This window comes from Saccoglossus kowalevskii, chromosome 4 (assembly GCF_978046115.1).
Source record: "Saccoglossus kowalevskii chromosome 4, keSacKowa6.1, whole genome shotgun sequence".
In the NCBI taxonomy this organism is placed as follows: Eukaryota; Metazoa; Hemichordata; class Enteropneusta; family Harrimaniidae; genus Saccoglossus; species Saccoglossus kowalevskii.
In genome coordinates, this window is record NC_140644.1 from 42,412,826 (window position 1) to 42,552,968 (window position 140,143).

The 140,143-nt window shown below is 35.7% G+C and overlaps 6 protein-coding genes across 6 annotated transcripts; 5 read left to right on the forward strand and 1 right to left on the reverse strand.

Moving 5' to 3' along the window:
- Positions 1–2,010: 2,010 nt before the first annotated feature.
- On the forward strand, positions 2,011–5,696 carry LOC146747410 (uncharacterized). Its single transcript, XM_085498139.1, has 2 exons — positions 2,011–2,194; positions 2,303–5,696. Exon 2 carries the CDS (start codon positions 2,330–2,332, stop codon positions 3,749–3,751), a length of 1,422 nt encoding a protein of 473 aa, XP_085354265.1. The 5' UTR covers positions 2,011–2,194; positions 2,303–2,329; the 3' UTR covers positions 3,752–5,696.
- A 6,249-nt stretch (positions 5,697–11,945) lies between these two features.
- LOC100376686 (uncharacterized) lies at positions 11,946–26,868 on the forward strand. Its single transcript, XM_002739036.4, has 4 exons — positions 11,946–12,064; positions 24,864–25,280; positions 26,138–26,260; positions 26,389–26,868. The coding sequence occupies exons 1-4, from the start codon at positions 11,980–11,982 to the stop codon at positions 26,859–26,861; spliced, it is 1,098 nt and encodes a 365-aa protein (XP_002739082.1). The 5' UTR covers positions 11,946–11,979; the 3' UTR covers positions 26,862–26,868.
- A 21,217-nt stretch (positions 26,869–48,085) lies between these two features.
- LOC144360002 (neuropilin and tolloid-like protein 1) lies at positions 48,086–68,255 on the forward strand. The gene is made up of 4 exons (XM_085498634.1): positions 48,086–48,427; positions 60,884–61,318; positions 67,160–67,282; positions 67,855–68,255. Exons 1-4 carry the CDS (start codon positions 48,346–48,348, stop codon positions 68,214–68,216), a joined length of 1,002 nt encoding a protein of 333 aa, XP_085354760.1. The 5' UTR covers positions 48,086–48,345; the 3' UTR covers positions 68,217–68,255.
- A 2,498-nt stretch (positions 68,256–70,753) lies between these two features.
- On the forward strand, positions 70,754–86,634 carry LOC100376536 (sucrase-isomaltase, intestinal-like). Its single transcript, XM_078012914.1, has 25 exons — positions 70,754–70,914; positions 71,179–71,399; positions 71,861–72,025; positions 72,563–72,696; positions 73,089–73,237; positions 73,361–73,529; positions 73,974–74,070; positions 74,189–74,301; positions 74,434–74,559; positions 75,116–75,250; positions 75,698–75,808; positions 76,350–76,466; positions 76,641–76,725; positions 77,192–77,309; positions 77,701–77,834; positions 77,965–77,999; positions 78,408–78,524; positions 79,325–79,473; positions 80,081–80,165; positions 80,678–80,734; positions 80,827–80,951; positions 81,583–81,671; positions 82,050–82,099; positions 82,328–82,483; positions 86,480–86,634. The coding sequence occupies exons 1-25, from the start codon at positions 70,754–70,756 to the stop codon at positions 86,540–86,542; spliced, it is 2,961 nt and encodes a 986-aa protein (XP_077869040.1). The 3' UTR covers positions 86,543–86,634.
- A 2,265-nt stretch (positions 86,635–88,899) lies between these two features.
- On the reverse strand, positions 88,900–105,088 carry LOC100376383 (small ribosomal subunit protein uS3). Its single transcript, XM_085498142.1, has 6 exons — positions 105,009–105,088; positions 104,492–104,716; positions 90,795–90,889; positions 90,501–90,688; positions 89,662–89,926; positions 88,900–88,996 (listed from the first exon to the last, which is right to left on the reverse strand). Exons 1-5 carry the CDS (start codon positions 105,036–105,038, stop codon positions 89,667–89,669), a joined length of 798 nt encoding a protein of 265 aa, XP_085354268.1. The 5' UTR covers positions 105,039–105,088; the 3' UTR covers positions 88,900–88,996; positions 89,662–89,666.
- LOC146747411 (zinc finger protein 862-like) lies at positions 95,412–99,237 on the forward strand. The gene is made up of 7 exons (XM_085498141.1): positions 95,412–95,646; positions 95,923–96,257; positions 96,373–96,443; positions 97,763–97,921; positions 98,038–98,267; positions 98,383–98,512; positions 98,636–99,237. Exons 1-7 carry the CDS (start codon positions 95,412–95,414, stop codon positions 99,129–99,131), a joined length of 1,656 nt encoding a protein of 551 aa, XP_085354267.1. The 3' UTR covers positions 99,132–99,237.
- Positions 105,089–140,143: the final 35,055 nt, after the last annotated feature.

The window sequence follows — 140,143 nt, forward strand, 5'->3', positions numbered from 1 at the left end:
TTTAGACATTATTAGATGATATTATCGATAATATCGGAGAAAAACGAACTGTCGCAATTGTTGCAAAGACAGACCTGTCTTACTTAGACATTTTTAGACTTTTTTAGACATTGTTAGACAATATTATCGATAATATCGGAGAATAATGAACTGCCCCAATAACGAACAGTTGCAATAGCTGCCCAGACAGACCTGTCTAACTTAGACATTTTTAGACGATAATATCGGATAACGTTAAAAAGTGCAATGTCGTGCCTTCCTCACAATGCTGTCATGATTTATATTTCAGTCAGTTTGACAGTGGTTGCCATGACATATACTGATAAAGGTTAATGACAAGACCAGATGGCGAGCTGGTCGAAATCAACCAAAAACATCTTATGACTCTGCAGTTTTTAAGATACAATAAAATAGCTGTAATCCTAAACCAATTTTGTTTGCGATTCTAACTAAGCCGGTATCTTTGTGGAATGTTAGTGCAAGACTATTACCCCATAAATATTAGTTAGTGTTGACAATATATAGTAGTGTTTTTCTAGAAAGCTTGACGAGTAATTAATTGATTATGATGTGTAAAACTTTCATGTGATTGGTTGTTTGTTTGAAGGCAAGGCCTTGGAGTCTCTTATACCGATTGTAATTGGTTAAGGAGTGACAAGAAATAAAGAGTGATTTAATGCTGTCTCGGGTGAAAACCAGGGACTTGGCAGAGAATCGTTTGGGAACATGAATGGAGCTCGTGTGTGTTTTTTGTCAGCCTAGCGTGGAAACGACCGAATCCCGGTTACCTAAGTGAAAGGTTTTTAACCATCAAAAATACCTATCACACGTGGTGGATAACCCTTGGGCATTGTGTTCAACACAAAAATCATCCTGTGAAGAAAAGTGAAATGACGAAGGTGTGTCTTTCTTGTGAACCTAACTAACTGGCTTGATGGCAGAGACGAAACTGCGCTTGATGACTAACGACTTTACCCGAACGACACCGATGTACAACGCTGAAGAGATGAAGACTTCTGAACCCCTTATGAAGGACGAGTATCGTTTAGGATTGTATAATTAAGAATTGAGCGACATTAAAGACAAGAAGATGATAAAGAACGACCCGGACTAACGCGACAAGAGAAGAGACGCTTATAGACTTTGATTAGAACTTTAGCTATCTGTGTATTGCTTAGAGAACCGCTCGTTGGACACTGTAACGGACACTGTGTAACTCAAGACGTTGAACACTTTTCCGAATCACAACACTATTGCTCAGTAATGTAATGTATTGCTTGCTTTTCCTATCGTTTTTTCTTACCGTTTTTTTTTGTGATATTGAATTGTATGTGCGTGAGCGCCCAGATCTTTGTTTCGAACTGATATTTAGTGATGTGCGAGGTCCTTTATAACGATTTAAGCGTATTTGCAACGCGTATGTGATGGGAAAATATTTAAGAATATAGTTCATGTGAACAGACTGAAACGCGGAGCTTTACGCGAGGAACAAAATGAAGGGGATATGTTTGGGGAAGCCCCTGAGTTTGAAATCGTGAATGATGATGAGAGGGGTACGGAAATGCAAAGTGAACCCCCACCCACTCAAACGGAAATTCCTGGAGAAAATGTTCCTAATTTAAATGATATACCCGAAGGAGAAAATGATTCGGTAGGGCCCAGAGACACAGAGATGAATAGTAAGAATAGCGGATATTTTGGTATCGAAAAGATTATTAAGGGGAGGCTGAGGAACTGTAGAAAAGAGTATCTTATTAAATGGGTGGGGTACCCGAAAGATCAAAATTCTTGGGAATGTTATGAGAATTTAAACGAACAGGCGAGATTATTTTTAGAAGACCATCCGATACCCCTTATGGGGACGACAAAAGCGAATAAGAGGAGGCGGGAAAAGTTGATTAATGGTTTAGAAGTATATTAAAAAGAGATTAGTGTGTGACAAGGCGAGTGTTATTTAGGCCCTGGGACGCACATCATTCATTACTAACGATAATACTTAACGAATTCATTCATACGAGATCATTTCTCAAAGAGCGTGGAAAGAATCCATGATAAAGCCTAAGTTTAAATTACATGGAGGTGTGATGCCCGCACTGTAGCTGCGTACGGGTTTGGTGTTGGGGATCACACTTTCATGAAGACGCCGGGCGGTGACGCCGTGGACATTTTGATGAGAACATATGAAACGCTTTAGGTGGGTACTTAATTCTACCATTCGACCAAGCAAATTGAGAATTGACCACGGATTTTTCATTTATCATATGTCATACCCCTTTCTTTTCATTTCATTACTAATTTATAGTGCGTCTCCCGAGAAATTGATGTCAAGATGAGAATAGCGTTGATATTTATTGGTGTATTACTGGTCGTACGATGGAAACCGTCTGTGCAGATGAGAGATTATGTTCTGCGCCCCAATTATGGAGTATTGTTTGAACGGGTAGCAAACATCGATAACAGCTTAACGTACTGGCATCATACGTTCACAATACCTTATTTAGATATTTCTATGATGAGTGTGAATTGGTCATTATGTTCGAACGAAACAGTTCACCTCATTCCGAAGTTTTGTGAGGAATACGGGGAAACTTTGAAGTTAGTCGAGCAACAGAATAAGTTCTATATGTATCATATTTCGAGAGATGAGCGAGCGATTCGTGTGTTATTTCCAAAGATAGAGAAAAAGAATTTGGGTAATGAACGACAGAAAAGGGGATTATTAGACTTTGTAGGGAAGGTATCGAAATCTTTATTCGGAATGGCCACGTCGAACGACGTAAATATTTTGAGACGACATGTAGCGGCATTGGAAAGTTCCACCCAGGTTATGACAGATCAAATTGTTGCATACGAAGATGATTTAAATTCATATGTTTTCACAACGAATAAAAGAATAGAGAATGCTCTGAATGGGATTAAGGAAAATCATGAGGCCATTTATTCGATCGTATCTGATTTATCGCAATGGAGAGAGCGCTTGAACAGAATGGAACTAAATCAAGAGGCGTTAGAAAAAGAATTAAATTATGAACGGCGATCCACACATTTAATGTTTCGATATGCTATTCAACGGCTGCAAGCGTTACAGTTACTTGAAAGGGAGACACAATGTAGGGTGAGTTCGATTGACGTGTTATTACAAGAAAGGTTACCTTTGCAGTTGGTAGGACCGAGAGTGTTAGGGGATGCTTTAAGGGCAGTGCGAAAGAAACTACGAAAGAAATATCCTAATTTTGATATAGCATACACGAATTTGAATTATTATTACCATAATGCGAGAGTGACATTTCGGCGTACAGACAATAATGTGTACATAAAGGTTGGAATCCCCATTACAATAAAAAACGACATATTCGAAGTGTATAAAGTGATAGTCATGCCTATGCCCCTCCCTTATGATTTAGGTGATAAACCTCAGCATTTCGACAATAATACAGCAAAGAACGGGCGCACGAAGGTAACGTCAGTTGCAGAATATTTTGGGGTTAATGAAGATGAAACTTACTACATTGAAATGAGTACAGACCAAATTTCGTCTTGTACTGGTCTGACAGTAAAAGATTGTCCCTCTGTAATTACCATGATAAATATGCGTAAGTCGTCGTGTACGAAGGCCTTGTTCTATGATAATAAAGAGGAAATTCATAACACATGTAAAATAGATTTAATACTTAATCCAGTATACGACCCTAAGATTCTCGAAATCGGACAGGGGAATATTTTGGTGAATAGCAATGATACAAAATGGTAAATAGCATGCGGGGATAAAAACCCGGAGCCTATTGAAGGTTGTACAATGTGTATAATTAAATTGCCATGTGGATGCGCTGTACATTCAGACAATTACTATATATCGCCATTGTTAACTAGTTGCACAGAAGACGAGGCCCCCACGTTTCTGCATCCGGTAAATTTGCCATTTTTAATACCCTTTTATGACCCAGATGATTTGACAGAAATTACGGGGGAATCGATGTATGAAAACCCGTGGCGAGTACAACTCCCTAACATCACCATTAACAGAGGGAATTTTGAGGAAATTGTACGTTCTGACGCACGTTTGGTGGTAGATTTAAACAGAACGGCAGATTTATTAAGGAAAAACAAACCAATTTATTATTCTATGGCGGACAAGTTGTTTAGCGACACAATTGATGAAACCCCTGCCTTACCGTTTTTGGAAGTCAAAACTATTACTATAATTGAAACCATTCTGGCTATTATATGCACAGGGTCACTGATTTTGTCAGTATATACAATTTGTAAGGTGACAACTTTGAGCATATTGATTGCAACCCTTCCCAGGGCCCGGGCTAAAACGTTATATTTGCCAGTAGACGAGTTAATTACGGACCATCCCTTGCGAGATTTGAAGAGTTCCATGATCCAACTTCGAAATGAAACTTTAATTCTGATTTTAATGTGTTCAGGATTCTTATTGATATTAGCGGTTATTCGATTGTGCAAGTGTTATCGTAATCGCTCTATAATGTATCGTGCACCTAAATTGCCCCGTACTAAGTTAATTTTAGAGATATCCAATGACAAGCTGTATGTCTTGGTAAATGTTATGACCCTGTACGTGTCTCCGAGTCATTTGGCCTTTGCAAAGCGACCTGTGATCGAGAATTTAACAATTGAACGTGGTATAATTTCGTCTGTGTTGAATATCGAATGGGGTGATTTAAAATACAAATTTCATGGAGTAGAACGTGTAATTCCTTTGCCCAAAGCCGTTAAGATACCAAAGTGGAAAGATAGTAAGTGCATGGCTGTGGAAGGGGTAGGGAATCATTATAGATTATTGGTAGGTCTATCTGAAGTATATACTGAGATCCCCAGGGATATTACTAGTATGCAGTAGATAGGGAACCCAATACTGAATAATTGGGATAGCAAGTGAAGTGCTGGCACCTCTCCTTGATATAGTAGGATATTCGAAAATATAACCAATGTATTTAACCTCATAATCTTTTTATTTCAATATATATAACTATTGTATTTTAGAATCATAACAGTAGTGTTTAAATTCATAACTTTTTATTTGAAATTATAATTACCATATGTAATCATTGTATTTACTCATTTGAAACTATGTATTTTGTTATATTAGAGTGTATTTTACTTGCATAACAATTGTTGATGTATTTGACGTGTGAAATATAAATGTGATGACATCCTTGGTATTGGAACGGTATGTTCGGAGAACATGCAGAATTTAAAACAGGGATTTGTGTCATGATTTATATTTCAGTAAGTTTGACAGTGGTTGCCATGACATATACTGATAAAGGTTAATGACAAGACCAGATGGCGAGCTGGTCGAAATCAACCAAAAACATCTTATGACTCTGCAGTTTTTAAGATACAATAAAATAGCTGTAATTCTAAACCAATTTTGTTTGCGATTCTAACTAAGGCGGTATCTTTGTGGAATGTTAGTGCAAGACTATTACCCCATAAATATTAGTTAGTGTTGACAATATATAATAGTGTTTTTCTAGAAAGCTTGACGAGTAATTAATTGATTATGATGTGTAAAACTTTCATGTGATTGGTTGTTTGTTTGAAGGCAAGGCCTTGGAGTCTCTTATACTGATTGTAATTGGTTAAGGAGTGACAAGAAATAAAGAGTGATTTAATGTTGTCTCGGGTGAAAACCAGGGACTTGGCAGAGAATCGTTTGGGAACATGAATGGAGCTCGTGTGTGTTTTTTGTCAGCCTAGCGTGGAAACGATCGAATCCCGGTTACCTAAGTGAAAGGTTTTTAACCATCAAAAATACCTATCACAGTGCCCTCAAATAATTAGTATGAAAAAAAAAACAAGACTGAAAACGATTTTTGTTTCGTGCTTGTGTTGTTTCTTTACATCTTTACATGGCACGATGCCGCTGGTAGAAAAAAAGAAAATAAACAGTCACGAGTCTGAGCATGGAGATAGAAAAGACAATGTACTGGTGTTATGATTTAGGTACTAGTATCTCGAATAAACAGGAAACACAGCAGCTAAAATGTGTTACAGCCTATTCGCTTAAGTTATTGTCATGCAAAATTACCATTTGGTAATTATTCAACTGTTGTGATATCCATGGTTAGTATACCTTCCATCATCTAGTACGTCCATGCTTCCATGTGATATCTAAACTACTAGGAAGAATCTAAACCAACTAGGAACACGATTTTTATCTTTGGTGTCTTAAAAAGTTTCTTCAATTTCCATTGCATCTGTTCAGTCGTTCTTTCAAATTTTTGTCGCAAAATTTCATACGCCATTTTTCTGTTTGCCGTTGTGCTATCTATCTATCCATGGAAGGTACTAACGGAGTACCTTCCATTATCTATCTATCGCAGTAATTCTTTACTCAAATAGATATTAGGGCGTGAATTGCGTGAAATTACGAAAGATCTTGTCTCCGCCATAATTTAAATGGGAGGTTACTTGAAGAAGACGATTGAGCTTCGAAGCGTTGATGAAAATATAAGCAACTATTGTTTTTGAGAAGGAATTGGGTCGACCAGGAATTTTTTTTACAAACGATGTGTTCACATGTTGTCTGACATGTCGAATGTAGCGCGACGATTGATATAGAAATAAATATTTGTTTTTAAATTTTATTTATTCTTTTTATTTATTTCAAACATTTTGAACCAGGTGCTCATTAGTTGAATAAATCAAATACACTAAATAAATAAATAAATAAATAAATAAATAAATAGATGCTGCATAAATTACAAATCAAATTAGGTGTTACATAACAAAACAGCAAAAAGTGGATCAAACGTTAGAATTAGAGAAAAATATCGCCCAAAAATGTTGACCATTCAGTTGACACTTTTGCTGGTGAATGTCATAAAGCAGGGAGCTGTAACAGTGTAAATCAACATATTTAACTCTAGTATTTTCGCGATTTAGGTAATATTGTAGACAAAGAAAATTGTGACTCTCTTATGGTATAGTGTATAAGTAGTAATTGGTCACGTAATTGGTTATTACAAAACGCTTCAGCATGGTATTAAGAGTTTGTTTTCAGGGGTGGGTGATACCAAGGTGGGAAATGGATGCACATATGGGGTTAATTCCTTGAATTGCAATATAGAAGATTCAGGCTGAAATACAATATATAGTGTTTTCATGTTTTGTCTGATATTTCTGTGGTATTCTGCTGATGTAAGTAATGCACAATTTGTTCCGAAATTCAGTATATTGTGTGTATTCCAGGGTTATTCGTTTTTTGCTGAAAACACCCCTATTTTTTTAGTGGCAGAGTCGAATAGTCTCACTCCCACTGGGAAATCTGCATTGTTGCTTGAATGTGAGTTAATTAAACACATTTTCCAGACCGGCGAAAGAGTATGCAACAGCCAATTTTAACAGCCTGTCACATGATTTTACTCTGAATGTCAACATAAAAAGAGGCTAGTCCATTTTACGCAGGAGTAATTGGGAGTAGAATATGTGAGGGATAGTATCAAAAGAGATGTGTATAGTGAAAAGTAATATCTATCCTTCATTTGCATCTCTGAGCATTTCTGTTTTAGTAATAATAATAATCTTTATTGTAATCGTATCCTTATTAGGATCTTGACAAAAGTGTACAATAAAGTATAGAAAAAAAAAAGAAGTAAAAATAAAAAAATAACATTAAACACATTAAATAAAATTAAAATACATGTAACAATTTAGATTTTGAGGCAGATGACATACTGTTTTTTTTAATATTTTCTTCTCTCAGATTGAAACAGTTGTAAATATATTTCGACAGTTCTATTATAATTGACTCATTATCACTAGTCATTATGGCTATCATTTTTTCTTCATTTGATGTAATATTATTAAGATGTTTTGTCATGGTAATTAGGGGTTCTCTCACATTTGTGTAGAGTTTACATTTGAGCAAGAAGTGTTCTTCATCCTCTATTTCATTTTCATCACAGACTGGACATTTTCTGTCACTTATTTCTACATTACTGTATCTTCCCATTTCAATCTGCAAAACATGAGCACTTAGTCTAAATTTTGATAATGAAGATCGATGATGCGGTTTTTTTTATTATGTCTAAGTATTTTTCAAATGTAAAGTCCTTTTTTAGCTGCCTATAGGTACGAAGTTTATTTTTGTGGTTGATGCCTTTATTATCGTTGTTTAGAGTGTTCCTGGCATGTACTTTAAATTTGGTTATTAATTTGTCAGTTATTTGTTCAATAAAGTTATCTTCTATGTTTTTATCACTCCATGCACTTTCCATGCTTGTATACTCTAGGCAATTTTTTATGCTGGATACCCAGTTTTGAGTGCCAGAATTATCTAGAGCGATGCCAAGCTTGTACGCATCATATATTAGTGTATTATCAGGCATTTTTTTAATTCTAAGCCAATATTTTAACATTTGTTTGATGCCAGTGATAATTAATGGGTATCTCCCTAATTCAATTAAGCATGCAATGTTTGTTGCTCTACTATTGACCTTGAGTAGGAATTTGCAATATTTAATGTGCATTTTTTCCATGGGTGACATGAGATTCATAAAGTATTTTTTATTATTCACAATGTCACCCGCCCAAATTTCACAACAGTATAAAAGAATTGGTTTGATCATTGAGTCAAACATTTTTAAGTATATTTTAATTGGGATTAATGTTTCTGAATATAGTAGCTGTTTAATTTTGAAACATGCCTTCAGTGCCCTATTTTTCAGATCCTGTTGTGCTACATCAAATTTCCCTGTTAAATTTAGTTTCATTCCAAGATATTTATATGCTGAGACTCTCTCTAATTCAGAGCCATTGATTTGGAATTTGAAATTATTTAGAAGCTTGCCTGATTTATTGAAGATCATTGATTTAGATTTAGAAATGTTTATATGTAGCATCCATTGTTTGCAGTAATCCTGTAGATTGTTAATAGCGTTTTGTAAACCACTACTTGTTTCTGACAAAAGAACCAAGTCATCAGCATAAAGTAAGCAAGAGAGCCTATTGTTTAGTAGCATTGGTGGGTCATTTTTGCCAGATTCAATGTGTGATTTAATATCGTTCACGAATATATTAAAAAGGAGAGGGCTAAGGCCATATTGGTTTGAAAATGTTGAACTTGCATGATTTGCAATGTGTTTTTTTACTGGGACTCCCCTATTGATCGAATCCCGGGTTTGAACGAGAACGGCACACCACGTGATTCGTTTGAATACAATGCTGATGGCAAACATGCCGTGTTACTGCGGTATACACGGTACTCCACTGACGGGATGACTTACTAGTACTGCATGCTACAACTTCGCTTGTGATGTTGCTTGTTAGCCATGGATTACATGAATCTTGATTACCAGTCAAATGTTGCTCATTTGACGTTGGTAATCTTTATTTGGAACTGAGTAACCTCCTGGTACTTCGTACTATGATAAAAATCAGTCAACATACATCAAGTTCTCTCAATCGTAGTATTCCATGTGATGTCCACCTAATATGCCAAAAATGTTGCTGAACGATTTGAACTGAATAAAAATAGCAGACGAAAATTTGTTTACAAAATAAAAATACTTCGGTTGCCAATGGAAACCGGTAAAAAACAAGCAATATGTTTTCGGCTGTTATCATGGAAGGGACATGAACGTGAAGCTAACGTCTGTTTATAACTAAAACCGGGCACGTTATACGAGGTTCGCAAAATAACATGGAAGTCTATTTCTTACACTAGATACCAGCCGATACCCCCCCCACCCGCTCATAGAAACTCCGTATTACAGTTGATTATAGTTCCTGGGCTCCCTGTGCTTATAACCAAAGTAATATTTTTGCCCGCTAAATTTAAACCAGGTCAACTCAGTACGCATGCGCATGATGGGGTGAACCATAACAAATGAAGGTATGACCATGGAGGTAAAAGACAGTCTTTCATCTCCATGGTATGACGAACATGACATATTCTGCTTGAACCCCCGTAATTACGTACCCATGCATATATACACTCAAACACAGTCTCTGATAGAGGGCCTGTGACTCAAATAATGTACGAATTGATGAAACTAATGCAGCTTTCGCATAGATCTAATACGTCTGGTTGTCAAGAAAACATGTTAAAAATTATCATAAGTGATTAGAAGACGTCCCTGAATTCACGATCTATTTAATCATTATTATCCGTTCAGTCAACACGTCACCATAACCCTCCAATCACTTAGGCAAGTCTACGTCCAATTACAGCAGTATTACATAACCACAGTATTACATAACCACAGTATTACACAAGCAACCTGTAGAATACTGTGTGGATAATATTTTTTATATTGATTTTTGTTGCATTTTTAGGAAATAGTTACCAAACAATGAGAAATCTATAGGATTGAATATACCCCACAGCTGGCTTCACATGCATTGTTCATATGGTGCTTACACCAGGATTTAATTACAGCACCTGGGCGGTATGTGGTTACAGCTTAATGTTCCGAGTAATCGCAAGAAATTGACATGACAATAGAAATTCATTAAAGACTGGCACTCCCATGCAATTAACAGCGAGTGAAATTCCTGGGATTGAAACATATATTTTGAAGTCACTGATGTAGGCAATGAATAACTGCAAGTTGACATAAAGACGAGGTAGTTTATTTAATCAGTGGTCAACTAGAGGCTGAAATTATAATTAATTTGTTTATTTCAATTTCTCCTGACGTCAAATAGAATACACTGGTGAAACACGGTAGTAACTGTGGGTGAAAGGATGTTTTGGGGTGTAGTTTACATTGTATATGGAGTGGTAGGGTCGGGTGTAATGTGTTTATTTCCAACTATTATGAAGTCACACACGTAGAATTTCACTTAATTTATTTTTGCTGACATGTTTTCAAGCATTACATGTGAATCCAATTTTCACTGCGCTGTGTCTCAATAGAGTATGAAGGAAATGGCATATTCACTGGAATTTATTTCAGGGGAAAAATGTTTTCAGTGATAATGTAGTATTATGACAGATACCCTCCCCGTGGCTTTCATTGCGTATGGAAGTTATTTTCACGAGTGATGCGGTGTATCCTGCTGCCGTACTTTCACGAGCGAAGCCACAGGGAGGGTGTGGGGTTCTGTTATTATACATATGTCCCATATTTGATTATTTCATATTATTTGTCAACAACCAATCCCAAGACTGGTTACGAACCAGTTGAGCAAGGCTAACCGAGTCGTGACCTCGATGTGGTTCGTAACCAGTCTTGTGATTGGTTGTTGACAAATGCTGAACAGGCCACGCCTCCAACTATGCCCTGCGTTCGGGCAAACCGTTAGGAATTCCTAAATGGAGTAAATTTGTGTAGTTTTCTTGATTTATTCTGCAGATATCGGTAAAATTTAGGTAGGGCTTTGGCGAAATTTGAAAAAGCAACTAATATTCTTCAACCTGGTATTTTTTTTAGATTTTATTTTTTATTTTTTTCGTCTGTTTTTTCGAGTTTAAAAAATGTGAGCTGGCTGGAGCCTTCATCCCTTGTCTATTTCTTACACTAGATACCAGCCGATACCCCCCCCCCCCCCCCGCTCATAGAAACTCCGTATTACAGTTGATTATAGTTCTGGGGCTCCCTGTGGTTATAAGTATGGGCATGGATTTTTTTCAATGCATGGTAATAAAAATGTTGACACTTTTGATGGCTCAGTGACACCCACTTTTAGGTTTTGTCCCTAACAGTAGGGGCCCCCGCTAGTTCTATGAGCCGGGACTGGAAAAAACAATTGTAACGAGATATTTTGTTTAAAAAATGCACCGCGAAAGCTATCGATAACAAATTTTGAAGAAGAAAATTAGCAGTAACATCAAAATAACTAGGTTGCACATGGCATCAGCCACAGTCCTTCTATGATAGAGGGACCTGTGCATTTAGCATAATGGTTCAACCCACTCACTTTCATCAAGCTGGCTTACTATTTGTCAATATTTCGTCAAGCTTATTAACTGCTCAGGCCTCGATTGAGTTGTCGTCATTCAAGATGGCGAAGGGGAAAGTCATGTTTCATGTCGCGAAACTGATGTTGTTTTTGAGTGGATGTGCTGTTGTGAAATCTTTTAATACAGGTAAGTCGACATGTCCGAATGAGATATTATGCGTTGGTGGATGTAGTCTGCGTTTCTTAGTTTGGCAAACACCGTTACTTTCGTGTCGGAAATTACTAACGAGCTTCATCGTGGAATTTAAACGCATTTTGCCACTCCCTGACTTTTAATCCCGAATGACTCCTAGTGTATGCTCTAAAGCGAACATGTAATCTAGTCGGTTCATTTGAAATGTTTATACATTTAACGTCAATCTTTTATGTTTTTAAATTTAATTGTGCGTGTATTTTTATAATCCGTAATATTTACGCATATGTTGTTACATTGGTAGCAAACACGGGGATTAACAGTTGCACGTTTTCATTTGTTTGACAATGCGCTGTGGTTTTACGTCTCGGGTGGTAAAGTCTGAAATTAGCATATGCGGAACTGCTAATTAATCGTGTCGTAATCACTTACGAGAAGAACAAAGAACGTTTTGAACCTCATGCTTGATTGATGGTAATAAGAATTCTTATTACCTCCATGCTTGATTGAACTTCATTCAGATGTCCTTTTTTTGCCTCCCAAATTAAATGCCTTCACGAAGTGCAGAATTACTGGAAAGAGTTCCTTCACCCCCAACCTGAATCCTACCCCAAATGAGACGCAAACCACTCTATGGCCGTCCCCCTACACTTAGTTTATAGCACAGTCACTTGGGGGCTGAAAATCAATAAATACTAATTTACTAATACTAATGCACTTTTTGTTCCGCATTTTAAGGTAAGAAATCGACATTTGAAACCGCCAGGGTGTCGATTTACTAGGTGCCGTGTTTCACAACTTGTTTATTTATATACGTATAGCGGATGATTTTTAAAAAAAAAATTAGTATTTATTGATTTTCAGCCCCCAAGTGACTGTGGTTTATAGGTGTCCACTCACTTTAAACATTTTTTACCTAACCCTAATAGTCCAGTCCCCGAAATAATTCAATATTCCCCACAAAGTAATTATAATAATAACTTTATTACGCAACTTAACCATCTGTGGGTTTAGTAAGGTAAAAAATGATTACAAAAGACAAATTAAATAAGACGCACTAAAACACTAAAATTAAAATACACTGAAATTCAACAAAAGAAAGAAACAAAAATTACAAAATTTCTGAAAAATTGATTAAACAACAGCAAGGTTCTCCCAGACCACAGTTACACATTTAACTTTTAGAAAATTGTATTTTTTAAATAATATGACAAAGCCATATTATTTCCCATTATTTTCATGAAGCTTTCCATTCTGGACAACTCATTAATTTTTATTTTAAAATACTTCAAGACGTGTTTTCTCTCTATATGTTCTAAGTTTGTTCCTCTCTATTTTATTTAATTGTTTTCTCCATGATTGAATAAATTCATTGGTTAGTTGATTAATATTGTTGATCTTGTAAGTTTCTTTTATTTTAGACAAGTTTTATAAGTGACCCAAAGAAAAGGTCTATACAACTGAAATGAGGGAGGGTAATGGAGGGGCATGGTTAGGATTAGAGAGTGGGCAAGGGGGCCTTAAGGAACACTTTACAAATTTACAGAGGTTTAGCTTTTCAAATTGAGGGTGTAAACTGATATTACTGTGCTAAGTGTATAATGCTTATAAAAAGATAACAAGGGGTAGTTTTATTACCATCACTGTTACATGACAACGATTGACAAGGTTTTTTATCACAAGAAACTATCGCTATTTCCTCTCTGCACTCAAATCTGTCCAAGTTTTCTAGGAAATCTTGACAATTGCATATGTAATCATTATAAATGTAGGCCACTATTGCTGTTGTTTTGGAAGGGGCTTCTGTGAGTCTAAAATCAACAAAGATGCTACAATCATTTATTTGTAGGTTTATAAACCATGATTATTACCTAAAAAACAAAGACTGGAATTTGAATGTTCCTGAGTGGAAGTGTTTGGTATTAAGGTAGAAGCCTACTCATAAAATAAAAATACCCATAATTTATTCATTTTCCAATAAATTGTACTTCCGGGCAATATAAGGATAGCGAGTTAAAAAAGTTGGGGATCACCAGCTTAATTTTTGCGAAAGTAATGGTTGAATTTCAGTGGATAGTGGTGTATTTTGACAGTATTATAATATAATGCTTTTACTATAGGTTCCCATGACACAGATATTATGCCATATCTCATATTGTAGCCTGGTGACATAGGCTGAACAAATCATGTATTGTGAATGATAGAATACATTATGTTTTCCTCAATTATTTCAAAAGTCTGGGTTTTAAAAAATGCCAAAAATGCAGTTGTTCTAAAAATAGTGATTTTCAGAAATATTAGGATAAGTTTTGCATAATATGTCACTGTAACACAAAAAAGAATACTCTTTCATGGTGCCATGGGACATTAGCATTGAAATAGTGAAATTAAAAAAAACACTTAAAATAAAGTTTTACTGTATAGGGCAGTTGTGTGTTAGAGTTGTTCAGGCAACCTTAAGTTGATGTCTACATGTGAGCTAAATCTGTTTTTATTCTATAGTTATAGAATTATTAAAAAATGTAGTCAAAAGTGGCGTTCACGTTAGAGTCGGCACATGCCGAAAAGAACTCTATCTCGATCTTGATATATGCCGAGATTTGCTGTCTGAACGCTCGACACGAGCCGAAATCACGCCCTTGGTGGTAAATTTAAGAAAACATAAGTTGATTCATACTAGTATGAAATGACGATGACAGGAAATTCAGATATACATGGTTTATGTTCGGATGCTGTAGTAATGAAAGGAAATGAATGCAAACCGTCGTCAGCGACACATATGTATGTGCTGCTAGAACCGCTAGTTTCTTGCAATACTACATTGATGTGAAAAAACTAATTGTGTTTCAAATCTTCTTTGCCGTTCATGTGCACGATGGCTCGTAATAAACACCATAGCAATAAATGGATATAATTCCACAATATGTTTGGGCCAACAGACGAATGAGGGCGTGATTTTGGCACGAGCCGAGTCAGTCCTAAGTGGGTACCGAATAACGTGAATGCAACTGATGTAATCCCTCTGCAAACACAACGGATTAAAAATTTCGGCACGTGCCGAGATCCCGTAACGTGAACGTAGTAAATGTGTTTGCTTTATCATGAGGATCAATCAGATTAAAAAGATGTATTGTTCGAGAGCTTCAAATTTTGCTGGTTACTAATTAATAATTAGACTTGATGCTTATTGTTAGTCTAAACATATATACAGCTGATTTGAGCTAAAAATGGAGAGAGGACTGATTTTATTCCTACTTGGGTCGTTTTCTTTTGTATAGCCTTTCATCCTGGGTTTTTAGTTCCATGCTTTTGCCAACATAGATGTCTGAAGAGGAAGTGGTGCCAAGTACTTTAGAATTGGGTTTATTGTGATATGGGAACTCATGCAATGTGCTTTCATTGCAGCATGTGCTGACAGTGTACATAAAAATGCAGTTACCATACAGAAATACATACAGTATGTTGTGTATCGCACACGAAGCTCTAAAAAATAATCATTTTTTACTGATAAATAGCTCATTAGTCCATGTTCGAACCAAGTTAGAAAACAGACTTATAATTTGGTCTCTGTTTTACTGTCTGTTCGGAGACGTATTTCAGAACCCTATGGACTGAATGCGTTTAATCTTGGCTTTTGCTTAGTACTTTATGTGAGACATGTGCATATATAGTGGTTTGGTGATTCAATCCAAGATGGTCAACTGGCAGCCATCTTGTTTTTTTAGAAATATGTTGTTTTTTCTTGTCCATGAAAATTAGTTTCACAGTCAAATGAAAAATGGTCTGGCAGCCATTTTTTCACCTATCTGCAGTTTTTATTGATATTATGTCATGTGTCGCATGTATCCAAGGTGATACAGCTTTATTTTGTGATGGCAGTCTGGCTTGTAGGCATATGTGTATGATACAATACATGCCCATAACAATTCAATTCCTGATCAGATAAAAGATGATAGACTTTACAGCCCTATTACTTTATCTTAGACATGAATAATATTTCCCTTAATTACAAGGGGGGGGGACTATGTCATTAACAATGGCTTGTTTCATAATCGTTTTGCTCAGAAAAACAGGTGGCCAAATGACCTGTGGATATTTTATTTTCTTATCATGGCTGCAGAAACCATTGCAGATTTTAGTGACAAGTTACTGAGTTTAAATGTCAAAGTTAAACATGTTTGTAGGTTTTGTTTTATTTAATCATTTTTATGTACTTTAAAGGTCAAATCATTTTAGTTTACAACAGATTTATTTTTAACTGTCTGTCCTTTTCAACTTCCTGTTGGGTAGACTTGGTTGTAGTCAGGTTGCCAGCTCCAGTTTTTTGGGAAAAGCGTAAAAGTGCGTATGACTTAGGTTTTTTGGCTGAAATGTGTTCTCCAGTATGTCTGCTTCAAAATTCTAATGGGTGCCCAGTTTGCACCCTTGAGCATTTTTTCTAATTTGCATAAATCCAAAATGGACGCCAATGACGATCACGCATGCTATTATGAAGATATCTCTGCATCAAGATGGAAATTTCAACTGCTGTATAATATGCAAATTGAGTATTGAGGCCTTCAAAATAAATATTAACTCGCATGTTTGTTAAATTTATCATTTGCATAAATACCTCATTTGCATAAATCCAAAATGAATGCCAGAGACGATGAAACATGCTAATAATGGCAAATTGGGTCCTGAGAATACAATTTGACCCTATTCATTTTTCTTCAATTTAAATTCTTTATTTGCACATATATATATATTTTCATTTGAATAAAATCCCGATGATCTAAATCACGTATTTTATATTGTGATAATGAACAATATGTCAATACCATCTGAGCATAAATTTGGTAACCTCAATCGTGTTAATGGCGGTAGTCATTCCCACAAAACATAAGTCGACTTAATATCCACAATTTTATAAACATGAATAGTAATTTTAAATGTGTATCGAGACACTGCAGTTGTATTCCAAAGATCCACTTGAAAATATGTTTAGTATCGACGTAAATGCACAATTTTTCAAAGCACAGATTAACCACCGCATCAAATAATTATAAAAGCTGAGAAACTGGTGAAGAGTTATGCTACCTATACAAAATATGATATCGTATAACAAAATCAACTGAACACGATGTAAAGTATTCCACATGTACAATAATATCAAATAGGGAAATCGTAATTGCTCTAACTTAATTCTAGTCCACATCTGAATCTTCAACAATAGTTGTTGGAATAGTGTTCTCATTGCAGCAGTTATTTTCGCCTTCACATTTGCAATACGATATACAGGAAAGCCTAGCCAGTTGGCAACTGCATCGATGCAGCTGTTCTGTGATTTGCAGTTACATGCAACTACCTTCAACAAAGCAGTTGGAGCAAGTTTGGTAGGTCCGTAGATTGAGTGAGGGATACAGTTCCCTTCAAGTTTCCAGTCATAGCGTAATATATCAACTGATGGTGGATATCTCTGTGCTGCTGCACACCAAATGAGTGTCTGCAGATGAGCTCGTTTTATGTGTTGTACTGCAGCTACACGTGTTGGAGGTAGGAACTTGATTTTTGGAGGATCCTTCATCTTGCTGATGTTCTGGTATCTGAGATTGTTAAAATCTTAAGTTGATGTTCCACCACAAAGAAGAGTGAAGAAATTGATGCCCACATTCATGATTTCAACATCAGTGGAATTTGGATCGCACATAACTCCAAGACCTAGGTTGTTCTTGAGCAGTAGGTTAACACATGTTGCCTTTTCCAAAGGAATATGATACAGTGTCACACCCAGACACAGCATGTAAAGGCACAATATCACCGCATGTCTTCTAAATTTAATACATAATTTAATAATTTGCATTAATGTCAATTACCCTTCCATCCTGTTTTTTCATGGAAACTTGAGTTGAAATGCTGTTCTTCTATACATAGTACACCAATAGCACGAATATGTCTGTATCATCAGCAAATATTTGAACATGATCTTTCTGGTCATGGAACATGAGTAGATAACTGATGATATTCACATCTGCTTCTTCATGTTCAAACAAGCACTGCTCCTCACCAATGAAGTCTGTATTGCAAATCAATTTGATTGAGTTTTGTTGTGATCACTTTTCATGATAACATCTCGTGCAGGTAGTGTCATATTTCTCGTGAGGTTATGCTCCTTATGTTCCTCCCACACGTCGCATTCTTTCATGTGACTTTGTGGAGCTTGGTATGTATTTATCAAAAATTACATAAATGTCATATGGTCTATTAAAACGCTGGAAAAAGCTTTATGAGAACTGTTCTACAGTTCCCAATTTTGACCAAGGTGTATGATAGAGAGCTTCATTTCCATCCACTATTTCCATGTCTACAGGTGAAAGATGTGTAGAAGCAAACACGGCCAACTTTGTCACGAGAACTGATTTCACTCCTTTCCGCATATCTCCATGTTCATCAAAGATTGAAGAAGATACTGGTGAGAGCTCGTACTGAAAAAGATCAGGCAGGTGGACGTCTCTTTTCTGGGAGATAACAAGCAGGCGTGCATACAACTTTTCCATGTCATAGACATTAGTATCTCCTATTTTAGTGCTTTTCTTCATAGTCTCCATGGTATTACTTTCTTTCTCAGTGGAGTATGAAATCCTTCCAGCAATTTTGCTGAGAATTCGGCAACCATTTGCTGACCAATGACAAGTGCGTTATCTACATTCACAGTATCTGGAGCAACACGGACACTAACAATATTGATGAGTGCATCGCCTAGTTGTGTGGTAAGAGGATTACCGTACTGCTTTAGTTCTGCAATAATTCCTGTCGGAGGCATCTAGTTCTTTCCTTCTTTTTCCCTCTTCTTTGTGAGAATTTAGTTCCATACCATGTTCTTCATCAAGCGCTTCATCATACATTTTGTCACAAGCAAGAGATAGACTATTGCATAGGGGGTGAGAAAGTATCCAACCAGCTACTTGTTCTTCAGAAAGGGTCTTTTCTACTAACCCTCCTTTGGCCTTTCCATATCGTATGTAGATTTGTTCACCAAATTGGTCAAGGAAAAGTGAATTCCACACTCCACGACGGTGTCGACAAACATGTTCACCTCTCAGGAAAGCAGCTTGTACCACTTCTGGTAATGATGTAGACATGTCACAAATGTGCCACAAAATATATCGTGCATAATTCCAGTGGCCTGCTGCAAAGAATTATGGCAACATACACTGCAGACAATAAACATGGAGCAACCAATCTCCCTCCCTTTCCGCACAGAGGAACAAGTGCTGGATTATGACAGGTGTAATCAGACAGTCTATCCAAAGGCGACCTGTACGTGAAGAACTGCGAACACTGTCAAACTCATCTTCCAGGTCTTCCAAAGTAAACTTTCCTGTGAGAATCAATGGTTCTAGTAGTGCTGCTGTGACCATCCTCAATCCTCGGAGTGCCTTGGGCCATGCCTTTCCATTGAGCATCTGAACAACACCCTTGAATGCCACACCAAGAATTGCCTCCAGGCCACTATTATTCTTCAGAGTAACAATGCAACCAATAGAAAGACATCAGTGTGTGCATACCACCAGGACGCACTACGAGATTATTCCATTTGTCAGGGAAAGACCATTGAATCTGCATCACTACCTTGTACAGCTGCATATTGGCAGATACATGAGTGTACGGTACATCATTCTGTTTCATGAAATCTTCAATAAACAAGATTGTTGTCACAGTATCAGGATGGGAAGGTGGTGAATCTATCAATGGGCCAAATGAAAATCTTGTTGAATGTCCTGGCTCATGAACAATCATGCTAGTAATACCAGTCAGGTAACCAGACCATTCAGGTACTGGAGTGTTACCACGAGTGTTAGCAATAACTGTAGTAAACCATGTTATATCAGATTCTAGATAAGTTTTTATAGTCCTATGAAGCTGTGTTTATTGATGAATACAAATAAGAAAGTTTTTTTTTTCTCAGAATTGCTATTTTACTTTACTGTATTTTACTGTACATGTGAATTGCCATCTTGGAATTCTGCTAAAGTTGTTCAAGTCCCTTCCTGGCACATGCTCAATACATAATTACTATTTACACACTTTGTATAATAAATATTTTATTGGCTGTTTGGTGATATTTATTAAGGAATAATACAAATGACGAGGTCAATATACTTAAAATGGTTTACCCATTAGAGGTGACTGAGGGTCAACCGATCGTCGTCTGTGCCGAGAAACTGGAACTTTGGGGGGGGGGGGGTCATAGGAACCCCATCATAGTTGTGTTTATCGCCAGTTTATCATACAGAAACAGAGCAAAATCTGCCACTTTAAACAAATGTAAAGGTTTATTACCTCAATATTGGAAAACTTTACTTCAGCAAAAACTCATTGAATCTTGGCATTAAATTGAAAAATAAAAAATAAACTCTGCATCTCACAGACTGCATACGCGATCATACAGGAATGCATTGTTGCTCGCGCACTCTGCGAAATGCGTGAGTCTGATTGGCTGTCACAGAATGAGAGTAGACTGAAAAACAACAGCTACTGATGATTTATTAATAACCTCCAGATCAGCCAAAAATTAAATATAGTCATGAATATATCGCCTGTTTGATTCTCATTTGCGGCCATTTTGGATTTATGCAAATGAAGTATTTATGGAAATTGTAAATTTAACAAACATGCGGCTTAATATTTATTCTGGAGGCCTCAATACTCACTTTGCATAATATACAGCAGTTGAAATTTCCATCTTGATGCGAAGATATCATCATAATAGCATGTGTGATCGTCATTGGCGTCCATTTTGGATTTATGCAAATGAGGTATTTATGCAAATGATAATTTTAACAAACAGGGGGATAAATATTTATTTTGGGGGCCTCAATACACAATTTGCATATTATACAGCAGTTGAAATTTCCATCTTGATAACATGCTCGATCCTAATTGGCAGCCATTTTGGATATATGCAAATTAGAAAAAATGCTCAAGGGTGCCAACTGGGCACCCATCAGAATCTTGAAGTAGACATACTGTAGAACACATTTCAGCAAACAAACCCAAGTCATACGCACTTTTACGCTTTTCTGGGTCGGCAACCTGACTATTGTAATGAATTCAAAAATCACGATAACAAGTACATCATTGGAAGTTTACTTTCCTTCAATTTTGAGCTTAAAGTGCCTGTGCAATGCCCACCCTCGCGTTTCCCATTTTAGATCTGTGTCCCACTGAAATGGGCAGTTATTGATTTTTTTGCTGAAAATGATTACTCGTATCCAAGTTAATTTGGGATATTTCTCGTGATGTAGCCACGCCCACCTATCCTGAAACTGTCGACTGTTTCCGGATTTCCAACTCTCGCCGAAAGTGCGCCACCAAATGCCAAAAAGTCGTACCCCTGAGCCGTAATAACACTGGTCATTCAATATACTTTTAAACGATATACATTTTTCGGTCGGCGTTTTTTTTTTTCTTTTTTTTTTGTCTATTTTATTTTATTTTTTTCGAGAGAGAGTTTTTAGATGTTGTGTTATGGGCAGTTGCAGTGAAACATATAGTCATAGTGTAAGTATTCACACATTTCTAATCGATCCGAAAGTGCGACATCAGTGGACAAAAGCCACTTAACCTCAGCTTCTTTTTTTTGGAAAAACTGTCCTCGTCCATGAAAAAAAACAACTAGGTTTAAAGAGAAACGCCGACAACATAAACCTGGCGCAACACTTTTGAAAGAAATAGAATCCGGACCATGATCACCGAGGCAGATTTCAGAAGAGAGAGAGAGATGGCAAGTGTTTCAAATGAGTTGACTTTTTTTGCGATCCTGATTATCGTTTTATAGAGACCAGTTGTCCCTGTTAAGTAAAGAGTAGCAATAATTTTGACAGTGACATGAAAACGAAGCGTCGGATGAACAGGAAATTACACAGCCCTTACACACTGCTAATTTTTTTCATTTTCGAAGACTAAAAGTTTCTGAATTGTTTGGTGATTGGTGTTGAATGTCGAATTTACACCTTTGTTCTTTTTTAGCTCCGCTGTCGACTTTGTCGAGCGGAGCTTATCATATGAGTGATTGTCCGTCGTCGTCGTCCGTGTCAATGTTTTACTTTTTCGACTTCTTCTTGAAAACTACAAGTCTGAATGCTTTGATACTTGGTGTATATGTACCTTGGGTAGACCTCTCTTAGGTTTGTTCATTTCATGTTGATATCTTCAATTCTCTAATTTTGGTGAATATTTTTGTCATTTTTGGTAAAAAGTGATATTTTCGACTTCTTGTTAAAAACCTCAAGTGCAATTGCTTTGATATTACATATATAGGTACTACATGTGGACCTCTCTCAGATTTGTTCATTTTGTAATGATGCAGTATAGTGTGTACAATGAATTATATACATGTGTATACATCTTGGTGTACATGTCATTCCTGTAGTTGCATGTCATTAATATCATCCTGGTGAGGCAGTATGGGTAATGTATAGGCAGTCTCTGTAATGTACTTTGCTTAAAAATACATCAAGATAGTGTGCTACTGATGATTTAATGAAAATATAATACAGCAAATATACATATATTTTATATTCACCAACAAACAAGTGAAAAATAAACTCCATACAAAAAAAAAATTCTTTTCAGTGTGAATTAATTGCAGCTTAAATAAAGCATCTTACAGTATTCAAAACAAGAAGAAATTTGATTTGATGAATTACAAATCATTTGTTTAGGCCACACTGATTTAATTTTATGGATGACATCCTCTGAAGACCCCAAAACTAATGCGAGGGGGCGAAAAAAAAAAATTTGGGCCCCCCCCCCCAAAAAAATGCTGCTAAAAGCACAGGACTACGGAGCTATTATTACGAATTTAACCACAGTGTATCAAAAAAACAACAAGTCTTAATTTGTAGGAGGCACATGCTGATGTACACATTTCGTACTGTATTACTGTCACAGGTATCATCACTTTTGATTTTGAAAAGGCAAGAGGATAAGGCAGATGTTAGCTTTGCCAAAGGCATACACATCAACTCAATAGTAAAGAAAAACTTACTGTGTTGTATTGAAAAAAAAAAAAATTAAAAATGAACAATAAGTTTGTCAACAGCAACCTGGAAATTAACTTCTTTGACATTCAAACTACAGATTTTAAAGTGACACTTCAGATAGACTAAGTGTAGACACAAATGCTCTAGAACTACTTCAACTATGTAACAAATTATAAGAGGCACGATATTGAAAAAAAAACACCAACAGAGAGTCAACAAAAATTTGGATGCAGAAAATTATGTTCATGTGTCTTGATGAAAATGCATCATATGATCAAAATATTACTGACTGTGTGTGCAAGCAAATTATCCGAATCAGAAAATGAAAAAAAAATAATAAAGAAACTTTTCTTCACCCCGTAAGGGGACTTCGGCCAAGGAGCTTCTGCTGCTTTCGTTGCAGTTTTGTTGACTTTAATGCGGACAAAGCAACCGAACTGATTTGTCGCCTGACCGACTTTTAGGCCACCATACACCTCCACTCCTCTCCCATTTCTCTCATCATTGCAGAAGAAACGCGGGACAGCCACTCTGGAAAATATGTTCTCAAAGTTGTCTGGGCGAAACTCGCTTGCCGCTACCGACCTCTCATATAGCTGTGTAAACGTCTCCCTGGCCAACGTCAATTGCGTACCAGTCTACAACAATCCCTCCGTTTCACCTCTGAACTTTTATGCTCACGTTTTTTGGTGGTGTGGTCGCCATGTTGGATCATTTATGGCAAAATTTGCATGTTTTGAGGCAATCTCTTTCCCATAGGTCTTTGCGCTTTACGTAACGCGCATCTAACTGTGTGGAGTTTGGTTTTGAGGTAGTCCAAAACGAGTTTTACGACGAGTCGGCGCTTTGCGACAATACGAGTCGGCAAGTTCCGGACAGAAAACCGATCTTTAGAGACTCGTCGTCAGAGATTTTTTTTTTTTTTTTTTTGAGAACAGGCGAAAACTAATGCGCGCGCGGATGTCATCCATAAAATTAAATCGGTGTAGCCTTACTTCATACGAGTCGGCTTCCAACAAAGTGAACAATGTTTTTTATCATTTTTTTCCATGAGAAGAAGTAACATTGTGTAAAAATAAATTTATTCAAATTATGGAAAAGTTGTGTACATGTACTTTGAAAAAGACATGTGTAAGGTAAAGCGGGTCAGCCAGTGCTCACTTGCTGAATGTATTGCAGCTGTAATTTGCATATAATAATCTAATATACAATGTAATTTGCATATAATAATCCAATATACAATGTAATTTGCATGTAATAATCTAATATACAATGTAATTTGCATGTAATAATCTAATATACAATGTAATTTGCATGTAATAATCCAGAATGCAATGTAATTTGCATATAATAATCTAATATACAATGTAATTTGCATGTAATAATCTAATATGCAATGTAATTTGCATGTGATAATCTAATATGCAATGTAATTTGCATGTTATCTAATATACAATGTAATTTGCATGTAATAATCCAACGTGCAATGTAATTTGCATATAATAATCGAATATACAATGTAATTTGCATATAATAATCTAATATACAATGTAATTTGCATATAATAATCTAATATACAATGTAATTTGCACATGCATTTTGCAACATTAAAAATAATTCAGATATGGCATTTCTGTTGCCAAGTATGGAAACCAGACCTTGAACTTCATACGGCCTACCACACGGCCTACCACACAGATATCGTTCATATATCATGCAATAATCCCACCAGTCCTCTTAATATTTATTTTCATTTTCTGATGCAGTTGTAATGACCAATGAATATTGGAATGATTGTGGCAAGACCATTAGTTATTCTGATGCTAACAGCGGTATAATCAAGGCCTACAGAGAGGACTACTATACAGAAGACGTATATGAATGTACAGTCACTTTAGAGGTTATGTGGTATGAACAAGTCCTACTTAAATTTGAAACGTTTGATGTTTATTCGATGGATGATGACTGTAGTGACCACAGCTTGAAAGTATATGATGGATCTAGCATTTATGAACAAATGTTGACCCCTATGAATGGCTTGTGTACAACGAGTTATTACTCCACAGAACTGCCACAAACTATCTTGTCTTCAAGCTATTCTTTAACATTGGTTCTAAGTCGTAACTATGCTGAGAAACCGGCTGATTTTAATATTATATACTCTGCAGTTCAAACTGATGCTGGTAAGTTTCTGTCATTTACTAAGATCAGTGAGGTTTAAAGGTCGACATTTATGCCCCGTGGTACAGGGCGAAGCTTAGTATTCCAATTTGTGTCGATCGTTAATTGTACACAAATCTGTGCTTATCTCTTGTTTATGTTTATGAGCTGTGTAAAAACAAATAAACAATTTGTTTCTGGTGACAAGGCAGGCTGTTGGAGTCTGAATTCATATGCACAGTTCCTTCCAGTGTGACGAGGTCTATGCTGCAATAAATTTATTCACAAACGAACCATATTGCTTAAATATATTTTTTCTGCTGGTCTCTGAACATTTGGATGTTGTCCATTCTCGGCTGGCTTGTAAGGTTTTCTTCAAGATTGCTATCTGTCTCGGAGAGAATTATAATAATTATCTGAGATTACCATGTATATTCGTTTTACCAATAAAAATCATACCTTATCTTCTTCCCATCACCATGCCTGTTGGGTATGTTATTATCCTACAGAACATAGTGCTTTGGGGGTGGGGGTATAGTGGTTTCCAGCATCTGATCAACATATTCAATGACCATATATGGTCATGTGACCTTACCAAAAGTGCACAAATATATTCCGGAGTGCTACAGCACTGCAGACATTCAACCAGTGCTTTATTTAAAACATTGACGTGATCTGATCCATATATGGTCATTTGTCCATATATAAACTCTCGTATCTAGAGTGCTATCTCAGAGTGCAAGGATACATTCAACCATCTCTGATGGTCTTCTTTTTACTATTCTCAAGTCGCATTTGTACTATATTTTCTGGGATAAGACATAGTATCGCTATATCAACATTGTGTGTGTAATTTTAGTTGCATTTGTTTGTTTCATAGATGATTTTTGTTTCAAGTGTTTGGATAATGATACTTGCTTGTCCTCTGAAGTGAAATGTGATGGCCTAAATAACTGTCCTGATGGATCTGATGAATCTTATGAAGAGGATGGTGGATGCAGTGGTAAGTAGTCTTATAAAAAGTAATGTATTATAAAGGGACTAGGAAGACGGCAATACATACAGTGGTAATTAGTCGTATCCTAATCCTGTACTGAGAAATGACATTAGTTTTACCATGTTTTGTTTCAGATATTGCAGATGTATTTGTTAGTGCCGTGAAGCTAACACTTATCATAGTTGTGGTTGTAGTGGTGCTCATTATCTTGGTTTGTGTAATCTTCATTGTTGTCATAGTTTGCTGCTGCTGTCGTGCAGGAAGGAGTACAACAACCACCCATACAGGCACTACAGTTGTTGCTAAACCAGGAACTTACCCAACTCAGCAAAGTGCCTACCCAGTTGTACAAGGTACAAACCCACCCCAGCAAGGTGGCTACCCACCCCAGCAAGGTGGCTACCCACCCCAGCAAGGCGGCTACCCACCCCAGCAAGGCGGCTACCCACCCCAGCAAGGCGGCTACCCACCCCAGCAAGGCGGCTACCCACCCCAGCAAGGTGGCTACCCTCCTCAGCAGCCCCCACCAGCTTATCCTCCACAAGGTGTAGCTTACAACCCCCAACAAGATCAAGTTGATATGCCAGTTGAGCCACAGAAAGTTTAAAAACAAATTACCCTGGTTCCTGACAATTATTTCTATGTCGCTTTTATTATCACAGGACTTAAATTAAAATATTTCTTGGAAATCTTCTTGGCTACCCATTTTAAAAGCTGGTAGTCCCATGGTAAACTTGGGTAATCAATTGGGTTTAGGGTAGGTACTTGGAGCCATACTGACAGAAAAGTGTGAATAGAAATGAATACATGTCATGTGGTTCAATTTGTGTAGGACTTCTGTTTAAAGACAAATGCATTTATGGGAATAAAAAGTTTCCAGTAACCTTGTTTTACGAATTTTAGATAATGGTAGCCTGTTTTATGTGGTTTTGAAATAAATTGGTTTTAATGTTCATAGAATCCATGTTGTGTTACACTATATCCCACTCCTTTAATGCCTAGTTGCGATGCTAGTTACTGTAGAATACTTTATTTTCGCTTGGAATTTATTTTCGCTGAAGGGATGATTCCGTGAAAATAAATCCAGCGAATATTCTTTTTTTCCTATATTTCACATTAATCTCATCAAAAATCAGTGAAAATAAATTCCAAGCAAATCGCCCAAAAAGCCTTTTCAGCGAAAATAAAGTATTCCACAGTATATCTTATACATATTGGTGTAAACATCACTAGCATTATGGGATGTTATCAGTAAATGCTGTATGTATGCAGGGAATTTCTCTTACTCGCATAACTTGACTTGTCTACATTCTCGTTGACAGCATTTTTATTTATTCATTCATTCAATCAATCAAATAAGATATTACTAGCAGTGTGCCTAGGCTTTAATGGAGTGGCATATAAAGTCAACATAAAAGCAGTTTCTGTCAAATAAACAATCCCTCCAACCCAAAGACTAGAGATTTCTCTGTTTTGAAATGACAGTGCTGCTGCAATCATTTACACATAGTCACATAGTTTAGTTGTATCATTTATTTGCACTTCTATAATAATCTGATGTGATGCTCAATGGAATTTGAAAAACTGTAAAGAAACTATACAAGAAAAAAAATGTCAAACTTTGTTTTGCAGAATTGCAAACCAGATCAATCTAAATGAACTTTGTCTGTAAATTTAGAATTCATTTGCTGTCTAGTGCATCACAATCTTAAATGAAATTGTGAGTAGAACTGTAAAAATAGACGGTATACTATAGATTGAATAATACTTGCTTACTTTTAATGAACTTTCTGCATGTGCATGTTTAGGAATGTATTACTGCTATGATACAGATTTTTCAGAGGTTACCGGTAGTTTCTAAAGCTGCAATGTAATGGTATATGTGGTCATTTGAGATTTTAACTGTCTTGTACATAGTCATCAGCTGTTGTGGTATTTATGACTGCTATGTATATGCAATCATTGGATGCCTAGAGGTGGCTTTAAGCTACAAGTATGCATATTTGATTAGTGATGTAAAATCTGTATTAGAAGCCGCATCCCTAATAAGTCGCACACATTCTTTTTGAACAATTGAGAACCAAAAATTCATCATTTCTCATATGTGTAGTTGCTCTAATAGAAGCCGCATCCCTTCTGTTTCATTGTACCATTTTAACAGAAGCTGCGGCTTCTAATACAAATTTTACAGTAGCTACAGGGGTAATACTGTTACAATATACATGTGGCAAACACTATTTACAGTAAAGTTTCATTTTATTGAACAACTTTCAGTGTATGATATGATACTCATTGCATTATTACTATAAATGGGTATTTCTATTGTGGGTATGTACCGGTATTTCTATTGTGGGTATGTACCGGTATTTCTATTGTGGGTATGTACCGGTATTTCTATTGTGGGTATGTACCGGTATTTCTATTGTGGGTATGTACCGGTATTTCTATTGTGGGTATGTACCGGTATTTCTATTGTGGGTATGTACCGGTATTTCTATTGTGGGTATGTACCGGTATTTCTATTGTGGGTATGTACCGGTATTTCTATTGTGGGTATGTACCGGTATTTCTATTGTGGGTATGTACCGGTATTTCTATTGTGGGTATGTACCGGTATTTCTATTGTGGGTATGTACCGGTATTTCTATTGTGGGTATGTACCGGTATTTCTATTGTGGGTATGTACCGGTATTTCTATTGTGGGTATGTACCGGTATTTCTATTGTGGGTATGTACCGGTATTTCTATTGTGGGTATGTACCGGTATTTCTATTGTGGGTATGTACCGGTATTTCTATTGTGGGTATGTACCGGTATTTCTATTGTGGGTATGTACCGGTATTTCTATTGTGGGTATGTACCGGTATTTCTATTGTGGGTATGTACCGGTATTTCTATTGTGGGTATGTACCGGTATTTCTATTGTGGGTATGTACCGGTATTTCTATTGTGGGTATGTACCGGTATTTCTATTGTGGGTATGTACCGGTATTTCTATTGTGGGTATGTACCGGTATTTCTATTGTGGGTATGTACCGGTATTTCTATTGTGGGTATGTATTTTTATTCAAAAAAAATGTACATTATGTATATATCAGCCATGCCATTATTTGCTCTAAACCACTATCAGAATTTTTTATTTTCAGGTTTTTATAACGTAGCTTAATAATATCACACAATAATGTAAACCTCTATTCGCAAGTGAATTTATTTTAACAAAAAGCTCTCAAATTTTGTTGAATTCTGTGGTGGTAAGTTTTAATAATAACTAATCCCTCAGTATTGTATTGGATTCAGAGAAAGTTCCAGACACTGTGTTTGCTATATGTATTGCGCTGTTGGTGATTCATCATTTAAGTATTAAAGGGATTGTGATTGCATAAATACCCTGTTAAAAAGTTGTACATGGATTTCCACCAAAACATGAAGTTTTAGCAATATTTTTCAGTATACACTATGCAACACATGTTCACCATATTTTACATTAAAAACCTTTTTAATTTGAATGTGATAGTAAGCTGTACTTGTCTGTCATGCAAAGTTGCTTGTTTTAAAATTTTGTTTTTATTCATAGATGTTGCAAAATAAAATTGTTTTATGCTGTAATCTGTGTTTGTTTCAATGTGTATATGGTAAAAATAAAGTTGTAATTTGAGTAGGTTTAAACTGGATTCAAAATATATTCTGTATGTCACGTCATACCTTCATCATTAGGAGTTCATATCATCATGATACTGAAAATATAACCATTTTCGCAAGTTCCCAAATATCATCGAAAAAATTTTCATTTCTTGGAATTAATTTTCACCGAAAAACATTTTCAATAAAGTTGTTTTTTGATGAGTTGAATGTAAAATACAAGGAAAGTTATTTTTTATTTTATAATTTCTACTCTACTCACTTGTCAAGTATCACTAAAAACCAAGGTGATAGTATAATCAAAATAATGCAAACTAATAAAAACTGTGGGGGAACACTAGTACAATTCATATTTATGGCAGGTGGTAACCGAAAGTCATTCCAGTCTAATTGTGGCTGCTATACGACTCCCCACACCAATTCAAGCCGAGGGATTGAAGCTTATGAAATTCATTAATATCTTCAAAAGTGGAATAAAATTTTAATCATAATCAGGTTTTTGGATTTAATTGAAATCAGAATGTTTGGTGTATATTGTTAATTTATTTGGATTTACTTCACCTTATTCATGTTGTATGCCACATCTTGGTCACCTGAACAACCCATAAACAAGAATAAAATGAAAAATGGCAAGAAAAAAAATTTGTGACAAATGAGCAAACGTAATGGTTTCTAGTATATTGTCACGTTAAGTTATTGTGATTCCATGTGTATGAACTGGAGCTAATTTATCACGGTAAAATGAAGTAATTTAAAATTAACAGACACTATGTACAAGTGGTATGTCTAACGACTGATGCGGACATTAGCAGATGGTCTAGCAGCCACACCCAATATTTTGCTTTGGGCAACTTGTCAGAATTCAGTACTGTGTGTGTGAGCTGCTGAAAATATATTATTAAATTTGTTGGAAATTGCAGTTTGTTTTTCAGCAAGAAAATTGTGTAAAATGATTATACACTTTTCCCCAAATTTTGTAAAAGTGGAAGGAATCTGAAGGTACTGGTCACACAAATCACTATTATTTATGGTGAATTGTCGTTCACTACACCCTCTTGCAGCTGCCATTCTCCAAAGATTTGTTGGTCACTGGAAAATCATACCCAGCATGTGACAGTAATAAAGCATTCCTGTCAAAGTACTGATACTTGATTGCCATGCTTAATTGAACTGGCAGTCACTAAGCAAAAATGAAAAGTAAACTACGTCATATTCTGACATATCCCAACTAGAAAACTACAATAGCATTTCCCATGGTGGTTAATTTATTATTGTCCTATTTAATATACCCGTTTTTATACCACAGTAATTACAGAAAAAAAAATATAAAAACGAAGTACGTTATCATGGGTTCAACGAGTATGGCAGATCATAGAGGGCGCTATGGCATGTAAGAGCAAACTCTTCGTGATCTGACCAGGGTCAATCTGATAATCCGATGAGGCTTCATTTTTTTCTAATTTTCATATTTTAATTAGCGTTATTTTTGTTTACGACTATTTTGCTTTTGTTTTAGTTGATATTACTCATTTTTTTTTCATATGTGGTATCACCAAGATATCACATAGGAAAAAACTAAATAACGCAAGTAAATCCAAATAAACATAAATAAAAAAAAGAATATGGAAATTAATAATAATATTAAATTGAAGCCTATACCTATATTGTATTTTAATTAGATTGTGACCATCAAAAAGCCATTGCAATGTGCATCAAATAAAAGCCTGCCATCCTGAGACTAATTATGCATGAAGGTACCTTCCATGAATTATGATACCTCACAGCAAAATTATTAATGAATTTATATGAGATGAGGTAATTCTAGCCTGGCATGTTCACGTGAGTTGCGCCCTCTGCGGTGCTCCAAACCCAACACACACTTCCCCAACGATTTTTTGTCGGTACCAATCGAACTGCAGGAACATCAGATATTCGCTGGTTCCCGGCGTCCTTTGCGAATGGCAGGTAGGACGCAGGTAACTAGTAATCGCCATATTGTTCCATTTGGGCCGGTTTTCAGGCCGGAAGGAACGCGACTGGGTGACGTAATTTGAAAACATTTCAAGTTCCGTTTTGCGTAAACGTGTCTGTAATGCTACAATAAAGCCATGCTCATACATACTGCCTGCTTAGATTTACAGATTTGATATGTTCTGTGCAAATTTATAACAAAAGAAACAATTCTTTTTATTCGCCCCACTTTCGAAAGCAAAAGGAAACCCCTGAACGGCCACGAGCGTAAGCGCTGACGTCAGGTAACTAAGGGAAATGGAACAAGCAACGAGAAAGTGATGTACCAATCAGAATGCCGGAACCGTTACTAGTTACCGGCCTCTTGTGGCTTGGTACGCCATGACACTTGAGGCGGGAACCAGCCAACATCAGATAGTGACAGCCATCAAAGAGTAACCATTCACGGCAGAGTTTATTTGTTTGTTGACATAATGTGTGATAAGGTGCTGGCAAATTTTCGACAAATGTTTATCATCTTGTTAAAAACTGACTGATTTTTGCTGATTGGTTGATGGTGTTACCATGACCACCAACATGAATATTCATTTAACTCTTTGCAAGAAAGCATGTAGACGTGAGTGGCGCTCTCGCCGATCGAACGGCATCAAAGGGACTGTGATATCACCAATATACTTTACTCGATTTTAAATGTAACATATTGTAATACATGTATTAGCTCTGGTACCGTGCCTGTATGCTAATTTTGCACACTGCTGTGGTATTCAATTGTTTCTAATTTCGTAATAATGTAATTTAAAGCGGGGGGGGGGGGGGTCGTCACCTGCGCATGCGTCAGATGGCCATAGCATGTCATTGCGTTGCGTCGTCACAGGAAGCGCTATCCACAGTCAGCTGGCGCACACGTGATAATAAAATAAATACGATATTTACTATATGGGGGCCGCCATCTTGAATGCAGCGAAAACTAAAGTCTCTTATTTAGTTTTCGCTGCATTCAAGATGGCGGCCCCCATATAGTAAATATCGTATTTATTTTATTATCACGTGTGCGCCAGCTGACTGTGGCGCTATCCCAGCGCAGACGTGTAGAAGAAGACGCCGACCTGCAGCGTCAATGATGTCATTGCTTACAAACAAGCGAGTACCCATGAGCCTTTGCAATTTTAGCGTGTGTTGTTATCATCGCTTGGGACTCACTTCCCGCGCAGGTGACGACCCTCCCGCTTTAAATAAATAAAACACATAAATTCGTAGACATGGGCTTTTTATTCGTCTGTAATTTGTACAAAGATCTTATTTTTTGTAAGCGTATTATAAAGTATTAAATTTTGTAATTCGTACGCAGGGCATATGCAATATTTGTGTTGATAAACATAGATTTTCCCACAATCCAATGCGCTCTTCTCATGGAAATCACAAGTAGGTTTGTTTATAGGCCATTTCAAAAAAACAAAACAAAAAAACTCCATACAATGAGAAATAAATATATAACGTTGACTAAATGGTATTGTAAATATTTTGACAAATTAAAATGAACATGGTTTTTCGGCCATCGGGCATCCCCAAAAAGTTGCATAATATCCGAGTTTAGTACACAGAGCATGAAACCCTTCCACGCCGATCCACCGAAGCTAGCCGTGGTTTCGCGGCGTTTTGGGTCCGGGAAGGTATACAGTAGGGTCCGACTGTATACCGACGATGTATATATAACTGATAGACGAAGCAAAATACCTTCCCGGACCCAAAACGCCGCGAAACCACGGCTACACCGAAGCCAGACATTGCTCTTCGAGAAGGCGCTCAAGTTTACGCCCTCTAGTGGCACAAATTCGTATCAAGGCAACGCACTCGGAAAAGTTCGAAATACTGTCACGTGCCGGAGTTGTTCCATGTTTCGATGCTTGTACGCTCTTAGCAACCAAGCAAACCACATCTATATTGTGAATCTCTAAGTATTAACGCTAAATATCATACACTTTACGGTAAATCAAAACTACCATTTTTTCTACGCAATGGGCCAGTGTTGTAGTAAGACATCTGCGAACTTTTCTGGAATTGGTAGGCGATTTCGGAAACGATTCAGGTGAGTTTATGTTCTGGCGTGTGAACCGATCGCTTCATATAACATTGTGTTAGCGATGACATCATTGTCACCGACTTGTCATGTTATATATGTACTACTAGTTTCCTTCATAAAATTATCATTATGTTTTACGCATAAATATCACGCAGATGTTTGCAAAGAAGACTGCAGCTGAGACAAACTACAACCACCAAGTTATTATTATTCCTGAATATACACACAAAGTTAATGAGAACTTGATTATCTTGCTTGATAAAAAGGGAGAACAAAAACTTCCAAGAAATCCACATAATTGCCGAGTTCCTATTATTCTTAGTAATATTGTATTTTTATATTGGTTATTTTAGGAAAAACGTTAGTAAGGCAGAAGTCGTGTCCATTGATATTCGAAATGAACGAGAATATATTCGAAGCCCTGAGGTAAGTATAAGTCGACTGGTCAGTAACAGTACGGTAACTGACATCGATACACTGCCCGGATCAGTGAGTGACAATTCTATGTTAAGTACAGATAAGGTAAATGATTCAACTGATGAGATGAACCGTGATATTATCTCACTTCAAAGATCAGTAAGTAAAATATATAAAGAGTACAACAGTTCAGCAAAAATATTTATTGAAGATATCGACCGTGATTACAATGTTCAGGACGATGCAAAATTGCAGACAGATAATATAAAATTGTCAGAGCAAAATCACGACTTAAATTTACCAATCAGTAGTCTAAATACATCAATAGATGGCGATAGCGTAACTGACGACCAGTTTATTGGAACTACGCCCAGAGCAATACTTGACATGAGTTTTGACGCCGGTGCAGAATTTGCACGCGAATTTGAAAGATATCGTAATTCAGATGAGTATAAAGAAAAAAGACGGCGCCCTCAAACAAAACCAAGTGTAGATGGATTTGTAGATAAATTTTCCGCCGTTGCAGAGGAGGATTAATTAACATATTGTAATTTGTTTTGCTGACAAAAATCAGATACATTTTGATGACTTTTGATGTACTTACATTTACAACTATTTCCAATCCAGAAAATAAATAACAACTTTTGCATCTTTTTCAATCAAATTATAGTATTAACATGTTGAAATATGGCGTATTTCAATGTTTATTTCTTTTACATTCTCGTGAGTTCATGCAAATTTTATATCTATAGAACACACTTTCAGAATAAGAAAAACGTCCAGGAAAATGGCAAATCAAATATAAAATGTATTTGTTTTGGTTCACATATGCGGTGTCATACATAAACGGCAACTTTACAAATAACTTCCCAGAAATGTTATACTAATAAGTGGGCATAGACTCATGACAAAAAGGGTGTTTTGTTCTGCCCAGTTTTCGATAAAATTGTAATGTTGCAGAAGCACGCCCTCCCTTCCTTCCGTATACAACACATAACCCGGAAATTATTTTTCTGCTTTCACCATCCTAAAGTTAAAATCACCATAACGAGCCTTTTTTAATATTATGTCATATTATTAAATTATATGTCCTTAACACATACGACGTATTTGTCATTTAATTCGTGTGAACTAATACATAAATAAAATTCATAAAAATAGAACAACTTCTCCTTGCTATATTAATTTAATGAAAGAAACGCCCAAGAAAACGACAAATAAAACATTATTTTTTAAGGTTATTTGATTTATTTATTCTTTTATACGAGAGGCGCCTACGGGTTTCGCAAATAAAATATGAAATGAATACAATACCATTATCTTTATAAAATGTCTGAGCGTTAACGCCAACGCCGAGAATTTTAAACAGTCATATTATAAAACAGTAAATTAAATATCCGCATTATCATATTTTCTTGAATTTGTACGATTGCGAGGTAGTTTAAAAAGGTGAAAAAGACGAAATATGAGTGATGTATCATGAAACTTAACTTTGGAAATAATGTAAGAGGAATAACAATTGTTAATTAAGACATTTATGGATAAAAACGGCGCCAGGAAGCTTTCTCTGAGACTCGAGTGTTCATATATTAAAATGTTTGCGTAATCAGTTGATACATACGAAGTGGAAGTATGGTAACATAGAAATTTGAAAAAAATCCTTGGACCCGTTCGATCTTCCTGATCAAAGATATCTGATGCGACGACCACATTGGGAATAATATTCCAGCTGGCTCCTGGCGAGCGACTGAAATAAAATAAATAAGTAAGCAGGCGAAACTGTTAAATTATCTGTATGTTCGTTTGATGGCGGCGAACTTGAATTTAAGTTGGCAGTGAGAATGACTCCGAAGTCATTTATTTGGGAAACACGTTCAACTATATCGTCGTCAATTGGCATAGATTATCGACAATAATGGCTTTTGTTCTGCCTAGTTTTCGAGAAAATTACAATGATGTAGAAGTACGCCCCTATCGGTATTTATTTTGCTGGCGTTGTTGGCAGGCTTTCTACAGTTAGCTTTCGCTGCTATCATAGCATACTTGAATGGTTCACATTGATCCACGTTTGAATCTAACACAAATGATTAATAGACTGAACGTTTTAACACGTGCTATTACTTTTTCATGTACTCAACCATCATGTTTTATTTCATTCACTTTTCGTATTGTTTTTATTTTTTTGCAACTGGTTAATTTAATATATTTTTATCACTTTTTATATACTCAACCATAATATTTTATTTCATTCACTTTTTGTATTGTTTTTATTTTTTTGCTACTGGTTAATTTAATATATTTTTATTACTTTTTATGTACTCAGCCATCATGCTTTTTATTTCATTAACTTTTTGTATTGTTTTTATTTTTTTGCAACTGGTTAATTTAATATATTTTTATTACTTTTTATGTACTCAACCATCATGTTATATTTCATTGACTTTTTGTATTGTTTTTTTTTTTTTTTTTTTTTTTTTTGCAACTGGTTAATTTAATATATTTTCATTACTTTTATGTACTCAACCATAATATTTTATTTCATTGACTTTTTGTATTGTTTTTATTTTTTTGCAACAGGTTAATTTAATATATTTTTATATACTCAACCATAATATTTTATTTCACTGACAGTTTGTATTGTTTTTATTTTTTTGCAACTGGTTAATTTAATATATTTTTATTCTTTTTCATGTACTCAACCATAATATTTTATTTCATTGACTTTTTGTATTGTTTTTATTTTTTTGCAACAGGTTAATTTAATATATTTTTATTATTTTTATATACTCAACCATAATATTTTATTTCACTGACAGTTTGTATTGTTTTTATTTTTTTGCAACTGGTTAATTTAATATATTTTTATTCTTTTTCATGTACTCAACCATAATATTTTATTTCACTGACTTTTTGTATTGTTTTTATTTTTTTGCAACTGGTTAATTTAATATATTTTTATTATTTTTATGTACTCAACCATAATATTTTATTTCATTCACTTTTTGTATTGTTTTTATTTTTTTGCAACTGGTTAATTTAATATAATTTCATTACTTTTTATGTACTCAATCATCATGTTTTATTTCATGTGTAAGCTTTTAATGAAATGTCGACAATCATTACTTTTGTTTTATTTGTAATGTTAATTTAGAAAATATATTGACTATTTGCATTGCTTTTATACTTTTTAGAATTCCTTGATTAAGTATGTTTTATTATGTTTTGTACTAAATATTCATGCTTTATTTTATTAGTGATTTTTTCAATTTAAATGAAACCTACGGACATTTTCTGTTGCTTTTCTTCTTTTTACAACTATATTTTTTACGTACGTTTTCATAACTTTTTTATGTAATCACTTATCATATTTATGTTATCACTCACTTTTTATTTTAAATCGCGCTCTTTAACAATTACATAATTGAGTATGGTTTTGCTACTTTTTTGTACTCAATCTTCATGTTTTTTTTTTGTTTTTTTTTGTTTTTTTGTAAACCTTTTGTTTGGCTTTTATATTTTGAGAACCCCAAAACCAATTATTTGGAATTATTTGTTTTCTCAAAGCCTGTAAAAAATTTCTTAGAACGATCTCACAATATTACATGTAGCGCCATCTTGGTTATTCAATTCCGGATGACCCCGGGTAACATTGTGTCACTAGTGGCGGCGCTGTTTGACACTGAATGGTGTTTACGGTGTGTCAAGAGTCAAGAGCAACGCTTATTCTGGTATCGTCTTTGGAGATGAGACTTGTGATTCCCGGGAATTAATTTAGACCTCTATTTCTTAGTGGAGATAATGAGTATGTTTTGTTTGTACTTAATCTCCATGTTTTATTTTATTTGTAAACTTTTAATATAAATGAAATTTATGTACTCGATCGTCATATTTTATTTCTTTGTAAGCCTTGCCGTTATTATATTCAGTCATGTTTTATTTTATGTGTAAACCTTACCGTTTTTATATTCAGTCATGTTTTATTTTATGTGTAAACCTTACCGTTTTTATATTCAGTCATGTTTTATTTTATGTGTAAACCTTACCGTTTTTATATTCAGTCATGTTTTATTTTATGTGTAAACCTTACCGTTTTTATATTCAGTCATGTTTTATTTTATATGTAAACCTTACCGTTTTTATATTCAGTCATGTTTTATTTTATATGTAAACCTTACCGTTTTTATATTCAGTCATGTTCTATTTTATTGTAAACCTTACCGTTTTTATATTCAGTCATGTTTTATTTTATTGTAAACCTTACCGTTTTTATATTCAGTCATGTTTTATTTTATATGTAAACCTTACCGTTTTTATATTCAGTCATGTTTTATTTTATATGTAAACCTTACCGTTTTTATATTCAGTCATGTTTTATTTTATATGTAAACCTTACCTTATATTCAGTCATGTTTTATTTTATTGTAAACCTTACCGTTTTTATATTCAGTCATGTTTTATTTTATATGTAAACCTTACCTTATATTCAGTCATGTTTTATTTTACTGTAAACCTTACCGTTTTTATATTCAGTCATGTTTTATTTTATATGTAAACCTTACCGTTTTTATATTCAGTCATGTTTTATTTTATATGTAAACCTTACCTTATATTCAGTCATGTTTTATTTTATTGTAAACCTTACCGTTTTTATATTCAGTCATGTTTTATTTTATATGTAAACCTTACCTTATATTCAGTCATGTTTTATTTTATTGTAAACCTTACCGTTTTTATATTCAGTCATGTTTTATTTTATATGTAAACCTTACCTTATATTCAGTCATGTTTTATTTTATGTGTAAACCTTACCGTTTTTATATCAGTCATGTTTTATTTTATATGTAAACCTTACCTTATATTCAGTCATGTTTTATTTTATTGTAAACCTTACCGTTTTTATATTCAGTCATGTTTTATTTTATATGTAAACCTTACCTTATATTTAGTCATGTTTTATTTTATGTGTAAACCTTACCTTATATTCAGTCATGTTTTATTTTATGTGTAAACCTTACCTTATATTCAGTCATGTTTTATTTTATGTGTAAACCTTACCGTTTTTATATCAATGATTCATAGATGTTTTTTAATGCCTTTATTCTTTTTGAATACTACCAAATTATGTAAGTTATTATTATTTATTTATGTACTCAATCATCGTGATTCAGTTTCATTTTATTTGTAAACAGAAATTATTGACTTTTTGTATTGCTCTTATTTTTTACTTTTACTTAACAAAATATATTTGTATTACTTTTTTGTACTCAAACGTCATGTTGCTTTTATTCTTCTAACAAAAAAGTACACTTTTATTATTTTTTGTAATTAATCATCATGTTTTATTATTTTGTATTAAACCTTGAATTTAATTTAAACGAAATATATTGATTTTTGTGTTGCCCACCCACCCCAATCTGGAATTATTTGTTTGTTTTTCTCAAAAATGTCCATTTCTAAGTTGCTCTCAATGAATAAAATCCAGTACACTAAACGCGTTTCTCACAATAGAGTTATATTGCGCAATTTTCTTTGAAAGTGACAAATTCAGAATGTATGTTTATTTCATTTTTTCAAATTATTCATTTGAAATTAGCTTAATATTAATTGAAGTGTTGATGCTGTGACAAAATCGATTCTTGCGCTTGACCTTGAGATCAAATTACCTACAGATACATACATTAATTCATCATAACGGGAACATATTTTTGTGTTGGGCCAATTCTCACCAATTTATAACTATAACGACCTTCCACTTGAGCTGAGAAATGATCGCACATCAATGGGTAGAATCAAGTACAAAGAGTTATTTTCGTTCAAAATGCCAACGCACCAGGGTTTCTTCCCCCTCGGGGTGAGTGGGGTGGGTGATATACATTATACATAACGTTGAATGTGATTCTAAAAGCCGAAGAGACATTTCAGCAGTTAATCCATCTTTTTCACTATATAAGAATCGTTCATTTGTTGAAGTATATAACAAGTATATATTAAATAAAACACGTAAATTCGTAGACATGGGCAAGGTGTAAAATGTAATCAGCTATATTATTCGTCCGTAATTTGTACAAAGATCTTATTTTTTGTAAGCGTATAAAGCATTTTCCACATTAGATGTCGTAATTCGTACGCAATTTCCAATTTTGTTTCTTAAACACAAATTATCAAATATATTATGAAAATGTAAAATGTAATTTGCTCTATCTGTAAAGTGTAAAAACCTATTTTTTACTGTAAATAGAACTTTCATTTTATTTACTGTAAAAACGTAAAATGCCTTTATTATTTCCTGTAACCTGTACCAACTATATCTCGGCCACCACGAGATCTTATGCTTGTCGTTGATTGGTCGATGCATCACAGCGGCACTACTTTTACAGTGGCACTACTTTCAATGGGCATCGTGCATACCCACTAAAGATCACATGACCTGCCACCTGTTTTTATAAAACAAAACTAATTGAAATGCTATAGATAGAGACAGAACCAAGATATGACACTTTTATTGGAGTCATATTACTGCCGATTTGTTTTAATATACGATGTAACAACTATAATAAGCGTCCTTGTACGACGGCTCCCACTGAACACACCTCTCAGTGCGACCTGTCATATTTAGTTAATATTTAACTCGTACTCAACTCTGCTTTGTTCGTTGCAGGAAGTTCGGTCATAGTCAGTTTCCGTGAGTCAGTCGAATAAATAAAGCACCAGACTTATTATTGCGAGTATATTGTAATTGTAGTTTTTTTTTTGAGATTTGTGAGTAATTATTCACTAATATGAATAAATCATAAAGTTCATTATAATTACAGACTAAAGTTGTAATGTTTTCACTAAATTTTCTTGTGTCCGTGGTTATTTCTGAGTTAAGGTCATGTCGGTAGACATATATATGTTTTCAATTTCATAAGTGAAAAGTCAATAATAACAACTCACCATGTCACGTGACCATATATTTACCCAATAAAAGTTGAAGAGTCATAAATACTGGGTTATCCAAATAGAGGACAGTATACGGTCTGCCTGCCACACCTGAGTCACACGATACGCAATACGGAAAAAAAATTGTAATATGATAGTGTTTTCTCAATCAAAACTAGTACTGGTTTAGGCTAATCGTACGAGATTGTTGCTGTTTAGTCCACGGTGAGAGTAAATTTATGTCACACCTCTTGAATTCTTGTATCCGTTGGACGTACGGTCTTCGCGAAGTGCACAAAGAAGTCTTGAAACCAAGATGGCGTACCGTGGTTGGAAAGTGCCAGTGTCCTTAACTGGATTACTACTACTAATATTTCGTCAGATAGCCCAGACCAATGCGGATTATGTACAAAGTAAGTTAAATTATTACATTTATATGAATGTCTCGTCTATCACTTGCAAGCAGAGAAGTGCATATTCTGTCACCCTATATGGCTGAAACGTTGCATCGTGTTACATGCCAGAAACTCATTCATGTTTTCTTTCGTTTTATTTCTAGATATAAATCGGCGCGATATCCATTATTTGTTTTGTTTTTTAATTTAGTATTGCTATATTAAATCGTAATTTTACGAACTAAAATCACACACAGCGAGTGCTGCGACTATTCACTGTCACGAGTCTGTATTCTCCATTAAATTATGAATATATATTTGAGTTGACGTTGACACTTTGTGGCGCTCTTTCAACAACGGGTTCGCTACACTTAGTTGCACGTGGAGACTGAACTGAAATAATACTGATCATGACATTACGGTGACAACTGGAAATTCAATAACACAAAATTGTCATCATTTCATGGTCTGCTCCGAACTACATATACCTCATTTACTCATTTGCATATCAATAGTAAAATACCGATATTGTTATCTCAGCTAAATTGTCGTACAGAATTAATCATAACCGCCTTGTGTAGGTTACATATTTGTCAACAATGGGTTGTCAAAGTCCGAAAGAGAACTTTAATTACCTCATTCATTCGAAAGAACTGTTTTTTTTTTTTTATTACCGGCGACTATAATTTCAAGCCGATATTATAAAACCGTTCGTGTTATTGACTATAGAGGCGGGATTACGGCATGTTATGATTATGTTCATATTTGATATCCAGGTTAAAGTACACAGTTGGTGTCTTGTTTCAACCTTGTCATGACAGTAGGGCGTCCTGTGGAATTTTCGAGACATTTCTACTGATAAATTGCCTTGTATGGTTCAAAAATTATTATTTATTAGTTTTCATAGTGTTAATTTTTATGTACCCATCTTACCGCCAATTTAATAATAACAACATATTTAACATCGTAGTTTTCATAGTGTTAATTTTTATGTACCCATCTTACCGCCAATGTAATAATAACAACATATTTAACATCGTAGTTTTCATAGTGTTAATTTGTATGTACCCATCTTACCGCCAATGTAATAATAACAACACATTTAACATCGTAGTTTTTAATTGTTTTCTTTCATAATTTAGATCAAGTACACTCCCCCTGACTTGAACTATGAAAAACAACGTCAATTTGACGAAATTTTGGCATAATTTATTTAATTGCTATTAAATTCGGTTTACAGTTAACATGGGAGATCACTGGACCAACAACTGCTTCGAGACATTCGTTGAACCGGGGGGTATTATTAGAGCATATACTGAGGAGTTTGCGCTCTTTTACCCGACCAAGTATGTCTGTCAAGTCACCATTAGAGCTAGGCATCCAGAGCAGCGATTCTACCTTAGATTTGAGCGGATGGAGGTGTATTCCGAGTACGGAGACTGCTTTGACCATCGCCTCGATATATTCGATGGGGCAACTAGGGCAGACTCGCCGAAAATGACAGGAACACGTGGTTTATGTACTCACTACCAGGAAGACCCTGTACTACCCATGCCGATGCTAAGCTCAACAGACGCCGTCACGTTTTACATCTACAGAAAGGCGAGTGTACGATTTCCAGCCTTGTTCAGGATCGTATTCGCGGCGTTCGAAAATAACGACGGTAAAAACATATTGCTTTTGTATAATGATTCAGTTATAAAGTTGTTAAAGGGCGGCGGTCGTCGCGACGCGCATGTGTGACATTTGTGTTGATAAACATCGAGTACGAGTTTTGACCTAGGTGAGACGTGCACTGATTACCGCTTGTGAATTTTTTGATACCTTTCAATCATCAAAAAATATACCTAGTAACGTATCAGTTTTTGACTCGATAGTCAGTCAAAGTCGCCATCTTTGTTCAAAAGAGACTCATATCTCGCGCATACGTGGTGCGACGACCACGCCATTTAATCGCATGGAGGCTTGTTTTGTTTTTGACGAGTAGATGCTAGTAATAGAATGGACGAGACAAGCCTTTGCTAGAAACAGTGTATGTATGATGGCATGCACTAATTTATATAAAACATCCAGTAATGACACTGATATATTTCATATTCATATACTTGTAACAGTATTCCTAAAAAAGTGTGTTTATATCGCGATTTTTCATAATTAGTGAGATCTTCATTGCATGCCGCCCGCATTGCATACCCTTATATGTTTATACATCTTTGTTTACGTATAAATTATTTCTTTCAGATGGCAATTGCTTTCAATGTGAGAATAATACAGCCTTATGCATGGACGAATCGTTGAAGTGTGATTCTTTGAACCACTGTGCCGATGGATCGGACGAATCATATAAAGGAGAAGGGGGTTGCGCTGGTAAATTTTCAGTTTTCACCGCCAGAGGGCGACATACACTAAATTAAACGTTATCATGATTGTCAGTTTCCATTTCTTCTAGTTAACATGTGTTTTGTTTACCTTCATTCGCCATGACAACGAGACGTGACGTTCTTCGTATTATTTCAATGTGGCATTGTTAGTCAGACCACAACATACTCATATCTGAGATTCCAAAATATATTTTCCAATCTTTATATTGCGAAACACATCTCATCACCATCTATCTGTTCACCCCCCGTATATTGTAAAACACAGCATGCCGGGATAGCATGTCACTCACTGCGTAGTTCGATAAGTTGAAATTATCATTGTTGTGCAAAAATGCCAAGCTCAAATAAAACACATAATTAATTTTTTTTTAAATTCTTAAATTTGTCCCAAAACTGATTGTTAAAGACGTTTCTTCCGCTTTCTTCCAGAGATAGAATTATACAGAGATATCACGGAATTCGGAATCGTGATCACGTCCGTCATCATTGTAATACTTATTCTCATAGTCACAACGGTCGTCATCGTATCGATCTGTTACTATCGTCAACGCCATGGTGACCCACCAAAACGATACTTTCATAGACCTAGAGCCGATGTGGTTACAAGACCAGCCTCTCAATTGACACGTATCCCTGCAAACTCCGCTTTAGGAGCGTACTACGCGCCTTCGTACTCACCTCAAGTTGGCGAACCTCACGAAACCCCATCAGGCTATACACCAGGAGAGGGCGCTATTCAGACATCTGATTCGGATTCGGAAATTGAAGAGAAAGTTTAGCATTAACAGACATAGGGGTTGGTTCGGGTTTGTAAATATTTTGGGAGTTTTATTGAATTTTAGTGAGTTGCTACAGTCTTTAAAGCTCACATTATTTTAAGAATTGTACATTTTGTACCAAAAAAAAACGTTATTGCTGAACATCTTACTATCAAATGTCTATTTCAAAGTGAAATGAACATATTTGGTATTGAGCCGTAGAATTATGAGGCTGCTACTTTTAGAATGAGTTTTCGTCATTCTTGGAATAACCAAATTTTATTGACATTATTCATTTTGAATAGAACAGTCGAATGCTATTCTAATATCTAGTTCAAATATGGTAAATTCATATAGACGCAACTACTTCAGAAAATACCACTTTCTTTAATATAAACTGCAAGTTCTGTATTTGTATTACCCATAATATACAATAACTGTGCCTTGTCTAACAAACGGAATTGTGGATCTGAGGTTTGTATTCACTTAAATCACCTTATTCTTGTTTTTTTATGTTGTGAGCAGTCAATCGTGAAGTTGTATGCTAATTCTTTTTTTTATGTTTTCTTTTAAATAAATTTTCACAAGAACTTAGCAAATCCGGAACAAAGATGCTTTCAACTGATACTGATTTAATTGAATTGCTATGTTTACTTTTTGTAAATTGTATAATAGTATTATTGACTGTACTGAATTGTCTTGGAGATTATACCAAGAAAGGGAATATAACAATTATTGTATCCAAAGACGGTGGGCATATTTTAAACTAGGAAATTGTCATACAATTGGAAACTGGATGTCATCTGAAGTGATTTTATCAGTCCTACCAAACATTATCCCACTAAAGCCAGGGATATGTTTATGAAGTTGTTGAACCGGTAGATTTAAATCTCATCTTATTCTGAATGGTATCATGAAATTTCATCTTTTGATAAATTAACTGCATATAGAAGTTTTAAAATAAATAAAAACTCAGATCCAGAATGATAGTTAACAGTTGTTAATATTCACGCCCATCGTATTATATTGTCACGACTTTCCCTACCAGACATTGCGCATAGAAACATACGGGAAATATAATACAGAAAGACATGAATGTATACGTTTACCGTGTGAGTCCCAAAATATTGAAAACGAATATCATTTTGTTTTAATTTGTCCATTCTTTGACACAGCCTATTAAGTTAATATTAAATTAATGTCTTCTGAAAACAGCAATGAAAACTAAACAAAAACGTTTTCTTTTGTCTACCGCGCCTTGAAATTAAGAAGTGACTTAAAGAACGATTTAGTTTGACCATTGCTGTGCTTTGTTTATATATTATATATTTTTGTGTATTTTGGGCCACATGTCATCATCATAGTACAATAAAGACCATATAATTTAAACATTTTTATTTAGGACTGACATTCTTGATATCCGTTTTTGTATTCAAGAAAAGAATTTATGTGCTCACATACACCGACTTAAAAGAATATGTTGACGAACATTATATTGGACGAGTCTGAGAATAAAATTAGATGTTAGCAACGGTGCTTGTACAAGTAATTCTAGAAGTAGTGTGAAAGGGAACAATACGTCACGCACTCGTAGCAACGCAGCTCTTTGGTGACACGAAGGCCGCAACGATTTGATCTGTAGCTTTACATCAATAAAGATTATGTTTCTAATATATTTGACTATATCATAGATATCAAATGAATACACGATAAAACTTCAAACCACTAAAACACAGTAGTTGGTTGTGTCCGTGCGTATAATAACCACTACCTTAGAGGGCAGTATAACAAACAAGAACGGCGATAGATAACACATGTTATACATTAGACTCGATTTCCAGTCTCTGCCCCTTGTAATTACCAATATAAATGCTAGAAATTTATTTATTATGGCAATTCGAGTGTTACAATATTCGTGGAATTATATTTCTGTTCATGAAAATACATATGTTCCTGTATTTTGAAATGAAAATAGATGACGTTATATCGCCCTCACACTTTGTAGATTTTCTAATATAACTTTCTGCAGCACACATGTACGTTTTACCAATAGACATTCAGGCTTTACCAATAAAATATAGGTGTTGCAACAAAAGTAATGTTTGTTGTATCATAATATAGGGTTTTTACGAACACTCGGCTTGCCATTGAGTCTTACTGTGGTGTTTATTTGTTTTAATTCCATGTCATGTGTTTTTATATGGGCGTTATAAACATAGACTTGTTACATGTTACAGTTCATTTTATCGTGCTGTTCTAGTCTACGTTTATAGGAGGTGATATATATGACATTATTGTCATTGAATATTTATATTAAAGCGGGGAGTCGTCACCAGCGCATGCGTCAGATGGCCATAGCCTGAGCGTGTTATTGTTTACGAACAGGCGTCTACCCGTGAACCTTTGCGTGTTTAGCGTGTGTTGTTATTGTCGCTTGGGACTCAATTCCCGCGCGTGCGCAGGTGACGACCTTCCCGCTTTAAATATAATGCCTATCAAAACAAAAAGCTAGACAATATATTTTTAAGCCAGACATTTCGGGACACTTAAGTCACTGGTGTCTCTCAGACGTCCATTGTACCACAGTACAGGTTATATTCGAAATATGAATGAAATGTATGGTGTTGATCCGCTGATTACTTTGTCTTATATAGTTGTACTGATATTGACTGTCTATTTATTCAAATACAGTTGTCGTTATTATATTAATAGTTCTTCAATGCATCAAATATATTCCTCATAAATATAAAAATAAAATCGACGTACCAAACTCCTATCACTATATCTGCGTTCCAATTTAATCACAGTGTATTGAATTTTTTTTAAACAAATCCCAAATAAAATAAAATGATTTATTAAACTAAATAAATGTCAAATCTCTTAAAACTTGCGTTGGACCCACAAAAGTGCTTTGACACTAGAGGGCGCAATTTATAGGAACGGTCCTATCCGTTGCCAGCCTGATAAATACTTTCCAGTTCTATGTGAAGCTATATTCTGTGCAACCATAACTGAACCCACTTTTATTATTTCTTCTGCCATCTAGTTTCTAGTAGGATAACTTTCTAGGCAAATCGCTATCTGTGAATATAATATGAAAAACAAAAGGGACATGCGTTTTGTGGTGCGGGCGATGTAAACATATACTGGAATCCTCTTCAACTTAAAGGTATCTTAATCTTCATCAACTTAAAGGTGTCTGGGGTCCCCTCAGTGGTTTACTAAACGACCACTTCGTCGTGAAAGGGAATTAACCAGGGAAATGAGATCCGAGCTTGGAAACACTAAACCAAACAAAGTAATGGATAAAGTTTAACGGAAAGGTTCTCTTGATGGTTTCTTTGAAGATATCACAGGAAAATGTCGTGACAGTGACTGATAAAACACCACGTGTGCGGTCCCGAAGTTATATTCTACATCTCCATTACGGAGACTAAGGCATCGGCGGCTTCGTAAAAAGATTGTGTCAAGCCGGAACAGCTGGTCGCGCATCGGCCCCTGAGGGGTGACTTCAATTCAGACCAGAATTATGGTGCCTCAATATTGGAAGGAAATATTGACTGTTTACACCGTTTTACTGTGTTCTTGTTGTCATGGGGATTACAACAGAGGTAAGTAGCTCTACAAAGTTATAAGTTACTCAGAGATGTGACAAATACAACCTTATTTCAAATGAATGAAATCAATGATTATGGAAATGGTTTCATGCCCCGATGGGTTGACATTCACAGTGCGTGCTATCAAGGATTCCGGTCAAAGAGCTTCAACCGAGCAAATTTATCACTGCCTTTGAAAGGGCTTCGAAAGAGTAGCTCAAGCTGAACAAAATCGTCCACTTTTGGAAATCTGTGGCGACATTTTTCAAATTTTGTAAAACTAACAGTGGTGAGAATCATATGCATTCTTATGGATATTCTGAGTATTATGTATTCACTGGAGCGCACATGCCGCACATCATTAGTCAGCACCCGGCGCCCGCGCAGTGCACGAAACAGGCTCAACATAGGCCAACATATCGTTCAATATGTTTAATGCACTCCTTCAGGGTCACTACTGCATGCTCACTAAAATGATACACAAACATATTAGCGGCGGCATCACGTTGCAAGATATACTAATGGCGTTAGGCATTTTATCGGGCGCTGACGTCGTACACATAGCTTGTTGGCATGGATAAGTCTTGGGTAAGATAAGGCAACAGGGGGCAATTTCTAACAAGAGACCCTGTGGTTGGACCAGGCAGTCATAGACAAATGTCGGGTAACCGGACACTTAAGCGTGGGAGGAAAGTTCAGACCTAATTTATTTTTCTACATTATTATTTTAAAGTAAAAAATAAATACTCGTGATTTGTCATCATTTCAATAAATTCCTTGTGAATCTATTCGGGGATATATCCAGTAATGCATGAACTATTTGTGTATTCACGTTCCAGTCCTTGTCATTTTTGTCTTTGGTGTTTCAAAAACTGCAAACACTAGAAGAACAATTGGGTCAACAACCTGTCTCTTTGAAATAATAAACGTATCAAGCGCAACGCCATTACTATTCCAATGGCAATATGATTCAAGCCGGGAATATTTATTTGTTCACGTATCTACTCTGATGTTAGTACACTAGTCATGTTTAGTATATGCCGAACATGACCGAAGCTGAATTAGGGGAGGGGTATATATTATATAACAGGCATTTATTGAACATGAAAATTCAAAATATATCCAATTTAATAGTGTTTTGTTACTTAAAAATTATCCTCAAAAGTACGGAAATAATCTAGATGTATGAGTATTGGGTCTGATTCCATGCAGAATAAGCGCTTCGCAATGAAATGTGGTTGTTTACCGGTATATGTGTCTACTATCGTATTCTCTATCTTACTATCACCATAATGGCCATGCAACGTAAACCAGTCTGGTAATAAAGAAACGCTTGGTTTGTACATACATTGTACAGCTTCCCGTTATCCCATTGTTAATCACAGAATATTTCAAAGTGCATTGTAACCATGCCAACCCATTCGAACCTAGACCTTGCAGTAGTGTTCGTCTCATCAAATGTCAAACCCGGGACGTGGGGTAAGAGATATGTCAAGTTCTTCTGGGGCGCTGTTAAAATGCTCACTTCTATTCCATTTGAAGTCCAACCCCCCCCCCCAATCTTTTTAAAACAATGTAAATTCACCAGATATCCTAACGATTTTTTCATAATGCCGATTATTTTACTTTAATTATAAATTGTCTTACACGGTGTTTCCTGTCCTACCCTGTCTGCGGACAACGTTCTTATAAATAACAATTGCGTGCGACGACGAATTCGGATGTTGCCACTGCATGTAACTCCACACGTGGCATATTGGAACGGGCGATCACATTTCAAGATCGTGTCGAAGGTCTAAGCGGAACTTCTGAGTGTGCGTGTTGTTGTGATCCGCTGTTACAACTTGTCGAATTCCCGAGTTGCCTCCTTAGCTTATCACTGCCTCGATGTCATGCCATAACAGTCCCTACAAACATAGAAACATTACGCGCAGCTGTTGACCCCTTATCTAATTTATAATCTACATACAGCAAGCCACACAGTAATTTACGGGGGATTATCAACGCTCCCAAGTGTCTCACGCCATGTTTGAAATTCAGAAGAAAATCACTTCTATTAGTCGACCAATCGATACAATCATCGTGATCAATCAATCAATCAATCAATCATTGTAAACAATTAATACATTATCAATAAATTACATTATCTACCTGGAATGGTGTGTCGCGGTTTATTGATTATAACTTTGTTAACCTAGTATGCCTATATTTCTGTTGCGACTATCGTATTGTTGTGTAAAAACGCAGTAAAATCACTGAAATAAGGAATGTTTTACGGACTTATCTTTGAACTCGTTTATAAATATATATGAATGTCGCACTTTAAGTTATTAGGTCATTATATTTACCGAGAATGTGATAAACAGAGACAATGTCTGTCCGGCCTGTCAATGTTGGATTATTTCAACGATAAAGCCGTTTATACAGAGTTGTAAAATAAATTATCGCCTGATGTACCTGAGTTAAATGTTAAGCATACATGTTTTGCTAAGTTGTAATGATGTTTGGGGGCATCCATACAAGCACCATGTCACAGTCACGTGGTTAAACAACTCAAAGATTAGTATTGATACGGAATATGAAGAAACCTCGAACAGATCAACAAAAGAAACATGAACAAATTTTTTCCTAATATATGAAATGAATAATGAGTCTCAAAGAAGTAGCTTCAGTCATGCGGGTCGTTTCACGTATGATGTTATTTCTGCTAAGTCCTTCATTTGTTTCATGTTTCTTTGACGTGAAATAATCTTATTCACTCTTTGTATCTTTAAATGTATCCGAGAACAACTAAAACCATGAATGAATTAAATCAAATTTCACAAAACTAAAAATAAAGCCTTAAATAAATTTAAAAAAGTGCTTAAAAAGTTAAAACATACAGTAAACATCATTTGTTTCTATTTTGAGCCCAAAATCACACACGGTGACACCACATACATGAAGTCGATGCATATACACTATAGGCGAAAAAAACAAGCTTTTCTCTGATTGGTCAATTTTGTAAATATGATGATATTTGCATGGTGGTAGAAGCGATGTTCTCTCGTTCTTTATTATTCTTGTGAAAAGCTCTATCGATCACGTACACTTCAACCATGAACACATTTATAATAATAAACAGGGGTTCATGTCAACTTTGTTTATGATAAACTAATCAGTGGTTATCTAGTGGAGTTGTTTTGTTGACGTCATCACGGGGCCGGATAGCACGATTACCACTAGCAATACAGATATAAGTGAAGGTTCTCATTTTTTATAAATTCATTTATGTGTTTTTATAAAAATAACAAACTATATGCGATAACTGTATTGTTTGTTCATAGCTAGGTATATACGATTATTGTATTGAACCGAAATTGTCGTCAAATCGAAAGTGCTTATGTAGTTAGCGGTATACGTATGAGCAGGTAAACGTCCACTGTCCGGTACGATGGAATTTTTCAATTTTTGTCTCCCGGGTGCGAAGCACACAATGGGAGTCTTTGCAGTTAGCCTGTCCGTATGTGTATGTGTGTGTCTGTCCGTTCCACTGCTATCTCAAGAACCGTATGTTGGTTTTAATGAAACTTGGTGTATAGATGCTCTGGGCTAATGCGCATATTTGATTAGGCTTTGGTTAAAATCTATGCATATTAATTACCTGGTTTGCATGATAATTAGCTCATTTTTAGCTGTTCCTTGACTCTTCCACTGATATCTAAAGAGCCATTCATTGGATTTTGATGAAACTTGGGACATAGATGCTCTAGACTAATGCACAGATGTGTTTAGTTTTGGGTAAATATCCTTGCATATAATTAACCTAATTTGCTTAATGATTAGTCAATTTTCGGCTTTTCCACTGGTATCTCAAGTACTAATCATCACATTCCAATGAAAATTGCAAAGATACATAGGACGATGCACAGACAGATATGTGAAATATTAATTACCTAATTTGCATAATTAATAAATTTTCAGCTTTTGATATTTCAAGTACTATTATTTCTTTACTTTTCAATGAAACTTGGTACATATATGCTCTAGAATAATGCAGAGACCTGATTAATTTTGGGTAAAAATGTGTGCATATTAATCAACTAATTAGTGCATAATTAGTTAATTTTCGGCTTTTACACTGATATCGCAAGTACTAATTAACCCATTTCAATGCGTCTTGGTACATATATGTTCCAGGACAATGCACAGACCTGATTAGTTTCGGGTTAAAATCAGTGCATATTAATTAACTATTTTGCATAATAATTCCTAATTTTTTGTTCTAATCACATTTCAATGAACCTTCATACATAGATGGTCTGTGACAGTACTTATCTTAATTCAATGAATCTTGGTACATATGTACTCTAACACAATGTGATGATCTAATAAGTTTTAGGTGTATATACATCTATAATAATTACCTAATTTGCACAATAATTTACTTTTCAGCTTTCCACTTATTTAGTTATGATTAATCATCACATTATAATGAGAATGTGTATATGTGCACCCTGAAACAATATACAGACCTAAATCTATGCATAATAATTGCTTAATTTGTATAATAATTCAGTTGGTTCATTGATGTAATCCACAGACATGATTAGTTTAATGTTGATAAACATGCATATTGATTATCTATTATTAGATTTAAAATGAATTCATTGCAGAGGTGTTCTGGAATTAGACTAAAAACCATGGAAGAAAAATCAAATGTATTTTCTGTATGTATTATAAATTTAGATTTTTTCATTTTGTGCATCTCAAATAGCAGATAGTTTTCAAGCTTTTCGTTTGAAAAGCAAATCTTAAATTTTGAATTAATTTAAATGTGTCTCCAATACTCTCAGCACACGGGAGTTCTTTCAAGCTTTCTTTGATTACTTTAATTTGTACGTCAAATCTCATTCTATAGATTACACGGAATTAGTTAGACATATTACACTGCCTCGTACCTCTTGACATTTACATGTTTATAGTTCGTTGCAATCTAGCTTGAAAGGTCAACTTTGCGATAGTTGATTATAATGATCTTAGTGACGTAATTTAACAGTGATTTAACGAGTTCAGATTGCTCAAGCCGAGCCCACGTTCAGTTTCCCAAATAAATGATCCATAATAGTGGAAAATACTCTTAATCATCCAGATCCCTGCTTCCATATATTTCGTTTAAATTCGAAATTGATCCGATCGACCAATGAGAAATATGTGCCCAATGTTGGGTAACATCATATTCCCCTACTGATCTTTTATTTACCGGTTTTATATCAAATGTATTGCCCTTCGAGTATTATTTCAAAACATAGATCTCAGTTTTCTCACTATGTCTGTAACGCACCCTCCATAGTGAATTCGTGTTAATCGATGACAGAGTTTAAATAAAATATTAGTCTCAAGAGTTCGTTCATTGGCCAGTCGGATATAAGCCGATAGTCGACTGTCTTTCGCGGAGTTAGGTAATTCCTGACTGGTACGCCATGATAGTGCGATATCGGACACGATACCGAGCTTTTCTTCAACAAGACAACTTAAAGTACATGGTAGTGAGCTGTCTTGTAAAGTGGTTGTGGAATGCAACGAACTGTTGTCAATGTCATCGCGTGGTTGTCCGCATAATTTGTTAGTGAAGCAAATTAAAACTTGTCAATGTGTTTATACTTGGCACACGCGTAACATATGTCTAAAAATTGAAACTATCGATCATATTTAATTGCTTATGGTATAGAAACAATTTTATGCCGAATTATTTATCTCTTTCTTTCTGTTCTGCAACTCCCTCTCTCAGCTTCAAAATGGCGGTGTGTTGTTACTAACAGTATGAATTGTTGAAATGCAGATTTCCTAGTCGTGTTCGAGTTTCCGCCTCATGGTAATTAGGATTTCCGGAAGTGTATGTAGTGGTCCCAGAAGAGGGGGTTGTATGAGGTTATATGCCTGTCCAATTGATCTTACTTTAAAGCGTATATTGTTTTTCAGTGCGGTATTATATTAGAAGAGATTTTAAGATATACACATGTTACAGCGGCCGTCCCTCAACAAATAATAAAGCCAAGGCATTTTCGATTTCGAAATAGCGAAACTCTCCCTTTTTACGCAAACTGGGAAGTTCGAATTACTAAACGAAGTACAGGACGAGGAAGATGAAATATCCAAGAACCAACACATTATTATATTGTATTATATTTGAAATTATATCACAAAACTGAATATTTGTGGTGTATTTAAGTCTAACCGGACCGGAAGTGGGAATTCGTTAGTACTCTAAATATCCAAGCATATTTTAGTATTAGGTAGTAAAAAGTATCGAACATACAGTTTGATAGAAACGTAATTTACACAGTAGAAGTTCAGAAAAACAGTTCAGTATGGTTGTGACAATTTATAATTATGTACTAAAATGTGAGTGTAATATCGAAAACAATCTTTTAGCCCTCCCCTAAACAGTTATGGTGTAACACACCTCCCCACGTGGTTGGAAAATCCTCAAATTCCGCACATTCAGGCTTGTCGTTTATTGCGTATTTATGTTAGGCAGTTATTCGTCAATGGCCGTTCTAGATTCCGATCGACTTTACTGTCGGTGGGTAACCCATTCAGTCGCTGCGAGACAAGTAGCTTTTTGCATGATATTGTAAACGCATTTTTTTCGCTGGTTTTTATTTTCGCTATTTGCGCCGATATTTGAAATTCGCTAAACACGTGAAATGATAATATAACTTATTGTTGCCCGGCCAATTGATTTCCAAAACGTGAAATTAAATATTAATGATATTTTTTTTGAAATCACTCCCTGATATCAACTATGATAATTTATACATATTCTGAAAGCTAGAATACATAAGAACACACACGGACATGTTTTAAATTATTATTTCTGTTTCTCGTCAAAAAAAGTTAAAATAAAGGAATATGCATTGCGAACATCAACTTGAGATGTACTTACTTTAGCTTACACATGTTCAAAGCTATTTTACGATGAATTGTGTTCACTGGCAAAATAGGAACTATGACATGTTACAATCCATGCAATATACTATCGAATCGTTTTTTTTTTCAACTTACGAAACAACTTTTGACATGATGTATTACAGCGTGGATGCGCAAACAATGATTAATTTGGGTTTCACCGCAATAGCTAACAACGTTACAACCCAGATGCATCTGTTTTCTTGTATATTAATGATTCCAGGAAATAGCTGTGTTGTTTTAATGACGACTTTACCGACAGGGGCTGATTACTACCTTATACTAAAATATTTTTGGAAATATGAGTACTAACAAATTTAAAATGCACCACGAATATTGACTTTTGAGATATCATTTTGGTATGTGTTGTTTCTTGTATTTCCACTAAAATACGTTCAAGATCTGCACTTTCTCATAGCATAAACACGGGTTTTACCTTAGCTTACTAAAATTAAAATATGATTGGGGTCGCAGTCGCTGCCGCGCGGTAAGTAGTCTCTCACCTCTTGGTTATAATTGTCGTCCAAATAATTCACGCCCTAAATTTGGGTTTCCTGGCGCCTCTAATAAATAAGCTAAATTACCGCTGGACTAAATCAATAACATATCACCCCAAAAAAATGGATTATTGGGCAAAAATCTTTTTCTTTCTTTTTTTGACCTCGACATTTTTCGCTTGGAAAGCCATTCACGATAAATTTTGATTCACAGGACGCGTTTAATAAATAACCTATCTAAGCGCTCTGCTGAATCATTCATATTGCCCCAAATAAATATGGAAGAATGGGCGAACATTCTAAACATTCGTCGTGATATTGCATTACTTGCATAGATTGCGTTTTTGTCATGCCATAAATTGTGTTTTTAGAGTCTCTCAATTTCGTTTCAAAGACTGCAGTCGCGCAGAGATAACCAGAACGTTGGATACTTCGTCGTGAAATTCACGTGCAGTAAGTTACGTTTTTGGATTCCCCCAAATTTGTTTTAACCTTTGTCACCTATTTCCACATCAGAGTGAATTATAGCATTAATATTTGTTTCCCGGGAATCGTTGCTGGTATTTTCGCTCGAAAACACAAGGGCCATAAGACTTGATTTCCATGGACGCAGGTCGTTTGGATCGAATGATTCCTTTTGTTTCAAGTTCGTTATATGCCTAGAAGCATAGCAACGTTGTTATTTTGTGAATAAATGGACGTTGTCTATTCAAATAAAGAATTTTGATATGCCAATCGAACAACTCCGTACTGGAATGTCTCCAGTATAAAAAGAAATTTGACAATGATACTAGCCCAAAATGGACTTTTCAAGGCGTCTTTAATGTAATCGCATTGTTGAGTGACTGTGATGTAATCGATAATGTTGACGTCGCCGTACGTAAAAACACACTCTCGAACTTGACAACATTCAGTCTCAAACAACTAAGCAAATGGACGGAAATATCAGTTAAACAATCATGAAGACTGATGATTCGAATGATGGCCGGAATAGCTGTATTGTTCAGTTTATATGCAATTGTGATTCTCAATGTCGATGTGCAAAATATCGCTGGTCTGGGCAGCGACGGCTAACAGACTAATTTGATTCTGTAAGTTTTGTTTCGGACAACGGGCTTTTACCTTTTTGTTTGCTATTCTGACTTTTCTTGGTCGAATTTCACACTGATAAATAAGTATTAAGTAAGTAAACGATCCGGCGCATAGTCAACATAAAACTCTTGATAACAGGTAGGACCTGAAGGTAGCGTCAACATACAGGATTAATGGGCAAGTGACAATCCCTTTTTCCAAATCTCATTTATTAGAATTTCGGCATGAAGTAACACGTTATCATTATATCAAGGAAAAATAAGATTTTTTTTTGTCCAGGTTGTATAATGGATTCTATAATTAATATATCATGTGTATTTTTGTAAAGTGTACCTTTATGTATTACCGGTAAAATATGCACGTATCAGGGTTCGTGAGGGGAGGTTCATAGGTTGAAAACGGATAAATAGCACATATACACACGTGTTCGTAGTAAGTTTTCTTTATTGAAAAACATCACAGCTTCCATGCCCACATGGATTCAACTCATTGTAGTGAATTTTATAGAGCTATATCAAAGGCAGACCGGCCAAGAATTATGTAAAGTCGCCATTTGACACCAGTCAACACCTTGAGTCAGGCAACTGTCACCATTTATATCTCAGTAATTGACAGACAGTAAGTGTTAAGTTGTCTCCTCCAGTCCTTTTACGACCAATTAAATACAAGATGCAAAGAAACATTAGTTGTTTTACTTACTTGGATGTAACTGTTACTTACTTGGATGTAACTGTTACTTACTTGGATGTAACTGTTACTTACTTGGATGTAACTTTTACTTACTTGGATGTAACTGTTACTTACTTGGATGTAACTGTTACTTACTTGGATGTAACTTTTACTTACTTGGATGTAACTGTTACTTACTTGGATGTAACTGTTACTTACTTGGATGTAACTTTTACTTACTGGGATGTAACTGTTACTTACTTGGATGTAACTGTTACTTACTTGGATGTAACTTTTACTTACTTGGATGTAACTGTTACTTACTTGGATGTAACTTTTACTTACTTGGATGTAACTGTTACTTACCTGGATGTAACTGTTACTTACTTGGATGTAACTGTTACTTACTTGGATGTAACTTTTACTTACCTGAATGTAACTGTTACTTACTTGGATGTAACTGTTACTTACTTGCATGTAACTGTTACTTACTTGGATGTAACTTTTACTTACTTGGATGTAACTGTTACTTACTTGGATGTAACTTTTATTTACTGGGATGTAACTGTTACTTACTGGGATGTAACTTTTACTTACTTGGATGTAACTGTTACTTACCTCGATGTAACTGTTACTTACTTGGATGCAACTGTTACTTACTTGGATGCAACTGTTACTTACTTGGATGTATCTGTTACTTACTTGGATGTAACTTTTACTTACCTGGATGTAACTGTTACTTACTTGGATGTAACTGTTACTTACTTGGATGTAACTTTTACTTACTTGGATGTAACTGTTACTTACTGAGATGTAATTGTTACTTACTTGAATGTAACTATTACTTACCTGCATGTAACTGTTACTTATTTGGATGTAACTGTTACTTACTTGGATGTAACTGTTACTTACTTGGTTGTAACTGTTACTTACTTGGATGTAACTTTTACTTACTTGGATGTAACTTTTACTTACTGAGATGTAACTGTTACTTACTTGGATGTAACGGTTACTTACTGGGATGTAACTGTTACTTACTTGGATGTAACTGTTACTTACTGAGATGTAACTGTTACTTACCTGGATGTAACTGTTACTTACTTCTACATACCAGTTAACGTATACCAATTTTATAGCTTACAAAATATTTGTAGACTATTGTCAAGTAATATGAGAGGGTGCACGAGAAACTAGCTGGGATATATACATCCCAGTTAACGTATATGCTACATATATTTTTACTACCATAAAAATATGAAGTGCACAGATAGGGGAAATGTCTCATGGCATGGAAAAATAATTTTTGTTTTTTTGTCCAGGTTATATAATAAATGTTTTGAGTGTGTAAGCATAGTAAGCATGCAAAGTAAACAGAATTATGTGAATTTGCATTGGTGGTGGGAATTCCCATGCCAATTTATAAAATTGTGAACAAATATTTTCGTAAATAATACTAATTCTCGTTAGTGTGTATCATTTATGCATGTAATTACATATTCCATATACTTTGTGTCATTTTAATTATACATGGTATCCCCAGATTAACACCGGTTGTTTAATGGCACATACAACATTAGATTCTCGACTCCGATGAAAAGACAAGTTTCTGCCACTCACCACGAAAGCCACTCATTGCGAAGCTACTAGTTTTATTAACAGATAAATTAAAAGTGAGATTGTCCTTGGTCGCTACCTTGATAAGAGCGAACTTTCAAAATTATCAACAAGTTTGACGACTGACGTGATGTGAATGATTGTTTCCGCCTCTTTCGTTTAATGCGTGCTCCGTGAATTTCATCGTAACGGTATATAGAATGTGGCCATGACCCTCTTTTTTTAACAAAGACTGTATTTTGATATACTAGTAAAAATGGGATAAAGTTATGCAACAGTACACGTACTCCAATGTTCTGATACATCGGTTGTTTGTAAACGTGTATCATCACCAAGAACACGCCAAATAATAAATTATTGTCATGACATGTACGTAGTCTTCAATTAACGCAATGGACTCGTTGTTGCTATGCTCTCGTGAGAAACATGACTCATTCGGAATTTGCTTGAAAAATTTATAGTTCAAGTCAGTTATGTTGCATACGTTTTTAGCGAGAACCAAGTCGTCGACGATATGAGTGATTGTCCGTCGTCGTCCGGCGTCGTCCGTCGTCCGTCGTCGTCGTTCGTGTCAATGTTTTACTTTTTCGACTTCTTCTTGAAAACTAAAAGCCTGAATGCTTTCATACTTGGTGTATATGTACCTTGGGTAGACCTCTCTCGGATTTGTTCATTTCATGATGATATCTTCAATTCTCTAATTTTGGTGAATATTTTTGGTAAAAAGTGATATTTTCAACTTCTTGTTAAAAACCGCAAGTCCAATTGCGTTGATATTACATATATAGGTACTGCATGTGGACCTCTCTCAGATTTGTTCATTTTGTAATGATAACTTTAATTCTCTAATTTTGGTGAATATTTTTGTCATTTTTGGTAAAAAGTGATATTTTCGACTTCTTGTTGAAAACCGCAAGTGCAATTGCTTTGATATTACATATATAGGTACTACATGTGGACCTCTCTCAGATTTGTTCATTTTGTAGTGATATCTTAAATTTTCTAATTTTGGTGAATATTTTTGTCATTTTTGGTAAAAAAAGATATATTCGACTTCTTGTTAAAAACCGCAAGTCTGATTGCTTTTATATTACATATATAGGTACTACATGTGGACCTCTTTCAGATTTGTTCATTTTGTAATGATATCTTTAATTCTCTAATTTTAGTGAATATTTTTTTAATTTTTGGTAAAAAGTGATATTTTTGACTTCTTGTTGAAAACCGCAAGTCTGATTGCTTTTATATTACATATATAGGTACTACAGTTCATGATGTGGACCTCTTTCAGATTTGTTAATTTCGTGGTGATATCTTCAATTATCTAATTTTGATGATTATTTTTGGTGAAAACAGCAAGTCCTGTTGCTTTGATACTATACATATTGTTCATTTTCTAATGATTTCTTCTGTTCTTTAAATGCAATGTGCATTGCTAACAGTGGAGCTATCTCAGCCGACAGGCTGCTTGTTTGAATATAATTTGGATGTATGAGATTTGCTTTCGCGTCCAATTCAACACCCCCCATTCGAAGTTTGTTAAGGGTTAAATGTACATTGTCCCTACACACTATCACACAGTCTCTTCAACTGTAAGCACCACAACATAGCGATAATTCTTTACTCAGTACCTTTTTTTTACTTACAGTGAAAATGTTTGGCAAGGATGATACTAGTGACTGTGGAATGTATCGACCATATCTGATTGGCGGAGTCATACTAGCTGAAAACGACGGTTCAAAAGATAGTTATTTTCACTACGACTGTACTGTATCAATGCGCACTGTACCTGGTATGAACATTAATCTGCGATTCGAAACTTTCAAAGTCATTTCTGATGATCCAGAGTCATGTGGAAATCATAGATTAGAGATTTATGACGGTTTTAACAGCACCGAACGACCTCTCACATCTAAACGTGGCTTGTGTTCGAACTACACTCCTTCCGATGAAGGGACTTCATATGGATATATACCAGACGAGATTAATTCGAGCCAAGGTGGAGTGACAGTCAGGTTGAGAAGAGCCATCGCACCTTTGGCCGAATTTAAAATAATTTTTACATCGTTTTATAATTATTCAGGTAAATATTTCAGTTGTCTATTTAAATCTGTAAGCGAAAATATGATTGGCTACGCAGTTAGATGATGAATTTTGATAGCCAATATGGGACAATTATGGTAAAGAGAATGTTTTCATCGAGTTCGTGAAACTCTTCAATTCGATGGATCGACTGTGCTTAACTGTGCTTTGAGTTCACATGCATCTGCGTAGTGGGAATGCTATTTTATTTGTTGTTTATGTTTGTATGGACTAGTTTCCAATGTTTGTTTATTTTACCTCACACACTCGGCGTGGTCCATACTTGGAATAAAGTGTAATTTGAATGACATTGTGGCCGTGTGAGAGAAAGGCTTCGATCAGGTTCTGTCTGAGTCAGAGCGGCTTTAGTAGTTTGCCGTTACTTACATCAAATGACCTTTGTCTAATAATACTAAATCCATTAGCAATTCTGGGTGGGAGATTTACGTAGTAGAACTATTATGCAAATTATTGTTTTGCCTTGCATATATTTGGAGTAAATTTTGTTAACGATGATGTCACTTTGATGTTTTTTGGTTGCTTTGATCTATCAAATGTTTATGGCATAAATGTATGCATGTATTAAGTTTGATCTGTGAGTATTTTGTGTTTCTACATTTTCTTTAAGCAGATTTTTATTTTCAAAATCCACGTAATGTTGAACCGACAATGCGCGACCAAAGCAATGTATACACAGCAAAACGTTATTTCTAGCAGTTTTCCCTATTAGTGGGTAATATATTTGCAATTTTATCAATTTTATTGAGAGTGATTTACTATAAATTAACAGCACACGAAACACGTGGATATAATTACGTGGTGTATAGTTTTTTTTATCAACCGTCAGGCCTTGGGGTAGTTGGCTACCATTACAATTTATAGCCAGTTTTCCTTGACCTTTGACCAGCTTTATTTTATGATGCTGCTTACAAAATCCAGATAAAAAGTATGATAACTGAACTACTTTTCACAAAAATGTGTCAAACTTTTTTACCTATTTACTATTTCGTTCCAGTACACACTAATGCTATACATTGTATATAAAATAACGATTTAACATGAATTCCGATAACAATAGTTTCAAAAAGACCAAATTTCGCTTGTTTTCGCATAAAATCAACTTATTTTGAAAGAATGTGACATTTTCTTTGTTTTTAGTTAAGGTAAGGATGCAGTTTACCTGACAGGTATTTTAATTAGTTAATTAGGAAACCAAGATGACCTCCCTTGTCCACAAAACTATATATTTTCGGAAAGCTTATTGTATGAATTTTAAAATTTTGTTAGTATTTTTTAGCTCCGCTCTCGACTTTGTCGAGCGGAGCTTATCATATGAGTGATTGTCCGTCGTCGTCCGTCGTCCGTCGTCCGTGTCAATGTTTTACTTTTTCGACTTCTCCTTGAAAACTACAAGCCTGAATGCTTTGATACTTGGTGTATATGTACCTTGGGTAGACCTCTCTCAGGTTTGTTCATTTCATGGTCATATCTTCAATTCTCTAATTTTGGTGAGTATTTTTGTCATTTGTGGTAAAAAGTGATATTTTCGACTTCTTGTTAAAAACCGCAAGTCCAATTGCTTTGATATTACATATATAGGTACTACATGTGGATCTCTCGCAGATTTGTTCATTTTGTAATGATATCTTCAATTCTCTAATTTTAGTGAATATTTTTGTCATTTTTGGTAAAAAGTGATATTTTCAACTTGTTAAAAACCGCAAGTCCAACTGCTTTGATATTACATGTATAGGTACTACATGTGGACCTCTCTCAGATTTGTTCATTTTGTAATTATGTCTTTAATTCTCTAATTTTGGTGAATATTTTTTTAATTGTTGGTAAAAAGTGATATTTTCGACTTCTTGTTAAAAACCACAAGTCCAATTGCTTTGATATTACATATATAGGTACTACATGTGGACCACTCTCAAATTTGTACATTTCATGTTGATATCTTCAATTCTTTAATTTTGATGAATATTTTTATCATTTTATGTAAAAAGTGATATTTTCGACTTCTTGTTAAAAACCACAATCATTTATGGTGAAAAAAGATATTTTTGAATTCTTGTTGAAAACAGCAAGTCCCGTTGCATTGGTACTATGCATATTGTTCATTTTCTAATGATATCTTCTGTTCTTTAATTGAAATGTGCATTGCTAACAGCGGAGCTATCTCAGCCGAGAGGCTGCTTGTTTTATGGACAATGTAGCTTGAAATATGCACAGAAAATTTTTGATTTTAAAAGAAACACATTCTAAACCATGCTTCTGTTTCTTGTCATTATTGGTTTACGTGTACATCTGATTACTATGAAGAAAGTCCCGTCTTCAAAACTGTCTACCAGTTGTCACTTTTGCAGGGCAGATGCTCAAATTTCACTACTTCAACACCGAGACTTGTTGTCTGTACGATTGTTGTAACACTGTTCAACCAAAAACAATGCCCCGACGGCGTTTTGAAGATAAACACATTGTCAATCATTTGTGAAAATTTTAAAACAAAAGGTCAAAGCGTCTAGGAGCTATTTATTTTTAAGTTCTGGGATGTGCACTAAAAAGAAGCTGAGATAATTGCTAATTTGCATAACAATTCACTCAGTAAGAAGTTTGCTAATGCTCATAATTAAAATGGATGTAACAGTTCCAAATTTAAATGTATTATCATTTTGTAAAAAGTTAAATATAGTGCATTATATGGAGATCCCGTCATTTCTTTTTTTCACCATGTTTCTTTTTTATTATTTATGTACAGCCCTGCTAAGCATTCAAAAGGGAGAATGTTTGCACCTGATATATATATTTGGATAATAAAAAGCAAAAAAAAATCACTCCCCCAAACCTGCATCTCGAATACACGACCGTAAGTTGTCTGAACTTCCGAAACTTATATAAATACAGGAAACATAACCGTAGTTATTTCAGGCATCATTTATGACGTCATAATTTATGACGACACGATAATATGCAAATTATGCGTAGATGAAGTTTACGTAGTTGAGAATTGAGTCTACTTTAATTTTATGAAATTACTAGCAAATAAATAATACATGAATTATGAAATGAATGTATATAAATAATTAATAAATATATAGAAAAAATACACAAACTATTCTCATTTTAATCCGATTGACCATGGGAATATTTGAGAATCGTACAGAATGCGAGTAATGACATTTTGACCGCATTAAGTTACTCCATATTCTCAGTCTTCGATTCTCAGTTATGACTACGATAGTGACGTCCACGTCTGGAATTAGAACACCCGTGATTCATTCTTCAAAATATTATAAAAAGTAGATAGAATGTTTATTAATATCCTCGGGCAAGCCCTCAATAATTCATCGGAGTACATCGGCGCTTTCAAATTACGTGACGCGATGAACGATTGAATTGGCCAAATGTTATTAAAAACATGGGCTGTTGATCTTCAAGTCGCGGTTGGATTTCTGGCGTGTATGCTTCACACAAGTTTGAACAGCTGGATCCTAAACGAAGTTCTGTTTCTATATATATTTTTTATTATAAAGGATTCCCAGAATCAATCCTCAGATTATTTCACATTTGAAAGAATTCACCACTCATTTTTAGTCCTATTCAGGCGCAGCCTGGGTCTTTTTCATGATTTTCATCCAAAATTACCTCTCCCAACAGCACTGAGAGAACAACTGAGCATGCTCAGAATAAATAATTAGCTTAGATTATAATTTTAGGGTTTTCAGTGACGTCATGACCTTGATCTGAATCAGTGACAGAAATGAACCACAGTCTGGTTTTGTTTGGTTTTATGAAAAATTAACGCTGAAATCTTGAAAAAAGCAGATGTTCCATGTATTAATTTAACATGAGTATTTTATAATTAAATGACGGGGACTGTGTTATGTTTAATACAAGACTGGTAATTTCAATAGTTTTGTATTTCACTGTGATATATACATTATGCATCTTTTTGTATGTACTGTTTATAAATCATTGCCATGACAATCAATATCCATATCCATATCATATAAAACATTAATAGTCAGTGAAATATTGAAACGATCCGATGAGTTGTAGAATATTGACTCGCACACTATAGATGACGTCACGGTGGTAGATAACATTATCATCTGGAACAATGTTGTGTGTTTTCATGGAAATGTGGGAATTATTTTTGAAAACTATGGATAGATTCCAGAATGTAGGACAATATTAATTGGCTTCACTGTATGCTTTCCACTTTAAATTATTCAAATTTATATAAAATAGCGTTCCTATGACTACAAAGAATATGTCATTCTTTTCTGAATTCCTCTTCAGCCTCGCGGGGAGGTCACATATTTCATTTTGCACAAGGCAGTCCGAATGACATGTTCTATTCTTGTCATTATTTAAGATTGCCTAATCCATATGTTACACATTCGTGTCATCAATTAACATTAAATGGGAAGTCACGTCAAACAACATAATGCTCCCTAAGGAAAGAGCTCCACAAATATAGGAAAATGCAATCTGCCCGCAAAGGTTTGTGGGTAAAGTGTGACATCATATCCTCTTTGATGGTTGACTAAATAATACTTGTGAAAAGTCTAGAGAATGAAAAGTGATAAAAAAACCGTAAATTGCATGTTCTTACATTTTCAGTTCTTATTGCATTTCCTCTACTTGACATAGAGGCAGATATAATTCTAATTAGCATAATTTACTAAGTACGAGGTTTATTTCACTGGCACATGTTGAAATGTATTGATAAGAAGCGTCCACATATCTCATCTCATAACACTCCAGGGAAATGCTATTATCCCTCTTTAATCATGTTATTCGAACGCTAAAATGTGATGTTCTATTTTCGTTTCTCTGACTCCGATCCAAATGAGCCGTGACAAAGGAGTGAAGAAGGTTCGTCAAAGTGACCCGTAGAGGTCAAATCCAAATGGCACAGTATATTTGTTATTACGTTCCAGGGTTCTGGTAACAAATTTATATAGTGTAAATAATGTCAATGGACACACAAACATGTGGGTTATAAGTGCTTTTAGCTCCATAACACATTTTCTGGTGTTTGTTTGGACAGTGCTTTCAATTGTTGATGGTCTTCGACTTAAGTGATTGACACGTTACTGGTGTTCGCCAATTTTGCGTGCTTCAGTGGGTCCATTTTAAATGTTTCAGCTTCGCCAAGGCGAGTTCTAATGATATGCTGTTTTACCATAGATTTTTGATTATTGATTGGTCACCAAATTTAATCACAGTACATACGTCGTGTTCATTCTAGATTACATTAGAGAAACATATGACCTCTTAGGAAATTAAGAATGTGGACACTTGTTGTTTATGTTGCTCTGACATTCCCAAATAGTGAAAAAAATACAAAACTCAAACGACTGTAGTTAAATTTAAACCAGAATATATTTCTAGTAATTTCAATAAAAATCATAGATGACTTTTAACAGTCACTCGCGTTCGAACTTTAAATGATTGCGAATAGACCACCAACAAATGACATGTTTACTTTTATGATCAAAGTTTATTCATTTATCCATGAATATTTTGTAAGAGAAGATGTAAATCTTTTCAACCTGCCCAGTTTGTTTAACTATATAACATATACGTATAACTTTAAGACTCCACATTCCCATTGGTATTCAACAGATTTACTGTGGGGCCTGTTACTGTATATTTCAATTCGGAATCAAGGCGTTTGCCCGTGCTGCGACGTGCGCGAAACAACTCAATGCTGTCAGCTCACAGGTCTTGTCTATGGCCGTAATATTCAATATGTCAAAGGTCAGTGGTCTTTTTCCGCGCGTGCTCGTGGATTGTTGGTAGTCATAATAATACGCTGTGTTGTCTCTTTCAGATGGCGATTGCTTTTCATGTGTAAACACTTCTGGTTTATGTATATCTCGAAGTTTGACATGTGATGGAATTTATAACTGCATTAACGGGGCCGATGAAGACGTCATAGACGGGCCTTGTAGAGGTAAGAGTGGAATTTAATACTAATGGAGGCAATGGCGCCATCTAGCGACAAGGTGCTTCTGAGAGAAGTCGTTCGCTGCGTCCTTATTGTATTTATCTGTGGTCTTCCCTTTCATTGATGGATGACTACGCAAACAAGTACTGCCTTCCACCCGTCTACGTCATTTTGACGTCACAAGAGCGCTTCGTCGCATGATGGCGCGACTTTTGACCTTTAAAATCATTCCGATGTTTCTCCGTTGTACATTAAACATGCATAGGGACAATTTATTGCTCACACTACACAATGGATGGTACTGGGGTATGTAGACTATTTTAGTCATTTATAAATGTACCACTTGGGTTACATGAATCTTCGGGATGTTTAGGTCATTTTAACACATTCAATAGCAGAGTGACGTCAGAGGCTGATATATCATACCATCTGTGTAACTGCGCCCCTCACGGCCCAGCAAGTAAAACACTCTACCAATGCACAATGTGTTCCACACGTGGTATTGGTTTGTTTTATAGATCATGCCGTGTCCACACTTAAATTAAATGATACTAATTACTGTTCGTCTCTTTCTACAGGTGACCTGCATACTTTATTAGACCTTTCCAAGGTTGGATTGATGCTAATCGTCGGTGTTTCAGTAGTTCTCAGTGTTGCTCTCATCCTTGTCTCGATCATCGTACTATTTTACCTCGTCCGATATATCCGAAGACGCAGGGAATATGTCGTAGAGGTCGCGTCGATGGCCAGTATGTGTTCAACGGATGCAGAATCGCAGACATATTCCAGACTAAATAGTATTTCTTCAAGAACTCGACACCATCCGGGGGATGACTCTACGCCCGTTATGTCTCGAGATAACGGTAACCACTCAGCAGCCAATGGTAGCGCCCTCAACAGAGAATCAGAAGATACCATAGAAATGACTGAGAAAACATGATTTTTTGGATAATATATTGTATTGACATTTGACACTATACATTTGCTCATCTACGAGTCTCATCTTAATTAGTGACCCATCCTGACCCAAAGTAAATCATCATTGCTAAATTGTGTTTTTGTGTCTCTACTAAAAGTTCTGCCGCCCAGATTATTATAACGTTCGTCTGCAATCATCTTCGGTGATGATACTTTATTTTTTATTGATGACGTCTGATAGAAAAATGCCTAATAATCCATAGTTAAAGAGGTATAATATGTAAGTGTACAACGTTATTCGGTTCTTACTGGGTACAACTGTGTTAATTCGTTTATGTCAGACTACAGTCCGATATTCAACGTGGTATGCCTCGTCTCATGGACGAATCATAGAGTGCGCCCTCTAGAGTTCTACTTATCCATTAATAACTTTACGGGTTTTGATTTCCCAAATCTTTTTTCAAAGAACGTTTCAAAGCTTTTTATTTGAAATTACGTTCATTTCGAATATATTAGTAGTTAACGATCGGAGATTGGAACAAAGTGACAATAAATCCCAATCAAACGATCTTCATTATGCCGCTAGAGGGCGTTCATATTATCGTCACTCACTGCAGCTCGCTGTACTTCACAATATCACAAAACATTAACTTAAAGGGCGGCGGTCGTCGCGCCGCGTCCTGTTCGATATGGGACTCATAGCGACATATACATCGCGTGTAAAATACATTGTTTATTTACACGAAATTCGAACACGCGGTTCGCGACGACCACTGCGCTTTAACCAAGACTGAACATCTGTCACATGTATACTGTTTTCAGACTTTTTTTACTGTCTCTGAGTAAACAACTATTGCTGTTGGCATACAGTATATATTGGATTAATTACAAACTTCTTACTTGCCCCATGATCCTCTGTACTACTCTGGTTACAGCATACTACGTAAAATACGTGGCGACTTGTGTGTAATAATGAACATCAAAATAACTTCAATTGTTGCTTGTTTTATCAGTAGGCTATGTTTTTATCAGTAGGCTATGTTTTTATCAGTAGGCTATGTTTTTATCAGTAGGCTATGTTTTTATCAGTAGGCTATGTTTTTATCAGTAGGCTATGTTTTTATCAGTAGGCTATGTTTTTATCAGTAGGCTATGTTTTTATCAGTAGGCTATGTTTTTATCAGTAGGCTATGTTTTTATCAGTAGGCTATGTTTTTATTTATTTGTAAATTAAAGACTTCAACTTAGTATTTATGAATATTTTCGTATTTTGTTTATTCCACAACGATGTCACAATCTTCACGTGTTTACCTCCGCACTTCTCCGACTTATGCATATTATTATATAGTTATGCATATTAATGTAGATCTAAAATATATAATGAATGACCAAGAATAATGTAAATATAATGGAATATCGACTCTTTAAATACAGACCTTAAATCTATTATCGGTTTGTGGTTACTATATAAATATAATAATATGATTATAACATTGAAATTATTTCCTTATCTATGGCATTTCACATAGTGTTTAATAGTCATGTTTTAAGCTGCGTTCAACTCGGTGAGTAGCACAACACAAATATTAGCCTAAATATCGTATATTAATTAAAATATTTACTAAGTACTTCAACTATACAAACAATTGTTTATGCAAAAACTTGAACTGGTTATTGAAATTTGTTGTGATGATAATGGCGGCCCACACTATATGATCTTAGAATGCTACAACTGAAAATATCCATTAAATAATGCGACGACTCAAGGGAAGGAGGGCTTTAGTGCGCCACCAACGACGAACATCGTGACCCAGATTGCGGTCAGATTTTTGCATTAAGATGTGACGCATGCAAATAGGGAAATAACTACTTAGTACTGCGAGAGATATCGTGGTTTCACACGTCTCAAAAATGCCGAATGTCAACAAATGTACGACACGTGTGGTTTAATTCTCACGATAATATTTGTCATATTTGAAGTCGATCTGTTGATAAGAATGTCAAACCTCACGGTGATTTCGGAAATTCATATTTAAAGATACCTATTGACGTCAGTATATATTCGTCTACGAATGTAATTTTCTTCACACCATTAACAAATGTAATTACATGATCATAATGCACTAGAATATGATAAATATCTTGTCTGATTATAAATATTAATCAAATCAAAAACGTTAAAGCAGGATTCTAGATATCAGCACATAAACTGTGATTCGAATGGCTTTACTGTTTTCTCGTGTACAAGGATGCGCCAAATACACAACTAACTGACTGTTACACACACATGACGTCACAGTAACACGAAATAAACTTGATATTTGGTATGTCCCTCGGTACATCCACTTCAAATACGACACCACTGCGACAATAACAGTTCACTATCGGGATAATCGTGTACACATTGATAAACGAAACCGAGTCTAATTTGTTCAGATGGTTCCTATACAATTACATGTAACTGACATTCCCATGAATGATACAGTATTTACTCACACGTGCATATATATAACGTGTACTTGCTGTTCAAGTGTTAGGTAGGTCTTGTATAGATCCATAATGTGTAACTGTACGTGGTTTATGGTTGCTTTAGTCTTGCTGCAGGCAGTCACAACACTACTAGCGGTAGCCCCCGAAGAATGTCCGACGAACGTACCCGAGAATGAAAGACGGGACTGCCACTCTGATCCGGGATCCACGGAAGAAAGTTGTTGGGAACGGTGAGATTAATTCAAATCACACTCAAATTATGTTGGCATTTTATGAGGGGCTGACGCAAGAATTAAAGTTAATTTGCAGAAAACTAAATTTTTCAGTCCGGCAGAATCTATTGTGTTTGGACACCGAGAACGTATGAACATGTGAAAGTTTTCATTGATCACATTCGATAACTCCATAAACAATTTTGGAGATATTCTGAATTCGGCGCCGATTCGCTTAAACACATGACCGATCTTACTTATTCTATGATGGTATTATTTCAGGGACTGTACTTGGTGCGAGAGCAATGATGTAAATGTACCCTGGTGTTTCTACAATACGGACCCTGCCCCATATGGTGATTGTCCAACCTACCAACACCCCAAAGACCGTGTCGATTGTCATCCAGACTCAGGATCTACGCAACCTTCGTGTGAAAGCAGAGGATGTCTCTGGTGTGAAACAGCTTACGAAGGCGCACCTTGGTGCTTTTACTCAGAAGGAGGTACGTGAGGCATTAATTTGGTCGTACGTGTTAAGAACTCAACATAATTAATGCAACTGAAGTTGAACGATTGATTAAATGAGAATGGCGATGACACCCAGTGTATACCAGTGTATACCAGTGTATACTAGTGTATACCAGTGTATACTAGTGTATACCAGTGTATACTAGTGTATACCAGTGTATACTAGTGTACACCAGTGTATACCAGTGTATCCTAGTGTATACCAGTGTATACCAGTGTATAATAGTGTATACCAGTGTATACCAGTGTATACCAGTGTATACTAGTGTATACTAGTGTATACCAGTGTATACTAGTGTATACCAGTGTATACATACAGTATACAGTGTGCATATAATGCAAAATATGCTTAATTTAAACGTCTGGATATCTATGTATAGTCCAAACTATATTTTAGCACTAGTGTATCAAACCATTCTCGTGTTGTATATGACAGTTGCCCCTGAGCCCATAATGGAAGGATATCGAGTTGACTGCCTCATGGATCAGGCGGGTGGTGAATCACTGTGTCGAGAGCGTGGTTGCTACTATGATTCGAGTAATCGTGACGGCGTTCCATGGTGCTACTTCCCACCCGATGACAGAGGTTACAGGATTGTCGGTGAGATAAATGTTATTTTTTTTAATCATTTATGACATTCTATAAAAAATATCAAATAAGTGTTATAGTGTAACTCCCATGAAAAGGCAAGTAGATCACAATTATATGTGGGCTAGTTCTTACCAGTTATTGGATTAAACAAAATCACCGTGGAGGGTGCACACACATATTTCAATTTAAATAGGAATGCCAACTACACTGGAACGACTTTTTCAGGAAGGTCTTGCGAGTTGGAGTTTGAAGTTGACACAATTAACTAAAATAAAAACTAAAATACTGGCACTTGCGAACATAATAAGAACATCCAAATAAACAAAAGTAAAGAGAGTACGCATATTTATTCCATGATAATCGTGATGTTACACAGTCATATTAATTGTCCAATAAAATGAAAACATCATATTGACATTCTTCTTCTTCTGTCGGGTATTTGCAACAAATATCGTGTCTAATCAAACAAAGAAATTTGCGAAATCTTTATGAATTAACTATCCACGTTAACATATAGCGGTTATAAAAACAAATGCTTTATTACAGGCGAAGTACAAGATATGTATTTTGGACACCGAATCGATCTACGCCGGGATCACGATTACACCCTGTTTGGAGGGGACGTAGATGAAATTCGTATAGACATAGAAATGCAGACCGACGAACGATTACACGTAAAAGTGAGCTACCATCTTGAAATGCTTATATGTTATGTATGCGTATTATTTGTTGAAAAGTATCACTCAGTCTGTGTTGAACAAAACAATTTACTTGAAATATTCTTAAAGGGTGGTGGTCGTCGCGCTGCGCATGTGCGACATTTGTGCTGATGAACATTGATTTTCCTATAATGCAATGCGCTCTTCTAATAAAATCACGAGTACAAGTTTTGACCTGGTCGCGACTTGCACTAATTACCGCCAATGACTCGTTTTTATCTTCCAATCACAATAAAAATCACCTCAAACTTGGCAACTTCCCAGTTTGTACTCGTTGGTCAAAGTCGCCATCTTATGGGAGCCATACCTCGCGCACGACCATCGCCCTTTAATAAATTGTGTTTTATTTATAGATCTACGATCCAAATAATATTAGGTTTGAGGTACCACATCAGATGCCTAGGAATAACAACAAAGCGTCCAATCCACTGTATCAAATCCAGTATTCTAACGATCCCATTTTTACGCTGAACGTCACCAGAACAGATAACGGCAGGATGATGTAAGCGCACTTATACTATATGAGTCTTATGACATATGTAAAACATACGACTATACACAATGCTATGTCGATTTCAAGGTTATAAAACGTTATTTGAAAGTCAATTCTTTTAATTTTATATAGTTGGGACACATCTATAGGCGGGTTGGTATATGAAGATCAATACTTGCAGTTAGCAACCAAACTTGGCTCTGAGGAAATCTATGGGTTTGGAGAACACGAACACCACAGTTTCCGACACGATATTGGTTTCAGAACTCATGGAATGTATTCGAGAGATCAACCCCCAGTTGTAAGTTTATAAGAGGTCATCATTGTTACCAATCTTTGATTTCGCTGATTGTATTTCATTATATGAAATGATTAGATTTATTGGTGATTACACTGTATGTCGTTCATGTCATCTGACATTGGCGTCATCTTTCCCATGTTAGCGGCGATCCCCCACGTAGCGGATGATAACGAGTTCGTGGGATGATTGTGTGTTCTGTGTATCTCATGCATCGACAGATCTAATCGGGTGATATTTAATGATGGGCGGTCTTTCATTTTCTATAATCAGTAGCTTATATGAAATATATATATATATATATATGAAAACATGAATCTATGTTCCAGCTGACGTGAAATGCTATTATCACGCACCCGAAATTTGATAGCATTTTGGTATGTACATATGCATATATTTTACTCAAATAATACGACGTTCTGAGGTGTTAATATACAACATTAATAGGAGAATGGTAACTTGTACGGCGTGTACCCCTATTATATGAGTATTGAAGAAGACTTCAATGCACATGGAGTATTATTATTAAACAGCAATGCACAGGGTACGTATTATTGCATGCATGTGTTTAATGTATCCATAGGTATCAAATCAACTCACTATATGACCGACACGTGTCATTATGTAAAACTTCCATCATTGTGTATCTCTTGTGTTGTTAGATGTAACCTTACAACCCGGTCCAGCAATTACATATCGTACAATAGGTGGCGTGCTAGATTATTGGATCTTCCTGGGACCCACTCCAGAGAATGTAGCGGAGCAATTGTCTGAGGTTTGGGAATGTAATTGTTTTGACAATACAGCACGTAATATAATGTATTCTATATGATTTGCTATCATTCCTGCATGCTTGATCAATTCAAAATATGGTCGTGGTGTTTACAACGGTTTGTATCGATTGTAGGCTGTTGGGCGTACATTTATGCCACCTTATTGGTCCATGGGATTCCAACTTTCTCGGTATGGATATAATCACATCGATGTTGTCAAGGAAACCGTCAACAGAGTTCTGGCTTACGATATACCACTGGTAAGTAAGTTGAGTTAACTGAAGGATTTGCTTTCAAAAGACGTTTAAATTTTAAACTTACTAATTATTTGAAGGATTTTGATATGAAATGAATATGGTGTTAAGATATAACCAGCCTGGAAAAGACTTGTGCATCTATGTGGGGTTTTGTGCATTCATTCATTGTGTAAAATTCACTTAGTTTAAAAACTTTCCAGTCCAATAAATATGGATTGACAATTTGTAATTGATGATGGAAATTAGATTTAAACATTTTTTGCTGTCATGGTTTTCTAAATTCAATTTTGAAAGACAATATTTAATAAACTTAATGATACACCAAACCCATAGATGCACAAGTACTCTGGTATGAATCTGCAAACAGGGAACTTCCACACTTAGCTGTATACTAATAGTATATTTATTGCAAAGCAAAAGGTCATTGGCCCAAAGAGCAAATACAGTTTCACTTAACCATGGTAACAATGAAATGTATTCAACGAACATATACAAGTGTTGTTTTGTGTGCAGGAAGACGTTTACAAATATTAAAGGTTGGTTCTAATCTGTTTTGCAGGATGTTCAGTTCGGTGACATCGACTACATGGATCGATATATGGACTTTACGTACGATAAAGTTAACTATGCAGGTTTACCAGAATACGTTAACGAGTTGAAAACCGAAGAGGGAATTCATTACATTATAATCTTAGTGAGTGACGTCATAGCTAATATTTAAATAATACTATCATCTAAACACGGGATACATTAATAACATAATTAGTAATTTTTGAGTAAATTCTAACTGTTGCCTTCACGTAATTCGTGTGGAATTATCAATATATATATGAGTGAAACTTTGAAATTGTGCCTCGCATATTTGCTGGTTTGTAACACACTCGATTAAAGTGATATCTGGAACTACCAAATATATTCAAATTAATTTTATTCCTAACAATCTTTTTATATATTGCATAAAACATCCAACATACTAGTGTTGAAAAGTTTGTGCACTTTGAGCTTGACAGCCACGGTGTCATAGGTCAACATGTTTGTCAGGGCCAATCAGATTAATTGCTATAGAGGTATCGACAATACCAAACTGAAACAACATGATATATGGAATAAATCTAAATGTATTTCATTTCATTTGTTGCAGGATCCATGCATTGCTAATTCCGAACCCGCTGGTACGTATCCACCTTACGATGAAGGTTCTCGTTTAGGGGTATGGGTTAATGACACTAATGGTATCCCAGTAGTCGGCAAGGTACAATTATATTATGTTTTATATTCTCACACTTGCGTAGTGTTCAACACCAGTATCTGCTGCATTATATTGCCTATTTTATGATGATGCTGTTTTATCAATTGCACGACTTAAAAAGGCAGTCTGTAAGCACAAACCTCCGACACAGTTGCAAAATACTTACTATTACAAATGACGTTCGGAATAAGTATATCCTTAAAAAAAACTGTTTCAATGGCAACTACATCTAGATCTTCTTGCCTTAATAATATAATCGATTGGATCTTGTCTAATTATTCTAATTGTTTCGTGGAAATTACTCCATATTTTTAAAGTTAGCTGGCAATGATAAACATTCCTAAAAATGAAAATGTCTCTATGGCAACTTAGGTCTCTCCCTACTAAATGTAATTGATTGCCCACAAACAAACAAACAGACGCCAGGCAAGGACAAATTAATGGCAAATAAGTTCATGGTATTAATGCTAATTGAAAATCGATCAATCAATATTTGCGTATTGTGTCTATATATGGGCATGTAATAGACATATGTATATAACAGGTATGGCCACCAGAGGGCGTCGTCTTTCCTGACTACACCAATCCGACTTGTAACGAGTGGTGGGTCAAACAGTGCCTAGACTTTAAAGAAGTAATAAACTATGACGGGCTCTGGATTGTAAGTATGATAACAACATTGGCGTCAGTAATGTGGTAGAAATGGATTTGATACCTACTATCCTGTCATTATATATTGACTGTACGCTTATAACGCTTTGATCATGTGAGACAAACTTTATCACCTCTCACAAAATAAACCTGCATAACACGTGATGAACGTATCTCTCTGTAGGATATGAACGAGCCTGCTAGTTTTGTAACTGGTTCACTGGATGGATGTGACTACAACAAGTGGAATAATCCACCCTACCATCCCAGTAAGCTTTATACTAAAGCGGGGAGTCGTCGCCTGCGCATGCGTCAGATGGCCATAGCGTGTCATTGTTTACAAACAAGCGTCTACCCATGAGCCTTTGCGTTTTTAGCATGTGTTGTTATCGTCGCTTGGGACTCAATTCCCGCGCGTGCGCAGGTGACGACCCGCCCGCTTTAACAGACAGTTATTATTTTTTTTATGTATGTTCGCAATACACATATAATATTTCAATTTCTGTAGTTGTGACTGATATACGTATCTCACCAAATAATTCGTAATAGGAGGGAATGCTGTTTGGTAGTGGCGCTGCGTCCCCTTTATTGTCGCATTGCATTGTGGGTTATGGTTTTATGAGTGAGGAACGAGGTTTTAGCACGGGCGGTCCATTTAAATCCGCCCTGTCTATACACCATATTATACATGCTTCATTAGTTAATCACTTATTTTATTATTTGTCATCTATTTAGACATATTTGGTAATGTATTAGCTGACAAGACACTGTGCCCAGATTTCGTGCACTTTGCAGGAAAACATTATGACATCCACAGTCTTTATGGTTTGTCTGAAGGTCCGCCATCTTTGGCGTAAGTATAAGTTGAACTTTGAACTGCGGCGATGCGCAGTCTTTGCCGGCCAGTATGACGACAACTCTCCTGTAAATTGTGCCATCTACTAGCGACAAAATACTTCTATGACACACGAATGTAATTCTCTGTATTTTGAAAAACAACATCTTGGCATGCTGTTATTTCCTGTTATTAACATCAGGTCACCAGAATAAACATTTGAATTAAACGAACTTATTCAAATTTGAGAGCTTTTCGTTGAAACATAGATCTTTGAAAGAGAGGTCTATGATTGAAATGAATTCACATGCGAATAAAAATTCAAATTACCATGCGATAATGTGAGGCTATAACGTCTTAACAGCCTCTAATTCGAAAATATAATTGTCCATAATGTTTCGTTTTCCAGAGCAGCACGTGCAGCAACTGGCAAGCGTAGTATCGTCATATCTCGTTCCACTTATCCTGGATCCAGTCAACACGTTGGTCATTGGTTAGGAGACAACTACAGTCAATGGAATAACATGCACTTTTCAATCATTGGTTAGAACGCACATTTAACGCATTTAACTAATTGTCATAACGACACAATTACTATCATTATGATTTAATAACTCAAATACATAATTACAAATCTGCTAATTCAAATTGCAAACTATTTTTATTCTTGCAGGAATGTTAGAAATGAATTTATTCGGCATGCCATATGTAAGTATATAATTATCGTGTTCTATCCGGTTCTTGTAAATATATTGACATAAATGTTTCCAAATCCTTTACGTATGTTGCAGTGGTATATGTGTACACAAAACGAACTGTTATATATTGCAAAGCTTTAAGTAGATAAAAGCTGCTTGGTCCGATAAATATGATATATAATAGAAAATATTCGATAATGATCGCCCTAAGTAACTAATCAAAATGGCTAAACGGTTCAGGCAATGGTCCTTCATCTGTAGCAACTTACTCCGTTTTCACGTGCTACTCATGAGGGGTTATTATTTTCAATCTTTACTTCGAACGATTACCAAAATTACTTACTATACCGTCATTTATTGAGACTGTAAAACTGTCTCGTAGCACTATGGTATGCTGCAATGTTTATTTCTATTACAGGTTGGCGCTGATATATGTGGATTTATCAACGACGCTCAATATGAAATGTGTCTTAGATGGCATCAGTTGGGGGCGTTCTATCCGTTCTCAAGAAATCATAATGGACTCGGTTACAGAGTAAGTATGAACGACACGAAGTCGCTCATAATATGAACATGCCGTTTGGTGGATTCAGCGATGGTAATAACCGATCTTTCATGTCAATGTATAGAGCCGTCGCATACGTGATAATAAAATAAATACGATATTTACTACAAGGGGGCCGCCATCTTGAATGACGCATAAAACTAAATAAGAGACAAGTTGTGAAACGCGTTTTTCAGATTCCTACAAATCAGGACAAAAATACCAATCTTTCACAAAAATACGGTCCGGTCCGGTCCACTAAGCCGGGGTATTTGAAACAGAAATTGTCATCTAAGCGTTAGGCCGTCGCTGATTGGCTGCTGAGCTGGAATGCAAATTTTTAGTTTTAAATACCCCAGGTAAGTGTTCTAGGTTCTTCGTGTAATTAGGTGTTCGTATGCAAGGGATTTTTCCACACAAAAACGACGAATTAGGCCGGATTTTGTTATCGGTTGGCTTAATATAACCCCAATGGATAGTATTTTTGTGAAAGATTGGTATTTTTGTCCTGATTTGTAGGAATCTGAAAAACGCGTTTCACAACTTGTCTCTTATTTAGTTTTATGCGTCATTCAAGATGGCGGCCCCCTTGTAGTAAATATCGTATTTAATTTATTATCACGTGTGCGCCAGCTGACTGTGTGTAAATCCAAGACCACTAAAATTTATTTTTCACGCGTTGTATACGTAACATGGGACCCATGCGGGACACGACGCAGTGTGACGACTTTGACGTCGAAATTAAAAGAGTAATCAGTGTATGTTTTATCATTATCTCATCATTATCTCAGGAACAAGATCCGGGTGCTTGGGATGACAGTTTTGGTTATAACGTTCGTGACATACTGTACGTTCGCTACACTCTGATTCCATATCTATATACATTGTTCCACCAAAGCCATACTAAGGGGTCCACTGTAGTAAGACCACTTATGCACGAGTACGTATACAATCATTACTCTTCGTAATAATGTTATATCTTCTCTGGGTACAGTGTAACTGAATAATCGTGTTAATATATATCTTCCGTTAATAATATCGTATAGAAAATTAGTTTATTTCGAAAACACTGACGAGAACTGCATTCCTGGTGTTTAATTTTAACGGATTTGATCATGGCTCGGGCGTCTTAAGTAATTAGTATGTTTGGAATGGGTGTCTTGAAACTATCGTGAAGGCATAGAACAGTCGGTATACTTCGGAGGGCGTCTTGAAACAGTCGCTATAGTTCGCGTATTTTGAGTAATTAGTATGGCCGGGAGGGTAACTTGGAAACATCGCGGAATCTTATAATAGTCGGTATAGTACGGATAGCGTCTTGAAACAGACGGTATGACTAGCGCGGCTTGGAAAATTGCCGGTCGGGGCTATTTGGTATAGACAGAAGGGGTGTCTTGGGACCATTGGTCTTCTTGGTATTAATTCTATGTAACCCTGAACGACGATGTATAATAATCGGTGGTGTTATAGTACAACGCACAGTTTACATGTATAATGTTAACGTTTTCATGAATTACGATTAAATCAAATATATAACCTTCTTTTAGGTTCATAACGGACAGAGAAACGCATACAACTGACAGACAATTCTTATGGGGAGCGTCATTGATGATTTCACCCGTACTCGACCAGGTAGGAGTTACATTAATGGCACACATCACCAGGATAATCACTGGTATTTACGAAATACATCGCCGGTGTTAATCAAATCATAGACCTTAGAGGTCTATGATCAAATTAACGCTTCATATAACCTCCTATAAATCACGCCCTCTATTGACGGGGCGCTTCTATGAAGGAAATGGATAACACGAAGGCAGTTCAAAACCTCGATATCGTTTTGATCTGTAGTCGTTCATCCATTGTTTTCAAAAATAATTTACTTATATCAGCTGACGAACGACGTCATAACCATACAGTGTTCCACGGCATTCACCCATATCCGTCATTTTGACGTCACAGATACATTCCATCACTAGAGGGCGCTGACGAGAAATTTAGGCTCATTTGTTGGTGCTTATTTTCATTGATTTTTGACGAGTTGAATGTAAAAATTATTTTTACTGAATCATACCTCCAGTGAAAATAAAGTACTGTACAGTAGGTAGTAAAATAGTTTATTATACAAAACTGATTGGTTTCAGGGAGCGACCAGCGTACGAGCTTACTTTCCCGATGACAGATGGTACGATTATTATACGGTGAGCTTATTATGTTATCTCAGAATAAATAGTGTATATCAAATCAATGTACATCGATCGGAAGATAACAAAACATATTGTCTATGTTGTAGGGTAACGAGGTGTCAGAACGTGGGTCTTACGTCACATTAAATGCACCATCGGATTATATACCTTTACATGTGCGTGGAGGTTACATCATGCCAACACAGGAGCCAGCAAGAAGCACCGTGTACTCGTAAGACTTGTTAACAATTAGCTTTGGGGCATTTGAACATTAGTGTGGTTATGTAAAACAGCAACACGTCTTTTGCACGTTTAGAAATATACTAAAACTTTAAAGAATTGTTGACGCACACTCGTTGATTACACTATAGAACACTATAAAACCGGAATAATATGTATACTCAACGTTACCTCGCTGGAAGGTGTCCATGGTATTTTTCATATCATTGTTCTATTTTAAGGCAAAATGAACACCTCGTTTAAAGATATTTTCTAAAATATGTTATAGTGACAGATTCCGAACATACATGTGAATCGAAAGTAGTCCCATGTAGAAGCACATTTATATGTATTAGTCCAATAGAGGTTATCTCGATGTACACAACAAATATAATACTGTTTAGCTTACAAGGTGCATGTCCAATGCAACTACCATTTTTTCATTTTATATCTTGTTATTGTTGCCTCATCATGTCCAAAACCGAACGATTACTGGGCAATTATTTTAAATCGATTTTATTTTATAGAAGTTAAGGTTAATTTGAAAAACTAAAGATAAATTAATATTGTTATTTGTACAATAATAATGTACATCAGAAACATGTCAACAATTAGTGTACCATATCCTCTATTATTTACTATAGTCGTGTTCTACCATTGGGTGTAATTGTTGCATTGGATGATAACGATAGCGCAGCAGGGAAGATATTCTGGGATGACGGCGATTCAATAGGTATGTAGAAATCCCGGAATTGTTATTTAGCTGAAATTCAAATATCTGATAAAATTATTGTATTCATATTATGTGTTGCTAAACGAATATGTAGGCTTTTGTTGGAGTACAAATGTTGTAATATTTACAAAAAAGTCTAGGACAGATGTTCTAATACGAGTTTGTGCACGGGTAGATGTAACGAGAGTTTGGACAGAGAGTTATCGAGAAAGATTGGTCATCGGGCAGGTATTGTGAGGGCCAAGTTATCCTGGCACCTCAATGTGAATAATGAAGTCGTACATTCTATAGAAAGTCCACACTACCCACACACTGGTACATGGACCAGTATCAGTTTACACTATAACAATTAACAACAACAATTTTATTAAATTTCAGATACTTACGAAAACGGCGAGTTCTTCACTGCGGACTTCAGTGCCTCCAGTGTAAGTTTTACTGAATCTTTGAGCGGGTGAAATTGTCAGTATGAAGTTAACGTTCAGAAAGCGTGGGGACATTATAAAAAACGCACGATCTATCAAATGTGTGTGTGTGCATTATTATAAATATAGTTTTTTTTCTGTAATTTTCTTCTGTCGATTCAAAATGTGGTGATCAGTACGTGGTACAGGTTACACGTTGTTTTGTTTAACACACATTTCATTTTTCTGTAGGGTGAACTGCAAGGTGTCATTACGCATGATGGTTACCGTGGAGTCGACTCTTTGGTATGGGGTACGGTACGAGTCTTAGGAGTAGCCACGTCAGTGACGTCAGTCAGTGTAAATGGCGCCGCCCATTACGATTACTCATACAACGAACAAACACAGGTAATGTTGGCATAGTTTTCGTGTTTCGATAATTAAGGTAGCGAGAAGGGAAATTTTCACTTTTTTCTTGATTTTTCAAAAATTGATAAAACGGTTACTTTAGACCTTGATACATCACCCCAGGTTTACAAAAGATCGAAATTGCGAAATAACGTTGCTCAAATTAGTGTTTTAAAACACTAGCAGAAAAGACTACAACTGGCGTTTCGTGGATATTTGCATAATGTTTATCTTTGAAAGGGTTTAAATGATAACAACTTATCTGTATACTCTGTAGTTGACGATTCTGATATAACGGGTGACAAGCTTCCAGTTGCAAACAATGCGTGTTTATCTAACGTCCATTGTCAGCATTATTGTCAGTCGAGACTTCGTCCGAGAAACATGGTTATACAGTACTCATTTCGCCCAACCTTCCGCTTTTACATCGACCGCTTATCGCATAATTTCCGACCACGCGGTCTTGTCCGAGCGGAAACCGACCGCATTTTAATCGCGTTTTTTTAATTTCGCTCGCTCGGCGCTCATTGAAAACATTGACCGCTCGTCCAAACACTGATCACTGGCACATGGGTGGTCGAAATGGTGGTTTTGATAGTAAAGTGTGAACATACAACTAGTATTAACTATTATTACATTCTGAACGACACTTCAAATCTAATAGTTGTATTACACTTGTATCGTGAAAGCAACTGAACTGGGACCTCTTGTTACGTGTTTTGGGTGCTTGTTCTAGATGTGATATTTTTTCTTTATTTTAATGAGACAGTTACGTGAAAAAAGCCTAGGTAACTCCTTTTGAGAGAGCAGAGAAACGAGGAAATGTTAGTGATTAATTCCAAAAATAACGATACCGAATCCACATCGGTCCACGTCTGGTAAAATTTGACATTCAATTTTTAAAATTAAGTCACGATCATTGAATGAGTTCGGTCTATACCGTATACGTACCGTAAAAGTGTTCCCACAACAAATATTTTCGACTAAAAACGGTCATATGCCCTGAAAAAATCGAACAGAGCTTGACATGTATGAATAATTTATTGGGCTTAAAAGAAAAACATGTCAAATTTAGATATAGCCATAACTATTTGGTGGCCAGTCGATGAACAATTCGAAACTCAGGATTCACGCGGAAGTCCTTCAGGGCTGAAAATCATCGACCCTACTCTGGTTTACTTTATTTCACAACTTGCTGATTCGCGTGAACTCTAATGTATCTTAGCCTAGTATTTTCTTTTGGAACTAAGGTCAAATTCCATCAGTTTGTCAAAATATATGTTTTTCAGCGAATAATTTTGAAGCCTGTCACAGCACAAAAAACTATGTGAATCGACGCAGGAGTATGGATTGTACGACGACCCTTCAATTAGCGTCAAATATGCTTTGTTACAACATCATTGATTGGCTGAGAGTCACCTTATCGGAGCACGACCTGGATCACAGAACCATATTTGTCCGTATTATCAACAAGACTTTGCAAGATAACCACACCCACATTTTCAATCTTTTTTAGCGCGGAAGTTGCCAACAAATGTAAAAAAAAATCGTGAATTTCATGGATTCGAATAAAATAAAGCAAGCGATTGATAAGGATGATTATTAATATTTCCCCCGATGCTCTTCGAATTTTTATTTTTTCAAGGTAAGAAATGGCTAGTTGAAGTTGCATCGTCTTCAATGCGGTTGTTTCACCGCGAACAACTCTAGCTCTGTTTTGGGCATGGTTTAGTTTTGCGATGTAAAATAAAATATATATTAAAATAATAATACTTGTTTAATTATTTGGGGTTTCAGCCCACAAATTACGGACATGACCCCCATGAATTACGGTCAATGTTTGTCTTCTCTCGGCTGATTGTCACGGTGTTGATCGACGCCCTTCCTAAACTCAGTATGGAGAAACCAACGGGGATCGACATTCCAAACAAACAATCGAAATTATCAACGAAAGACGAGATTTTTCTAGATATTTACAAACATACTGTCATGACAAACATATGTAAAATTAACAAATACACAAAGAGGTGTAATATTAGGTTTTATTTTAGGCTTAGAAATATTTTCTTTCACTCAGCCCATGCATGTAACTGCCATTTAGCTTTACGGTCCTTCAGCATCGGGGGAAAACAACAATAATTATACAAAACACATTGCGAAGACTCAACAATCAGGAAAGAAAGCCCAGACAACCATGTCGTACTTGTGTTGAAAAACATTTTGTATTTCACGTCAGAATATTCTTTAAAATAAAATATTCAGTCCAAGCCAAATCGAGGTCAAAGGGTCAGGTTGCGTGAATATAATTATAGATAGTTAAAACAAAAAGTATTTGAACTTTTGTCAGTTGTTCAACATCTATAAAAAAAAACAGAAAGACAATTATAAGACAATGTGAACCTCGGAAATTATTCTGTTAGTCCGAATTTAAAATGCGCGCGAGCGAGCAGGTGGGCGGTGATATTTCAGGGTTTGCGCGGTCGAAAATAAAGCGGAAATTGTCCGGTCGAATTCAAAAGCGAGAGAAAAAGGTGATTGGAAAGCGGAAGCGGGCGGGAGGTTGCGCGAAAGGAGTACTGTAACTTTGCACAACTTTCTTTTAGAATCGTTTTATTTTCCAAGTCAATATTCTATTTTACTAATACATTTTTTTTTTAACGCAATGGCGAAGAAAAGAAAGAAAGCGTTGACAGACGAGGCAAAGACAAATCTGCCACTCAGTGTCGCACTCTGACACAGCAATTTTTTTTTCAAACATCGGCCATTTTGTTTCACCATGAAAACCGTTTTTTATTAGATGTCTTATCAGAGACACTTGAAGGATTAGCTTGTTTGTAAACTGTCAGCGTGTACAGTGGGACAGTAATGTTTGTCAGAGGATTATCCTTCGTTGTTCATTTGCATAACAATGGAAAACCCGAATGTTCCTGGAGTACGGACTCAAATGCCAGCAGTTTTCTTCATTTTTCACGCTCGAGCTTGAAATTATTCATTATCCGACACTCTTTATGAGTTCTATGATATCAGTGGTTTATATGTTTGGCCATTTTTAGTGTATATTTATAATAATGCAGCAAATCTACAGTGTTTTATTAACCAAAACTGTTTTTCGCGAGTTGAAGTTTTGATCGAGTACGACTCATTGGGACCGCCGCCAAATCAAGTGCGTTCGGACTAGGACATTCAAACTCGCAGTTATCGTTCAAAAGATAATGATGGTGCGAAATATGTCTGGGTTTTTAAAGAAAATGCTTTGTCACAGAATAATAGTCTGTTAAAGGTGCCAAGTATGAAACAATTTAAGGACAAAAAAACAAACCTGCATAGAAATCGGAATAATAGCTCTTTTGATTATCGGAGACGCATTTCAATGGACTTGATTACGGACAATGCATGACGTAAATTTCACCAGGAAATTCCGCAGTGTGCTCTCGCAATCGCGGACTTCGCCATTTTTTGTCACGTGATAATTATGTAAACAATGACTGTCCAGTTTGTGCGAACTTGTACCTCTATACTTAGTCTTTTGAAATATATAAGCTAAATTACTGTTCTGAACGAGACAACAGACAGAGAATGTTTTATTTAAAAACGTCACAAAACCCTTCTCGCTACCTTAAAACGTCGACCTCAATTAAGGAAGTTTAAATTAAAATAGGATTGTTGCTATTACATTGTTGTCTCTGAAATAAACTGTATATTTCTGGAGGAATGTAGAGACAAAAAGGGCAGTTTGGTCGAGATTGGTCATAATGTAATTTATCAGACCTACTGATATTGTACTTTTTAAAACAAGATTTCAAACTATCGGATAATAACAATGTGTAATTGTTTAATATATTCATATTGTTTTGATTCACCACATTATTGTATTATTATCAATTTAACAATTCACGTTGTGTTTTAATTAAGAATCGTCACTGCGAATTGGTCGATGTTTAGATCAAATGTTATAGTACAAACCAATAATCATTCACTTATTTATATATTTTGTAGGAACTGGTAATCAACAATATGGACGCAAATATGAACGTGAACTTAAACGTGTCCTGGTCGTAAATAGTTACAACGAAATGAACAACAGTTAGTGTTGTAATAATAAATAATGTTACGTTTAATTATACATTTGCCTGAATAAACAGTAAATAAAATATTCTCTCCATTGTAAGGTAATTTTTTCAGTCTGCTTGCCTGCCCAAGTTTCAGCGCAGTTTCGATAGTGGCCCTCAGCGTTGACACTGAGCCAGAGAACCAGACGATAAATAGGATTTTCCTATGCGAGTTCACTAAATACATTAATAAAGGATGCGTAATAAAGAGAATAGTGGAATCACAAACATGAAATAAAACAGAGTCAATAAATGTAGAATTATACCTATGGATTATATTTCTCTAATTATCAGGAGAAATTCGTACCGGGACTTTTCATAACTTTCAGTCTTCATGATTTGCATCAATTCTAAATTGTTTTAAGATATAATACATGACACTATTGAAAAGATGCCATCCCTGTCATGTTAGTATGCAAATTGGATAATTAATATGCAAGATAATCTGTTGATCAGTAAAATGGAGCTGATCTATATGCATCATTTGAACAAAAACTGATCATATTACTAGTTCTTCATTTTATCGGAAACTGATTCATGAAATATCAAAAAATTCGTGCACACCGATGAATATGAATGGATTCACATTGTTCTCTCTGTATAATAAACACTTTAAAGACATAATTTACTCAAAAACAAGCAAGTACCAAACCATCACAGTGTGTGTGTATGTACATACATGGCATCAATCTAACGTACACTGCTGTACTCGCATGGGACATGAGCTCCTCTCCGAAATCCCAATCTATGTTTACATAAGAAAGCATATTATGTCATTCTTTGCCTGTCATTGCAATATTCCATGACTCACAAACTGAGTTGCTCACTTTTAAATATTATTTGGCAATCAAACTTGGGCGAGATTTTATGCTCAAATGATTTGATATTTTTGGATAAAAATGAAATGACAATAACGACAATGCCAGACAAAGTTCTTCATTCACTATGGAAAATGCAAAAACTATTAAATGTAACTCTGGTCGTTTTAACTTGTGAATGATCTACTTATCTGCATTCAGACTGTCACTCATCAACATTAATTAACACTGGTATTTCCACAAGGTATTACAACCTAGGATTTAAAAAAAAAACTGCCTCAGTTGCATGTACATCTATATACTGTAAAATACTTTATTTTAGCTGGACCTAATTGACAGGTTGAATGTAAAATATAGGGGGGGGGGGGGAGGTATAATTGCTGGATTTCAGTCTCACTGAATCATCCTTCAGCAAAAACAAAGTATTTCACAGTACCCCAAAATCAATTTCCTCAGCTTTTACACATAAAATTTGAATCAAGTTTTACCAAATTTTGTTTTTCAAGATCACTATAGCCATGTATGAATTACCTGCCAGTAAATTTGCATAAGTTGCATTACAGCAAATCTGTGCATTAGTGGTGTGAGCTGTCAACTAGTGAGCACCCCTGCAGCACAAGTCATGCTTCAACAATCAGAATTCTCCATTCCTGGACTCGATATACACTGAATGTCCAGTTCACCAAGTCCGACTCGTTTTCAAATCTTTACCAAAGTTCTCTAAAACTTTTAGCAAATTTCCAAAGGTCATCAATCACTGCATTCGTGCATTACGTAATTAACTCTGAATTCTATTACACAATTGGGGCACGACACGCTAAATGCCTTCAAAAGTATGAAAATTTCTTGAAATGTACATCTACAGTTGGTTTGAGATGAAATGCTGCATTGAGTAACAAAAACAGTGGGGGGGTGGGGGGGTGTGTGGGGCAATTATTTTAGAAACTATGCCATAATTACCGGAGTATAACAGTAAACCAAATATTGAGTTACAAGCAACCTAGATTTGCATACTCTAATTCATTTATAACCATGCGATAATTTTAGTCACTGAATGTGTTTGTAGAAAAAACCTAGGGTGCTATATCTCGTTGCTCGTAACTTAATTTTGGTTAACCGTTAACCGAGTCAAATTGTGATGTCATTTTCGTAACTCAATCATAATGTTATGTCAATAACACAAACAATTCAGCGTCTTGTTTGGAACGTGGGTTCCAAGTCAGATAAAGCCAGCAAACTAACACTTAGATATAAAAGTAATCATTACGATGAAATGTGTTGGCCTGTAAGCCTTGACATTTTATCTCAAATCAGACTTTATATCACAGAAAAATCATTCGGCTTTAACAACAAAACTGCATAAAATAATTGGGTGACCATCAATAGTCAGAAAAGCTCTGAAAAATGATTTTCAAACATAATGTTGAAGACTATAACCTAGGTCAGACTATGAAATCCCATTTAAAAAAAAATACAGCAAAGCATTGAATCAATTCCAAAATTGCTTTATTTATTGTTATACAATAAATTGGAACTTTGATATATTTTTTTTACTTCATATAACTTTACATGTCATTTGGTCACTCCTGAAAAAGAACAAAACATAAACAAATATTACCATGTTTTCCTAAATTTTATTTGAATACAAAACCTTCATAATCAAGTAATATTAATGTTACGCCAAGGACTAGTGGATAGAGGAACAGACAACTACTGTGGTTAACATCAAAATGAATAGATGGATGTTCCATGTCTTGAGTATCACAGACAAGCCTGAGTATGTGTGAAAATAAGTTCACAATATTGATACCACTTTTCATGTACTGTGGGGTATTGACTTGTTATTGTTTGGTAAGTGGCGAATATAGATGTGGCATTATACTTGATTTCATCAAGTGACTGAGAAAATTTTCCGTGCTATAGTCTGTTTTTGAAAACGTATAAAATTTGTATATTTTGAAATTTCCAATTAACATTTTCTTAGATAGTGTACATGTGAATGCAAACCTTGCATGCTGTAGCAAAATCAAATTTGAATCCCAAAAAAGATGTTACACATCAAAGAAAAGACTGCAGTTATCTGTCCCCGTGATCTCTGTATTTAGATACTTTAATGCTGTTCATTCTTTTTAAAGTTAATAGAGGGATAGTATTTCAATACAGAAGAAAGTAGATTTCTTGGACAAATACTAGTATTACTGTTGCAATTACAATAATTTTAATTTCTGGTTTCAAAAAGTTAATTATTTACCATTTTTACATTCCCAACTGTGGGGCTGGAGGTCCTGGCTGAGGTGGTGCAGCGGCACCAGGAACTGGTCCTGGCGGTGCTGGAGCTGGTACAGGGGTTGCTGCTGGATCTGGCTTGCCACCTTTCTGTTCTGAAATGGGTGTTGATGGTACAACATCGTCTTTGGGTTCCACGATACTGACATGATCTGGGAGAGGTTTCTTGGGACCAATTTTACCAGTTGGATCCCATGGCAACATAATCTTGACTTTAATTCCCAGAACACCTGAAAATCAAGAAGAAATTAAGAATAATAAACTGTCTTGAACATACCAGTTTCCAGTGAAATCTTAAGTATATTAGAACTAAATGTTGGGCTTTAACTCTTACATGGAGCTGGCAGGTTATTAATGTTTGCTTGAATATCTAAACTAGGAGTCATAAACAAAGTACCGAATTAAATTTGCTTTGAGATTTTGGGACAATATAAGTAATGATCTGAATTTAGCGGTATGCAAACTGCGAAAAGATAAATATTTTCAATCTTATTCAGTGTGTACGAAGGTCACAAAGAATCACATCACTGCAAACTGCAGTAATTCAGTACTCGTGTAAATCATCCAATATTTGCTGCAATTCGCTATTATTCATGTCATTAAATAGTCTACATAATACTCCCAATATAGCTTTAGCAATTGTCTCAGCCACAGGGTCAATAATTATTGGCTGTCTGTAGATTGTTAATCTGCAACAGATTTAGTAGGTAAACAATTACACGAGCAGTTCACAAAACAAACTGGCATTATGTTCAAAACTGTAAAATATTGTGCAACGTAACAAAGTGTGTTGGAACTACCTACCCTGCCTAAGCATGACATGCCTTACTGCAGTATCTACATAATCATTGACTGGGTTACCACTGTGGATCATAAGACCATCTACAAACTTCATAGATTTGGCTCTTTGACCTCTCAGTTTGCCAGATACGACGACTTCGCATCCTTTGGCACCACTTTCCATAATGAATCGCAGCACACCATAACAAGCTCTAGCAAAAACAATTACGCATATGTTTGTCACGAGAACAAAACATGTCCATTGCAGAATTAAAGACTTCAATACACATACTCCTTTCACTGATCAGTGATACTCACCTTCTGACTGCAAGACCACCTAGTAATTTGTAACGTAATGATTCACACTGGGCAATGGCACAAAGACCACGGGCAGCTACTTTTTCTGCATACAACTGTAATGGTAATCATGTAAATTTGTAAAAAACTGAATGCAGGCATTTATAACTTTAGACAAGTCAGCATAAACCTGTAAATTATCAGATTTGATCAGTTGCATAGTTTGACATACCATGGAAGGTACTAACGGAAGGAGTCACAACGCTATTGTTTTAGCTTTACCCCATGATCAGTTGCATAGTTTGACATACCATGGCGGTACTAACGGAAGGAGTCACAACGCTATTGTTTTAGCTTTACCCCATGATCAGTTGCATAGTTTGACATACCATGGCGGTACTACCGGAAGGAGTCACAACGCTATTGTTTTAGCTTTACCCCATGATCAGTTGCATAGTTTGACATACCATGGCGGTACTACCGGAAGGAGTCACAACGCTATTGTTTTAGCTTTACCCCATGATCAGTTGCATAGTTTGACATACCATGGCGGTACTACCGGAAGGAGTCACAACGCTATTGTTTTAGCTTTACCCCATGATCAGTTGCATAGTTTGACATACCATGGCGGTACTACCGGAAGGAGTCACAACGCTATTGTTTTAGCTTTACCCCATGATCAGTTGCATAGTTTGACATACCATGGCGGTACTACCGGAAGGAGTCACAACGCTATTGTTTTAGCTTTACCCCATGATCAGTTGCATAGTTTGACATACCATGGAAGGTACTACCGGAAGGAGTCACAACGCTATTGTTTTAGCTTTACCCCATGATCAGTTGCATAGTTTGACATACCATGGAAGGTACTACCGGAAGGAGTCACAACGCTATTGTTTTAGCTTTACCCCATGATCAGTTGCATAGTTTGACATACCATAGAAGGTACTACCGGAAGGAGTCACAACGCTATTGTTTTAGCTTTACCCCATGATCAGTTGCATAGTTTGACATACCATGGCGGTACTAACGGAAGGAGTCACAACGCTATTGTTTTAGCTTTACCCCATGATCAGTTGCATAGTTTGACATACCATGGAAGGTACTACCGGAAGGAGTCACAACGCTATTGTTTTAGCTTTACCCCATGATCAGTTGCATAGTTTGACATTTTTTTTTTTTAAATATATTTTTGTGCCAGGCGACAGTTCTGGACATTGAATGTCACCGTTGTCTCTCCTGACTTTTTTTTTTTTGCATGTGCAAATTGCAAGTGCTAGTGCTGACACATAGTGCATTTTGCCACAGAAGTCATATTCATGTTTGGGACTACATGACAGGGCTGTGTGGCCATCTCTCTGTCAAATGGCAATTTTAATGCGCTATCCTGGCGTCAACCAGGCTCGGTCGAACACAAGCACCTGCGGACCTTAACAAAGGTTCCCCCAAAGTCGCATTCGTTAGTGAATGAATCTCGGCCAGTGGAATTGGCCTTCCCATTGAGTCTGTGGCACACTCACCCAGGGTAGGGGTTGACCCTTTGATGTTCAGCCTAAGGTAGGATTTGAACATGGGTCTACCGATCATGAGTCTGGAGCGACAACCACTATGCTACCAGTGACCGGTTTGACATACCAGTGTTCTCCACAATCCAAATTAGCTGGTGGGCGGCCCTAATTAGCATAAATTTTGCATATTAATTTGCATATCATTTACATACAGCATTCTAGCATTTATGTCATGAACCTGCAATACACACTAAGTTATTTACTATTCTCTTTTTAATTTAATTGAAACATGTTACAATTTTTTGAAATACAAACAGATTGGTCAATATCAATATTTACGAAATGCAAAAAGTTTGAAATCGGTGATTTATACGTTCGCAAATTATTCTGCGTTCATGAAATGCAATTCGAGTAACGAAGAGCAAGTACAAAACATAATTGAGTTATAATGTAGAAAATATACTAGGTGATTTGTCCCCAAAGCCAAAACGGACGATTTGTCAAAACAAAACCCATAACATTTTTATTTGTGGCTTCAGTACTCACCCGCGCCGACGGACGGTAAGATGCATTTACGCATGTACGGTCACGATACGTTGCGTTTTCACACGTTGTTTTGGAATTCAAGAAAAAATGCTAGCAATCGGCAAAATAAAAGAATCTGCTATGTTCTCGAAAGATTAGCCATAAAAAATGGATAAATTGAAAAAAGTACGTGGAAAAGATAACTAAAATATTAATCAATTACAAATACTCGCGGTAAACTAATCCGGCAGCCATGTTTGATGTTTATTACCGCTTTCCGAATTCAGTACACGAACACCCAAAATGCGCTGTTCCCCTATGCAACTTAGATACTAAATCGTTACAGCGTCAACAGCGGTGGGTGGCCGACGGTCGTTGAATGGGGTAGGCCAAAAGGTCACCAGTTTGCCTTCTCCATGCTGTTTTCACGATGAAAATCGAGCGAACGTTGTAAATACGGCTAGAATTTTAATTTTTGTTCGAGTTTACATGCAATCTGCTAATATATTTGTTTATTTTCTGTGCATATACATTTCGTTCGTATTTACTTCTTTCTTTCGTGATCGGAAGACGATTATTAAAAATACAGCTGTAAATTGAAACCACTGTAGTTGCGTATTGTGAGCAATAAGTGGCAACAATGTCAGGCGACAATGAATTCAGGCGATTGACACATTGCCATGAATACACTTGATAACTGCTTGCAGACTTCCAGTGGTCACTGTTTATGTCTGGACTCTTGAAACAATAGCAAAATAAAGGGTTGGGCAACTACTCTTTTGTTTAGGCTTGGGAAGAACAATGCAAGCTTTTTACAAATAATTTCAGCTAGATGTACGTTGGTGGGCGGGTGTTGAGAGTTACTAGGCGGCCGTAAAACTTGATGGGCGGGCCGCCCGCCTAAAACCCCTTGTGGAGAACACTGCATACCATGGAAGGTACTACCGGAAGGAGTCACAACGCTATTGTTTTAGCTTTACCCCATGATCAGTTGCATAGTTTGACATACCATGGAAGGTACTACCGGAAGGAGTCACAACGCTATTGTTTTAGCTTTACCCCATGATCAGTTGCATAGTTTGACATACCATGGAAGGTACTCAGTGTAGGAAATTCCTGCCCGTCCGCACACCCGAGACGGGTAACTTTCGTATCGGACTGGTTGAATTTCAAACTTCCCTGTCCGGTGGTCGGGTAACATGTTACCACATTCTTCCGCCGAAATTGAAATAAAAACAAGCTACCATTCTTTATATGTGCTCTAAACATTTTAATCAGAAACGTGATCAGCCAAAACTATGAAAATATGCATTGCCGTCGCACATCGCGACTTGCCGACACGCATTCTCAACCCACAACACGGAATCCATTGACTTATTAACATAACAATAAGTACATGACCTCGGGTCAGGTTCTATCTCCCATGGTGCAGTGAGACTTCCGGTAACCCCTGACCAGTTCAATCGTTGCGTAGTTTGTTTACAAAGTTTTCATTTCGCGTACAACATGTATCGTTTTTTGGGGATAGACCCTCCAACAAAGAAACAGAAGTCGAGCATCGATAGAATTGCGGCAAATAAGGAGTATGACCAGTCAAAACGTACTCGCAAAATAGTTCCAAGCTGGAAGACGGAGTTCAAAGAATGGCTGGTCGCCGATGACACCGGTAATCATACGGTGTATTGCCGTATCTGTCGGGCTATTTACGGGCCGTTATCAAATCGCAAAATACCAGACAAATTCCGTAAGTACGGAAAGGGATCGTTTGTAACCGGGTGTACCAATTTAAGACATGATGCCCTCACATGCCATGAAATGTCAATTGGTCATAAACAAGCCAAATCGATATTCGACGCAAAGAATGCTCCACCATCAAAACAACTTCCTGCTGATAGAATCATCGAAATGTTGAATGGTAAAAGTGTTAATAGGTTAGACAAGCTATTCCGTAATGCCCACGCTATTGTGAAACACTCTAGACCTATTACTGACTTCGTATGGATGTGTGAAGTGGATGAAAAAAAGCAGCTGGATATTGGACCTACGTACAGGTAAAATTGTTTATACTTGTAGTTTATACTTTACATTTAATGATGCTTTGTGAATGTTTAGTCATATGATGTCATCAGAAAAACATCTTTTTTATCAGCTTCTCATTATAACTGCTTCTGTATTATGTGATTTTATCTTTCTATAGATTTATTTCTCAAACAATTTGGCATTATGATTTTTTGGCAAGAGTTCCTTTTGTACCCCCATTCCTAACCCAACTCTAACACTCGCTCCCAGTTACCCAATTCATTTGTAAATGCCCCTCTAGATAACTATAGATGTCCTTAGGAGAGGGATGTACAATTAAATGGGGATTACTTGAGGGTAGGGTAAGGGTTAAGAAATGGGGGGTATAAAAGTAACTCTTTCCTGATTTTTGCACTATACTCAAGTTATTATTATTAATTTAAATGTATTTCTGCTATAAATATATAATTTCTTTTTATTTATTCTTAGGAATAAAAATAGCTGCACGGAATTCATTGTTGCTATTTCTGAAGTTGTACGAAGTGAAATTGAAAGTCACCTTCAGGATGCTAAATACATATCTATAATGTCTGATGGTAGCACAGATATTTCAGTTGTTGAGAATGAGATCGTCTATGTTCATTTTGCCAACAATGGTGTTACTCATTGTTATTTCCTGGGAATTATAGCTTGTGAGAATGGTGATGCTCATGGATTATATGATGCTATCATGAAGGCCCTGATCTTCCAAAATATCGCAACCGAAGATATTCTTAAGAAGATGGTGGCATTCATTGGTGATGGTGCTAGTGTAAATACAGGTAAAATTGCCTTGCTTTATTACTACTAGTATTTCCTTCCTAGTCATTTAAACTAGTATAAGATTGAGACACCAATTTTGCAACCTGGACTGCAGATTTACCAATCAAACTGCAAAGCTGCTCTTTGACCAGTAACTGACCAGCACATTTGTACTTGGGGAAAAAATCTATAGTTAGTTGTACATATGTCATCGTGTGAAACAACTTTTGTTCAATATTGTTTGGGGGGGACTCTTTTCATATATATGTTGTTGAGTAGTTATTTGTCATTTACAGGCAAGTTCAATGGAGTAATTTCCATATTCCAGAGAAATGTCAACAAATCCATATTGATGGTAAAGTACATGTCACACAGGGTTGAACTGGCCTTCAAGCAAGCAATGAGTACATCCACTCTATTCAAGAAAGTGTATGATTTATTGGATCAGCTTTTCAAATTTTATCACAAGAGCCCCAAACAAACAAATGGTTTAAAGAGGTCGTTTGAAGCACTGGCTAAACCTGTCATTATGAGCACACGTGTTGGAGGTACTCGCTGGATAAGCCATACTCAGAGAGCTATTCACAACATGCTTAAGGCATACCCAGCATTGGTACTGCACCTAGGTGAGGTAAATATGTCAGATCTTCATAACATTTATTTCTCTCCTACTGAAAAGAAAAACATTGTTAGAATATATTTAGACTGATATTAGTTTAAATTACTGTCATATTATTTATTTCAAGGTTGCCCAGGTTCGTAGTGCATCTGCAGCTCAATCAAAAGCAAAGTTTTTATTGGCACAGTTGACATCACAGCCTCAGTGTTCTCCACAATCCAAATTAGCTGGTGGGCGGCCTAATTTGCATAAATTTGCATATTAATTTGCATATCATTTACATACAGCATTCTCGCATTTATGACATGAACTGCAATACACACTAAGTTATTTACTATTCTCTTTTTAATTTAATTTAATTGGAACATGTTATAATTTTTTGAAATACAGATTGGTCACTATCAATATTTACGAAATGCAAAAAGTTGGAAATCGGTGATTTATGCGTTCGCAAATTATTCTGCGTTCATGAAATGCAATTCGAGTAACCAAGAGCAAGTACAAAACATAATTGAGTTATAATGTAGAAAATATACGAGATGATTTGCCCACGAAGCCAAAACAGACAATTTGTCAAAACAAAATCCATAACATTTTTATTTGTGGCATCAGTACTCACCCGTGCCGACGGACGGTAAGATGCATTTACGCATGTACGGCCACGATACGTTGTGTTTTTACACATTGTTTTGGAATTCAAGAAAAAAATGCTAGCAATCGGCAAAATAAACGAATCTGATATGTTCTCGAAAGATTAGACATAAAAAATAGATAAATTGAAAAAAGTATGTGGAAAAGATAACTAAAATATTATTCAATTACAAATACTCGCGGTAAACTAATCCAGCAGCCATGTTTGATGTTTATTACCGCTTTCTGAATTCAGTACACGAACACCCAGAATGCGCTGTTCCCCTATGCAACTTAGATACTAAATCGTTACAGCGCCAACAGCGGTGGGTAGCAGACGGTCGTTGAATGGGGTAGGCCAAAAGGTCATCAGTTTGCCTTCTCCATGCTGTTTTCACAATGAAAATCGAGCGAACGTTGTAAATACGGCTGGAATTTAAATTTTTGTTCGAGTTTACATGCAATCTGCTAATATATTTGTTTATTTTCTGTGCATATACATTTCGTTCGTATTTACTTCTTTCTTTCGTGATCGGAAGACGATTATTAAAAATACAGCTGTAAATTGAAACCACTGTAGTTGCGTATCGTGAGCAATAAGTCCCAACAATGTCGGGCGACAATGAATTTAAGCGATTGACACATTGCCATGAATACACTTGATAACTGCTTGCAGACTTCCAATGGACATTGTTTATGTTTGGACTGTTGAAACAATAGCAAAATAAAGAGTTGGGCAACTACTCTTTTGTTTAGGCTTGGGAAGAACAATGCAAGGTTTTTACAAATAATTTCAGCTGGAAGTACGTTGGTGGGCGGGTGTTGAGAGTTACTGGGCGGCCGTAAAACTTGATGGGCGGGCCGCCCGCCTAAAACCCCTTGTGGAGAACACTGCAGCCTGTTATGATATATGCTCATTTCCTTGTTGATCTTTTGGCTGTAATGGTTAAGTTATCTATGCAGCTACAAAAAAGGGAGACATGTATATATCAAGTTCATCAAATAATCAAGGCTACGGTATCCCATATTCTAAAATTTGAAACAAGGTAATAGTATTTTGTTATTAATATATTAGAAGTTTAGATAATATCATAATTGTAGTTTAATGGTGTAGTTAGCTATTGTACTAGCATTGGTGCCATGGTGGTGGTTTATTTTTCAGACCAGGACCTGAACAAAGAAAGATGCAGGCTGGGCTTGAGGCCAATGATGGGATCTTTGTAGGCCATAAACTTAGTGGTAGTCAGTCTATAAATAATGATGTTAGCAAGGTAGTGCAGGGATTACAGAAGGCCATCGAGACCCGTTTTGAAGATGTAAATGAGGGTTTGATTCAATCAACCAAAATGGCTGACCTTTCATCATGGCCTGCAACACATGAAGACGCAGTTGGTATGTGATCAGACTGATGTACTATAGTTTGTTTATATATATATGCATATTTCTGACTAATTCAGACAGATTCTAACTGCATAGGAGATCACATTATTTCCTTACTTTGTTTTAGAATTTGGTGATGACTTATTAGCAAATTTGGTTGACCATTTTAATCAAAATTTGTTAGATGCTGGTGTTGATGTGACAGCTGCTGAGTCTGAGTGGACAGCCCTAAAGCAAAAGTTGTACAACACTGACAGGTATGGTTACATATTTCACTTAATTGAATGAGATCGTGTTCTTATTTTTTCACTGAAAGTAAAAACACAGCGCTTATTTATTTACTGTACATATTCAACAACAGTGTGCATTTATTGTTTCAGTTACAAAGTCCACAGCATGTCATGGCAGACAATCAATAACCTGTTTCGTGTGGAGTTTCCCAACATTCTTGGTGTAGTTGACTTGATGTTGTCACTACCAGCAGGAACATCTGAGTGTGAAAGGGGCTTTTCACAGATGAAAGCTACAAAAACCCAATACAGAAACAAATTGAAGAGTTCAACCATGACCATGTTGATGACCATACAGATGCACTCTCCTTCAGTCTCTGAATTTGATCCAATTCCTTCCATACATCAATGGAATCGGCATCACCACCGAAAACCAAGTTTTATGGAAGGACAGAGGAGAAAGAAGTTGAGTGTTATACAGGCAGTAAAAGAAGCAGTAGAGCAGCAGAAAGCTGCTGATGCACTTGATGAGGAGGAAGTTGCAGAAGCTGAAACAGATGATGCTCATTTGATAGCTGGATTAGATTCTGACTACGGTTCAGATTTTTCTGATCTAGCCGAGAGCAACAGTGACACAGACGTCTGATATATATAATATCATCTTCTGAATAATTATGCATGTTCTCTACAGCTGCTTTGTTGTTAAAATAAACCGTGCATAGTATATTGTACATAACTTGTGTTTATTTGTGTGTGTGTGTGCGAAAATAATTGAAAAAATGTGCGGGACTGGTAACATTTTAGCAGGGCTTGTAACTTTTGAAAGTTACCAGCCCTGCTGTCTGGTATGTAATCTGGACAAATTTCCTACACTGGTACTACCGGAAGGAGTCACAACGCTATTGTTTTAGCTTTACCTCATGATCAGTTGCATAGTTTGACATACCATGGAAGGTACTACCGGAAGGAGTCACAACGCTATTGTTTTAGCTTTACCCCATGATCAGTTGCATAGTTTGACATACCATGGAAGGTACTACCGGAAGGAGTCACAAAGCTATTGTTTTAGCTTTACCCCATGATCAGTTGCATAGTTTGACATACCATGGCGGTACTACCGGAAGGAGTCACAAAGCTATTGTTTTAGCTTTACCCCATGATCAGTTGCATAGTTTGACATACCATAGAAGGTACTACCGGAAGGAGTCACAACGCTATTGTTTTAGCTTTACCCCATGATCAGTTGCATAGTTTGACATACCATGGCGGTACTAACGGAAGGAGTCACAACGCTATTGTTTTAGCTTTACCCCATGATCAGTTGCATAGTTTGACATACCATGGCGGTACTAACGGAAGGAGTCACAACGCTATTGTTTTAGCTTTACCCCATGATCAGTTGCATAGTTTGACATACCATGGAAGGTACTACCGGAAGGAGTCACAACGCTATTGTTTTAGCTTTACCCCATGATCAGTTGCATAGTTTGACATACCATGGCGGTACTAACGGAAGGAGTCACAACGCTATTGTTTTAGCTTTACCCCATGATCAGTTGCATAGTTTGACATACCATGGCGGTACTAACGGAAGGAGTCACAACGCTATTGTTTTAGCTTTACCCCATGATCAGTTGCATAGTTTGACATACCATGGCGGTACTAACGGAAGGAGTCACAACGCTATTGTTTTAGCTTTACCCCATGATCAGTTGCATAGTTTGACATACCATGGCGGTACTACCGGAAGGAGTCACGACGCTATTGTTTTAGCTTTACCCTATGATCATTTGTCAGAGTTTGTTCACAAACATTGTTCTTGTTAGCATTTAGCACCTTCGTACAATGGATTACGCTAATCTCGAGCATTTGGTAATATTCGGAGCACGTTCGGAAGCGATAGTCGAACCTCACATGTACAATATTGATCAAAGAAAGCTTAGAAAGAACTCCCATGTGCTGAGAGTATTGGAGACACATTAAATATAATTCGAAATTACTTAGCTGAAAACTAATTATGCAAATCAGAAAATTAATATGACCAGATTTGAGTGTAAAACTAATGAGGTCTGCGCAATGTAACAGAACCAAAAAATTATGAATTATTATGCTTATTAGGGAATTAATATGAACAGATTTTTACCCCAAACTAATTAGGTTTGTACATTGTCCTAGAGCATCTTTGTACTAAGTTTCATTGAAATGGAATAATTAGCACCGTGAAAACTCCAAAATTTCGACCCCTCTAAAAATTTGACCGCCTATTTATTTGCCGGGTTTCGGTGTTTTATTTACCTCCAAATTTTCGACTCCACTAAAAATTGCCGACTCATTCTTATTCGAAAATTGCGACCAGTTTTAGTTTTCCCCCAAACGAAAAAAAAACCGATGTGAGCGTTCAAACGGGACCTTCCTCAAAGGCATGAATCCGGGTTTCTGATTGACTGAGAGATTTTTATTTTATTGGTAACGAAAATATATTCTAAATAAACGAAGTTTCAAATAAAAACGAACACAAAAATCTCGGCATGCTGCGTTTCTGAATTGTTGATTATTACTGTACTCAGTAGTGATTATAATAATGTACACAAAATAAATTTGTTGAATGGTTATGAAATACAAATAAAAGTCAACTTAGTTTCATCGTAAGCGAATGATTCCGGTCTCGTATAAACGTTTGATGCTGTAGGATATCCGCCATGTTCTCTTAGGTCAAATAGGTCAAATCGCTAATTAACCAATCAAAAAGCTGGATGATGCGAAAACGACATGATTTTTTTTAAATAAAAAAATTAGTTGTTTTTAAAAAATAAACTGGTCATCTGAAGAATAATTTAACATTGTTCACAGTGATAACAGCTCATTCTCGAAAGGAAGCTTACCCGCTCACGCTAGTCACGATAAAAATCATACACGTGTACTCTTGAATAGACAGACGTCAATGACTACGGTAAAACTTAGACTCTATTTTAGCCGGCAGGATTGATTGAAATGTCCGAAAAATGACGCCAAAATACACCTTAAAAGTCCCATTTTATTTTCTTAAATCCCATTATATTTTTTAATCCAAGGGCGAATTTACGGCAGAATTTGGTCCCTCAAATCACCGGTACGGTGCTCAAATAAGGGACACGTGAGCTTTGATTCTAACCGGATACATTGCACTGGGTCGGGGAGATCGTTTGCTAAACATCCATGTATCTTTTGTCCAATGGGTACCTGTACTTCGAACATTCGCAAGTTTTCCTAGGTAGTGCGAGACAGCTTTGTCTTTTGACCTATTAGTTTTGTGCTGACCTCTTCTCCGCGTCTTGATGTTTTGTTTTGCTTGTCATAATACTCACTGATTGATGACTTTGTTTAGATTTTGAGTTACAACTCGGCCACGACCTTTGCTTTTACCGTGAAACATGAGGAAGTTTACGTCAATTGACGGACATTGCATTTTTTAAAAACTAATGAAGCACACTGTCTATCATCCCCATTTTTTTTTGCTGATTTCTATTCTGAAAAATTCGACCGTCCGAAAATGCACCTTAATTTTGACTCTAAAAACACGTCACATTTCTAACACAAATTATTTAACCAGTCGAAATTTTGGAGTTTTTACGGTACTTTAGATATCAGTGTGAAAGATTAAAATTGGTTAATTATGCAAATTAGGTAATTAATATGTACAGATTTTAACCCACAATTATTCAGGTCTGTCTATTGTCCTACAGCATCCATGTACATTCATTGATATGTGATGTATAGTACCTGAGATATCAGTGTGAAAGTTGGTTAATTATGCAAATTAGGTGATTAATATGCACAAATATTTACCGGAAACTAATTGGGTCTGCATAATTCTAGATTCATTGAAATATGATGATTAGTACTTTAGATATCAGTAGAAAAGCTGAAAATTAATTATGCAAATTAGGTAATTAATATGCACAATTATTTACCCTAAAACTAATCAGGTCTCTGCATAGTCCTAAAGGATCTATGTACCAAGTTTCATTGAAATGCGATGATTAGTACTTGAGATACCCGTGGAAAAGCTGAAAATTAACTAATTATGCAAATTAGGTGATTAATATGCACAAATATTTATCGAAAACAATCAATCTCTGCATAGTCCTTGAGTATGTAAGTACCAAGTTTCATTGAAATGTAATGCTAACTACTTATATCAAATGCTGAAAATTAATTAATTATGCAAATTAGGTAATTAATATGTACTGATATTACCATAAAAACTATCAGGTCTGTGCAGTGTCGTATGACATCTATGTACCAAGTTTCATTGAAATGTGATGATTAGTACTTGAGATATCAGTGGAAAAACCGAAAATTGACTAATCATTATGCAAATTAGGTAATTAGTATCCACGGATTATTACCAAAAACTAATCAAAACCTAGCATTAGTTCAGAGCATCTATGTACCAAGTTTCATCAAAATCCAATGAGTGGTTGTTTAGATATCAGTGGAACAGTCATGGAACCACTAAAAAATAGCTAATTATCATGCAAATTAGGTAATTAATATGCACGGATTTTTACCAAAAATTAATCAAATCTGCGCATATGTTCAGAGCATCTATGTACCAAGTTTCATCAAAATCCAATGAGTGGTTCTTTAGATATCAGTGGAACAGTCATAGAACAGCTAAAAATTAGCTAATTATCATGCAAATTAGGTAATTAACGAGCATGGATTTTTACCAAAACCTAATCAAATCTGCGCATTGGCCCAGAGCATCTATGCACCAAGTTTCATCAAAAACCAATGTATGGTTCTTGAGATAGCAGTGGAACAGTCGGACACACATACACACATACACACATACAGACACACTAACTGCAAAGACTCCCATTTTGTGCTTCGCACATGGGAGTCAAAAATGGTGTCTAGTTTGAATGCTGTTTCTGGAGATTTTGGCAAACTTTAATGGAAAATTGTCATATATTTTTTTTTTTACCACCGGACATCAACAGAAAGGATAGTATAGAAAGGAGAGCATGCCTAGACACTTTCTCTGTGATTCCTTAGGAATTGTTGTTGTAAGCACTCGAAATCTTGTTCTAGTTACAGTTGCTAATAATTAAAACATTTGAAATTTTAAGTCAAACGTTCATCTGTTGAATTTCCGGTTGTGAAATGCGTATTTTGACCTTTCACACCTACACAAACCCAGTGCGCATGTGTGATGACCGTTGTTTCATAATGCGCATATTTTATAGTCACATTAAAAAAATGGCGGGGTTGTATCATACTCCGCTAACTCGTTATTTGTGTAAACAATCGCAAACTATCATTGACATCAAAGATGAGGTAGACAATGTCCTCATCAGGATTAATTTGGGTTGAAACAAAAGGAAATAAGCGAGTTAAGAGGCTTAAGTGGCCACTTGATAGGCATCGTGGCTCCTTCCGTTAGTACCTTCCATGGATATACATACCTCATTATTAACATTTCTCCAGTAAATAATTATGCTTTGAAATAGGGTAGAAATCTATAGACCATGAGTTTGAATATAGCACTATCTGTCTATTAGCAGCGCCATTTTGTTTGTTGTTTCATGACAAGAAAATTCAGGATAAAAGATCTCCAGAAATGTTCTTCACTGAATAAGATAATCTTTTTCTAACAACTAGCTGGAAAATTGTAATTTTGAGCACCAGTGACACCTCAGTCGTGCAAGACTTTATCTTGAATCTCAACAGCATATTATAGTTCTGTATGTTCTGTATCTGTGTGTTGGCGGTCAGAATATTACTTACAGACGCTTCCCTTCCCCTCAAAACAATATGGCAGGATTAGCCTGTTTGTACGACAACAAACATACAGATCTGAACACGGTTCTATTTATTAAGGATAATTCACAGACGTTTTAGAGCATATTGATAACAGTACAATATTTTCTCTTCAAGAAACGTTGCCTAGAAATATTGACAAATATTGTACCAACTACGATGTTTTCTATCCGTTGACATATTTTGTTTCAAAGTACCTACCTCGACTGTACCTTCGGGAAAACTGAACCGTTTTTGTACAACAGCTGTCAACTCGCGGATACGACGACCTTTCTCACCTAGAACATTTTGTGTCCGTGTAGCAAGAATAATAATTTCAGTTCTGGTTGGTGTTACACGCACTTCGACGCCACTATAACCATCTTCGGCGAGTTCACGGGTAAAGAACTCATTCAATTCTGCTTTGAAGACACCGTCCGCGACGAACTGCAAAACAAGTCAAAACATATAATTAACAGCGGCACAAGAACTGCCATCGAACATACGTATGAAGTTACTACATGACTAAATATACCGAATGTACACAGTACACATGTGTTACAATACACATCATAACAGCAATGGAGACATCCCATCAACAATCAGTGTAAAATCCGCTTAAATGTTAGTCATCACGTCACATATCCTGACAAAATGATATCTACAATAATCCATAAATATGTAGGGATGTATATTTTCATTATACAGAAGCTAAATTGGCCAAAAATCTTTATTTTACCTTCCTCTTCTTAGAGATTTGAGCCGCCATTTTGAAAGGCCAGGGAAAAGAGAAAGAGTCCCGGATGTCCAATTTCGTAGTAGCCGTTGATGGCGCAATTCATTTGCATGGACCTATCGTAGTCTTGAATTCGAAAAAAAAAAGCGATCATTGTACTTTAATTTTTCCACATTTCAAAATTTTGAGATATTTTTTTTTTAAGAATCATGACTTGCGTTAACAACACAACTTATTGACTGTATTTATTGTTGAATAGAACTTTTGTTGTTTTCCACATAACCTTATCAAGTAAAAATCCGGAAAATTTAAAAGCATCACAAATTCGTGCTTGCTGAACAAAAGGTTTCATTAAATAGACGAAAAAACACGAATACCCATAGCGTTAAACGGTGGTGGTCGTCGGGCAGCTCGTGTTCAAATTTCATGTAAACAAACAATGTATTTTACACGCGTTGTATACGACGTCGCTATGAATCCTATACCGAACACGACGCGACGACCGCCGCCCCTTTAAGTCCTACTCCTGACTGCCATTTTGATTATCTATATTGTCTGAGGTTGTTCATAATTCAAAAAAGAATTCGATTCCGACCATTTTTTCCTTTGAACTTATAAATATCAAGAAATTCTACCTCAAAAGTGTTTTAGTCCATTCCATGGATATATGGAAAAAATGCAACCGGAGTTACGTAAGGTCTAGCCACTCACATTTCGAAGAAAACAACATTAAACAGATTTTTTGTCGCAGTTTTTGCTCTGGTGAGTGTTTAAAAAAACATATTATCGATGGTGGCAGTTTCTTTATTAGAAAGTATGAGTAGTGTACTTTTATCAACTTTTATTTGCGATAATATTTGACGTCGCAAGTTTGTGTTACGCAAATATATGGGAAAAACCAAAGCTCTTCTGAGCCGGTCAAATCCCCAAGTCCGAAATAACAACTTTAAGGACATCACATTTCTCAGAAATTACTAAAACACCACCAGAGAGACTGAAGACCGACAAAAGGAGAAGCTATGGACCCACAGCTACAGGGTTGGGGGGGGGGGGGGTAGCAAGAGAGGACGCCGTCCGATCTGAATAGACCATTTCCCCGGAAGTAGCGAGATACGCCTGTTTTGTCATAGCTGAAAATACAAACATGTCAATTTGCTGATAGTCGATAGAAGGGAATTTTATTTTTGTGACAACGATTGGTGCACCAAGAAGCATAGTATCACGCATGCAACTTTACATTACACCCTAAAACCGACATGCGCGCGCATGCGAAACGCCGTATCTTCGACGTCCGGGAAAGTCGTCTATAGAACTTTCCGGAGTCAGTTCTCCGTAGCCCATCGTCGAAACAACAACGTCCCGTTTACGAACAGATAAAATGATTTCAGAATAATTCTCAACGAAATATAGAACCATAACATAATATTCAAGTTCTAAAATGTTGTCTATGATTGCAAAACAATCCAACCGACAACCAGTTTGTCGCCATTAGATTTTTGCTGGAGTTTTGAGTTCTACGCCTGAATCAGTTTTATTGCGTTCAAAATTGTTCCATTTCAAACTGCGCATGCACACACTCAGCGATTTCTCGAAATGCATACTAATTAGGTAACTTATCACTGGTAAAAGTTAATTTTGAAAACTTTTCGAGCAATAGTACTAGAGAGAATATCGACGTGCTTCTGCATTTTCCACGAATTTCGTAATTTTCTATGATTCTACGAGAAAACTTGTGATTACTTTGAACAGGCTGATCAAAAACGTGTCAAAAAACATATTTACGTCAGTTTTTTGATTATTTTTTTCAGCTCGTAATGATAGAATCAGTCAACTATCATGTATGCTATCGGAAAGCATTTTGGCACAATTTTACTGAAAAGACGAGTTTTTCATTGCTCATGAATATCTATTAATGCATATGAGACGATTGTTTAACCAATCATGTCACCCCCCTACACAGCTACATAGCGACGTACACAACGCGTGTAAAAAATACATTGTTTACATGGAATTCGAACACACGCTGCGCGACGACCACCGTCCTTTAACCTGTAAGTTAGATATATTATAGATTCACACAGTTATCTATGTATTGGTGAAGGAGTGGATTTGCGTAAGTGACCTGGATTGCGAGTTTCGTTCAAGTTCACACACCAGGTCTGAAACCATAGTCTGTTAGAGAGATATGTGTGGTATTTTTTTAGATAACAGATAACCTTTGTTTCACGGTTCTACTTATTTTCCACAACAAATTTGGGTCATACTTGTTGTCATACTTGTTGTCATACTGTAAGTGTTCGTGGATCAGATGTACATACACTACTCACACCGTGTAGACATGATAAATATATTTTTATGATCACTTGTGTATTAGAATGAATATAGATGTCTTCATGGACAATCTCTATACATAGTTATTTATTAAACCAGTTAATGTCAGTTAACCAACATGCATATGTGGTCGTGTAATCATCTTATGAAAACCATTCGGGGTATTTGAAAAACAGATGTATGTGTTTAGGATGTCCAGTCTTCAAGTTACTTTTCAATTTTCACTGCCATTTAGCAAAATAGTGAATAAAGAATAACATCTTGGAATTATTTTTGTATTTGTTTGTTTTTCCCCAAAATAAGTGACGTAAAGAGCGGGAGATCATAATATTTTGCCTCTTCTTGATTTGATAAATATAATAAAGTAAACTGTTAATACTGAAGATCTTTGGTAAGATCGTAAGAGCCATCTCGATCGATTATAGAAAATGAAAAAAACACACTATGTATTATATAATGACTCGTCCATAAATTCAGTGCTTTCGCCGTGACAGTGCAATGTATTGGAAGTAAGGTACTCAAATGAGTCGCTCTTAGAACATTTAGGTTTATTTAGTAAGGATTTTCACCAGCATAAATTTGGAAATCCGAACGTATCACGTTTGTACTGCTTATGCGAAAAAAACTTTCTGTAAAAAAATTCCTGTTTGAGGAACTTTTATGTCGTTGTATTTTTTATGTTATGAAAATGATGTATTTGCATATTTGTGTTTACTATAGCTGATGATATTTGCATATTTGTGTTTACTATAGCTGATGATATTTGCATATTTGTGTATACTATAGCTGATGATATTTGCATATTTGTGTTTACTATAGCTGATGTATTTGCATATTTGTGTTTACTATAGCTGATGTATTTGCATATATGTGTTTACTATAGCTGATGATATTTGCATATTTGTGTTTACTATAGCTGATGATATTTGCATATTTGTGTTTACTATAGCTGATGATATTTGCATATTTGTGTTTACTATAGCTGATGATATTTGCATATTTGTGTTTACTATAGCTGATGATATTTGCATATTTGTGTTTACTATAGCTGATATTTGCATATTTGTGTTTACTATAGCTGATGATATTTGCATATTTGTGTTTACTATAGCTGATGTATTTGCATATTTGTGTTTACTATAGCTGATGTATTTGCATATTTGTGTTTACTATAGCTGATGATATTTGCATATTTGTGTTTACTATAGCTGATGATATTTGCATATTTGTGTTTACTATAGCTGATGATATTTGCATATTTGTGTTTACTATAGCTGATGTATTTGCATATTTGTGTTTACTATAGCTGATGTATTTGCATATTTGTGTTTACTATAGCTGATGATATTTGCATATTTGTGTTTACTATAGCTGATGATATTTGCATATTTGTGTTTACTATAGCTGATGTATTTGCATATTTGTGTTTACTATAGCTGATGATATTTGCATATTTGTGTTTACTATAGCTGATGATATTTGCATATTTGTGTTTACTATAGCTGATGATATTTGCATATTTGTGTTTACTATAGCTGATGATATTTGCATATTTGTTTTTACTATAGCTGATGATATTGGCATATTTGTGTTTACTATAGCTGATGATATTTGCATATTTGTGTTTACTATAGCTGATGTATTTGCATATTTGTGTTTACTAAAGCTGATGATATTTGCGTATTTGTGTTTACTATAGCTGATGATATTTGCATATTTGTGTTTACTATAGCTGATGATATTTGCATATTTGTGTTTACTATAGCTGATGATATTTGCATATTTGTGTTCACTATAGCTGATGATATTGGCATATTTGTGTTTACTATAGCTGATGATATTTGCATATTTGTGTTTACTATAGCTGATGATATTTGCATATTTGTGTTCACTATAGCTGATGATATTTGCATATTTGTGTTTACTATAGCTGATGTATTTGCATATTTGTGTTTACTATAGCTGATGTATTTGCATATTTGTGTTTACTATAGCTGATGATATTTACATATTTGTGTTTACTATAGCTGATGTATTTGCATATTTGTGTTTACTATAGCTGATGATATTTGCATATTTGTGTTTACTATAGCTGATGATATTTGCATATTTGTGTTTACTATAGCTGATGTATTTGCATATTTGTGTTTACTATAGCTGATGTATTTGCATATTTCTGTTTACTATAGCTGATGTATTTGCATATTTCTGTTTACTATAGCTGACGACATATGCATATTTGTGTTTACTATAGTTGATGATATTTGCATATTTGTGTTTACTATAGCTGATGTATTTGCATATTTGTGTTTACTATAGCTGATGATATTTGCATATTTGTGTTTACTATAGCTGATGTATTTGCATATTTGTGTTTACTATAGCTGATGATATTTGAATATATTTGTGTTTACTATAGCTGATGATATTTGCATATTTGTGTTTACTATAGCTGATGATATTTGCATATTTGTGTTTACTATAGCTGATGATATTGGCATATTTGTGTTTACTATAGCTGATGATATTGGCATATTTGTGTTTACTATAGCTGATGATATTTGCATATTTGTGTTTACTATAGCTGATGTATTTGCATATTTGTGTTTACTAAAGCTGATGATATTTGCGTATTTGTGTTTACTATAGCTGATGATATTTGCATATTTGTGTTTACTATAGCTGATGATATTTGCATATTTGTGTTTACTATAGCTGATGATATTTGCATATTTGTGTTCACTATAGCTGATGATATTGGCATATTTGTGTTTATTATAGCTGATGATATTTGCATATTTGTGTTTACTATAGCTGATGATATTTGCATATTTGTGTTTACTATAGCTGATGATATTTGCATATTTGTGTTTACTATAGCAGATGTATTTGCATATTTGTGTTTACTATAGCTGATGTATTTGCATATTTGTGTTTACTATAGCTGATGTATTTGCATATTTGTGTTTACTATAGCTGATGATATTTGCATATTTGTGTTTACTATAGCTGATGATATTTGCATATTTGTGTTTACTATAGCTGATGACATTTGCGTATTTGTGTTTACTATAGCTGATGATATTTTCATATTTGTGTTTACTATAGCTGATGATATTTGCATATTTGTGTTTACTATAGCTGATGATATTTGCATATTTGTGTTTACTATAGCTGATGATATTTGCATATTTGTGTTTACTATGGCTGATGATATTTGCATATTTGTGTTTACTATAGCTGATGTATTTGCATATTTGTGTTTACTATAGCTGATGTATTTGCATATTTGTGTTTACTATAGCTGATGATATTTGCATATTTGTGTTTACTATAGCTGATGATATTTGCATATTTGTGTTTACTATAGCTGATGATATTTGCATATTTGTGTTTACTATAGCTGATGATATTTGCATATTTGTGTTTACTATAGCTGATGTATTTGCATATTTGTGTTTACTATAGCTGATGATATTTGCATATTTGTGTTTACTATAGCTGATGATATTTGCATATTTGTGTTTACTATAGCTGATGGTATTTGCATATTTGTGTTTACTATAGCTGATGATATTTGCATATTTGTGTTTACTATAGCTGAAGTATTTGCATATTTGTGTTTACTATAGCTGATGATATTTGCATATTTGTGTTCACTATAGCTGATGATATTTGCATATTTGTGTTTACTATAGCTGATGGTATTTGCATATTTGTGTTTACTATAGCTGAAGTATTTGCATATTTATGTTTACTATAGCTGATGATATTTGCATATTTGTGTTTACTATAGCTGATGATATTTGCATATTTGTGTTTACTATAGCTGATGATATTGGCATATTTGTGTTTACTATAGCTGATGATATTGGCATATTTGTGTTTACTATAGCTGATGATATTTGCATATTTGTGTTTACTATAGCTGATGTATTTGCATATTTGTGTTTACTATAGCTGATGATATTGGCATATTTGTGTTTACTATAGCTGATGATATTTGCATATTTGTGTTTACTATAGCTGATGTATTTGCATATTTGTGTTTACTAAAGCTGATGATATTTGCGTATTTGTGTTTACTATGGCTGATGTATTTGCATATTTGTGTTTACTATAGCTGATGATATTTGCATATTTGTGTTCACTATAGCTGATGATATTTGCATATTTGTGTTTACTATAGCTGATGAATTCTCATATTTGTGTTTACTATAGCTGATGATATTTGCATATTTGTGTTTACTATAGCTGATGATATTTGCATATTTGTGTTTACTATAGCTGATGATATTTGCATATTTGTGTTTACTATAGCTGATGATATTTGCATATTTGTGTTTACTATAGCTGATGTATTTGCATATTTGTGTTTACTATAGCTGATGATATTTGCATATTTGTGTTTACTATAGCTGATGATATTTGCATATTTGTGTTTACTATAGCTGATGTATTTGCATATTTGTGTTTACTATAGCTGATGTATTTGCATATTTCTGTTTACTATAGCTGATGTATTTGCATATTTCTGTTTACTATAGCTGACGACATATGCATATTTGTGTTTACTATAGTTGATGATATTTGCATATTTGTGTTTACTATAGCTGATGTATTTGCATATTTGTGTTTACTATAGCTGATGATATTTGCATATTTGTGTTTACTATAGCTGATGTATTTGCATATTTGTGTTTACTATAGCTGATGATATTTGAATATATTTGTGTTTACTATAGCTGATGATATTTGCATATTTGTGTTTACTATAGCTGATGATATTTGCATATTTGTGTTTACTATAGCTGATGATATTGGCATATTTGTGTTTACTATAGCTGATGATATTGGCATATTTGTGTTTACTATAGCTGATGATATTTGCATATTTGTGTTTACTATAGCTGATGTATTTGCATATTTGTGTTTACTAAAGCTGATGATATTTGCGTATTTGTGTTTACTATAGCTGATGATATTTGCATATTTGTGTTTACTATAGCTGATGATATTTGCATATTTGTGTTTACTATAGCTGATGATATTTGCATATTTGTGTTCACTATAGCTGATGATATTGGCATATTTGTGTTTATTATAGCTGATGATATTTGCATATTTGTGTTTACTATAGCTGATGATATTTGCATATTTGTGTTTACTATAGCTGATGATATTTGCATATTTGTGTTTACTATAGCAGATGTATTTGCATATTTGTGTTTACTATAGCTGATGTATTTGCATATTTGTGTTTACTATAGCTGATGTATTTGCATATTTGTGTTTACTATAGCTGATGATATTTGCATATTTGTGTTTACTATAGCTGATGATATTTGCATATTTGTGTTTACTATAGCTGATGACATTTGCGTATTTGTGTTTACTATAGCTGATGATATTTTCATATTTGTGTTTACTATAGCTGATGATATTTGCATATTTGTGTTTACTATAGCTGATGATATTTGCATATTTGTGTTTACTATAGCTGATGATATTTGCATATTTGTGTTTACTATGGCTGATGATATTTGCATATTTGTGTTTACTATAGCTGATGTATTTGCATATTTGTGTTTACTATAGCTGATGTATTTGCATATTTGTGTTTACTATAGCTGATGATATTTGCATATTTGTGTTTACTATAGCTGATGATATTTGCATATTTGTGTTTACTATAGCTGATGATATTTGCATATTTGTGTTTACTATAGCTGATGATATTTGCATATTTGTGTTTACTATAGCTGATGTATTTGCATATTTGTGTTTACTATAGCTGATGATATTTGCATATTTGTGTTTACTATAGCTGATGATATTTGCATATTTGTGTTTACTATAGCTGATGGTATTTGCATATTTGTGTTTACTATAGCTGATGATATTTGCATATTTGTGTTTACTATAGCTGAAGTATTTGCATATTTGTGTTTACTATAGCTGATGATATTTGCATATTTGTGTTCACTATAGCTGATGATATTTGCATATTTGTGTTTACTATAGCTGATGGTATTTGCATATTTGTGTTTACTATAGCTGAAGTATTTGCATATTTATGTTTACTATAGCTGATGATATTTGCATATTTGTGTTTACTATAGCTGATGATATTTGCATATTTGTGTTTACTATAGCTGATGATATTGGCATATTTGTGTTTACTATAGCTGATGATATTGGCATATTTGTGTTTACTATAGCTGATGATATTTGCATATTTGTGTTTACTATAGCTGATGTATTTGCATATTTGTGTTTACTATAGCTGATGATATTGGCATATTTGTGTTTACTATAGCTGATGATATTTGCATATTTGTGTTTACTATAGCTGATGTATTTGCATATTTGTGTTTACTAAAGCTGATGATATTTGCGTATTTGTGTTTACTATGGCTGATGTATTTGCATATTTGTGTTTACTATAGCTGATGATATTTGCATATTTGTGTTCACTATAGCTGATGATATTTGCATATTTGTGTTTACTATAGCTGATGAATTCTCATATTTGTGTTTACTATAGCTGATGATATTTGCATATTTGTGTTTACTATAGCTGATGATATTTGCATATTTGTGTTTACTATAGCTGATGATATTTGCATATTTGTGTTTACTATAGCTGATGATATTTGCATATTTGTGTTTACTATAGCTGATGTATTTGCATATTTGTGTTTACTATAGCTGATGATATTTGCATATTTGTGTTCACTATAGCTGATGATATTTGCATATTTGTGTTCACTATAGCTGATGAATTTTCATATTTGTGTTTACTATAGCTGATGATATTTGCATATTTGTGTTTACTATAGCTGATGATATTTGCATATTTGTGTTTACTATAGCTGATGTATTTGCATATTTGTGTTTACTATAGCTGATGATATTTGCATATTTGTGTTTACTATAGCTGATGATATTTGCATATTTGTGTTTACTATAGCTGATGAATTTTCATATTTGTGTTTACTATAGCTGATGTATTTGCATTTTTGTGTTTACTATAGCTGATGTATTTGCATATTTGTGTTTACTATAGCTGATGATATTTGCATATTTGTGTTTACTATAGCTGATGATATTTGCATATTTGTGTTTACTATAGCTGATGATATTTGCATATTTGTGTTTACTATAGCTGATGTATTTGCATATTTGTGTTTACTATAGCTGATGATATTTGCATATTTGTGTTCACTATAGCTGATGATATTTGCATATTTGTGTTTACTATAGCTGATGAATTTTCATATTTGTGTTTACTATAGCTGATGATATTTGCATATTTGTGTTTACTATAGCTGATGATATTTGCATATTTGTGTTTACTATAGCTGATGATATTTGCATATTTGTGTTTACTATAGCTGATGATATTTGCATATTTGTGTTTACTATAGCTGGTGTATTTGCATATTTGTGTTTACTATAGCTGATGATATTTGCATATTTGTGTTCACTATAGCTGATGAATTTTCATATTTGTGTTTACTATAGCTGATGTATTTGCATTTTTGTGTTTACTATAGCTGATGTATTTGCATATTTGTGTTTACTATAGCTGATGATATTTGCATATTTGTGTTTACTATAGCTGATAGTATTTGCATATTTGTGTTTACTATAGCTGATGATATTTGCATATTTGTGTTTACTATAGCTGATGATATTTGCATATTTGTGTTTACTATAGCTGATGATATTTGCATATTTGTGTTTACTATAGCTGATGTATTTGCATATTTGTGTTTACTATAGCTGATGTATTTGCATATTTGTGTTTACTATAGCTGATGATATTTGCATATTTGTGTTTACTATAGCTGATGATATTTGCATATTTGTGTTTACTATAGCTGATGATATTTGCATATTTGTGTTTACTATAGCTGATGATATTTGCATATTTGTGTTTACTATAGCTGATGATATTTGCATATTTGTGTTTACTATAGCTGATGATATTTGCATATTTGTGTTTACTATAGCTGATGATATTTGCATATTTGTGTTTACTATAGCTGATGAATTTTCATATTTGTGTTTACTATAGCTGATGATATTTGCATATTTGTGTTTACTATAGCTGATGATATTTGCATATTTGTGTTTACTATAGCTGATGATATTTGCATATTTGTGTTTACTACAGCTGATGTATTTGCATATTTGTCTTTACTATAGCTGATGATATTTGCATATTTGTGTTTACTATAGCTGATGATATTTGCATATTTGTGTTTACTATAGCTGATGATATTTGCATATTTGTGTTTACTATAGCTGATGATATTTGCATATTTGTGTTTACTATAGCTGATGATATTTGCATATTTGTGTTTACTATAGCTGATGATATTTGCATATTTGTGTTTACTATAGCTGATAATATTTGCATATTTGTGTTTACTATAGCTGATGATATTTGCATATTTGTGTTTACTATAGCTGATAATATTTGCATATTTGTGTTTATTATAGCTGATAATATTTGCATATTTGTGTTTATTATAGCTGATGATATTTGCATATTTGTGTTTACTATAGCTGATGATATTTGCATATTTGTGTTTACTATAGCTGATGATATTTGCATATTTGTGTTTACTATAGCTGATGTATTTGCATATTTGTGTTTACTATAGCTGATGATATTTGCATATTTGTGTTTACTATAGCTGATGATATTTGCATATTTGTGTTTACTATAGCTGATGATATTTGCATATTTGTGTTTACTATAGCTGATGATATTTGCATATTTGTGTTTACTATAGCTGATGATATTTGCATATTTGTGTTTACTATAGCTGATGATATTTGCATATTTGTGTTTACTATAGCTGATGATATTTGCATATTTGTGTTTACTATAGCTGATAATATTTGCATATTTGTGTTTATTATAGCTGATGTATTTGCATATTTGTGTTTACTATAGCTGATGATATTTGCATATTTGTGTTTACTATAGCTGATGATATTTGCATATTTGTGTTTACTATAGCTGATGATATTTGCATATTTGTGTTTACTATAGCTGATAATATTTGCATATTTGTGTTTATTATAGCTGATGATATTTGCATATTTGTGTTTACTATAGCTGATGATATTTGCATATTTGTGTTTACTATAGCTGATGATATTTGCATATTTGTGTTTACTGTAGCTGATGATATTTGCATATTTGTGTTTACTATAGCTGATGTATTTGCATATTTGTGTTTACTATAGCTGATGATTTGTATGCTATAATTGTCCTTTCTGTACATTGCTTTTATAGATTAATATTAGGCAGATAAGATAAAGGCTTACTTCTTAGTTGCAAAATAGAAAAATATAATACATAATCATCCAACAAATCGGATGGCGCTCTCTCGTGCCAATCCCCCTGAGAAGAAGATTGAGCATAGACCTGTGTCATATGACGCCTTACTAGCCAATTTTGGCTAAAATAGCACTCCGCCGCCTTTTTACACCAGTGTTTATACGCGGCACTTGATACTTCTTTTTACAATTAAGTTATTTTCTAACAGAGGCGGCGGCACGAAATGTTACATGAGGGGCGAGATCTGAAATCTAGACCCCTCTGAAACGCTATTTACTGCATTTTGAGGGGAACATTTTGCTGACACAAAGGGTTTCAGCTTGAATTGGGGAGGAGCGGGGACGCCCCTAACATTATTTTCGGGGGGGCTCCCCCTCTGCACCCCCCGTGCCGCCGCCTAATCACATATTTCCGTTAAATATTGTATATTGAGTGAAATATTAATGTTACAATAATTCAATCCCTGTAACAGCAAAAAACTAATACATAATAAAGCCAAATAAATTTGTGTTTGAAATTTCCGGGGCCGCGTAATTTCAGTTACGACTAGCTTGAAATACATGTAGTCTCCGAACGCAAAAACAAATCACGCGTAGAACGCACTCCACTCAGTGTCAACTGACTGCTGCTGAGTGTACAACTCCCGAGGGTCCGACTTGTGGAAATACCTGGAACCCATATCTGTGAAAGGGGTTTTAAAAAACACGTTTTAAAAGCTCAAAATTTCGTACCCTTTTCACTGTTAGAAAGCTAAAAGATCACGCACTTTGAACTTGCGTCTGATCTCGCGATATTTGAGCTTTCTAACCCTTCAGTGTAAGCACGGGTTGGTCATATGCCGTGATCGCCCGTGATCGAGGGTCGTTAATCAGGGGGCCAGACGTTGAATTCCTTAAAGGAATAAAAAAAACAAAACGATAATCTCATTTAAAAAGTAACCACCCTTATCACGTTGGCAGTCCCGGAAAAGACACCCTTTTTGGCTATTTTGACTGAAATGGTAACCCTAAACGCGTAACGAGCGTTAACGTGATTTACTTTTAAAAATACACCTTTTTAACGCGTTTTCTTTCACAGACATGTGTACCAGATCATTCTTTAAGTCGGACCCCCGGGGTACAACTTTTGCAGGTGCAGCCAACGAACAATAAATTGAAATAGTCAATTCTCTGAGACAAAATTTATTTTATGGGCCTTTTAAAGTATGCTAATTAATATGCTAAGGAAAGAGGGGGAATTAAAAGCTGTTCATAGGCTACTCTCCACCTAAAAACAAAATTGTCTCCCGCTCCAGCTGACCAAAATCATCTTTCCCCTGCCCTAAAAAACAACAACACTTTTTTGCCTACTCCCCTACCACCAACTTGCCTTTCTTGCCCTCAGACTGCCGCTGCCGAGGTGTAACATCAACTTCGTACATTCATAGTGATGACAACTGTTATGACCTCTATTCCTGACTTACACTGGTTGCAGTACAATTTTTGTGAATATCCCGGGTAAATATTCACAGTGACAGAGCTTACATTGCTCTGCCGATTGGTGGCGTAGCAGCAGATCAGTGGGTGACTCGCATTTTCAGTTATTGATAGCACACGGCTGCACACATTTAGCAGATGTTATTTCCCCCAATGCGTTTTTTATTATACCCTGCCCTAAATGCTGTTTTGCCCATCCTGCGATATTTTTTTTATGTAAGTACCCTACCCACTAAAAAAAGTTTCCCTGTCCTTGCATTTTTTTTTAGAAATCTGCCCTGCCCACTGGGGAGTATTGATATTTCCCGCCCCCTACAAAAATAGAAAAAATCCCCTGCCCTCAATAAAAATCCATTGGAACAGCTTTTCCGATGAACAGCTCCATTGGCTGTACCTGTTTTTGGCCCAGCTCATTTCTAAATTGTCTTTAAGTTTCATTCATCAACATTTAGTAAAGAAATAACTGAAATGATTCATTATATCAGTAAAATACCCGCCGACTCGGACCGTCCATACATACGAACCGTTCGAAAGTATCGAGCAAACTCCCGACACTCCTTGCGTAATATGTGTCAGACCGGTGTTGAGAGAATAGTAGACTTGCTAAGGGCAACAAAAGGGGTGATCGCTGCATTTTTTAGTACAAATGTCTCTTTTGGCACAGATGTACTTTGGGGCAATTGACAAATTTTCATCCAAAGAGACATTCTGTATCTATGCAAATAAGGCCTAATTTGCATAATTTATGCAAATTAATTAGAAAATTACCAAAATAATATTAACAAATATATATTCATCCAAAACAAATGTCTATCTTAGTATAAACTTTCTATGGAGCAAGTAGAAAAGTATTATGCAAAATAAGTCAAGTATTTATGCAAATAACCATCTTACTTGAATAATTTAGGCTAATTAGTATATGAAAATTGTCAACTATCGAGATTCTTGTGAATTGTTATGCACTGAATTTTTTGGTAAAAATGTTCTTCTTGGCAAACGTGTATGGATCAAAAGAAAAAATATTCATTCAAAGAAACACATGTCTCTATGTAAATAACACCTAATTAGCATATTATGCATATTAGTAACAAATTATACCAAATTCACCCATAAGCAAAAAGTATTGTAATTGATTTATTTTGAACAACTTTTTCAGATATGAAGTGGTTATAAAGTTTGACCAAAAATAAACTATTCATAAATGGTATGAATAATGCATAAATTATGCAAATTAGAACCATACAAATTGGATAATCTCAAAATATTAAAATCAATATTGATTTCATCCAGAAATGAGAGAATAAGGGCTCTTTAATGCAAAAAAATAATACAAACACTATTTCTTCTTTCAAACTACTCTTTAATTAACATAAATTATGCAAATTAGTTCTGATAACTAGTGGAGCCTCACAATGGGAACTCACAATGTTTCATAATTTATATTAATATTTAATCGAATTTAAATCAAGTTTGCGAAGCTTAGGTTTAATATAGGAGGAAGGTATGGTTCAATTTATATCAAAATTAATATAATTGTACCATACCTTCCCTCGTTACTAAACCTAAGCTTCGTAAACATCTCTATGTTCAGTCATGAGACATCCAACTATCCAGTTATTTAAACTTAATTAAAACGCAATTCTACGTTGTATTACATTGTAATTGAGTTTAATTAAACTCCAATTAAAACGCAACCCTATATAAAAACGCTTTTTAATCGAGTCCATGTCGCAACTATATTAAAAGTTAATTCAATGTGTGGCATTACAACTACGGTAAGACCTGTATGTGTATTTGTGCGTGTGTGTACACATCAATGATTTATGGAAGTTTTCATGACTGTTGATTAATTTCTTCCATAAGCACGAGTTATATTTTAGCGGAAAACAATGCAAATAATTATTCTTGATTCTTGAAGTGGTACAGGCCCTCAAGTTTGAAATACGAAATCAATATACATGATATCATTATACATATTTATTGCTTATTCTATAACAAAATTGGAATGCGAGTATCACAATGTCATAGGAAACCTTAAGTGGAACACTCATGAAAGTCTGTTTCACAGAGTTTCTACTCTCACTAAGGACCATTTTTGGCGCATTTGCTTCTGCCTTATACTTAAGTAAGTTCTTTGTGTGTGTGCAGGCACCTTTGCATCTGCAGAGTGTTGAACAGGGCTATCTATTCATACAGCATGTACATGGAGGTTTGCAGCTGGGTCAACTTTCTTGAGATGATTGGTATTGTGGTGTAAACCGGTACAGGGGTAGCTTCTGCAGTCTCTTGTTTCCAGCCCCAATTGGTTGCAGGTTTTTGACGGAAAATCTACTTCAGAGAATTTCCCCACACATGACCACTCTGAAAAGTATAATCTGATATCCTGGTATACCGAACAACCCATCTGAGTTTGAGCCAGAAATTAATCACAATTAGTTTAATAAATAGATCAAAGTCCTGGCCCAAAAGGAAGAATAGTTGCAAGCGTGCAGCATTCACTGTCATTATATCTTCGTCCTTCACACTGTAGAGCTGATTCACAAATTTGTGGAAGACGGGATTGTGCTGCTCAATCATCTCAACTGTTGGGTTGGAAGAAGACAGTAATTGGAGCAGGAGGATGAAATCTGGTAGAGACTGCCATGCTGACCAAGAATACCTCTTACCTTTGTTACTTTATCCAGTGTTTCATTGTCAGTTGGAAGTGATCATTTACATGTTGCAGCCACCCAAAGCCTTCTTGAAGCACATGCTCTAAAGATCTCAGGGAATGTACACAGAACTGGAAAATGCGAGATTTCATCCTTATGCAGAGAGACGTCTTCCATTGTTGTGTAAGACACTGGGAGTGGTTTCACGGTCTTTTGACCCATTTGTGCAGCATTCAAGATCATGTTCTGCTCTGTATGTACCTGAATTGTTGAGAATTGCTGCAGGATGCTGATGCCCGTCCCACGCAAGACAGACTGAGAGGGTGCAGTTGTAGATGTTCAACCCCTCCTTTTGTTAAGACTTCTTTGGTGGCTTGAAAAGGTAGAATGAAACCTTCATGTTCTCAATGGGTAATCCTTACCTGTTTTTATGTGCACCTTTATTGCTAGCATGATGGATTCATGTGTTTCCTGTGGATGGCGTGGCACAATCTGTGAACTCGATGACATTTTGCCTACAGAGTTAAGCATGATCATTTGAGCCAATGACGATACAATTTTCTCTGAAGAAGCATGTCACACGCAACGTAATATTACCGTAATTGGTATAGTACAGGTGTGATGGTTCAAATACCAAAATGGCAACAGTAACAGAAAGACTTCCCTGGCGGCGATGATAAAATACGAACACGGAGACAACAGATGAGGTTTCAACTGGTACTGGTATTATTATACTTTGCAAACATCAAATACAATAACGCAGTAAAACTCCACTACTCCAATAACTAGATACTTAAACTCCAATACAATTCAACGAGATCTCCGATCTGAACTCAATGCTGAACAACTCCCCTATATATACCCACACTGTCTATAAATAGACCATTACATCAGCATACATAATGAGTCTGGAACTTACTACCAATTTCTAGAATGTTCCATTACCTTCTATTGCCTCCTACAGTGTTCTATTACCTATTCAACCAGTTTCTAAACAAAATCTAGAATGTTCCACCCAGACACAGTACGGTTCTAGAACATTCTCAATGACACGGAAGTGGTACATAAGTCGTATGCGACATGCCTCCCCTCTCAAGAATATTATAACATATAATATTACATGACTAGCAACAACATCAATAATACGAATACGATAACAATTTCAAATAAAACAACAATACAACATATCAAATCGAACTGAATAAAGCTCTGAATACATAAATTCGAAAATCACATACAGTAGAATATAATAAAATATGAAATACAGTCATAAACGAATAACATTCTACTATACTGTTCAAAAGTTCCTCAGTTCATCAATCTACTCAGGTAGTCCGCTACCACATTGTCCCGTCCAGGAATATCCTCAACACGATAATTATATCCTTGCAGAGTCATCGCCCATCTCATCACTCGGTCATTTGCAAACTTGGCTTTATCCAGGTAAGACAATGGTTTATGATCTGTCTGCAAAATGAACTCCACACCGGCTAAATATAGGCGAAATTTATTCACGCCCCATACAATGGCTAAACATTCCCTTTCGACAGTTGAATATTTCTTTTCTGCATCGGACAACTTCTTACTTGCATACGCAACTGGATGAAGCTTCTCACCATGATTCTGCATAAGTACTGCTCCAATTCCTACCTGAGACGCGTCCGTCCGCAACACAAATGGTTTCTGTGGGTCTGGCAACTTCAAAATTGGTTTGCCCAATAAGTATTCCCGCAAAGTGTTATATGCTTTCTCCTGCGGTCTCCCCATACAACTTTGTTGGGTTGTCCTTTCCTTAGTAGATCACTCAGGGGTGCTGCAATAGTTGCGAATAAGGGGATGTGGTCTCTGTAGTAATTGACCAGCCCAGAGAATGATCGGACACCTTTCTTGGTTGCTGGTCTTTGCACTTCTCGAATTTTTTCCATGTTGTCGTGACTCGGACTCACCCAATTGTGTCCAATTTCATGACCCAGGAATTCTACTGATATTGCACCCAGAACACACTTGGATGGTCTAGCTGTTATGTCCGCAGCCCTTAGTCTTCGTAACAACTTAGATAATACTTGAACATGCTCATCCCAGCAGCTTGAATAAACTATCAGGTCATCTATATAGCTTCCAACCCCCTCCATACCTGACATTAATTTCAGGTATATCTTCTTCAGCTACTGGTATCTGCCAATAACCCTTACTTAAATCAATTTTTGACAGGAACTTACTATTATGTAGCCTCTGAAATATGTTCCCTGTTGTTACCATTGGCTCAGGGTCGGTTACAGTGACCTTATTTAATTTCCTATAGTCTACACATATGCGATTTGATCCATCTTTCTTCTTTACAATCACCACCGGTGACACATAGGGTGATGTAGACTTCCTGATTACTCCCATTTTTAACATATCTTCAATATCTTGCCTAAGGTTCTCCTTTATTGCATATGGTAGTGAGTATGGCTTAGATCGTATTGGTGTATCATTTGTCAGGTCAATCTTATGACTGATTATCTTGGTCTTTCCTGGCAACACACCTTAGTAAACAGTAAACACCTTATCATAAGTATTGACTAAACCCACCAGTTCTTTTCTCTGGTGTTCTGTCAGGTCTGTACCAATTTGAACATTTTTACCTGACTCCTTTGGTTTACAAGTTCCTAACTCTAAAAGATCATCTTCGTCTACAGCATTCTCTTCATCTGACTCGTTGCACCCCGCTGTAGCTGCGCGCACAGCATTCATCAAGTCTATGGCCGTATTTGGTGAGTAACTTGTCTCACTTCTATCTGGTTGAGGTGACGTCTCCCGCTCAACATACAACTTTAACATATTTACATGATACGTCTTCACTTTGTCACCTACCCTCACTGGATAATCGTTTTCGCCTATTACCTGCTCCACCACATAAGGACCCTTCCACTGCATCAATAGCTTGTTGTTGTCAGTTGGCAGCAAAATTAACACCTTATCTCCTTCCTTAAGCACTCGCTTCTTCGTTTTACGATCATAGTAACACTTGTATCGGTTCTGTGCCTTTTGTAATTCCTCTCGAGCAATCTCTAAAGTCTGTTCTAACCGATCTCTCAACTCAAACACATACTGGTAACTATTAACTATCTCAGGAGTATCGCTTTCTTTGGTCCATAACTCTTTAAGGATCTTCATTGGGCCTCTAACCGTTCGACCGTATAATAGCTCAAATGGGGAAAAACCAGTTGACTCCTGTGGTACCTCTCTATATGCGAAGAGTAAAGCACTAATATACTGATGCCATTGCCTTGGTTGTTCATGGCACAACCGCTTTAACATCTTCTTCAAAGTACCATTAAACTTTTCCACCAGTCCATTACAAATAGGGTGATAGGGCGTAGACATCAGTCTCTTAATGCTGAGCAATCTTGATACTTCTTGCATACATTCTGACACAAACTGAGTCCCCATGTCACTTAGTACTTCTTCTGGAACCCCCAATCGGCTATAAAAGTCAATCAACGCCTCGGCTACAGTCTCCGTATCTATATTTTTAAGTGGAACTGCCTCTGGATACCCTGTAGCATAGTCCACCATAGTTAAGATGTATCGATGACCCTCGTCACTGGCTGGCGTAATTGGTCCAACCAAATCTATAGCCACACGCTTGAATGGCATATCAATTAAAGGCATCTTACCTAAAGGGGCCTTCACAACTGATCCCTTTGATACAGTCCTCTGGCAAACATCACACGACCTACAAAAATTGGTAACATCTTGATGTAGCCCAGGCCAATAAAAGCTAGTCACAATCCGGTCTTCTGTCTTCTTTATCCCCATGTGTCCACCAAATATTGAGTCATGGGCAATCTCCATAACACGAGTCCTCAACAGTTTCGGCACAACCACTTGACGTATCGTCTTGCCTCCTGGAACTGAACGATCCTGAAACACACGATACAGCAAGCCTCCATATACCTGGAACTCGGTTGTATGGTGCCCTCTCACTTCTGGTTCTCTTTTATTATAATATTTCTTCAACGATGTGTATGCTTGCTGCATCTTGATTAATTTGTCTTTTGTTACATGTGCTCCAGTCTTTACATCACACACTTTGAGCGGCTTCACCTTACCAGATTTCTTCACTTGCGCTCTGGTCGTTACTGCTCCACTCACATTCCACACTGGATCTGGGTCATCTGGTGGTCTTGCTCCGGGCACATTCCCAACAATTAACTCATAGATTGGGTCCTGCACACATAATGCCTCAACCATGCCTCTCAAATATGGCGTATCAATTTCCACCATGGCGACTGGAACCCTTCTTACAGTACGATCAACCATCAATATATGACCCATCTTTTTTGTATACTGGTCATCTGGTACCAAGCTCTTCTTGACTATAATGCCATTACACCCAGTGTCTCTCAACATGGTCACAACTGTGTCACCAACCTTCCCTTGACCCACAGGCAAAGTCCTGTCCTCCACAACGCCACTCCGTTCCATACATGCACCATTCACAACCTTTAACTGCTCCCCCGATGCTAACAACAAATGGTTCTTCTCAATCGTTTTAGGCACATCACGGTCAATTTGAACTGCACAGCTAGCACTGATATTAGACTACTCTTTAACCACTGCAGCTGCACCAGTGGTAGTGCTGGGTTTGACACTCTTTCTTTCTTGACCCTTGTGTTGTCCACTATGGCAGAACTTAGCCACATGTCCTATGTCACCACACTGAGGGCACTGTTTACCTTTGTCATGGTTAACATCAGTAATGCGGGATGGACATTGTGCTGCTCGATGTCCAACACCCTGACATAAATAACACCGGATACTACTACCCTGTCCCACATCAGTATTTCTAATGGCAGTCTTATTATGGATAACTGTCGACCATGTGCCACTAGGTACTGCTTTGCTATTACTGCCAACTCATCTAAATCTTTGAGTGCTCTTTCTTTAAGATAAACTGCAAGATCTCTCAATAAACTGCTCCATCATATGTTGCTGCAGTGCCTGACAACTCAACCCACTTAGCAAAATAATTCCTAAGCCGCACAATTAACTGGTCAGGACTCTCGGAACTTTCAGGTTTAATTTCACGGAATCGCTTCCTGTACCCATCCTCTGTGAAATCGTATCTTGTCAATAGCGCCACCTTCACACGATCATAGTCAACTGCATCAATGTCGCACTCAATTTTGTGGCCCATCCATCTCTATGCCAACTCGCATTCGTTGCAAACCTTCCAAACCACAATAAATAACTATCAAGTTCGTCCTTACCATCAACAAATGCAGGCAACTTTGGTGACTGTGCATCACTGACCACATTTCTTTGACCGCCAAAATCAGCCTGTTGGAACCCCGGCATTGCTGCTTGAAGCTCTAATCTCCTCAACTCAAATTCTCTTTCCTTTTCTCGCTGTTCTGCTTCCGCTTCCAGTCGTAACTTTTCCTTTCTTTCCTCAATCTCCATTTTCCTTACCTCTGCTTCCCTTTCCTTTTCTTGCTGTTCTGCTTCCGCTTCCAGCCGTAACTTTTCCTTTCTTTCCTCAATCTCCATTTTCCTCACCTCTTCTTCTATTTGCATTTTTGTCTTTCTCTCTTCCCTCGCCGCTTGTCTGTCAGCCCGCTGAGAACTCAATTGCTACAAAATAAATTTCCTTTTGTCTTCTCCAGTCATTCACAGTTCATCCGCCCATTCCATCAACTCTTGTTTTGACATATCTTTCATCTCGCTGGCCATGTTGTCTTCTATATGTCTTCACTGTTCCCGGACAAGCCCCCAGATGTCACACGCAATGTAATATTACCGTAATTGGTATAGTACAGGTGTGATGGTTCAAATACCAAAATGGCAACAGTAACAGAAAGACTTCCCTGGCGGCGATGATAAAATACGAACACAGAGCCAACAGATGAGGTTTCAACTGGTACTGGTATTATTATACTCTGCAAACATCAAGTACAATAACGCGGTAAAACTCCACTACTCCAATAACTAGATACTTAAACTCCAATACAATTCAACGAGATCTCCGATCTGAACTCAGTGCTGAACAACTCCCCTATATATACCCACACTGTCTATAAATAGACCATTACATCAGCATACAGTCTGGAACTTACTACCAATTTCGAGAATGTTCCATTACCTTCTATTGCCTCCTACAGTGTTCTATTACCTATTCAACCAGTTTCTAAACAAAATCTAGAATATTCCACCCAGACACAGTACGGTTCTAGAACATTCTCAGTGACACGGAAGTGGTACATAAGTCGTATGCGACAAAGCAGGAGGCGTGTCAACAGCAATACCAGGACCATCTAACAACATATGCAAAAAGGATCTCAACAAAGGCACAACAGAATCTGCTTCTGGGTTTATGTTGAAAGAACCAGAATGACTGCCTTTTGTCCAACATATCTGCCTGTGCCAATGTTCTCATGTCTGTCCGCATGTCCTTCATCTCCTGAAGTGCTTGACTGAGGTCCTCATCAAATACCAAATCCCAGCTACCAGATGGCTTTTGAATTGCCTTGATATCAGGGATATGACTGGTAATATCATTTCGTAGTTGTGTTGTATGGCATTGACTCTGAGGGTACCCAAGATTCTATTGTTAGTGTCCACACCATCACCAATGCCAGCTAACAAATTCTCTACTACTGCAAAGCAAGGCTACTGAGACCACAATATAAAGTATACAAGTTTCAATATTCATGTAGTTGTGTATTAATTCCTCTAGAAATTATTTATCAATGTTTGAGAGTAGTATCTTTGAAGACTTATTGAAATAAAGATAGTTCCCTCTCTAAAGTCTTATTTTAGCTCCGCCGTCAGTCGTCTGTGTTAATGTTACTTTTTCGACTTCTTCTTGAAAACTAAAAGCCTGAATGATTTGATACTTGGTGTATATCTACCTTGGGTATTTGAGACCTCTCTTAGATTTGTTCATTTCATGTTGATTTCTTCAATTCTCTAATATCGGTGAATATATTTATATTTATTGGTAAAAAGTGGTATTGTCGACTTCTTTTAAAAAAAGCAAGTCCTATTGCTTTTATATTACCTATATACGAGGGGCTTTCAATAAGTAATGCCTCTGACCAATTTCCCATAGCCCGTGCTTCTGATCTGGCGACATGCGAGTTGTGGACTGGAGCATTGTCCTGCAGGAGGAGGATACCTTTGCTGCCCCGCCTATTGATTTTGATAGCTTCTCTTAATTTCATCAAAAGTGAAGCATAATAGGCTCCTGTAATTGTGGTACCCTTTGCCAGGAAATCTATCATCACTATTGGTCCTGGTCCCAGAAGACTGTGAGCATGACCTTGCCAGCGGAGGACTTCACCCTTGCCTTCTTTGTAGGCGATGAGTCCAAGTGCTTCCACTGCATTGACTGGGCTTTGGTCTCTGGATCATAGTGATGGTTCCAAGTTTCATCCTGTGTAACCAGTCTTTTGAAAAACTTTGACTCATCTTCTTAGCACATCTCCAAGGGATGTCCTCGTGCACTTGACGCATTCTTGCTTGTGCAAAGGTGTGAGCAACCTGGGAATCCATCTGGCAGACACCTTGTGCATATGCAAATGGTCATGAATGATAGTTTCCACAGACCCTGTACTAATCTTGACCTCTTGGGCTATTTGGCAAACAGTAATGTGTCGATCTTCCAAAATGGCTGCGTCAAATTGACGGATTGATGCCTCATCAATGGCTGAAGAAGGACGACCAGGTCTGGGAGCTGTTTCCACAGACTTCCGACCATGTTTGAATTTACGATGCCAGCGTTTTACAAGGTCATATGATGGGGCATCACCACCATAAGTTTCTTTCATTTCATCAAAAGTCTCCTTTGGTGTGCCTCCTTTCAAATACAAAAAAACAGATCACTGTGCGACACTCAACTGGCTCCATTTCACACCTGACTCAGTTCAAACACCAGTAAATCAGAAACCACAATTAGTTCAGACCTGTTTTTTGCAGAGATGTAAATCATTACACATGCACAATTTCATCTAGATCAGACAACTGGATTAGGGGCATTACTTATTGAACACCCCTCGTATCTCAGCCGGCAGGCTGCTTGTTTATTCCTACATTCACATGGCAATTTGCATGATTTATGCATAGCTTGTACATTATATGCAATTTGGGGGTTATTTAAACAAATACTGAGTAAAATTTAGTTCAGATATCCACCTACTGCCTAATTGGACATCATTCAAAGTAAGACCACTACCCCTGGTATTTTGTGTCTATTTTTTCCCATTAGTGAATTTTGTATTTTGAGGTTCTAATATGCATAATATGCTAATTAGGTGTTATTTACATAGAAACAGTGTGTCTCTTTGGATGAATCTTTTTCTTTTGATACAAAGAACATGTGTGCCAAGTGGGAAGTTTGTACTACTAAATGCAGTGCATAAAAACCTTGACAATTAATAATTTTCATGTACTAATTAGCAGAATTTATGCAAATTAGCTGATTATTTGCATAAATACAAGATTTATTTTGTATGATATTTTTCTGCTTGGTCCATGGATGTTTTATATCAAGCTATAAATATTTTTTAATAATATTTAGAAAATTTTCTTGATAATTTGCATAAATTATGCAAATTAGGCCTTATTTGCCTATGCAGAGTGTCTCTTTGGATGAAAAATGTTCAACTGCTCCAAGGAACTTGTGTGCCAAGTAGGACATTTGTACTAAAAAATGCAACGTTTACCCTCTTAGCAAGTCTATTTATAGCTGTGGAATCATAGCCCTATGTTGCCGACCGCATTATTTACGTGACTGACTCTGGCCGGCCCATGGGGCTATGGGGCCTTGTGCGACTGAATACCGGTTAAAATCCACATGCCAAATTTGGTCGTCGCGAAAATCACATTTTAAGACCTTCGAAAGTACTCACTATGTTTATTTACTTCCAAACAATGACCAGAACCTATTTGCGCTGTGAAATGATGACGGTGGTCATAAAAAATTGACTTTATTTACCGTACACCGAGTCGCAGAAAAATAACAAGACGAAAGACGCCATTTTGGACCACAGAGTTACGCGAGACCTATAGCAAATTACGCGAGACCTATAATTTTGTACCACGTGACCGAAATCAGTAGATAAATTTCGTTTATGCAACTAGTTTCTATTATTAAACAAAAATCATACAATTATAAATACTGTATGTGATTGCTTTGTTGGAACAATTAGAATAACGGGAAGAGTGAGTTTTATTCTTCCACCACTGTATCACATGACCGCCAAACGAGATTACATTTATTCTGCGCTAGGGAGTGTGGGATGTCAATGGCTGTCGTTTTCTCGTAATTTGCTTGGTTTCCGCGGTAATTGTAAAATATCACAAATTATTGCTTATTTATAAACACAAATTGCAAACAAAAGTTTGTATGTTATTCATCCAGCTATCAATTCACAATAAAGGTATGTCACACCATCGTAATGGAAAGCAAAAGCGATTTAATTTACGTATGCCAGATTTCTGTTTTTAAACGGTGATAGATCCCGTAGCTCTATGTTCGACGTACAACTACAAAATTAAAAAAAAGACGTCCAAATGAAATTGTTAGGGCGAAATTCGATTGTAGGTCGCACCAAAGAGCTACGGAACCGCAGCTAGTCTATTTATAGAATGTCGACCTGCAGCCGTGTCAATGAGATAATATCCTGTTAATCGGTGGGAGGAACAGTAGTTCGGCTCCGAAAGAATGCTGTCGCGTAAACGTAGCAATTATTTTTATCCACCGGGTTACTAATTAACCGTGTCCGAACGTTTGCACGAGTATTTACTGCTGAAACCACTGAACTGTTTTTTCAGCCGCTGAGTCGCCCCAACTGCGCAACTGCCAGGCCTGATGAATTGGATGGCTGTCACGCAACTAATCACTCGCTGTCATCCAACTTTTTAAACGAAAAGTCAACGCGCCCACTGACCCAATATGACCTACAAACCAAACCAATCAAATACGCGGAACAGTCGAGCTCAAACTTTCGTTCTCGATGTTTATTACTAGTATGTAAATTAACTGACATGCCTACATTGCGTTGCATGGTTAGTTTAATGTATTTTTAGAACAGAAATGATCAGAAGTAGATGTAGAAGGTCGGTTGTATCGCAGAGGGGTGAGAGCTTCGCCAGAAATACATGACATGGTGATCCAAGAAATATTGAACAGTGGTGGCGATCCAATAACCGGACGATTTGGGAATTTCACGCCTGTGGCCGACAAATTTAAAATGTCTGTTCCTGGTGTTCGCAAGATAAGGAGCCGATTCATTGAAGGAGATCGAAACGTTACAAGGGGATCGTTCTCGAGAATTGACGAAGAACACAAGAATTAATAGAAAAGATGAAACAACAACAGCCATCAACTACATATAAAGTTATGAAAGACAAAATAGAACTTGAAGAATATAGCAAAGTCCCCGGTGGCGTGTCTAAAAGCGCGATTGCACGAATAGTGAGAACCAAACTTACGGGAGGTGCATGGACATTCAAAAGGTTAACTTCAGTAGCGAGGGAAAATTTTACCAAAGGTAATATTGCTTACTGCAACGAGTTTGTCAATTTTCTGCACACCATTGAAGATACAGTTTTTTGACAGTCAGCAAAGATATGAACCCGCACTTCGGCCACGCTCTCCGAGGTGAGCGTGCAGTCGAAATACAAAGCTACACGAAATCGACAAGCGTGACTTTGCACCTTCTGTGCAACTTGGAAGGTATTACGTATTTCAAGGTGTTCAGCCACAGTCAGCTGGCGCACACGTGATAATAAATAAATACGATATTTACTATATGAGGGCCGCCATCTTGAATGACGCATAAAACTAAATAAGAGACAAGTTGTGAAACGCGTTTTTCAGATTCCTACAAATCTGGACAAAAATACCAATCTTTCACAGAAATACGATCCATTGGGATAATATTAAGCCAGCCGATAACAAAATTCGGCCGAATTCGTCGTAACCGAGCGACCAGTGCTGGAATATTTATTTATTTATTTATTTATTTATTTATTTACTTATTGACTCTTACACAATCCCCGGAGGGAAAGAAAATGGTCACAAAGTACAAGGAGAAATATATATATATAAAAAACAAAACAAAAACACAATATACTAAATAACAAATAACAAATACAATCACTAAATTACTAAATAATACAAAATCTCTAAAATACAATCTAATATAAAATTACAAAATTGACAGCAGGCATTAAGATGTCAAGTAAGACCCTGCTTCCTGACTTCAAAGCTTTTACTTATGAACTGTGCTACTGGTATAATAATGTTTTCATTCTGTAACAATTCCATGAATTTTTTCTCTGCAGGTTTATTTTCAAATGCTGGGATCATATCCTTAGCTTTATTGAACAGTTTGGCACGCAACTCATTATATTTGTTGCATTCCAGCAGAAAATGCATTTCATCCTCAATTAGACCTTTGTTACACATGTCACAAACCCTGTTGTTTAGTGGGATTTTTTTATGACGACCCATTTCAATTTTGAGACTATGGTCACTAAGACGGAATTTGGTAAGCACACTACGCAGTTCAAAGTTTTTTAGCTTGACTAAATATGGCTCAAGTTTTAAATCTGATTTGATTAGCCGATATGTTCTTAGTTTGTTTTTCTCATTTGCTTTGGTGCGGTTATCATTATAGACCTCACCTTTCCATCTTGTTAGAAATAAATCCTTGATGCCTAAATCAATTTGTTTCATTTGTGCCGAGGTTAGTTTATCACAGTTGTTAACTGAATGATATAGTTGGATATTGTTTAATAATGATGTCACTTCTAGATACCATTTACTTTTAATGCTTTGGTTAACCACAAAAGCTTCCTTGAGTAACGCATTATTAGAATTCATGGCCCGACTGTAATATTTAATTATTTGTTTTTTTATAAATACGTCTAGGGGGTATCTGCCTAACTCGCTATACATGGCCATAATTGGTGTGTGTTGTGACACCCCCAGTAGATACCGACAATAACTTAATTGAACGTCTTCAATAGGTGATTTAATGGAGAACTCATCACCCCAAACATCACAACCATAAATGAGGATAGGTCTGATGAGTTTGTCAAAAAGGGAAATTGAAACTTTTATACTTATGTTTTGTATTGAGCCAAGCTTTGCTTTCATTGAAAACAGAGCTTTTTGAGCCTTACGTTTAAGGTTTTTTAGGCCATCCTTAAATTTACCATTGGCACTAATGACTAGTCCCAGATAGTTATAAGATTTAACTGTATCAAGTTCGATACCTCCAAGAAAAAATGTATCATTATTCAAACGTCTGTTCGATTTATTGAAAATTAAAATTTTGGTTTTGTCAGTGTTGACAGAGAGCTTCCACGTTTTAGCATACAATACCAAACTATCAAGACATGTCTGTAATCCCTGTTTAGTTTTAGAAAGTATCACAATATCATCGGCATAGAGTAGACAGCTGACATATGATGACACCACCCAACCACAGGGGCCTGACGATCTATTCGTCTCAATGCATGGACGTCTATGGGACCAAGCGACTATGTCCCGGTACAGGACCTTGCCCTTGCTCAAAATAATAGAAATTATAGAATTAAAACAGTTTAGTAATGTAAAGCAAGCATATGTTATTACATTTAATCATCACGCTCCGAAACCACGAAAATCACTAATACTTGTTTCCGGCCGATCAGCTTTCTGGTTCAAGCACAGTCGACTACGCATTAGCATCCATGGACATGTACCATAACATTATACATTTTTACGTAAATGTATTTAAACCATCCAGTGATCACTGCCCTATCTAAACAACAGTCAAATTACCAAAGTTCAAGAAGGATGACAGAATCAACTTAAATCTCAAATATGCTCCAGGAAGATACACATGGAACCAAAAAACAAAAGAAATATACAAAATCTATTCCCAAACAAAAGAAGGTATTTCCATCATTCAAGACTTTCTACACACAAGTCATAAACTTGCATCTTCTAATGATATAGCAGATGACTTTGAAAGTTTACTTCATACAATAGCTAAAAAATGCCTCATCTGCAAAACAAACTTGAAAACAAGTCAAAAGAGGAAATCAAAGGGAGTATCAAATAGTCAGTGTAACAACATGAAAAGAGAACTTGAGAACCTAGCAAGGGAACTACAGCGACATCCATATGATACCAGACTGAGAGAAAGGTACTATAACAAAAAGAAAACATTCAAAACTTATGTGAAAAAAATGCAGAAAGAGCACAGAGCTAAACAAATGAAAAAATTAGATGAACTTAGCTGCAATATGAACCCACACTCATTCTGGGAAACCATCAACAAGATGACAAAATATAAAGACAACTCGTGTGTTCTACAAATACCACATACATCCTGGATACAACACTTTAAAGAAGTTAGCAAAAACAAAGTCACTACAAAAGATCAGGAAGAAGAGATAATTAAAAAGCTGGAAAACATAGAACACAGTAATCAAGAAAACCAGTTTTTAAATCATGAAATTACAGATAAAGAAATAATCAGTTCTGTGAAGAGACTAAAGAACAACAAATCATGTGGAACTGATGGCATACTAGCTGAGATGCTAAAACACAGTAACTCGCAGATAAAAAGAGCACTGAAGAAGCTATTCAACCACATATTACAAACAGGACAGTGTACATACAGTTGGAATATAAGCTTATTAACTCCTATACACAAACAAGGGGATCGCTTTGATGAAAATAATTACAGAGGAGTATCTGTGGGAAGTTGTAAGGACTTATGTACAAGCTGCAAATACAAGGTCATCAAACATATGTATCAGAACACATAGTGTGCAGTTAAACTATGCAAGAAAACATATGTATCAGAACACATAGTGTGCAGTTAAACTATGCAAGAAAACATATGTATCAGAACACATAGTGTGCAGTTAAACTATGCAAGAAAACATATGTATCAGAACACATAGTGTGCAGTTAAACTATGCAAGAAAACATATGTATCAGAACACATAGTGTGCAGTTAAACTATGCAAGAAAACATATGTATCAGAACACATAGTGTGCAGTTAAACTATGCAAGAAAACATATGTATCAGAACACATAGTGTGCAGTTAAACTATGCAAGAAAACATATGTATCAGAACACACAGTGTGCAGTTAAACTATGCAAGAAAACATATGTATCAGAACACACAGTGTGCAGTTAAACTATGCAAGAAAACATATGTATCAGAACACACAGTGTGCAGTTAAACTATGCAAGAAAACATATGTATCAGAACACATAGTGTGCAGTTAAACTATGCAAGAAAACATATGTATCAGAACACATAGTGTGCAGTTAAACTATGCAAGAAAACATATGTATCAGAACACACAGTGTGCAGTTAAACTATGCAAGAAAACATATGTATCAGAACACATAGTGTGCAGTTAAACTATGCAAGAAAACATATGTATCAGAACACATAGTGTGCAGTTAAACTATGCAAGAAAACATATGTATCAGAACACATAGTGTGCAGTTAAACTATGCAAGAAAACATATGTATCAGAACACACAGTGTGCAGTTAAACTATGCAAGAAAATATATGTATCAGAACACACAGTGTGCAGTTAAACTATGCAAGAAAACATATGTATCAGAACACACAGTGTGCAGTTAAACTATGCAAGAAAACATATGTATCAGAACACACAGTGTGCAGTTAAACTATGCAAGAAAACATATGTATCAGAACACATAGTGTGCAGTTAAACTATGCAAGAAAACATATGTATCAGAACACATAGTGTGCAGTTAAACTATGCAAGAAAACATATGTATCAGAACACACAGTGTGCAGTTAAACTATGCAAGAAAATATATGTATCAGAACACACAGTGTGCAGTTAAACTATGCAAGAAAACATATGTATCAGAACACACAGTGTGCAGTTAAACTATGCAAGAAAACATATGTATCAGAACACACAGTGTGCAGTTAAACTATGCAAGAAAACATATGTATCAGAACACATAGTGTGCAGTTAAACTATGCAAGAAAACATATGTATCAGAACACACAGTGTGCAGTTAAACTATGCAAGAAAACATATGTATCAGAACACACAGTGTGCAGTTAAACTATGCAAGAAAACATATGTATCAGAACACATAGTGTGCAGTTAAACTATGCAAGAAAACATATGTATCAGAACACATAGTGTGCAGTTAAACTATGCAAGAAAACATATGTATCAGAACACATAGTGTGCAGTTAAACTATGCAAGAAAACATATGTATCAGAACACACAGTGTGCAGTTAAACTATGCAAGAAAACATATGTATCAGAACACACAGTGTGCAGTTAAACTATGCAAGAAAACATATGTATCAGAACACACAGTGTGCAGTTAAACTATGCAAGAAAACATATGTATCAGAACACATAGTGTGCAGTTAAACTATGCAAGAAAACATATGTATCAGAACACATAGTGTGCAGTTAAACTATGCAAGAAAACATATGTATCAGAACACACAGTGTGCAGTTAAACTATGCAAGAAAACATATGTATCAGAACACACAGTGTGCAGTTAAACTATGCAAGAAAACATATGTATCAGAACACATAGTGTGCAGTTAAACTATGCAAGAAAACATATGTATCAGAACACACAGTGTGCAGTTAAACTATGCAAGAAAACATATGTATCAGAACACATAGTGTGCAGTTAAACTATGCAAGAAAACATATGTATCAGAACACACAGTGTGCAGTTAAACTATGCAAGAAAACATATGTATCAGAACACACAGTGTGCAGTTAAACTATGCAAGAAAACATATGTATCAGAACACATAGTGTGCAGTTAAACTATGCAAGAAAACATATGTATCAGAACACACAGTGTGCAGTTAAACTATGCAAGAAAACATATGTATCAGAACACATAGTGTGCAGTTAAACTATGCAAGAAAACATATGTATCAGAACACACAGTGTGCAGTTAAACTATGCAAGAAAACATATGTATCAGAACACATAGTGTGCAGTTAAACTATGCAAGAAAACATATGTATCAGAACACATAGTGTGCAGTTAAACTATGCAAGAAAACATATGTATCAGAACACATAGTGTGCAGTTAAACTATGCAAGAAAACATATGTATCAGAACACACAGTGTGCAGTTAAACTATGCAAGAAAACATATGTATCAGAACACATAGTGTGCAGTTAAACTATGCAAGAAAACATATGTATCAGAACACATAGTGTGCAGTTAAACTATGCAAGAAAACATATGTATCAGAACACACAGTGTGCAGTTAAACTATGCAAGAAAACATATGTATCAGAACACATAGTGTGCAGTTAAACTATGCAAGAAAACATATGTATCAGAACACATAGTGTGCAGTTAAACTATGCAAGAAAACATATGTATCAGAACACACAGTGTGCAGTTAAACTATGCAAGAAAACATATGTATCAGAACACATAGTGTGCAGTTAAACTATGCAAGAAAACATATGTATCAGAACACATAGTGTGCAGTTAAACTATGCAAGAAAACATATGTATCAGAACACACAGTGTGCAGTTAAACTATGCAAGAAAACATATGTATCAGAACACACAGTGTGCAGTTAAACTATGCAAGAAAACATATGTATCAGAACACATAGTGTGCAGTTAAACTATGCAAGAAAACATATGTATCAGAACACACAGTGTGCAGTTAAACTATGCAAGAAAACATATGTATCAGAACACACAGTGTGCAGTTAAACTATGCAAGAAAACATATGTATCAGAACACATAGTGTGCAGTTAAACTATGCAAGAAAACATATGTATCAGAACACATAGTGTGCAGTTAAACTATGCAAGAAAACATATGTATCAGAACACATAGTGTGCAGTTAAACTATGCAAGAAAACATATGTATCAGAACACATAGTGTGCAGTTAAACTATGCAAGAAAACATATGTATCAGAACACATAGTGTGCAGTTAAACTATGCAAGAAAACATATGTATCAGAACACACAGTGTGCAGTTAAACTATGCAAGAAAATATATGTATCAGAACACATAGTGTGCAGTTAAACTATGCAAGAAAACATATGTATCAGAACACACAGTGTGCAGTTAAACTATGCAAGAAAACATATGTATCAGAACACACAGTGTGCAGTTAAACTATGCAAGAAAACATATGTATCAGAACACACAGTGTGCAGTTAAACTATGCAAGAAAACATATGTATCAGAACACATAGTGTGCAGTTAAACTATGCAAGAAAACATATGTATCAGAACACACAGTGTGCAGTTAAACTATGCAAGAAAACATATGTATCAGAACACACAGTGTGCAGTTAAACTATGCAAGAAAACATATGTATCAGAACACACAGTGTGCAGTTAAACTATGCAAGAAAACATATGTATCAGAACACATAGTGTGCAGTTAAACTATGCAAGAAAACATATGTATCAGAACACACAGTGTGCAGTTAAACTATGCAAGAAAACATATGTATCAGAACACATAGTGTGCAGTTAAACTATGCAAGAAAACATATGTATCAGAACACACAGTGTGCAGTTAAACTATGCAAGAAAACATATGTATCAGAACACATAGTGTGCAGTTAACTATGCAAGAAAACATATGTATCAGAACACACAGTGTGCAGTTAAACTATGCAAGAAAACATATGTATCAGAACACATAGTGTGCAGTTAAACTATGCAAGAAAACATATGTATCAGAACACATAGTGTGCAGTTAAACTATGCAAGAAAACATATGTATCAGAACACATAGTGTGCAGTTAAACTATGCAAGAAAACATATGTATCAGAACACATAGTGTGCAGTTAAACTATGCAAGAAAACATATGTATCAGAACACATAGTGTGCAGTTAAACTATGCAAGAAAACATATGTATCAGAACACATAGTGTGCAGTTAAACTATGCAAGAAAACATATGTATCAGAACACACAGTGTGCAGTTAAACTATGCAAGAAAACATATGTATCAGAACACACAGTGTGCAGTTAAACTATGCAAGAAAACATATGTATCAGAACACACAGTGTGCAGTTAAACTATGCAAGAAAACATATGTATCAGAACACATAGTGTGCAGTTAAACTATGCAAGAAAACATATGTATCAGAACACACAGTGTGCAGTTAAACTATGCAAGAAAATAACACCAAGATTCAACCTGGAAAATGGTGTTAGGCAGGGATGTCCATTAAGTCCCACACTTTTTAACATCTACATAAATGATTTAATTGATGAACTAAACAACCAAAACAACTTTCCTCCACAGCTTAATAACAAGTTAATACCATGTTTGTTATATGCAGATGACATTGTCATCATGTCAGAAAGTCAAGAAGGTCTACAAACCTCCATGGAGGGGGCCTGCATAGCTATGCAAACAAATGGGGACTGCAAATAAACGTGAATAAAACAAAATCAATGATATTTACAAAGAATGGATACAATACTGAAAAACTTAACATAATGTGTGGAACAGAACCCATTGAAAAAGTCACAAACTACACCTACCTTGGTGTCAACTTTAACACCAATGGCTCAATGGATTCCACAATGACCAGACTTGCCGAGAAAGCCAGAAGAGCAGAAAAAGCACAAACATCAATCTTGAATGCTGATAACAACACCACTTCAATTAAAACCAAACTTTTTGAAACCACACAAATTCCAATTTTGACATATGCAGGAGAGATGTGGGGCTTGTGCACAAATGAAAAATGGGATACAACATCTTACATGTACTGAAAAATTTCACCTCAAATTTTGTAGACATGTTTTAAATATTGGCAACAACACAAGCAATATAGCAGTTAGAATGGATTCTGGTAGACTGCCACTTGTCTATTATTTACACTATAAGTCATTTACATATTTCAATCACTTGATTTCATTAAAGGAAGACAATATTGCATACAATGCATTGATTGAAATGCAGAATCACACCCAGGATGATCATTGGCTGTCAAGACTAACAAAAATTAAAAAGGAATACAGTATTAACCAAGATGTCACAGAGCTAAACTTTCAAAAAATCTCAGCAAGTCACAGTCTTGATATCTGGAAGAAGGTCATGCAAAGGGCTGATTCAAAACTCAGAACATATCAGCTTTTCAAAAATGATATAAAACAAGAAGTATACATAGATCAGCTTAATGATAGACAGGCAATCAGAATTCTAAGCAAATTCAGACTGAGCAGCCACAAATTACATATAGAAACAGGTAGACATACACGACCAAAAACAAATATTGA

What these genes read in the sequence shown, in the direction of transcription:
- LOC146747410 (XM_085498139.1), top strand. Translation starts at nt 2,330, where the DNA reads ATGAGAATAGCGTTGATATTTATTGGTGTATTACTGGTCGTACGATGG.
- LOC100376383 (XM_085498142.1), bottom strand. Translation starts at nt 105,038, where the DNA reads ATGGCGGCTCAAATCTCTAAGAAGAGGAAG. An exon ending in TTCCCGAAGGTACAGTCGAG is followed by an intron (nt 90,890 to 104,491) that starts GTAGGTACTTTG and finishes TTACCATTACAG; the next exon opens with TTGTATGCAGAAAAAGTAGC. An exon ending in GCATGTCATGCTTAGGCAGG is followed by an intron (nt 89,927 to 90,500) that starts GTAGGTAGTTCC and finishes CTTGATTTTCAG; the next exon opens with GTGTTCTGGGAATTAAAGTC.
- LOC100376536 (XM_078012914.1), top strand. Translation starts at nt 70,754, where the DNA reads ATGTGTAACTGTACGTGGTTTATGGTTGCTTTAGTCTTGCTGCAGGCA. An exon ending in GTAAGACCACTTATGCACGA is followed by an intron (nt 79,474 to 80,080) that starts GTACGTATACAA and finishes ACCTTCTTTTAG; the next exon opens with GTTCATAACGGACAGAGAAA. An exon ending in GGATGACGGCGATTCAATAG is followed by an intron (nt 81,672 to 82,049) that starts GTATGTAGAAAT and finishes ATTAAATTTCAG; the next exon opens with ATACTTACGAAAACGGCGAG.
- LOC146747411 (XM_085498141.1), top strand. Translation starts at nt 95,412, where the DNA reads ATGTCTGATGGTAGCACAGATATTTCAGTTGTTGAGAATGAGATCGTC. An exon ending in TGGTACTGCACCTAGGTGAG is followed by an intron (nt 96,258 to 96,372) that starts GTAAATATGTCA and finishes ATTTATTTCAAG; the next exon opens with GTTGCCCAGGTTCGTAGTGC. An exon ending in AAGTTGTACAACACTGACAG is followed by an intron (nt 98,513 to 98,635) that starts GTATGGTTACAT and finishes TTATTGTTTCAG; the next exon opens with TTACAAAGTCCACAGCATGT.
- LOC100376686 (XM_002739036.4), top strand. Translation starts at nt 11,980, where the DNA reads ATGGCGAAGGGGAAAGTCATGTTTCATGTCGCGAAACTGATGTTGTTT. An exon ending in TGTGAAATCTTTTAATACAG is followed by an intron (nt 12,065 to 24,863) that starts GTAAGTCGACAT and finishes TTTCTGATGCAG; the next exon opens with TTGTAATGACCAATGAATAT. An exon ending in AGAGGATGGTGGATGCAGTG is followed by an intron (nt 26,261 to 26,388) that starts GTAAGTAGTCTT and finishes GTTTTGTTTCAG; the next exon opens with ATATTGCAGATGTATTTGTT.
- LOC144360002 (XM_085498634.1), top strand. Translation starts at nt 48,346, where the DNA reads ATGGTGCCTCAATATTGGAAGGAAATATTGACTGTTTACACCGTTTTA. An exon ending in TCATGGGGATTACAACAGAG is followed by an intron (nt 48,428 to 60,883) that starts GTAAGTAGCTCT and finishes TTTTACTTACAG; the next exon opens with TGAAAATGTTTGGCAAGGAT. An exon ending in ATCGTTTTATAATTATTCAG is followed by an intron (nt 61,319 to 67,159) that starts GTAAATATTTCA and finishes TGTCTCTTTCAG; the next exon opens with ATGGCGATTGCTTTTCATGT.